Here is a 144,179-nt window from a genome sequence, read left to right as displayed (position 1 = left end):
CTGGAGAATTTGCTCATCTTTTAAGGCTTCATGTGATTGGATTGGTCCACCTGGGTAATCCAGGGAAATCTCCCTATTTTAAGGTCTATAACCTTAATCACACTTGCGAAGTCCCTTTTGCCATGTAATGTAACATACATGTCAAGGGACAAGAATGCATCCATTGGTTGGGGGCCTCCTGACTCCCACAGGCTCTAAGTCTCCCCTTGTCATCATTAGGTGAAGAGGTGGTGTCTCTTCTCATAATAACCACAAAGCATCCTTTGTTGTGAGCCTGCTAGTCTGGGCTCTATACTCAGCCTGTCATTTAATTCCTGCAACAATTCCAGAAGTGAGGTATCCTTATCTCCTTACGACCAATCAGAAATAAAGGCTCTGATGATGGAATTTATAAACAAATAGGTTATTTTAACAATGATGATAAAAATAATGTTGTGGGTGCCATGGAAGAGAAGTCCTTGGGGTTGGCACTAACTTGGATCTAAAGTGATTTGCAAGAGTGTTGAGAAGTCCAGCCCGAACTTTTGAGTAATGAGAAGAAACCCATTCGTAGCTATTATAGGAAGGTAACAGCACCAGTCAGTGAAGCAAAGCCAGAGCTAGGGGACTGAGCAATGAGGTCATAAAGAGGTTAGGTGAGGGCAAAAACGGCGGACTCAAGTCATAGATGAAAGCATTTCAGCACTAGTCTGTGAATAAAAACTATGTGTCAGAGTGTGCCCTTTACAAGTGCCTAGTAAGGGGAGGGGTGGCTAGGTGCAGAGGCTTACAGGCTTACAGCTGGCCCTTTGAAAGTCGTCCAGAACCTTCTCTTGTCAGAGCACCTTTGTGGAAGCCCTCACCCCTCACTTGAAGTAGCTGATATGAAGCCTGCGGCTGATAAGAAGCTTTCCTTTAGGATGATCCTGGGGATGCTATGAAAATATCAAAGTTAAACCAATTCCCTAAGTAGTTAAGGGGAAACATAAAAATAATATAAGCAGTAAGGTCCTCTAGGCAGCTTTTGAAAACAATCAGTGAACAGGCTCTGGCTCCAGTAACAGTTACATCCCTCACGTGGAATCTTTTCTCCACCACATTTTCCCTTGTTTCTTAAGAATATCAGGACTGGCCTAAAATGACTGAGCTTCTGCCCTGTTGCTGGCACCCAGGCCCGGTCTCAGAGGAAGCCAGTGACATTCCTAAGAGAAAGCAGAAGACTCAGATCTCCACAGGGCACGAATCTTCCAGAGGCAAAAGTACCAGATAAGAATTTAAATCCTAGAATTTCATGTTGGGATCTTAATTTGAGCCTTCCCAATTAGTCAGAGAGAAAAATTAATTCTGCCTATGTACCTTCCTAATCAGCAGAGTGACTCTCTCATTAAAATTGTTAAATAGCATATTTTCAAATGAATTGATAATTAAAGGAAGGGAGAGACTCACCTGCCCCCCACCCCCACAAAGGGGAGCAAAAGGAAGATTCTTGACTGTTGTGACACACTTTTCTTGTTTTGTGTCACTTCTTTCTGAGGACCCAGCCGCCTTCAGAGACCCAAGTGTTCTCTGTGGAAGTTGCACAGCGCCGTGGGTGAGCTGGGTGATGAAGGACAAGTCATATGCCAGCCTTAGTCTCATATCTTTTATATGTAAAAACTGGTCCTTCTCTTCTTCCTAACCTGTTTAAGCATCACTACATTACTCATATGGAACTGGCAGAACTTAATATAAAACTCAGTATAGTGTGGGCCTTGATAATAACAGCTGACATATACAGCGTGTCTGTTCACCAAGAATTGTTCCAAGCCAGAAGTTGCAAACGTTCTCATTTTGTAGCATTCATAGTGAAAATAATTTCTCTTCATGGCACATCTGGGCCAAAAGAAATACCCATCACATCCATTTATTAAGTATTTAGGTCTCAAGAACTTAATACATATTTATGTCCTGACAACATACATAGTCATTTGAAAAAAAAAAAAAGACATCCATAAATTAGAAGAAAAGATAATACCTTTATTTCATTCTGTCGGGTGCTGCACATTTCCAGATGTAGAAACCAGATTAGACACCACCACCCTCATTCCCTGCTCCACTTTGATTCTTGGGTGATACTTGCCTTTTCTCCACAGCATTAACTGAAAAGCCAGCGTGGTTGAGATATATACCATCAACAGAAGGAATGCACTGTGCTCTCATGTTGAAACAGTAAACGACTTTGAGCGAGTAGTTCACTCAATGTCTGACAGACATCAGGTATCAGCACATTTCCCTTGAACATTTTAAATTGTCCTAACAACCGTCTATTAGTTTAATGCAGTGTCCCGGGGCACCTGGGTACCCTGAGCGGGAACTGCAGAGTGAAGAACTTCAAATGTGTTAACTCATTCAATCCTCACGATGGCCTTGGGATTTACTGTCTCTGTTACTAGTCCCCATTTTGGAGATGATGACATTGATGCACAGACTGATTAAGAGAAACATGCACCATGGTCACATAGATAGTGGGGCCAGAATCTGAACCCATGTATTTTGGCTCTGACGTCCTTACACTGCACAAGTGCCCAAGTGAGGGGTCAGAGACTGTAGGTGCCACCGCAGGGTGTGCGTGGCCTTGGGCAAACTCACTGACCCCTCTAAGCCTCAGTGTCCTTTTCTGATGAAATGGAATAGTAACAGTTGTCTTAAGCATTAATTGAGGTAACAGATGTGAAAGCTTGAGCTGAGTGCCATCACTTAAAACTGGTAAAATTTTGCAGAAGCTTTCACTTATCCATTGTGTCCACTTTTTTTTTCTCTTTTACATCAGAACTTTTTATTTTTCTGTTAATATAAAGGGAAAGTGAAACATATTGTAGAGCCCTCCTTATATGATAAAATAGAAAAACTATTTCAGTGTGGTTCTGAGGTCCATCTTTCTTTTTCATAATAAGTAAAGAAAGAAAAGAAAAAATTTCTACCGATTAAAACATGAAGAACTGAGGGGGAAAAAAACCGGTCCTCTACCTCCTGACCAATTTCTTTCTGCTTCAAAGTCTAAAACTTTTGTATTCATGTCCCCAAATGTATAAAAACCGTTCTGACACAAGGGCTCATCACCTGTGCAGCCCAGGTAGCGTCCTGCCCGGCAAACTCTCCCCTCAGAGCCTGGTGCCTATTTCTGGAGCTTTTCTTACTCATGAACTACAATATTCTGTTTTCATTAGCGATGGTTTGTCAGTTGTTTCTTCTCTGTGGTACGCAGGAGAGTTTAATAGAGAGAGGACGAAGCATGAAATAAAGCAAGCCACATGTTGAGTCTCCCTCTGTGCTGCCACCAAACAGGTGTATGTGTGTGAAGTCTCACCTTTAGCATCTCCATTTCCTTGCCTGTAATACTGGGATAACAGTATTTCCCCTTCATTGTCATTGGGACCATCACCTTTGATAATCAGTGTGAAGAGGAGGTATGTAGTGGACATTGTATCAACACTGAGACCTGTTGAGACCACCCTTATGTTCTCATTCATTGCGTTTGATTTGCTGCTTTTGTTTCCTAATTTGTTGGTCTTACCTTGTTGAGATGGAACTTTAGAAGTTGATTGATTGATATATATAAACCCCTGCTTTAGCTGCACCCCTCACCTTTTGCTATGTCATTTCTTAATATCGTTCAGTTCTATGCTTTCTATTTTCCAATGTGATTTCCTCTTTAACCCATATACTTCTTAGAAGTGTATTAATTTATATTTATATTGTTGTACTTAAATTTCTTTAGCTTGATTTATGATCAGAGAACATCGGGTGAGTGATATCAATCTCTTAACGTTTGTTGACATTTGCTTTATGTCATTTTTGCTTAATGTACTATATCAACTGGAAAAGAATGGGGAGTCTGTCATCACTCGGTGTGTTCTGTATATGCCAGTTAGATCAATTTTTTTAAATGTTGTAGCTCAGATCTTGCATATTCTTATTATTTTATTTCACTATTACATTGGTTTCTTACAGAGGCATGTTAAAGTCTCCCACTAAGATTCTGTATTTGATTATTTCCTTTTATTTCTGGCTTCACATACTTTGATATTTGGTAAATTCAGTTTTGGCTTTACGTATTTTGAAATTCCTCACATTGTTTTTAAAAAGTAAATCAGAGAGGACTAAACCTACCAGATAATAAGTCTTACCACAAGGATGTTGTTATAAAAAAGAGGGGTTACTAGTTTGGGCACAAGTAGATGAAAGAAACTCAATAGACAGAAGCAGAGCCATATATTTGTGGGAATTTAATGTGAGCAAATATGTCATCAATGGAGGAGAAGATAGGTAATACAAGCTGCTGGGAAAACTAGCTCACTGTATGAAGTACTATACATCATGCAAAAAGGATGGATTTCAGTGGATTATAAGTATTAAAGGTCAAATATAAAGCTAATGGGGGGAAATTTAGAAGGTTATCTTTCTGACTTCAGGTCAAATGACTATTCCTAAAGACCTTAAAAATGTTACCCACAATATAAAATAGTAAGATTGGATTACACCAAAGCTGAGATTTCTGTTAAATGAAAACCACTAATAGACAGACAATGGACTAAGGAAGAAATTTGTTAAACCTAAGATTGACAAGAGAACAAAATATAGAATATTTAAAGGGCTCCTTCTAAATAATTAGGAAAAATTCAGGACACCAAAATGAAAAAGTGGAAAAGGAGCATGTATACTCAATCTCAGAAGTGAAACATCAAATGACTACTAAATATATTAAGTGATAGTCAAACTCGCTAGTTAATCAGGCTCATGTGAAATAAAACAATTGTAAATCACCATATTATCACCGTTAAATCAACAAAAGTCAATAACAAATATTGGTAGGAATGAGAGAAAATTTACTAGTGAGAGTAAAAAATATATAAGCAATATGGAAAACAATTCAAAAGTACTTTGCAACTAAATTTTACACTGGTTTCTTACAGTATTATTTTTACAACTAAATTTTTACATAGATACATAAAGAAAAGTTTGTGGGGATGTTCACTGCTGCATTGTTTAAATATGTCCTGGCAGCAATTTAGGTGCCATTCCTAAAATAACGGATTATTGTAATGTGGTGTATGATTACTGGGGAAGGAGAAAAAAAAGGAATGAGAGTTGGAGATCTACAGGAAAGAAACTAATTAAGAAAAACAAAAATAAGAGGTGGTCCTTCCATGTGTGGATGATGTCAATTAAATGTTCCATGAACTGAGAAGTGTGATGAATTCCAACACAAAACAAACCCACCACTCCAAAATACCATTTGTCTTGTGTCTTTGCATGCTAGTGTTATACTTTTAAAAGAAAGTTCTCTTAAATTGAATTGTTAGGTCAAAGATTATATGCATTTTTAATTTTAATATATATTACCAGGTTCTTGTTTCTTTACTATTTCAAAGTTTTTTCTCACATAGTCTCATCCATTTATAACTTAGGTTGAATTTAGACTGAATTAATTTCCTTTTCTTCTAAAAGAAATTCTTCGTATTCTAATAAAAATAGCAATTTAGGATTACATAAGTGAATAGCTTAATTGAATAGGGTAATTGACCTCTTTTCAATCCAAGAAAATTTTTTATAAGCATAAAAACCAAGGAGAAATCATAAATGAAAACATTGAAATGTTAACAATGTTTTTTTCTTGAGTAATGAGGCTAAATATTCTTTTTCCCTTTAGTCCACTTTTCAGGGTTTTTCAAATATTGTTTAATATGCTTGTTTTATTTTTATAGTGAAAGCACTTATTTAAAAAGTGAACCATCTGGTAATAGGTCAAGGAGGGATGGCTATTTCCAAAAGTTCTTTTTAATGAGAAGGGAGGTTTGAGAGTTGCATTTTAAATGTCAGAAGTTTTTTTTAATCAAAGTTGGTTACAACAATTAGAGAAGTAGAAAAATTGATTTTATAGTTTCGGTAAGTTAAACTGCTTTCCTTACGAAGCAATGTTCCAAAACCACGTGGGTTTCATTATGTGGCATGGTACCTCAGGACGGTGTTACCAAACTTCTCTTGATGAAGCACAGTGCACAAATGGTCATTTTTTGGGTCCTAATATATTTAATGCTCAGAAATTCCCAGAAGGCAGGAGTAGATTCTTGCTAGGGGCCATCAGCCGTTCTTGGTAGAAAGATGGATTGTAGAGATCGTGCCTCTCCAAAAGTGAAGAAGAGATGTTTGAGGTTTACCCTTACCTAATAACAGAAAACCATGTGTATCAAATATTCAGTTTGCTAGGTTTTCTGAACAAGGAGGGGCATCCAATGAAGTCTGTGCCATAATAGAAGCAGGAAGGGAGACTACTTCACATCTGTGCATTTCAACTCCATCTTAACTCTATTGCTTGGGACACAAAAGAAGGAGGGAACTGGGAGTTGGGAGGGGCAGGGGAGACAGAAAATGAGAACGTGTAAGGACATGCTGTAGTGGGAATCCAAGCCAATCAACGCTGGGCCTCGGGACTGCTCTGTGGAGCCTGAAAGACTGGAAGGAGGCGAATCAGCATGTAAAAGTCTTCTCTCATTACGTTGTTCTGGGGGATTCTGCAGGAAGCCATTATGGTTGAAGCTTAGAGGCTCCAGACTCCATTAGCTGAGATGAGCAGAATATGAAATTAGAATAAAGTCTGGACTTTAACAACAAGGTGTTGTTAATTTTTAAATTTTAATTTCTCTCTGGAATTTGATTAAGGGAGCTGTTTTGATAATCAAATTCTGGTTGTATCAATCTGGTTGGCAATTTATTCATTTGTTTTTATTGCAGAAACTCTGATATGCTGACTGGCCATAATTTGGCATAGGAAAGAAAATAGAGAGCAAATGTTTTAGCCTTGGGAACTGAACGACCTTGGGGTTGTCCTAATTAACTAACCAATTTCTGAGTCCTAGAGAGGCAAATTATATATGGCATCTCAGCAGTCTTACGAGAATACACAAAGAAACTGAGATTGGTGCTTAGGCAGGGGACTAACAAAGATGGGAGCAGATCTTCCCTAAAGCCCTGAGGGAACAGCCAAACCCCTAACTGACCAAAGGCTTAAGCTTAATGGACAAAGATAAAAGCAGTTCAGGCAACATAAGGAAGTGAGCCTGGTAACCTTTTCTCCCTTCACGTAGGGGGACGTCCAATAGCATGAGACTCCTAGCCTGGGGAGTAACTCTGGTTGGTGAGTTACATAGGAGAAACCTGCCCCGTCTCTCCCTCTCTGCTCCTTGGGAAAAGCTTCTCTTAGGAGCAACACTCCCCTATGCTCCTTCACGTTGGAATACTCACCCCTTAGCAGGTCCAACAATCCACAGGAAGTTTTAGGAGCCTTGCTCTCATCCGGTATTGCTGGTATCAAGTAGGTACCTGTCTAGTTTGACACCTTCTCCTATCTCTTCTTCCCTCTAAACTCTCTTGGGAGACAATCTTCCAGCAGAGAGCATGGATTCTGTTATTCTCCTCCACGTTTCCCATTTTAAAGGTATCTCCTCCTCTAGGCCCCTTACGTCCCACTAATTCCCTATTTGGAAGCCCATTTGATCACAGATATAAGCTCCGTTCTCCAGTGCTGCTGCTGGCAACCATTTCCAGTAAGGAGATATTCTGTGTACTCTGACCTGTTTTCAGGTGGAATGGATCGCAGCAACTGGGTGTTGTCGACTATGTACTTGGCCTGTGTGAACTTCGGGCTCATGGACTTACCACCTTATTGTGTTTTGTTCTTAAGATCTGGGGCTCTCAGACAAGCATGGTAAGGAAGGGGCACATTCTCATTAACGTTAACAAAGAAACCAAACAGACATTGTAGTTTTCAGAACTCTGACTCGGTTACTGAAGGCAAGTCCACTCCTTAGCTCCATGAAAGGTATTACCTCTAAATCAAAACCATTGCAACCTTATGTTTATAGCGTTGAATGTAGCTTTTATTCCAACAGCTCCTGCAAAGCTGGAGGAAGCGTATTGGAGAGAATTTTACTGCAGCCCCAAACCTGCTCGTTCACCCTTCTGCTAATGCAGAGACTGCAATTAAAATACAGCTTTGCCTGTAAAACCCACTTTAGCTTATCCCTCAGAATTTTTAGGACACATCCACTTGCTAAATATTAATACTCAGAATGAAGAGGATTAAACACTTTCACAATTCCAGCAGTCAAGAGGAATTGAGGGAAATCATTCTGTCTTTGATTACTGGCTCTCAACCCTCCCCGGTACATTGTTTGAGGCTGGTGACTTAGTTATTAATTCATACAATGTCAAAAAATCTTTTTTTAAATGAATATTTCACTTTCAATGGTGCAGCATAGTGCAATAGGTAAGAACAGAAACATTGGGATCAGATACCTGGGTTTGAATTTCATCTCACTAACTGTGACCTTGGGAAAATTACTTACCCTCCATGTGTCTCAGTTTTCTTTATCTAGAAGAGGGGATATTTTGCTTCATCTGGTTGAGCATTAAATAAGTTACTATTTGTAGAGTTTTCAAAATAGTCCCTACATATAGTAAGGGCTATGTAAGTGTCTGTTACATACATTTAAAAATAAAATATTAATAATATCAGTATACTTACAATTCCCAACTATTACATTTAGCAACAAAGCTGATAAAAATCTTTCATCATGTTTAACAGATGAGGAAAGCAGGCTTCTAAAAGTTAATAATTTCCTAGAGACAGGGAAGTAGTGTGAGCCATCAGGGTCTGGGTCCCTGACCTTCTGACTTGTGGTCTCATGATTTATCCTCTGCATCCTAAACTGAGCTGGACGAGAAAAGTTAGGCATGCCGGATGACATTGTCTTCGGGGTACAGAGCTATGGGATGGACCCTGCAGGACAGGAACCAGGAAATGCACAAGTGGGAAACTTCAGACTTTCAAATATATTTACTTGTAATCTTCCAGATATTCAGAACTGTTTCTTTCCTATATTTACACTTCCAACTAAGAGAAAGTATAGTTCTGATGTGAGTGAAAGTAACATTGATTTAGGTTTTTGGTTCTTTCCATCTGCCAAGTGATAGAGAGATGACTTAGGATTTTTGTGTGTATTTAATTGCTTTTTAAAGCATGACTCTTACAATAAGTATTTTTTTAGTTACCACTTTACTTTTCAGAACTACCTACACACACACACACACACACACACACACACACACACACACATTCAGAGGGTGCTGAAAAATATACACACATTTTAAGAAAGGAAAAAGATGATGGTAACCACTTTGAGCACCTCTTGTAATTGCAGAAGTCAAATGTGACTTGTATTCATCTTTTGTTATCAGTATATATTGAGTATTACAATTTTAATACAGGTTTTTTCCAGTCTTAAAATGTGTATACTTTTTTTTGACACCCTCTGTGTGTGTGTGTGTGTGTGTGTGTGTGTGTGTGTTTAATTTTTTATTTTTTCAAATGCCTCCCATTTCTCATGGATTACTGATACTTTCTTTTTCCCACACTGTGTTGAATTCTGGCAACATTGTTATTCTTTACATTGAGTTTATTTTCTGCTTAGTAATTCTCTTGAAGTAATTGGCACTAACTTTAATTCTGTATTTCTATGTAGTTTCTTTCAAAGGAAGTTGACAGTGTGATTAATCAGTGACTAGCCATGAGTGCTCTATCAGGCAGTGTTGAAAATTCTAACTTCAAGAGCTTTCTGGATGGTGAAATGCTGGATGGCTAATATTTTTCCACCTGCAGCTCTGCTAACATGGCAAAGTGTGGTTGTTAACAAACTGTACTGGTGGATCCCTGGAGGCAGCAGTGGTGATCAGTTAGTATGCATTTGCGATGCCCGACGGTGGTTATTACGGTGGTGATTGAAGTATCTCTTTTGATTGTTTTGTGTCTTTGCCTTACCAGTGGTTCAATATTATTATTATCATCTTCCCCAAGGTCTTATGGCTGTTCCTCAGGGCAGTGGGTGAGAGGAGGGTCCAGCAGGTGAATCTCCAGGCCCCACCTCTGCTTTGAATTTATCCTCTTTTTATATTGCCTTCTCATCGTATTTCATCTGCAGAAAGAGTCCAGTGGCTAAAATATTTTGAATCAGTGGTGTGTGAGTGAAGAGTACAGTGTTGAGTCAGATCAGGAGAGAGCTTATGTTAAAACAAGTAGTGACAGCTTGGAAAATTACTTAACTTTCTGAGGCTTGGTTTCTTGATTTTAAAAAAGAAAGGGGTTTGACTAGATAATCTGCACAGTTTTTTTCTCTCACTGTAACTTGGTGTGATTCACTGGGACTAATGGAAAAGCAGTTAATGCCAGCAGCACAAGCTGTTATTAAAACGAAGATGTAGTTAGCAACCTGAAAAGGGAAGGTTAGAGGGAGCAGAAATCAAGACGGGGGAGATGAGAAGGGAAGCACAAGACATGCACACAAAGGGCCCATTTTACAGGTGAGGAAACAAGGCTGTCTGACCACATGGCCTCATGAAATCATATTAGATTTTGTCTCAATTTTTCATGTCGACTGGGATTCAAACAGATAAAGGGCTTGATGCTATAGATGTAGAATGGAATCCCAGAACTCAATAAAATAGGAAGTTTGGTAGGTGCTTATGTTTGGTCTCTAAGAAATCATAACAATTGTTTACCTTGATTTGCCACAGACTTTCCTGTAGGTGAGACTGCTGAATTCCTAGAATTTTGTTTTTGAATGATTAGGCAGGCCTGAGAGTCTCACGAGATTGCTTAATTAAGATCACGGAAAATAAATAGTGACATATAAATATGTTAGGGTAGGATTTTTTTAAAAACTGCTGAGACCTTAGTTTCCATATTTTCATCATTTGGGGGAAGAATTTCAGAATTTCTACCTTTCTCTGCCTCTACATTTTATCACTCTCTGGGAGGAGTAACTACTGATTGCCAGAGGCGCAAGTGGGAGCTTTTAATCTTTCAAAAGCCGATTAATATCCCAAGCAAGATGGCACACCACTATAGAGACAGCACAGACATTAAGAGTTAAATAAAAATAATTCAACATGTATCAGGCCAAATATAGCAACATCCCTGTTCTTCCAGAAAAAATCATTTCCATAGAACTCCTTGGAACTCTACATGAGAGTTAGATACTGGCCAAATGATTGGTTCCTCTGAGTGCAAATCAAGAACTCTGCCTAACGATTCAAGTAAGGGAAGAGACAGCTCTTTGGAAATTCTGTGATTTAGTCCTTTCCTTTGATCTGAGGACTTTGTAGGAAGAAAAAAAAAATCACTTCACATTGGCTGCACAGAACTCATTTACTTCACTACCATGCAGTGAGTTTTTATGAGTATAAACGATTGAGGTTCCTTTGTGGCCCAATGGCGGAAGAGGTGGTCCTCAGGGAGCCACAACTAGACTGGGGTAAACAAATGGCCTGCTGATAAACAGGCCCAGCCCTATTACTTTGTCTAAAGTTTCTCAGGTGGGCAATGCCCTCATAATTTCATTTGAGCATAATAAGAGTTAAGGGACCTTGATATAAGCTCCCTTCAATCATTTCATCAGAATACCTTTCAATATGCAGAGAGTTGCACAAGAAAAAAGAGGAAGATCAAACTTCTTAAATCCCTTGAAGGCAATGCCCATTTTATAGACACCATATTGTGGAATGGTTTCTTATAAATCCCCTTTGCTTGCTCTTTTGTCCAGTCTTTGTCTCGGCCAATTTTCTCTTTGCTTGTGAGGAGAGGTGAGAGTGGTGCAGTGGAAGGAGTAGCACGTTAGGTGTCAGAAGACCTGGGTTTAAATATCTGTCCGAGCCTCTGAATCCCACTCTCCAAAATGCGGAGCGAGGGATCCTATTTTCTATTACCTCTCACGGTGGTGGTGAGATGCAAATGAAAATAATGTCAGGGACAGCGCTGTCACGAGTGATTTTTAAACGTTTGCAGTTATTACTTGTTTTTGTCAAGGAGAAGCTCAAAGCTCTGCTCTGCTTCACCCTACACTTGAGAGAGGAGCTAAGATTAAGGAGGTGAAGGTTAAAGTTGTTTTATCAAGGTTCAGGTTGGGAATCTCACTGTCTGTGGACAGCACAGCTCTTTCGGGAGTCGCTTAGTTACACCCAGTGGCAGTTGAGCTCCGGAGGAGTCAGCTCAGCTCTCTGTCCACCACATATCACTTCTCTGTGACGTCCATACATTCTGCAGGGTCTTGAGGACCACTTAGACCACAGGCACTCATTTCATGTAGAATTTGTGTGCAGTGTTTTTTGTTGTTGTTGTTCCCCCAAACTGCTGAATTTTCTATGGTCAATATGGTGTTCTTTTTTGCATAAAGACCTGCATTTTCTTAGTGGCTCACCACATTCTAAAATTGCCAGGGTATTGGGAGTTCTGGACTATGTGTGTGAAGGCTAAAAGACCAATCCGAACCATTTTCAAGAACAAAAATAAAATTTCTTTGCAGTGCAATGAACGCTAGCATGTCAGGGACCGATGACTCATGCTCACTGGTCCTGGAAGGAGAACACCTTCCGCCTGCAGCTACCTTGAGAAAGTCAGAGAGCTACACAAAGAACTGTGATGAGTAAAGCCTGGACAGTGGGCCATTTAACCGAGGTCATCTCTTCCTGCAGCCGACCCTGTCAGTGCCCTGCCCGTAGACCCTTATCTACCCCAATGTCATTAGAGGAGCGGACTTGTACTGCCTGAGGGTGTTTGCGGTCTGCAGGCGTGTGCACTGCACCCACCCATCTCTGCTGCACAGCAGGTTGGAATTGCTGGGAATGGCCCTCTCCCAAACAGTAATGAGAACTGGTGTCATCAGTTATAGAATCTAGGTGGTGGGCATACGGACATACAACGCACAATCTTTATGCCTTTCTGAATGGTTGAAAATTTTCGTAATAACATGTTGGATGAGATGGTATTGTAGAAGACAAAACATGGGAAAATGTTCACTGTAAGTTGTTCAGTAAAAGTGAAGATTGCCAAACAGTTAGACTATGATCATAATTTTGTAAATATAAAATAGTTGTATATCTAGACTAAGAACATTCACACATATAAAGAGAGAGAGATGTATAGTGAGATAGATATGTGTATGCCACTTTCAATATCTTGACCTGTATTATAAAATATTTCTGGAAGTAAAAACTGTAAAAATATAGCAATTAGTGGGTAGTGGGCATGTAGAGAATTTTTAAATTATTTTTTATTACTTCTCTGTAACTTCCAAAAATTCTACGATGTATCAGTTTATATAAAATCCTATTATTTAAAACCCTATTATTTACAAATTGTGTTTAGAAGAGTGTTTAATGATGGGGAAATACAGCTTACCTAGTTATTGTTTTATGTTATGATTACAACTGGAAAACTACATATGTGATTTTGAACGTTTTAAGAGCTTTTTATTGATGGTAACAGATAAGAATATATTGGAAGTTAAATCATAAGAGTAATAATGCTTAACTCTGAGATGTGCTTTTATGGGGAACGTTTTTTAATTCTTAAAGCATTTTGTAAAGCCAGATTTTCTACAAGAACACTTATTATTTTCACAAACAAGACATTTCCTTTTAAAGGGAAAAGACCTAATTTCTTATTCCAGGCCCGATTCTTTTTGTATCTATGCTCACCTCAGAGGACTGTCAGGAGTTACAAATGTATGAGAAAACACTTTTTGTTCATGTAGAAATGAAAGAATTGTAGCATATATTAAGGTAGTTTCCCTACATCTTTTCAAACTCATGAGATTATTTTGAGCATTAAGAATTTGATACTTTTATTACAAATAAATCTTCAGGCTGTCATGATTCACCTTTCCTGAGATTCATTTTTCATTGACTAGGCAGAGCATGACAAGCCTCAAAGGCCCTTCTCTAAGTTGGAGAGCAGTCAGAACCCATAGCAGGGGGGCATTTTATTAGTCCAGTGCCCACCAGGGCTCTGTTCCACATTCAGACCCCAGAGCCACATTGCTCAGTGGAAACGTGTGGACCACGTGAATGGGCTTGAAGTTGGGACGCAGAGGCGACCATGAGGTACCTCAGGTCCCATGGAGTGTGATGGTTTGACTGCCATCAGTCACTTCCCTCCCTGTCCACTCATGCCAGTTCTCCATTGAGCCGAGGAGTCTGTTCCTTCACTCAGTTTGTTCTGCGCCGGCCTGAATGCTTTGAACATTGAAATATGGTAGAAGTGATATGCCAGGTTTGGGGCTCACCTTGAGGGGGGCTGGCAGTTCCTGCTTTCTCCTGTTGAAGCCCTGAGCTGCATGTAAGAAGTCCAGGCTAGTCTTCTGACAAGAGAGCTCATGTGTAGTAGCAGCATTGAGGCACCCAATGTAGGACTTTCTTCTACAGCCCGTCTCTCTTCCTCGGCCACGTGTAAAGTGTCCCCTCTGTTGGGGAACCATAGGGTCATCCAGCTCTGTTAGTGACCAGATTGGCAAGTTTAATTTTTGTTTTGTGAGTGGCAGAGAGAGGAGTAGATGATTGCAGGTGCCCCGTGGCTGCCAGCTCTGAGCTGCTCTCCCCAATCAGCTTTCTCAATGACAGGGCTCTTGCATTCTCCACCAGTCTCAGTACCTTGTCTGAATTCTCACCCTAGAAGTGGGGATGAGAGAAGAGGTTCGATTTGTTATCATCCCCTCAAACCTTGACACTTGAGAGGATTTTTCTTTATCTATGTAATTAGAAAAATTGCCAGGATGAATTCTCGCATGGGTCCCTTGTCACTGATCTTGTCTGCATGGCAGGGAGCCATTTCAATTCCATAGAGATGTCTCCAGGTCATCAGAGTGTTCTGATATAATTAGCCCCTGCCATACAAGTGTCATCGGCTCCAAAGTTTTAGTCAGTGAGCACAAACACACATACATTTTCTCTTTAACATTAATGTGAAAACTGCTGTACTTTTTCTATTAATGGAAAAGAAAGTTCAAGCTTTAAGCTGTTAATATCAATAATGAGTGCTGGTAATTACATACTGGAGATAATTATAATTGCAATTATTATGCAATTAAATTTAAAATACTCCCGAAATAAAAGGGCTTTTGGTAATAGTGGCAACATCAGTGTTTGCCATTTTGCCAGTTTTTTTGTTTTGTTTGTTTTATTTGTGAAAATTACAAGTGATGGCTGAAATGTATCTGGGGCACAATTTTGTAACAAATTAAAATGTTATTAAAGGTAAAGCTCTATCTTAATCCTAAAAATTGAAAAATACATGAGCAAAATTTTATGTTACATGCCTCTGAGCTGACTACAACCAGCTTCAAGATTGTAGAAGTAAAAAACAACAACAACAAAAAAGGTACTGCTTTGTATAGCAAAAATAGGTGGTTTATCAATATGTGGTCATACTGTGTGAAAGCCATAAAGATAGCAGATGAATGGATGTATATCTTTGAGTATAGCTTCTGTTAACTCTTTGTCTGACCTTCCATTCTGTAACACGAGAACTCATATCTGTTCTCCATATTCATCAATTTATTGTTTCAATCTCAGTTTATTTCCTGAATATTCTGGGAAGTTATCCTAGTTATCTCTCCATCATTACCTATAATCCTTGCATTTCTGTTTCACGAAGATCATAGTTTCTTGAATGCTTTTGACAGATGATAATGAGGATGCCGGAAGTATTTTGACACCTAACAATGCGCTACCCCAAATAGTCATTGTTTTGTGCTATTTTGCCAACACAATCCCATTGCAGGTATTATGAATTAGAGTCTTAGGAAGGTCATGCAAACTGTGCAAGGTCTTACAGTTATTAAATACTGAAACTGGAGCACAAAACCCTGCTTCCCTGATTTGAAAGCCTATGTTTTTCACCACAAGATTATATATATATGGCACACAGTTTTTTTGAAATTTTACTCTGGATCCTGCCTAGATCATGTTCATGTATATTTGTTTTCTGAAACACCCTTATGAAGGGCCATTTTGCTTTCCACTCACCTAATACGAACCCTAATAGACTTAATAGATGTTTTCTCTTTCCTTTTCTGCAGACAATGTAAATTTCCTCGCTGCCATTATCCATTCACATTTAATCTGCCAAACATAAATTAATTCCAATTGTGCTTCTTTTTCACTTTCCATTTTTATAATGAAAGAGGTTGCTCATCTTGCCAACAGTTAATTTCTCTCCCTGCCCTGCACCTCATGCTCCCTGCAGCTCTCTCACCAGGGACTCACTCTGAGTATTCTCTCCACATGGTCCTCCAAAGGGCATTTGAACAATTTGCTCCCATTTCAAACAAAACAAAACCCAAACCTGAAAGCCTCCTTTGACCCATGTTTTTTTCTCGATTTCCCTACATCTCCTGCCACAACCAACCCTCCTGAAAGAGTTTGCGGAATTATCTGTCCCCATAGCCTCACGCTATAGCCTTTCTTCAAGCAAAAATAATAACAAGGTAACATGTTAGCTCCTCTCTCCCCCGCCTCCACTGCCCCATAGCAGGTTCTCACTCCTTGCATCAGATGAACACCTTTTCCTGTGTCATTCATTTGCCCTTCAGTGTTACCTGGCTTTGTGTACAACCCACTCCTGGAAGGTGTCTCTCCTTGGAAGTTCTCTTTCCTTGCACAAAAGGTCCTTGTATTTTCTTCCTGCTTCTCTTGATCCTTTCTCTGAGTCTCTTCAGCAGGTTCTTGTGTCTCTACCCATTCTCAAATGTTCACATTACTCATTCTTTAGTTGCCCTTTCTCCTTCTCCCCTTTAGATGTGTTTTGAATACATTTGCCACTTTCTGTCTACACTGCCAGGAACCAGATTCCAGCAACAGCGTTCAGCCAAGTCTCCCTGCTTTTGGTCTTGCATTTGTGGTCATTCTAAAATGTGACTAACCGTGTCGCTTCCCTACTTATAATACTGTAACGGTAAACTTAGGTGAAATTCAAATGACTTTCCATGGTGTAAACTTTTGAGCTGGGCCTGAATAATGTTGATTTACAGAGTTAGGGGTTAGAATTCCAGTGGAGTGGGAGGGTTCCGTGGAGATGACCCCTTGTTGGTTTATGAAAAAAGGCTATTGTCACAGATTTAACCTGTCACCCATGTTTCTATTGTTATGAGTTTGAGGAAGCTGGCTTCCCTTAACAGATAGACACTATTTTTTTTTTAAGTGTATTTCTTCTTTACATTTTGGTTTGAAGTGACTCTTTCTGTAAGATAGACAGCTCTCCCCTACATGGGATTCAGAGACCCTCTGGTGCCTCACTATATATATCCAGCTGCCATGAAGGTAAAGAGACTATCGGGGGAGGGGGCATGGCCCCAGAAACTGAAGAACATAATTTCCACTTTCCTTCTCTTCACAATAACTATTCACATGGTTATACCTTGATAAAATGGGTTAGGAAATGGAGTTCCATCACTGATATAAAAGAAAAAAAGAAAAAGAATTATTGATAGCTTGAGATGTGTCAAACAGGAAGGTAACTCAGTGACTGGGATTGGATGAGATGCCCAGTCTTTTGGAGGTGTGGGCAGGTTGCTATGGAAATACAGGGGGTGGGAGTGGTGGGCACGGTGGTCCTGAGGGACGAGACATGTGAGCTTATTCTTGATCATTTTCATCCTCTCAGGAGACAGAGGCTATTTGGTCTATTTTGTCATTCCGTAGCCAACATGATATAATATTTTGGCTGGTCCTACTGCTCCCATTTTATGTTAGGCAATTGGGAAAATGAAACAGTTTTAAAAGAGTAACATGTCATTCTCTAAAGAGCCCGTTAAGTTTAGTTGGTTGAGGTTGTAGAAGCCTGTATACTCTACACTTTGAAAAATGTCACTGGAATTCTGACTCCAGCTAGAGGGAAGCTGTCAAACCAGGAAATGAGTCAAAACCCTACTGGGGATCGTCTCTCCTTTGCAGCAATGGCTTCTGAATAGAGAAAAGTCTTCAAAATTTTTCTTGAGTATATTTATCAGGAAGGAACTGGCCCTGAAAATGCAAGGTTCTCTTGCAGTCTTGCATCCTAAGACAGTGAGATATTGGCATTTAATTACTGCTGGTAACAACGCTATACAAACCGAGGGCTTACCCCACACGTGGGGCTGATCACTGAAACTGTTTACCTGGGGCACACCATTTTAGCAGGCCTCTACACAGGAGAAGCAAATCCTTGTGAGATATTGGACAAGTCACTTAACCTGATTTGCACATGTATAAAGGGTGCTAGGAATAACAACCTCCAAGTTTGTCATGAAGATTAAACAAGATAGCCTATAGGAAAGAAAGCACTTTGCCCAGAATGGGTGCCCAAGAAAGGTGAATTCCTCCCCTTCCTCCCTCTTTCCCTCCCTCCTCCGTTCCTTCTTCCCTTCCTTCCTTTCTTACTCCCCTCCTTTCTCCTCCCTTCCCTTGTGTGGTAGAGCTGAGATTCACAGGAGAGGACCATGGAGAGCCTGACAGATGAGACTGGCTCTGGGCACTGTAAAGGCAGGAGAGAAAAGTCAGAGAACTGGGCAAAGGGCAGATAACAAGTGAGGGCATGGGGCTGGAAGCCCCCCAGCCCTTCAAAAACAGAAAGGGTTTTGCAATTCGAACGTGTTGTCACAGGAGAAGTGTGAGGCTGAAGACGTCAAAGGAAGACGAGGATTCCGTGCCTCACACCGTCAGTACCTGTGGCTGAACACAGGACTCCTCCAGGCTGAGTTGGCCTGGCCTTTGGTCTGGTGAGGGTCTAACATGCAGAGAAGGGAGCTGAGCAAGCCCCTGTCATATGCCAGCAGCTCAGGTAAAAGGGACATGCAGACCTTAGGCTTCTCTGGACTTCTGCTCTGGTGCCTGGACGCGAGCTGGCTTGCCGCCGTGACACAGAGGTTGGCACCGAGGGCTGTGCTGAGGCCCACAGCCTTCCTCCACGGTCTGTCTGTGGAGTCCTTTCTGCCTACACGCCCCTCATTTCTCTGGTTTTCTCCCCCTCTCTCCCTCCCCCTTGGAGTCCTGGCTTCCTCGACCAGCCGGAGCCTCCGATGTCCTGCCCTTCTTTACCTCATTGATTCTCTTCTTTCCCTCACTGCACACTCAGCTCTGTGTTCAGCCCAGTCTCGGGAAGAGACCCCTCCTTCCAGCCGGGCAGAGAGTCCTGCTGGGCCAGCTGAGCCCCCACTGCTGCACTGTGTGTCCTTAACTGTGTTCCGCAGAACGCCATCGCCCCCAGTGACTTGCAACCTCCCCTGGGTGCTGGGAAGATGTGCCTGAGGCCCCTTTCATGCCTCTGCAGAGGGAAGCGCTCCTTGGTGGCTTCCCATAGGAGCACAGAGCTTGCTAAAGCCAGCCAGCCAGAACACGGAGATTTCAAGTAGAACCGTTTATGGCTGCATTAAAAGTGATTTCTGTTCCTTTGGGGAGGTAGCTGCCATGTCAGAGAAGTAGAGTGGAAAACTCTGCTCTAAGATCCTGAGGCCAAAACCCTTCTTCCCCAGGTGAGTCTGGCCTGGACGTGCCTGCAGTTAAAGGTAGACAGCGTCCTGCAAGGGATGGGAAGATGTAGAAAACAAAACAATGCATAAGTAAAACCCATTTTCGTGAGGGACTTAATATAGATCGTTTAAATCATGGCCAAAGAGGCAAATCAGGAAATCAGAGCATTCGAATGAGAGAATCTCCCAAGAGCCCAGTATCTACAAGTGCCAGAGACCATTGTATCTCTTTGAAATACTACACAAGGTAGGAAGGTTGGATAACCCAGGGCCAGGCAGCCTTGGCTGTGGCCTTGGGGCAATGCCAGTGCCCCTGTGATGGGTGTTTGGGTGGGTCATGCCAAACCTCTTGTTCTAGCCTGTTGTCCCTCCTTTTCCATCTTAGCACCTGCTGTTTCCAGGTCATTCTGAGAAAGAAAGGAAAACAGGTGGTATTAGTTGTCTAGGGCTGTCGTAACAAAAAATCACCACAAATCGGGTGGCTTAAAACAAGAATTTATTTTCTCCTAGTTTTGGATGTCTGGAGTCCAAAATCAAGATGTCAACAGGATCACGCTCCCTCTGGAAGTGATAGGGGAGACTCCTTCCTTTCTTCTTCCATTGCCTGGTGGTTCCAGGCTTTCTTTTGCCTGTAGAAGCATAACTCTGACACTTCCATCTTCACATCGTCTTCTCCATGTGTTCTCTTCTCTTCTGAGGATACTTCTCATTGGGTTTAGGACCCACCGTAATCCAGGATGATTTTTATCTAGAGATCCTAAACTTATCATATCTGCAAAGTCCCTCCCCCCTTTTTTCTTTTACAAATGAGGTCGCATTTACAGGTTCTGGTGGACATGTATTTTGAAGGATCATCATTCAACCCACGACAGCAACCTCTGGGGTAGTATCTTCTAAGATAGCATGGAAGGTAGCACCTGAGGTCCGCTTCCTAAGACAGCAGCTCACCAGTTCACTCTGAGTGCTGCTACTCGTCGGGTGGTCACTGGCCCCACAACCACCCGGCCACACTGCCCTGTGTCAGGTCCTTGAATTCACCTACCCCCTGCCTACCTTGACGTCTTTGCACTTGTCCAAGGACAGTTGTCTCAAGACTTACTCCTTCTCACTCTGTAAGTCTCATCTCTGATGGTTACCTCCTCCCAGGAAGCCTTTCTCTGACCACCCAATTTTTATCACAACTTCTGTTTTTTGGGGGGTTTTTTAAAAGCACTGACCACAACTTTCAATTACTTAATTGACTATTTTCTCTTTTTCCCACTAACTGAAGTAGTAACTGGGCCAGAAACAGGTCTACCCTGTTTATTCTACATACCGAACACCAAGCATAGTGCCAGGTTCTCAAAAACTAGTCATTAATAAAGAAGGATGGAATGTGTTCAATGAGTGAGCAGCATATAATGTCTGTGACATCATTTCTCCTCCTTGTTTGCACGGCTTTCATCCTTTTCTGGACTTAACTTTCTTTCTCAAGTGATCATCGCAAACTGTATTCTTATTCGTCTCTAATCCCTGTTGGGATAATGACTGATGGACACCCTTGCGCTACTGCTCCTCTAAATAGTTAACTCCATGTATCTCTCTGAATTCTACTGGAAATGCGAATGAAACAACCAAACAGTTGTTCCTGTTGCACCAAACAACTTGGCTGTAGTGTTTTGTGGTCATGACAATTTCCTCCAAAGAAGGGTATTAAGCATAAGGAGAAGAGGAGGCCGTCATGGCAAGGGCAATACTGAGTTACAGCCATAAAGACAGGTGAGCAGCCAGCCAGCTCCCATTCTTCTGTTGTACAGATTAGCTTCTGGATTTTCTCTGCTAAAATGGCAGCACCCTACGTAGCCATAGGCTACAATACATTTCTCACGCTTTTGTGAAAATTTCTTTATTGAAACTTTTCTTCTTCGTTGCCTTTATAGAAATAATACATTCCTATTGTTGAAATTCAATCATTATAAAAATGTATAAGGATGAGAGTTTAAAAAAAAGTCATTCAGACTCTCTACCACTGAGAAATATAATGAACGTTAGATAGGCATGGTTCCAGGCAGCTCTGTACGCATACATATGTAGGAAGGATGTATGGTTAGGTAAATAGTCTGTGAAATAATTTTCATAACAATGGGATGGTACTTTACATACCATAATATTTTTGGTAAGAAACAGACCAAAAGAAGTTCATTTGAAATTGAAGTATTTGCTGCGTTTTAGTTATATTTTTTTAACAAAAGAATTATTAGATTCTAGAAGATCCTTCTAAAATTAAGGGACATTTTGTTTCCCTTATAACATAAAGAATTGCCACAGTTATTTACTGTTCAATCTATATTTAAAGAAACCCCTGCTCTCTACCAGAACGTCTCCATTCTGGATTTCTTTATTTGGGTAGATAGGGACTGTATTCCTTGAAGTCTTACATGGTTGCCTTAATTTGTTTTCACACACAATGAACATTTATCACCTCCTTAAGCTGTTCTAAATGATATGTCTCCAGAGTCCACCTCTTTCCCAGACACCTCCCTCTTGGAATTCTCTGTCCTCATCCTCCAATGTGGACAGATAGATACTCTCTACAAGTATCTGTAAAACTTAATTTGGAAGCTTTGTTTTACTACTCTCTCACTTTGGATTCTCCGTTATTTAAAATATCATGTCTTTTCCTTTCTTATTTTCCTATTTTGTTAGAGTATACTTTCAATTAACTCCCCAATAATGATTGTGGGGAAGAAAAACATTTCTGTGTCACTTCATATGTTAAACAGCCTTTTTAAATATCTTCTTTTGTGAAATAGCTGTTTAAATGTTTGCCCATTTAAAAATGTCTTAACTTTCTGTTTGTTTTTTAGATACAGGAGATTTTTAAGCTAAATATATTCTAGTTACATATCCTTTGGCAGATATATGTACCTGAAATATTTTCTCCTTGTGTTTCATTGCCTATTCAGTTCTGAATAGTGTTTTATAAAACAAATTTATTGAGGTATAATTGTCATACAATAAACTGCACATGTTTAAAGTGTACAGTTTGATAAGTTTTGACATATAGTATATGCATCCATAAAACCATCACTACAATGTAGATAATATACCTATCACCCCCAAAGTTTCTTTGTGCCCTCTTGGAATCCTTCCCTTCTGGCCTTACCTGGGCAACCCATTCCTCAGGAAATCAGTGATCTGCTTTCTAATGTCATTGTAGAGTCGTTGGCATTTCCTAAAGTTTTACATGAACAGAGTCATAAGCTATGTAAGTTTTTGTCTATTTTGTTTCACTCAGGTTAATTATTTTTATGACTCACCCACGTTGTAGGTATCAATAGTTCATTGGGTTTTATTGCTAAGTAGTATTCAGTTACACGGATGTGCCACATTTTGTTAACTGTTCACTTGTAATGGACATTTGGTTTGTTTTCAGTTTGGGCTATTACAAATAAAGGTGTTGTATATAGTCATATGAGTTTTGTCTATATCTATATCTATATTCTTTTTGTATATATATATATATATATATATATATATATATATATGAGTTTTGTATATATATATATATATATATATATATATATATATATATATATATATATATATATATATTCTTCCATTTCTCTTAGGAAAACACCTAGGGGTGAAATGAGAATTCCAGTTCCTTCACATTCTTGCCAATGCTTGATATAATTGGACTTTTTAATTTTACTCACTCTATAATAGTAGGTATGTAGTGGTAGATAATTATGGCTTTGATTTGCATTTCCCTAATGACCGATGATGTTGAACATCTATCTTGTCTTTCCTTGTTGCCTGCTGTCCTCTCTCCCCTCCTATCTCGTCTCCCTCTCTGTACTGCTATTACGCTGGTGATTTCTCTTAGTTGAGTTTACAACTCTTCTCAGTTTGGTACCATCCATATACGTCTCCCTTTCCATGCAAGTAACTACTTCCTCCCCTTATTCCTTCAGGCTGAGTGGTCGTAAGCACATCTCACTATTACTAATCCCAGGGCACTGCATCATTGTTCATCATTCCCCTACATACTTCCCGGGCCTTTGTAATCACAGCCTTTTAAAAACTCTGCTGGAACGATCATATTTTAGACATGCCATCTGTTTCTTGCAATTAACTGATACATTTCAGATGATGTCTAGTATTCCTACCATATCTAACATTTTGCAGAACTATGAAAGAGTCCTTTACCAGGCTTGATTTTTTTTATCATTGCAGAAACCATTCAGCAAGAGTTACAATACTACTGACAAGATATATAAAATATCTTTTTTTTTCACATGGCAATACTACACAGCCTGTAAATACATTAATAGCCATTCATTTTCTCCACTCAGACTTTTTAAAAGGAATTGGCTTTTTCTGTGTTGCTCCAACTGAATTTTAGTTTCTTGACAGAGAAAACATTCACATAACAGGCAAAGATAAAATTGATTGTATTAGTGCCTGTCACGGTCAAAGATAATGCCCTGTGCATGGGGAGTGGTTAAAAGAAGTGGTGTGAACCCTCTGTCCTTTCTCTGATATCCATACACGAAATGAAGCTTCAGGTGCTTTGAAATCGCAAGTGCTGTTTGCAGTCGTATGTTTCAGTTCATGATTCTGCCTTCTCAATGTGTACTCTTCTTAAAAATCTTTGTTAAGAAAGATTGCTCATTTATACAAATACCCTAAAATCAAGTGTCCATTCTTAGAACCTTGAATTTTAGGGTTCTCATTGTGTTCGAATTATATTTTATTGATAATTATTTTGAAACAAATTAATTATATGTTACAACATAGAAATATTTCTTGGTAGAGATATAGTTGGATGGTAGTAAAATTTGATCAAAAACAAGTACTGTATAGGAGAGAATATAATCAATATCAAAGTAGAGTTCTCTCTTCTTGAGACGTTGGCAAGGCAGTCTGCCTCCATGTTAAGGTGCTGCTGGTTCTCACTGAGATCAGTTTCTTGAGACAGTAGGTACTTTCATCTAATGGTTTGTATAACATGGAAACTTTTACTTATCTCAAAAAATAGATTAATAAAATAATAATTATAGTCAACAAAATTTACAAGATATTTTCCAGGCTGAGAAAGATCAAATAGACAATGTTGAGCAAGATTAGTTTGAAAACTTTATAATTGTAAGGCTTCATTTAGCATATATTTACATCAAAGGTCTTATCCTACAAGAAGAGATTGAATCCTATTAATTATGTTGTGAGCCACAAATAAAACCTTGACAGGTTCAGTAAGAAGTATAAAGATCTCATTTGACTACAAGACAGTTAAACCAATATTTTAACCATGTGGAAAATTTAAAGTTGCTCTCCTAAGTGAATGATGATACAACATAACAAAATGCCATCAAAAATAATTTATACTTTTTAATAATGATAAAACTATAATTGAAGATAAACATAAATTAACTGTCTTAATTCAAGAAACTCAAAACTAACAACCAATTAAATTTAAGGAAAGAGAAAGGAAATAATAAATAGTATAGTAGATATTAATGAATTAAAAAACAAACAGAGTAGAATTGGTAAATATATACTGCTAAAAAATATACTTAAAAAAACCGATTATTAAGTTAAAAGAACTTAAAGCGGTAACGTACCGTCTTGGAGATAAAGGGAAATAGATATATCATCACACACAGGGCTTTAAAAACTTAATAGGAGTATATTACAAATAAGTCTATAAATAAAATTTGAAAATCTGGATTAAAGTAATATTTTTTTGAAAACATATTACTGAAATTTATTTAGAAGTAGAAAATCAATAGGGACCAAAAATTATGTAAAGACTTTCAAATGTTGTCAAGTACCCATAAAAGATTCAGATGTCCAAACACAGTATATGCAACCACACTTGCACACACACAAACACACACACAAAAAGCTAGCAGTTTGCATGAAGATGCTTCTGACAGTGTGATGAAAAGTTAGCTTTCAGTTTTGCACTGAGCTTCAAAATACCTAATGGAAAACTAAAGGAGAAGTAGGCACATCCACAATTATCTTTGGAGATCTTAACCCTTTCCTCAAATTTTTCCGAGAAATATGGACAATAGAAGGGTGGACCCTCAACACTGATATCCAAACTAGTGTTGCCACTCTGGCGTCAGAAACATTTCCCTCCCACATCGGAAGAGGCACAAACACCCAGATAGCTCTGTGGCCAGCTGAGTGTCAGTTATCAGGACTGTCACATGGTCTGATCATATAAATCTGGATGTGGCATGCATACTTTGAGATGTAGGTAAATATATCCACTATGTGCTTGCCCCTTTTCCCGTGGAACAACCAAATGAGTATCCCTAGAGACTTGCTTACTCTATCCTTACCTCAGACCCTCTTCTTTACAGAATGGGGATGTGCCTAGAAGAACTAAGAGATATACATTTAAGGACACAGTATTGGCTTACAGATTTTCCATAACGGAAGGAACAAAATATGGTAGATTCATATATAAGGAGGCAATGTCTATTTTAAACTGCACCACATGGGACTGCCAAAGAAATAGTCCAAGTGTGTCCACTGAGCTAGAAATAAATTTCCATAGATATATTTTGAAGACATGCTGCAGTCAGCCTGTAAAACACCATCATTATGAGCTTAGTGAGCAGGCAGAGGGACTTCTGCTCAGCTGGGAATGAAGGCAGCCCAAAGGCAAGTGTGTGATTGGAAACACAGCTGGCGTGTGTGCACCACTAAAAGCCATCCCTGGAGAATTCCCAATGATCCATTCAAATCTCTGTCCAAGAGGAAAACAGTCAACAGGCCTGGGACAAAGGACAGCCTAGCTGGAAAACTGAACTCTCAAACTAACGGCAGATTCTGGCCAGATTCCTGCCATCTATTTTATGGTTAGGGAGTGAAGTTTTGGAAGGGAGCTGACATGGAAAGAATTATTAAGTGAATATACATTTGGTAGGAAATTTAGCTTTTGCAAATGTCTCAAAAGACTTCTTTTGTTTCTGTTTTTATTATAATAATGATACATACACATTGTAAGAAACCAAATAGTTATAAAATGGAAAGTTCAGAGGACTCTGCTTGTAAACAAATAGTATCCAGTAAAGCTATTCAATTTCTCTAAGCTTCATGTCTCTCATCTGTAAGGATGCTAATAGGACCTTGTTCTTAAGGTTGATTCTCAGATTAAAAAAGACAATCCATGGAAAGTGCTCAATAAATGTTGATTATTATGTTATGTTAATATATTATTATAGATAGGAATATTTATATATTGTTTTTTAACTTATTTTTTCACTTAACAATATTCAAATAAATTTCTAAAACAGGAATCACCATGTATTCACTGGAGAAATGGGAAAAGCGAGATGCAAACGGAAATCTATTTAGTTTCAGTCTTTATTTCTTAACACTTTCTGCTATCGCAAGGTCTTCTCATTCTTGCCAATTACAGAAAAGCCATTCATTCAAAAATCGTTAAAAGCCAACTTGTTATGCAGCAACAAATAAGCCCAGGGATCCTTTGGAAAGGATGTGTGACCCAAGGGATGGAAAACCTGGACTTGATCCCAACTAGTCTGGGTGTTCCCAAAGCAGTGTGGTGAGGGAAGTTACTTCTTGTTCTTTATTTTAACCCTTGGATTTGTACCTTCCTTAGATAACATTGAACTGTAGGTTTATTTGGCTGAACTATAGATCTTAAATTTTCTCCTCAGAGGAGATTTTTAACTGGGGTATTGCCAAGTCATTCGTTTTATTTTAGGAACAGGAGTAGAAGCAAATGTATACTAATTCTATCATTGCTTATTTAGTAGAGAATCAGTAGATACTATTTACAGAAAAAGAAAAATAAGTAATAATATAAAATTATGTATGGTTGCTACAAACTTCTCAAATAATCAGAAAGAAACACACATAAAACAGAAAGACAACACTTGCTGAAAGGTAAAATAATGAAAGAAAAAACAAAATAAAAAATGTGAAATTGGACATATATCAACAATGTTCAGAGAAAAACTTAGGGTGCTAAATATTTATATCAATAATTGAACAAGAATAAAAATATATGAATTTAGCCAGAAATAAAATAGAAAAATGTAAGGAAAGCTAAATGCTGGATTTAAGGAGCAGAAAATAGTAGAAAAAACAAGTAAATCTTAGATCTAGTTATGAAAAAAATTTAAAAACACTGTATTTAAAAATATAAAAAATAAGACAAGATAGAAAATTTCTAAAAATATAGAAGAAATTAAAATAATAAAAGAAACAACTTTGCTTAACTTTATGCCATAAATTTGAGAACCTACTGTGTTTCCCTGAAAATAAGACCTAGCCAGACCATCAGCTCTAACGCGTCTTTTGGAGCAAAACTTAATATAAAACTTGATATATTATATTAAAATAAGACTCGGTATTATATTATATTATATTATATTATATTATATTATATTATATTATATTATATTATATTATATTATGACCTGGTCTTATGTTAAAATAAGACCTGCCATTATATTACATTATATTATATTATATTATTATTGCTATATTATATAAGACCCGATCTTATATTAAAATAAGACTGGGTCTTACGTTAATTTTTACTCCAAAAGATGTGTTAAAGCTGATGGTCTGGCTAGGTCTTATTTTTGGGGAAACACGGTAGCTAAAAAGGATATAGTTCAAGGAAAATATAAATTAATAAAATTGACTGTGGAAGATATAGAAGTAATCCTAAGCAGATTAGTTGCCACAGGAGAAATTTTAAAAGCTGTCATTGAGCTACACCTACACAAAAAGCACTAGGTTCAAATAGTTTCACAAGGAAATTCTACCAAATCATTAAGGAACTGATCATTTAAAACCATATAAAATATTCTAGTCCAGAGCATTAAAAAAAAGGAAAGTTTTTAGATTTTTAGTACTATCTCAAAAACACTACGAAGGTAAAAATTACAAGTCAATTACAACTGTACATATCAATATAAAAATCAATAAGTAAATTATTAGCAAAAAAAAATGCAGTAGCTCTTTACAGGAATTAATAGAATAAGGCCAACTAGATATAATTCCAGAAATGTAAGAATTAATTACTATCAAATACCTGTTAATAATCAAAAGGGAAAAAATCATATTATCCCCATTAATCCTGAAAATGTATTTCATAAAATTCAACATCTTTTTTTGAACAAAAATGATGATGATAGCTAAATTACCCATTGGTCCCTTAGCATGGTGCCTACACCATAACATTCTGAAATGTATCCCTTAACTAATCTTTCTTCCCATTTCCAAGGCTAACATGCCACCCCTCTATTTTCAGTTGGTATAACCTCTTTCCTGGTCTTCTGCATATTTCTTGCCCCTGAAATCCATTATTGTACACCAGAGTAATTTTGTGAAACACAAATGAGAAAATTTTGCTCACCAGGTTAAAGTTCTTTAATGGCCTTCCTTTATACTCAGCATAAAATCCATGCCCCTCATCACGGCCTGCCAGCCCTGCGTTATCTCCTTCCTGCCTGAGTCCCAGACCTCATTTCCAACCAGCATTCCCGGTGCTTCTAGCCATCATGGCTGCCTTGATCTTCTAGGAACAATGCAGTCTCATTTCTGCTTTGGGCTTTTATGTTCACAGCATGTTTTCCCTGAAAAGCTTCTCCTTGAAGTATTTTTTTGTCACTCAAATTTCTAGTCAAATGCTGTTTTCTCATGAAATTTCCCAGACTGCCCTCTCAAAAATCTTCTTTGTTTTGCCTAGAGTCCCTCCTTTCTATTCCATCACACTGTTTCATTTTATTCATGGAATTTCAGTCTAAAATTACCCAAATTATTTGTTATTATCTTTCTCCTCCAAGGAGGATGAAAGCTCAATGTCAGGACTATCATTCCTTTTGCTGCACTGAACTCAGAAGGATGGCAGCCTCCAAATGTCAATCACAGCTCGGGATCTTACAGGTGTTGGGCCGGGCTGAGGCTGCTTCGGACTCCTTTAGGAAGTGGCTGCTCACGTGGAAGGTGGGGCTTAGCTGAGAAAAGTCACGGAGAAACGTGAACAACAAACCTATCAAACAGTAGTCCTGATCATAAAAAGCACAGTATTTAAAATGCGCAGTACTTTAATATTTTAAAAAATATCCAAAAAAATGCAAATTCTGGAGCATGATAATCAATAAATATTTTTGAAGTTCTTTTTTAAAACTCTAAAACCTCAACACAAAAATGTGCCAGAGCAACAAAAGGTTTAATGAAGGGGAAAAATACCATCCATTTTTGTAGTAGGTAACAAATGTTTTGTGCCAGCGTCATTTTTTCCCTATTCATACAGACCACCCTTTTGTTATTCATGCATAAGAATTCAGAACATGTTTTCTTCCGGTCTTCCTTTATTTTTTTACTCTTTTCTCATTTATTTCTTGTATTTCTTTACATAAACGGAGGAATAGATTAACATCTCAGGAGAACAGCACTAAAGTGCTACGGCTGTTATTCTAAACTCTTAGCTATTCCATCAGATCTGATATATGATGACATTTTTCTGTGGGAAGGCATTTCCATAAATGCACTGGATTTTTAGTGAGCCAGCTGCAGGACAGGGATGTGTGTATCTATAGATGTGTGAGGTGTGTATAAAAACACATTTGAGCTTTACTTCTTTTTAAAATTTCCCCAGTACTACCCATAAAATTCCCCTGGGATGTATTACATAATGACAAAAATCACAATGACTGCTCTTTGTTGAACTATTCTATCAGGATACACACTCTTTGATCATTAAAACAATCCCATGAAAGGAAGAAGAAACAAGTGAAAGGAGGTGTTCAAGGTTACGTAGCTGACATTAATAAACAAATAAAGCAAAATAGCCCGTGTTAACCCATAGCCACAGTGACTGCTGAGCTTGGAGGTCTGAGCAAAGTAGCTGCCAGTGATACAAAGGCAGAGACTCTTGGCAGTATCTCCTGCTCTTCAAAATACTTTTCCTGCTCACTTGCTGATGCTTGAAATTTTTAAAAATAGACTTTAGTTTTTAGAGCAGTTTTAGGTTCACAGCAAAATTGAGTGGAGAATACAGAGATTTCCCATGCACTTCTTATCCCAACACACTCAGCTTCTCCCACTATCAACACGACCCATCAGAGGGTACATTTGTTACCACTGATGAACCCGACATAGACATATCACAAGCACCCAAAGTCCATGATTGACCTTCAGGTTCATGCTTGGTGTTACTCATTTTATGGATCTGGACAAATGCATGATGACACCATGTGTCCACCATTATAATATTATATAGAGTAGTTTTACTGCCCTAAATATTTTCTGTGCTCCACCTGTTCATCTCTCCCTTCCTCTTAACCTGTGGCAACCCCTGATCTTTGTGCTGTCTCCATAGTTTTGCCTTTTCCAGAATGTCACATAATTGGAATAATACAGCATGTTGCCTTTTCAAATTGTCTCCTATCACATGGTAACATGTATTTAAGTTTCCTCGATGTCTACTTATGGCTTGATAGCTCATTTCTTTTTAGTGTTAAGAAATATTCCATTGTCTGGATGTATCATAGTTTCTTTCTCCATCATCTACTAAAGGGCATCTTGGTTGCTTCCAAATTTGGCCATAAGGAATGAAGCTGCCATAGACATCTGTATGCAGGCTGTTGTGTGGACGTAAGTTTTCCAACAAGGAAATACCTCCTGCTGTTCAAAATACATTCCCTACTCACTTTGCCTATACTTTGATACCATATATGCATTTTTCCTGAGTTAATTTTTTTATTTTTTTAAGTGGCTCAATTATTTCCTGGGTAACATTTTCAGAAAAATGTAAGAGTCTTTGCATATCTGAGAATAACTTAGTGGTTTGATTCATAAATTATAGCTTGGCTGAGTATAGAATTCTTTCTCTTCAAAAGGTATGCAAATCTTTCATTCAAAAATCATTAAAAAGTTCCATTATTCATTTAATATTTAATGTAGTAAAGAAGAAATTTAGTTTTATCATGACTTTTTTTTTTTCCTTCAAAAAAAAACACCAGTCTTTTTTTCTGTTAATAAGCAGGACTTTTTTTTTTCTTTTTATTATTAATGTCATCTGATATTTGACAATCCATTTCCTGGTCAAGAGTCAAATTTTTCTTCAACTTAGGCAACTTCTATTCAATTATTTCTGCAATTTTGCTTGTCTTTGTGCAAATTTCATCCTCCTGTACTATGTATGTGATGCGTATTGGATTTCCTGGATCCTTTCTTTATCGTCTCTTGTCATGTTGTTCATTATTATATTATCTTTCTCTTTTTCCTCTGAGTTCTAGGACAATGTTTTGTGCTCCATTTTTATCAGCTTCTCAGTTTCCTTCATTATCCAACTTGCTAGTGAATGCCTCTACACTGTTTTTAAAAATGTGGCAATTGGGTTTATTGTCCAAAACAATGTTTTGCTAATATTGGGTATTTTTTTTCCTAACGTCTTCTTCCTACACTGTCATCTGGAATCTCATTGGAAATATTAATTACAAAGTTCACCTTGATCCCAATTCCTTACCTCTATTTTCTTTCTTTTAAACTACTGAAGCTTTCCATTTGGTGGATTTTATTCGTTTTCTCTTATATAAAAGAGCAGAAAGGAAATGTCACAGCCATGTCAAAGAATCTTCTTTGTGTTGTATGCAACTTAAAAGTAGCTGATGCAGACTCCTTCCCCCACACTGCCTCTTCTCTCTCCTTAGGAAGGCACCAGGTCAAGTATGACTTCAGACTGAGACCCTGAGATCCAAGATTGATAGGCTTCAACCTTGGTACACTTCTTGAATCAAGGTCAATTTCCTTCTCTCTTAGAGGCCACTCTTGCCTCCCACCCATATGCCTTCTAGCTTAGAATTCTGCTAGTTATTTGCATCCACTTATTTACACTGTATTTTCCGTTTGCGTATGGTTATATGTAAGGACTTGCCATTCCCTTACCCATTTGCCTACTCTCTATAATTTCCAAAATGTGAGTTAGGAACATTTCCGGGATCCAAGGATCTCTATTACATTTTCTCACGTTACTTCGATGGACTTGAGTTAGAGAGAAGAGCACAATAAGGGTGATAAAATTGTTACCTTAAGGAGAATCCCCAGGGCCTCTTGTACTAGAGTGGCCGTACAATAAATTCGATGTCTCATAAAATTTTAAGCTCTCTGTAACCAAATAGCATCATGCAAGGGCCATCTTTCTGGGATTCTATGTAGAGCTTGTCTGCACTGCGCTGAATAAACCTCAAAGTTGATATGATCCCATCTCATTTTACCACTCTCTTGGCATCATCCAAGTTTTATTTTTGTGCCCCTCCTATGTCCATCAGATTTCTGCTCCCAATTTAATGGCAACTAAAATAAGAATTATATTTTCTTGCTGGTTTCCAAGTTGCTTGGAAAAGATGCCAATCCGTTTCCTGCTGAGACTCTTGTTTTATAATTAGTCCAGGGTCGTGTACCATCATAGATGTCACTGCTCACTGACTGCCTCCTCCTTAACTGCCGTCATTCCCTGGCAGACCGTCCTAGGCGTGATGTAAGTCCCACTTGACATTCTTCTCTCCTGTTGAATCATCCTCTTAAAAGTATTTGAAAATTTCACCCTTACACTGGAGCTATTGCCTTCTTTCCCCAGCCCTAACTCAGATCTTTTAAGCAAAATCATTTCACTTTCTATTTTCTCCTCTCCTTAGGGAAGTTATGAGTCAGACAGACTTGAACTTAGAGAAAGAGGTTGGATGGGGGAAGGTGCCTTTCATCTCCTAGAAAGAATGAGCTGCAGAGAAAAGGGAAGAGAAGAGACAAGATGGGGAGGAATAAAGCTGATGAACTTGCTCCCTGAGAGCTGGGTTTTTGTAGTTTGGCATCGTAATTTGATTAGACATGTTGGAGATTTTTAGATGATTAGACTCCCCCACAATCAAACACAAATAAGAAAACCTTTCAAAGCCAAATTAAAATGTTATTTTGGATAAAAATTGTGTTTGGCTTATCTGTGTTGCGGTGCCCTGGTGAAAACACTGCCAGATTCACTGAGTTTGTACATAAACAGAATGGGAAGGAAGAAAGGAAATAGACATTCATCGAGTGCCTTCTTCACGCCAGATATTTAACATGCCCTCTTACTTCATCATTTCAACCCTGTGTGGTAGGGTTTTCTTTACAAAATTTACAGGTGAGGCCCAGAGGGGTTAAGTCATTTGCCAAAGGTCAGAAGCTAGGAAGTGGCAGAGCCAGGATCTGAATTTGAATTTCTCAGTTTTGTGAGCTTATGTTATTGTCTCTCAATACTGCTCTGTCTCATTCATGGAGAGGTCAACAAACCGTGGGGCCAAGCCAAATCGGCTTGTTACCTGTTGCTGTAAACACATCTACACTTCATTACCTATTGTCTGCGGCTGCTTTCGTGTTTACAAAGTCAGAATGAGCAGTTGTGATGGAGACTGTATGACCCGCAGAGTCTGAAAGTTTGCCAACGTCTACATTACTGCGCTGTGGGTAGTAATAAGGGTCAGGAGAAATTATGTCACGGTCAAAGTTAACATCCCGACGATGAGACAAACTAAGATCCTCGTGTGATACGCTGAGAAGGATACACAATCATTTCTGTGCTCTTCCTGCCTGTAAAGGCCTACGCTGAATTTAATCATGAGAAAACACAGTAAACTCACACTGAGAAACATTACGAAAAATGCACTCTCTGAAAATGGCAATGTGATTCATGAAAGACAAAGAAAGATGAAGGAACAGATCCAGATTAAAGGGGACTAAGGAGGTATGGCCGCTACAGTCAACATAGGATTCTTGACCAGGAAACAATGTTATAGAGGAAATGATTAGGAACATTGGCAAATTTGAATATGGACTGTGGTTTAGATAACAGTATTGTGTCAAAGTCAAATTTCTTGATATTGACAACCGTACGGTGCTTATAGAAGAGAATGTTCTGTTATTAGAAAGTATGTGCTGTGCAGGTTAGAAGTAAAGGGGAGCAATGCTTGCCACTTACTCTCACATGGTTTAGGGAAAAGTATATACACACACACAAAAGGAAGATTACATAAGAGATAGAGAACAGTGTAGAAAATGTGGCAACATTTTAACAAATGATGAACTTGGGTGAAGGATATGTGAGAATTCTTTATATATTGTTTTATTTCTTGTTTCTTGAAACTAAATCTGGGTAAAGCGTGTTTTAGAGTACGTCATATTACTTTTGTAATTGTTTATAAGTTTGAAATGATGTATTTCAAAACCAGAAGTTAAAAAACTACGAAGTAATGTTTTTTTTGTTTTTTTTTTTTTTAAAGAACTTGAGTTTGGAATTGGTTTCAGTGAATGATTATTAATGGGGCAAGTGTAAAGCTCAGTCATCAGAAAAGGGAGTGATCAGTGACTATGCGCAGAAGCTGCTGAAAGACCCTTTCACGGTGATGCATCTGGTCGACCACGGATGGGTCTAAGTGCAGGACTGCGGACATCCTTGGCCACACTGCCCAGGCCTGGGAGTGTAGCTGCATAGGACAAAGTGACAAAGACATGAGACAAACTAAGGGATGGCCCCTCGCGCAGCAGACTGAGGGAGCAGGAAGGGGGGCAGAGTGCCACCTCCTGTGGGAAGAAGGAGGGCTGGCGTTCATTCTAAGTCTGCTGCTTGCAGAAGAACAGCCCTCACAGAACCTCGCTCTTCTCCCTGGGTTCAGGCAGGAGGGGTGCCTGGATGGATGCCATGTGCCGGGCGGTGTGAGTGTCAAAGGGGAGATCCTTGACACGAAAGCAATGGGAAAAACACGTAGAAGAGTTGGGGGGCTTTGCGTGATTTCTTCCACCTTTGTAGTGCTATGAAATGCAAATGTAAACAGTCTATTCATAAATCAACGTGCTCCTGAGCTCCTCCCTGAGGTCCTCATTTTATCATTCTGCCTTTAAGCCTTCGGTTTCCATGCCAGGCCTCTCACAGTCTGAGGACTTCTGGCCTCTGCTCCCCCTCCTTTGTTTTGGTGATTTGGTCACAGTGCGGACATCACAACACCAGGCTTGTCAACACAGCTGCAGATAGCTGGTAATGGGGCTCCACTCCTGCCAATGCATCCACACCGGCGGATGGGTTCTGGCTACCCAAGCTCCTACAGCCATGTGTTTGGGCCTTGAACTTCCTCTTGCTTTGACTCTTATTCTCCAGCTTCTTTCCAGAGTTCTCATTTTTGACTCTGTTTTATCTCTCGCTTTCAGCTCCATACTTACTCCCTTAGAAACGGACAGTTGTTAGAATTTCCCTAGCCATTGTCAGGGGAGAAAAAGGAAACACAGAGTGATTAAGTAATTTATTAAGGTCACACAATTAGTAGATAAAGGAGTCAGAACTAGACCCACGCTGGCTGACACCAGGTCCTTGACCTTTGAACTAGATTATCCTTCTCAAAGCAGAAACCCCCATCTTCTATTCGGATGGATAATATCCAAGAAATGTATCAAATGGCTTCTCTTCTAGTTCATGAGTGAGGGAGCAAGAGCTGGGGTTGTATTTGATACAGTTGCTAAACCCAGATGAAAAGGTGCCCGGGGTGAGGTGAGGATGGGGTATTCTTTCTTCTCTCTACTGCAGCTGACTATTCCTTTGCAGTGTACAGAAATAGAAAGGTGTGTTGTGGTTCCGATGAAAATATACTATCAATACTCTTAATGCATTGTGAGAATATTCGTAAAGGAAGTTTCATGAAAGAGGGCATTAAAATCTTTAAGCAAGTTCTGCCTTTCCAATCGCTTCTGTTCCTCTCCTGTCTGGACACTGTGTTTAGTTGACGGGACCTCACCTGCAGAGAAATACAGAGACAGCTGAATGCAGCCTGCTGCTTTCAACCTAACACTTGCTTCAGCTGCCAGAAAGCTCTTTTCTAGTTTATTTTATTTCACTCTCTGACTTCTGTTTCCAGCTGTGACTGCAGGATGAAGTCTTTTAAAACCTGTGCTGCCCAAGCTCACCCTTGCTTTCAAAGGCTGAACCTACTCTTCCACATGTAGGGTGGGTCATTCCCCGCCCTCCTGTAATAAACATCCATGGCCTGAGTGAGTCTGAAACCCCCACCCTCCTACTCCTCCTGGGGATGCCGCTCTCATTCTTTCTGTCTGAGGTTGCCCATTGTCTCAAGAAGTGGTCACTCCCTAGGAACCAGTCTCTGGGAGATAAAAATATTAAGGCCACGGACTTTAGTGACTTGCATGAGGTCAGACAGCTAGTAGGTGACAGAGCTGGAGCTGAAGCTCAGGTCTTGACTCCCTGATCAAGCAAGCCTCTTTCCATGACAATGTGCCTTTGAGCCAGATGGTTTCAAAAGACAGGCAGCCTGGGGACTCCTGGAGTCCCGCAGAGGTAGGTGAAAGGCCCAGCTCCACCACTTGCTGGTGGTGGAACAGTGAGCAAGTGGAGTAAATGTTCTCTTTCCTCCGATCTACACTGGGAATTACAATCCCTAATATGCAAGGTTGGAAGGATGAAAGGAGATCATCTGTAACAGTGCCCATGAACACAGAGGTGCTCAATAAATGTAAATATCCACCCCCACCCTTCTTCAAAACTGTCTTGCAGTGGTCACCTTCCCTTCCCTTTGGTACAGTTGAACCTCTGTAAAGACGAGTGGGGAGCCAGGGTCTGGCATATTCACAGAGCCCATGAGCCTGAATGTCTGATTCATGTCCTAGAGTTTAAAGAAAAATATGCCACTGTGCAGAGAGAGACATTTTTAAAGGTCCTAATGAAATTTTAAAAGCTAGTGCTTCCTCACTTATTCAAAGAGCTAGTACCCAACGTCCTTTGATCATACGGAAAAGGAAATAGTCCGTGTGAGTCTTGACACACAGTATTAATTAGCGTTGGTACTGAGACTAGAACCCATGTCTGTTGACCTCCAGGCTACAACCTTTTATGCACCATTTATGCTGGGATGTGTGATTAGAGAAAACTATTTGTCTTTTAAGAGAATTATTTTACTTAAGCGATAACCAAATTAGGACATAATGAAATCCCGTCTAATGGTAATAGTGTAGATCTTTGCAAATACTCTCATCGTCCTTTTATTCATTAATTTCTTGTGAGGCGTCATGAATTTATTGCTTTACTTATTCAATATAGCTCTTTATTCCAAAGAATTGCAAGCAACAAGCATATTTCACAGTTGATAGACTGAAACTCCCACCAACTCTGCCAGCTTAGTTGCCATGGTGATAAATGGTTTAAGAAAGTCTCATTTATTTGAAGATATATTTAGAAATAATTGAGGCCCTTGAGAGCAAAATGTCCTAAATTCTTTCTATGGTGGTGCTTGCTATGTTTTCTTCAGGGCACCAATAGCCTTTGAAAGAAAATTCTTCTAATCATGGTAGCTCAGTTGCTTGTAGGTATATGAGATGCCACGTTCCCTTGATTACATCTTGGGCTGGCAGGACTTGTCCCACACTCAGAAAATACCCTCCTTGGTTACACACCACCAGGGATTAAGAGAAACCTTGCCTGGGGGATGTTTACCCCTGTAGTGATAATGGATTAGATTTTGATGTTAGTTAGACAAAATGTGGTTAGAACAAAAGTGAATCCTAGAAGCCTGACAAAGCAGACTTTGAAGAGAAATGTGGGCTAAGTGCTTGCCACCTGGGCAAAGGAGAAGGGGCGGGGGCAGTTTCTGTGGACACAATCCTCTAAATACCCTCTCGTTCCACACATAATCCTCACTCTTAAACTTCTTGGACTAGGGCCTGCTAAGGTCCTTTTAATTCACGTGTAAAATAAAATATTAGTCCCATGTGATACAAGGAATAATAATTTATTGAGGACCTTCTATGTTTCAGGACTCCACTTACATGCATTATTATTTTTAATCTTATAGTAAAAGTCTGTGGAAAATGTTATTCTTATGCTCATTTTATGGATAAGAAACCTAAGCCTTAAAATTACAAGCAACTTGCCCAAGGTCAAAGGCACTGGTATTTGGGCTGGGACCCGAATGGTTGCCGTGTGGGTGCCCAGTGCCCTAACATTGGCATGGTGGTTTGAGCTCGTTTTTCCCAATGCATGTTTGGAATGAGCAGACTCTTGCATTCACCACCTTAGGAACTAGGATTCCCATCGCTGTAATGAACAGAGGGAGTGGGAGCCCTGAAGCCTTCAGGCTCTTAGTGCTGTTCCACACAGGACATTCTGGCACTTGGTTTAGCGTGTGCCTCTCCATCCAACTTAATAATACACATCTACTTTCGTTAGTTCCCTTTGCCATCTATCGGGGACATAAAAGGGTGACCTCAACAGGCATCAGCAGTGGCAGCACAGCCTGGTGGTTGAAAGCACGTGCTCTGAAGTCAGCCTGCATAAGGGGTTCAACTCCTAGCTGGACCTCTTACTGGCTGTGTCAGACCCCCATGCCTCGCTCTCCCCAGTGGTAAAATGCCCGCTTCTCACGGAACTCCTGAGGGTTAAAGGATGTGCATAACCCTGTGATAAGGGAAAGTCCAGAAAGCCAGACCCTTTCTTATCTTCTCTGCTGGATCTCCAGATCCAGCACGCTATGATTGTCACTCAATAAATATTTATTGAATAAATACATGAAAATGTTTAGGATAAAGAGCCCACTATCAATGTCAGCCTTCGTTATTATTAATCAGAATCACATTTCTGAGGTAATTTCACAACTGCTGCTTCCCTACCTCATTCCCTTTAACTACCCCTTGAGGACCTTACACCTGACTGCTCGTGCGTGTCCAGGTGGCAGCCTCCACATTCCTGCCTCTCCCACCTCTGACTCTGGGCAGGGCAGCAGGAGGGCCTCTCCCTACTGTAGTGTTTTTGTGCTAACACCATTTAATTTAACGTCAGCAGCTTCTGCTCTGCTTCATGGACCAGGGCCAAGCTGTGTCTCCTCCACTAGGGGGCGCCCCGGTTCCTTCTCCTCAAGTGGTAGCGGAGCTTCCTTCCAGGAGACTGTGCTTCTTGGTTTCTGTGGTCCTTGGTTAATCCCCCCAGTACCTAGTTCTCCTCCACCTCCAGGTGCGTAGAGGTTTCCTGCACACTTGAACATAGTGTAGCCCTGTGACTAGGTATTCTAACTAAATGTGGTTGGAAATAACACGGATGGTTTCTGGGCAGAGAATTGAACAGCCAGGCCAAGGTGCCATATTATCTTCCTCTGCTTAGTTATCAGAGAAATAGATTTTAGGATGGAGGCTCCATCAGCTGGAGTCTTTGAGCTGAGCCCCACTGCCATCCTTCTTTGACCATGTAACATGAAGAAGAAGAACTTTGGTTCTTTTTAAGCCAGTGAGATTTGGGGATTGTTTGTTACTGCGGTATAGACCAGCCTATTGGGCGAGTGACATCCGGGAATGCTGCCCACTTCAGCCCTGGGCCGTTTTGAGGGGCGTATGTTCCTACTGGGTACAGGAGCAAGTCTGAACATCCTTTCTTTTTTCCCTCACAGAGACTGACCCTAAATCCTTGTCAGACAGTTCTTCCTCTTCTCATGTCTGGCCTGACTTTTCCCTAGAGGATTTAATAACTGGTTGCATAGCAGCCTTATGTTTCCAGGGCAAGTTTTCACTGATCCATCCTGGATGGTCTCTGAATTTACATATGGTTAAGAAAAACAGCTTTATTTATTTATTTTTTTCCTGAACATAATTTAGGTCATAGAAGCAAGGACAAAAGCCAAAAGCTTCAGTGGGCATGATAAAGCCAATGTTCTTAGAACATTTTTATTTGTACTGAAACATGGCCAAATTTATTATGATTTGGCTGGAGAGAAGTGATAACTCTACATAATAACTGAAAGAAACTGAGGTACCTAATTGCCAACACTAAAAGTTATTCATGTTTTCAAGAAGATGTAAATTATTTTTCCTAGCCAGAACTTTGTAGAAGAGTTTCTCAAACATGGAGCAGTTTGTGGTAACATCGGGCTCTCTATTTAGTTGAACATGGAGCTTCCTGTAAATATTTCTCTACAGTGTTTTGTAGTCTACCTTCTGTGGATCATGTCTCCTAAACTTTTCCCATGCAACCCATGTCCCTGGGGTCCCTAAGAAAGTAACATAAAGAATCAGTTGGAAATTCATTTGTTTATCACTTTGTTTTCTTACCCAATTTAAAGACAGCAATTTCTTCCATGCCCTCCTGGAAGTTGATCTTAGACTTATCATTTAAGAGAAAAATTCAAAACACTATCCTTCAGCACCATGGCAATACTGTGGTATTATCTAGACCCTGCGATGGGTTTGTGGCAATGTAGCCACACACTGAGCCTTGGCCACACGCAGGCCTGTGTGACAGACCAGGTTGTGTCTATAAAAGGGAAAGACCTGCCAAGAGAACCAAAGTCGCAATGGTGGCCTTTTTACCCCCTTGCTCTGCCCCACTGAATGAGCTCACACATCACCCCGGAGCCAAGGAGAAAAGCCATAGGATGACAAAGGAGATGTGGGACAGGACAGCAGCTCCCAGCTTAATGTCATCAAAACTCTTGGGAAAGCCACAGGGTCCTACATCAACTGACAGAACTCCATTCCCCAGGGATGAGACCAAGAATCTATAATTTAGAAAGATTCCAGGTGGTTTTCTTGGAGACAGGCTGACCCTCGTCCACAGAGAGTGGACAGTTGGAAATAGCACCAGACTTGGAGGCAAACTGGTTTCCAATTCTGGTTTCATCACTTAGGCACTAAGTGTTTTGGGGAAGTTATTCAAATTCTCTGAATAACTTTCCCTGAGATAGCATTGTCTATTTTTTCAGTTGTGAGAATAAAAATGTCAAAATAAACCATATGTGACTGCAAATAGCATGGTGCTTCGCACATTATAGTTGCACAGTAATATTAATCTGAGTCTTTATTCACTTGTTCATTCATTCAACAATTTTATTAAATATTACCAATAATATCATCATCATCATCATCATCATCATCATCATCAGTGGTAACAGTTCTAGGAATCGCACCAGCAGTAGTAATTACTCTGTACTAAATATTGCTCTAAATGCCATAGGTATATTATCTTACTCAATTTTCAGTCTACTCCAGTGAGGTTACACACAATTATTCTGACTGTATAGATGTGGAAACTGAGGCATGGATATGATAAAAATCTTGCTGAGTTTCCACAGACAGTAAGTGCTAGAGCTCAGATCTGGCTCTTCAGTGAGACCCCACTGATTTCCGTGCTCAGTGCTGGGTGTGCCGTGCCATAACGTGTACCAGTGTAGGAGGCAGATGAGAAATGATACACCAATAAGTAACCGCAAAGAAGACAAAGCTAAGAAGGAAATGAACAGGAAGTTGGAATGTGGAACAATGAAGGGGGAATGATACTGATTTAGAGAGACAGGAAGCATCATCCATGCAGAAGTGACATTTATGCTGGGACCTGAAGATGGAGAGGGAGGGGCTGTGCTGCAAATGTTGGGAGTAGCATTTCCGGCCAAGGGTATAACGGTGCACATAGGCCTTAGGACTGGACAGAATTGGGTGTGTTTGGGGACCAGTGTGGTTGCACCTTAGTACCCAAGGGGGAGGACGGCACAAACTGAGATTGCAAAGGTGGGCAGAGGTCAGGACATTAGTGGCCTCGCAGGCCAAGGCAGGGAGTGAAAATTTTATTTGAAATGTAGTGAGGAGCTGAATAGTTTTAAACCAATTTATGTCTTTCTCATAAATGATCTCAGATCATTCTCACTGCTGTTTGAAGAATAGATTAGGTGAAAATGGGGCAAAAGAGGAGCTGAATTGTTTTAAACCAATTTATGTCTTTCTCATAAATGATCTCAGATCATTCTCACTGCTGTTTGAAGAATAAATTAGGTGAAAATGGGGCGAAAGAGGAAGCAGACAAAGCAATTATGATATTATAGCAGTGATCAGATGAAAGGTAATGGTGATTTACTCTAGGTGAGATAAAATTAGAAGTTAATTTTGAACATATAAAATATATGGTGATTATTACAAATTTGAGAAGGGATAACAAGTGGATGTCTAAAAATAAAGCTCCAAGAAGAGAATAAATGTAGAAGTCAAGAACAAGGAGCTGATCTTCAAAGCCAGGGAGTAAGAATGCATCCTCCTAGAGACTAGGTCGGGAGAGAGACCGAAATGGTCTACTAGAACTAAAATCTGAAAAGATGAGTTTCCCCAACCTTTGAAGATTAGGCAACATTAAAGGATCCAGTAAAAAAAAAAAAAAAAAAAAAAGAGACAGAGGTATCAGCCCTAGAGGTCTGAGGAAAATCGGAACAAGGCCCAGAAACCAGGAGAGGATGTGTAGAAGCCACAGGAAGTGGTCGTTAATGTGGAATCATGCTGGGAGGTGAAGGATGATGGAAACAGGAAAATGTACATTTAATACGGAGAGCCCGTATTTAAAATAGCAGCTTCGATATAGTCAAGAGCAAAATTCAGAATAGAGCTGTTGGAAGAATGAACGGAAAGAGGCAGAAAGATAAGGTTCTAAGAAGTTGGGCTATGAAAGGGAGCAGAGAAACAGGGCAATTACTGAAGGGTACTGTGGAGATGCAACATATTTTTCCTTTTTTTGTTGATAAGATGGGAAACACTACAGCCTATTTGGATCCAGTAGAGAGATTACAGTATAAGAAAAAAGTGGGAGGCACTAAAGAAGCAAAGGATAGATTAGGGTAACAGGGTAGGAACTCCAGATCCCATGTGTGAGAGGGAAAGGGCTCTTGCTCTCTAGAAACTGTGGAGAGGGAGAAACGACGTGCAGATATAATAGATCTCTAGATCCACTCGTTTTGTAATGAAGAAGGGCTCTTTAAAGACTTCAAGTTTTTTCAGTGAAAGAAGAGGTACATTTTGCAAGCTAAAAATACAGTAGGGAGGGGAAGCTTGGGAGGTTTGCAGAGAAAGATGAGAAATAGCCACAGATGTATGAGCAAGAGGCAGACCACTGAGAACCCAGGCAAAAAGGCCTTGTCTGTGATTCAGAGACCATCATATTTTGGCAACAAGATATTTTGTTTCTGTGTAGAGAATTATATAACATTGTCTTAATCCATTTTATATAATTTTTTATTATAATGTTTTTTGTTTGTTTGTTTCATCTAAGTTAGACAGTGGAAAAGAGAAGAGCTGTGTTTGTTGCATGGTGAATATAGCTGCTGTCATCATAGGTTTTGCCCTGACCCATTTTTGGACACAAATGGGTTAGATGACAGCTGTTTGATACTAGCTTTGAGAACCTGAGAAACTTATTTTCTCAAGTTCCTCAATTTTCTCTTTCAGGAAATGAGAGATAATAACACCTTCTCTGCAGGCTCATTGCTAGATTTAAATAGTGTAACACATGTAAAGTGCCTTGTAGATTGTATCTCCCTACACAAATCAGAAAGAAAAAAAACTATTATCATTATAATTAGTTAATGAGGGCTACTGGAAAATCAATCAAGAAGAGCAGTTTAAGACCTTTTTGGAAGGAAAGTTCTAGTGACCAGATTTCAGGCAGATGAAACAGCAGGCAGCAGACTTCCAAGCAGGCTGAGGACATGCCTCTCAGTTTTTTGTTTATAAAGAAGGTAGCCCATCAACTGATTCCATCAGGGACAAAAATGCCATGGCCACAAAGGACAGGCATCAGAGAATGTCCTTCAAACTGCATTTGGTGTGTAGAAGTAACAAGAACTGAGCTCCTACTACCATGTTTCCCCTAAAATAAGACCTAGCTGGACCATCATCTCTAATGCATCTTTTGGAGCAAAGATTAATATAAGACCTGGTCTTATTTTAATATAATATAAGACTTGGTCTTTAATGTAATATAATATAATAATATAATATAACATAATGTAATATAATATAATATAATACCAGGTCTTACATTAATTTTTGCTCCAAAAGAAGTGTTAGGTCTTATTTTCGGGGAAACACGGAATGTGCAGAGCACTCACGCTAGGCGTGTTCACACATTATCTCATTTAAGCCTCTAAACAATCCTGTGAGGTTTAGTCCTGTTTATAGATAAGGGAATTAGGGCCTCAGATGCCCAGAGTCCCAACAGTAGCAAGTGGCAGAACTGGGATCCAATGTCTGACGTCTGCAAACCAGGCTGTCTGTTCCAGGACCGTGCCTCTTCTGCTGCGCTTCTCCAGTGGCCTCCCCAGAGCTGCAACAGCAGCGTCACCTGGGAACTTGCTAGAAACGCAATTCGGGGGTGCTACCCTAGATCTACTGAGCAAGAAGCTAGAGGAAGAGCCCAGCAATCTGTGTATTCACAAGCCTCCTGGAAATGGGATCTGATAAAGGTGGAATCAGACCACAGTGGAAGCAGAGAAAAGGGTGAAGGATGAATGAGCAGGAAAAGTAGCTTCTGAGTTAAGTGGGCAGGGTTTTGACGGGGAAAGAAGATGGAAGGGAGGGATTTCAAAATGAGACAAGTGTGAGCAGAAGTAAAGAGGCAGGAACTACGGGATGCGTTTGGGAAGTGGTGAGACGCACAGAGAGGATGACGCTCCCAGCCATGAGGAAGGGGTGGGAGTCTGGATCAGTGAAGACGGCCTGTGTGTGAGAAGTTTCTCTTTTATTCTGCAGCCACTGGCAATGGTTAAGGGTATTACACATGTGCCGATGCATCTAGGGCACTGGCAGAACCAAGTCTGCCCCAGGAGCACAAAGGACACCGGGAAGGAAAGGTTTTGTCTAGAGCACCTATGAGGTTGCCACAGCCTAAGGTGTCGTCCTCCTGTGAGTGGCGTCTGACTCAGCACAGCTTCTGGGGGTGGAGGAGTTGGTCCTCATGGCACAGGAGGAGAAAGTGAGGCTCAAGAAGCGTGTGTGCTGTGTGCTTTGCTACCACACGATGTTAGACACTGAATTGTCAGGACTGGTTGTGCCTCTTTCCATCCGTCTATCCTGTCATCCACCATCTGTTCTTCATGAAGAATTTGAGGAGCATAATTGTGACTCTGCATAGTCCTTGAAGCTTACCTCTGCTTGTGACACTGCATATCAGCCCTATTTGTCAGTCCCTAAAGTAAGTCAGGGCCACTAATCCGCCTTTGAATCAGCCACTCCAGGGGCAGCCTGTCCTTCTCCCTTCCTTTCTCTACCTGTTTCTCACTCCGTGGCTTCCTACCACTTTCCCCTTGATATTTGCCTGCCCTTCCCATCACTGTCCCTCATCTCTTGGCTCCATGATCCACTCCTGGATCCTTGTGTGGGTCCCCTGGGATTGCTTCTGCCATCGGCTGTCCTTCGTAATTGGACCTTAGTGTATTCTTAAAACATTGCTTTAGCTCTCTTAGGAATGCTGTTCTGGTGTTTTCTGCTTGATCTTTTGTCCTAAGTCCTAGCATCTACATCTGCCCGAAGGCACCTGACCAGCTGCTAGCAGGGCCAGCAGAGTTTGAGTGACAACCCCGCTGGTTTGAGTCTCAGATTTGCTGATGGCGAGCTGCTGATCTCACTTCCCTTCTTACTCTCCCCTAAATTCTATTTTGCTACTGTGTCTCCAGTGTTAGGTCCGACCCATGTTTTTCTTTCCATGATGGGATCATGTCAAAAGGACGTAGAAGTCCTTTTGGATGAGCTCTCACTGGTCGAATCAGGGACAATTTGAATATCAAAACAAATAATGATAATAAAGAGTTATCACCCATTTAATAATAATAATAAATAGAAAACTATGAATCCATATAGATATAAATATGCAAATAGTCAAATTTTGATGAAGAATGGGTATATCTATAATTTCAAAGTATCTTCCCCCAGAAATACTTATTAATTACAAAAGGGGAAAGGAATTGTATTACCATGGAGAAGTTTGTCAGACACAGCATAAAGCAAGTGATGAACGTGAATGTAATTAGTAATGGGACAAATGGAAATCATTTGCCACCTGGTAGAATGCATTGAAAAGAACACAGCGTTACTCCGGTGACGGTCCTTCCAATGTTACAAAGCTTGAATGTAACCATGAGGAAACACCAGTAACACTTAAATTGAGGGAAACTACAAAACAACTGGCTTGTAAACTTCAAGTGTCAGTATCAAAAAAAAAAAAAATACTGAGGAACTTTTCCAGCTTGAAGGAGACAAAAGAGACATGTGTGATTCTGAACTGAATCGTTCCACTATGAAAATGTTATTGGTACAATTGGCTAAACACAAATGGGGCCTGAAGTTCAGATGATAGTACTGTGTCAATGCTAATTTCCTGATTTTTACAGTTATTTTGTAGCATGTTTAAAAAGTCTTTGTTTGTATGAAACATAAACTTTATTTCAGGGGTGATGAGGTTTCAGGTTGGCAACTAACACTCAAGTAGGTCAGGGAAAAAAGTTATTTGTAGTATACTTCTCACTTTTCTCTAAGTGTATTACTGTTTCAAAATAAAGAAAGATAAATAATTTAGATTGAGTAAATTGCCCTGTGTTTTGACTTCATTGTTACCAGTGATGGATATTATTGTAAAGGGTTTTTTTTAGGTACATAAGCACAATACAGTTAATTTTCAGGTCAAAGAGATCACATGACAAATTAAAAACAGTTTCCTAAGTTTTAAAATATGAACTTGTGGCTTGGGAAAAATGTTACAGTGGAACCACTATACTCAAACGAAAGCTCAAAATGAGACATATCTTAAATAAATGGAGATGAAGTAATGGGTTCTAGAAAACTGTTAGATGACTGAGAAAGTGGTTCTAATGTGGATACAGCCCTGGTGTTGGAAAGGCATGTGAAAAGTTTGAACAAAATTATCTCATGAAGTGTAAGAGTAAAAAAAAAAAAAAAGAAAACAACACTTTTTTTCTAAATTAATGGCATGATTTTCTACAGTAACTTAAATACATAATACAGGTATATACATGCATAACTGAGTTGATAGGCTAAAAATAATGATACAATTAACTATTTAATCTATATTCCAAAAGTTTATGTACATAAAAAGCCAGAAAACAAAAACCTCTTTGCAGGAATCTTTCTATCAGAAAAAAATTGGAAGTCACCTTATGTCTGTGAATATGTGGTAATTTAGAGTATTGTTTAGAGTGTTAATGAGATGAAACTTGTTTTCATTGGTTAGACTAAGTTCATGACAGTATAATACTTGTAATTACAACCTAGAACATAAAATGACAGGAGCTGTTAGTGAAAATACAGGTTCTGGAGTCAGATAGACCTGCTTTTTAATCTCCTCGCAGTCTATTACTAGTTCTTTTATACTGAGCAAATTGCCTCTCTAACCCTCAGTTTCCTCATCTGCAAAATGGAGCTAATAAAAGGACCTATATATTATTCATGGTAATGCAATTAAATGAGAAAGTACAAGTAAGCTTTAAGCAGACTCTTGGCACATCATGAGCCCTAAGTCAATAGCAGTGATTACTACAATTATTTTAAAGTCGTGGGGCAGCTTATTCTTTTTTTATCCCTTTCTACAGGCTACCATTTATAGTGCAGTAGAGACATCCTATTTCTAGGAATAAAACAGCAGCAAATCAGAGTTTGGGGACCTAATGGAATTGTCTGTCATCATACAGCCAACAACCTTCAGGCTTGCAGGCAGAGAGATTTAGATTCATATCAGAAATGGTAGTTCTGTGAATATTCATACAAACATCTTTTTACCTCTCTTAATTTCTGTAAGAGACATATGGCAGTTTAGAGTAGAATTATTGCATTGTGTGGTAGAATTTACGGCATATTTAGATGAAATCTATTATGACAACAGTAGCACAAAGAACGTGGGCATAAATGTAACTATACTGATTGAGAGAGAAATGGGGTGGGGGGTGGAGAGAGGAGAGAGAGAGCGAGAGAGAGAGAGATTCAAATCCTGGAGTCACAACTTCACAGCTTTGTAATGTTCGAAATATGATTTCACTTTTTTAAGCAACCTTTTTCCTTGTTGGTACAGAGAGAATAGCTGCTATACCAACCTACAGGCCTCTAAACAACACTGAATGTATTTGGCAGTGCCTAATGATGCTGGAAGAAAGTGCTCAATGCATCTGTATCTTTTAAATGCGACCTTGATTATAAGCAGGAAGCATTTTTTTTTGACACCCTATGAAAGATGAGCTATTTCAGAGTAGCTTTAAATTAAAGAATCCGAGACAGTCTATGGTAATTCCCTCTATCCCAGCCATCCATATCGAATGAATTATAATCTTTTAATATCAGGAACATTTTAAAAAAGAAGTGTGGCCTATTAATGGATATAATTAAGACACAAGTGACAGCAGCAGTCAATAGTCGTAGCCATGCTCGTCACCATAATAGCTAACACTAACTGAGCACTTTCTATGTGCCATTATTTCCTTACTTGTAATAACTCAGTGAAGCCCCACATGAACCTTTTTAAAAGAGTCTGAAGCTTTGATGGGGAATGGGTAGCACAGTGTGCATGTGGGGCTTACTGGGGACGGCTGGCCAGCCATACAGAAGGGTCCTTTACTATTTCCAAAGTAACTGGTGTTGAGGACCTGGCCCTCAGCCACACAGGCTCATAAAAACACTCATATATATTCCCAAGTTAATTGGATTTGGAAATGCTGATTCAGGCTTCAAGGAAAAAAAAAAAAAAAGACTTCCGAAAGACTGATGAGTAAATCAGAAATACAGTTTGCCCATTTGCATTAAGAAATAGCTGTCAAACAAAATAGACATTTGTGTCAGTCTGACCTGTACATTCCCTCCCTGTAGGCAACTCTACAGAAAAAAAGCCAAATGGTAATGAGGCAGACTCTTGGTGAGCCAGTGGAGTTTGTCATCCGGTCATTTCAGTCTAACACATCATTTTCCAGATGGGGCCAGTCCTTCCAGATGGGCTTAGGGTCAGGTAGGCATTGACAGGATTTATTCGGCCAAAATTTGCTTTTGTGCCTTTCTATTTGCTTCTGATTATTTAAACATATAGCCGTCAGTTAATTCTAGCTCCGCAACCTGGGATGTTTCTCTAATGACTTTTCCTGTTACTGTTCTAATGCAGGCATTGGCTCGAGATGGCCCACAGCACATCTTCAGCCTGCCGTCTGACTTTGTACTGCCCAAGAATGATGAATACTTTTTACGTCTTTAAGTGGTTGGGAAAAAAAGTCAAAAGAATAGTATTATTATGTGACATGAGAAAATTACATGAAATTCAAATTTCAGTGTCCACACACCAAGTTTTATTGGGACACAGCCACACTTACTCGTGTGTATATCGTCCGTTGCTGTTTTCAAGCTTCAACGGCAGAACTGAGTAGCTTTGACACTGAGCATGGGGCCCATGAGGCCTAAAATATTGACTACCTGGTGCTTTGTAGAAACAATTTACTGACCCCTGCTCTAATTTACTATTTTAATGTTAGTAATTAACCTCTCAAAGAATGATCTTATTTCTCTTACAAGCTTGAGGGGGCTACATCGTGTAGCCCATTTCCACTTACTTCAGGTTGCCTGATGTTGTTGCTATAAAATCTTGACAAACCTAGAATGTAAAATCGTTTGATCCCAATTAATAACACGTCATTTATTGAGGAGGTATTATAGGCGAGGTGTAAAGCCCTTTTATGTAAAGCTCTTATTAAATCCTTAGAATCCCTCCCTGTGAGAACTTTCATTGTATCTAGTTTTAGGGATGAAGATAACTATGGCTACAATGCGACTTTCCTCACGCGATCACTGGCAGAGCGGCAATTTGAACCGAGGCTCCCTGACTCTGACATGTTTTTCTCTTCCCCGTCACTTGTCAGCTCACATTAATAAACCAAAAAGAAATTGGGAAGGTAACAACCCATTTTCTGGCCTAAATACATTAAAAAATAAAATCAGCGTTAATTTTCTAAGATTGCGTCTTCAGTACAATCCCAACAAGTTCATGGCTAAACATGTTCTGTATCAAAGATGACAGGATCAAGTTGCAGCAGAGACAAGCCGATAATGCAAGTAGGCGAAATGGATCACATGTAAGAAAAATTGTGTGATCCTCTTTGTTTAATTTTTAATTGTTTAGTTTCCCATTTTTATATAGACAAGGATATAGAGGCTATTGTTTTAAAAATAAGCAATAACGCACGCACTAGGCCTGTGGTGGTGGAGACTTCACATCCTGTCCAAAGGGAAGAGATGCTATTCAGAACCTGCCAGCTGCTGCTATGAGGGAATTTAGGACCAGCGTTCTCACATCTCGTTTTTCAAGGGAAGTCATAGACACACGTTTTTCTCCCTACTTCATCAGGTGAATCCTAAACACTGTACAGGCCAAAAGGTACCTATCTTCAGGTCAAATATAGCCCACGGGCTGCCAGGCTGTAACCTCTGGGCTATAATTGGTAGACAGCACCATTACCCCTCAAAGCTCATTGCTCTCAGCTGGTGAAGGCACTGCTTCATCCACGCAGACAGGGTCCTTTGTTCTCTCCATCGAAGGCATCTAAGGATAGAGGCAATAAAAGCCACATATGAGGCTTTAATTATCCAAATGGCCCTTTGAGCTTTAAGTTCCATCTTAACAGTTGGAGCTAACAGGCTTTTGATCTCCCTCAGGGCATTGCCTCCTGATTAAAAGTCTTTTCTTTCTTTTAAAATTCCTCATCCAGTTTTGACGGTCCATGCCAGCTAATTTGGCTGACTTTCTCCACTTTCCTCTCCAGCCTGTTGGGAGTACAAGCCGGAGAAACATTGTGTTTGCGCCCATTTGTGTTCTGCCTTTTCTAGATGTCTGCATTCCTATCCAGGGCTTGGTGCAACCTGTCCTACAAACAAGAACCCACCCACGGGCTCCCTGCCTTGTCTGAAAGCCTCATAACAAATCCAAGTGTTCATTTCCTCCCCTTACTGGCTTAAATTTGTTAAATAAAAATAGTAAACCAGTTTGAGTTACAACACATCTATTTCTGTAGCTATTGAATCAGCATTCAAAATATCTTTTGAACTGAACCGAACCAAAATTTCATTCTATTTGGGACTCTGATACAAACAAATTTTGAGAAGGGACCTTAAACAGAGGGGCTTCCGCATGGCAATCTAGAAGTCTCTGGTTCTGGAAGTGTCTTTGTGTGATACTCTCATTCGGTTCCCACACAAGAACTCAATTCCCTTTAGGTTATCACTGAGACACCTGGAGCGGTCACGACATACTGGTCATGTCACCTTCATGAGACCGCATGATTCTCCCTGAGGTTTGTGGACATAACTTACTCAGCTTTGTGGCCTTGGTGCTAGTTACAAAGTAGGTACTGCATGAATGTTTATGGAATAAATTGTGGATGAATTCCAAGGAAACGTTCTCTAAACTCATGATCCCAGTGTTTATTGCACTGAAGCTCCCCCATCTGTATCTTGAGGTCAAATCATAGAAGATCTGAATTCCTCTAAAAAAAAAAAGAGAATCATATTTGTGGAAGTAACTAGACTTTTCCAGAAAATGAGGCAAATCTCCTGAACTCACTAGTCATTTCTTCTTAATAACCTGCATTTGTAAAACATGAAAACATTTTTCTAAACACATGGAGACCAACCAGAAGGGAAAATTAAGTTCAATTTAAACCTCAAAATGTTTCTTAAACTCAACTTTTGCTGCATATAGAAAAAGTACAGAAACAATTTCAGAAAAACAGAAAGCATTGTGCTTGGGTTCTTGGATCTGTGACATTGTCACATACTACCAGAGGCCAGGAGCAGTAGCCAGGGCATAGCAAATGTTGCAACATATAAAGGATGGGCTGGGTATAAAATGGGAGATACAGAAAAATGTTAAGACCCAAGGTGCATGTGGGGGGTTGATGTTTCCAGAACGAGCCTGGCTCCGGAATCCCCGGCACAAAGTGCTAAGACGACCATGGCTTACAAAACCTAGTTGATCTTATTAAACTTATGTTTCAAAGTGAAAACAGGACTTACAACTGGTAGACTTGAGCTCAAAAGACTTGGATGGACCCACATCTCAAGCCCAGAGCACTTTCCCAGCATGCCTTGCTTACTCTACATCACTTACACCCCCATTTTCACAGGAGCTTAAATGTCAGGATGACCAGTGAAGGCCTTTGTACATGCTTGAAGCATTCTCACTCCACTCTTACCCAGTTAATTCTTTCTCACTCTCCAGAATGAAGTTCCAATATGAATTCTTCAAGCAAGTTTTCCCCAGCCCTGCGTTGGGCCCCAGTTATGTGATTCACGTTACCCTTTGTTTCACCACATCCCTACTCAGCCTTCTGGTCTCCATTGGTAAAGTGGAAATAATAGTAAAGCTCATCTGTTATGAGTAAATGAAGACAACACTTGTGAAGGCTTAGCGAGTGACTGACTCATGGTTAAGCCGTAGATGAATGAGCTGTTGTATGAAGCATGACTATTGTTAGGAATAGCAGTGGTTGTTGGAAGTGGGTAGGTTTGTGCAGGAGCTGAATGAGACCAGATTGCCTGGGTTTGAATCCTAGCTCTGGATCCTACCAGCCATATGAATTCACAAAAGTGACTTCGCTTCTCAAGTGCCTCTGTTTCCTTACCTATAGAATGGGACTGATATGTCACTATATCATGGAATTCTCAGGATTCAGTGAGAGAGTGCGTGGAAAGTACTTAGAGCAGCGTCCAGCATGCATAATGTTTATATTGCTCCCAGGGAGACTTTCTTCTCAGGACAAGGCAGGGCTCCCCAAACACTGGAAACTGGTTCGGGAAACTCAGGGGACTCAATATTTACAGATTCCTCAGAGATTTAACACCAAGCATTTGTTGGAATATGACAGATCTGTGATTGCATGTCACTAGGAGCCTCTAGGTTCTTGGAGGGGGTGCAGCAAAGATTTATCACCAACATTGTATGGAACTGGGTGCTAGATCACTTCTACTTCTCCATTAAACTAAATGCGTCCCACTACACCCAGGTTAAAAAGCGAGATGAAATCCCCTCCAATGGAAGGTGAAGCCTGACTCAAAGTATCACTCCCGGATGATTTTCCTTGATTCCTGGTTGAGGTTGACTGACAGGATCCTCAAGGATAGCTCCCCCGTGAAGTGAACAGCATGTCAGTTGAATTCCCTGTCCCAGGGTATGAGCCTCAGATTTTAGCCCCTCACCTAGGGTACTACCTGACTAAGAGAGCGTAACTTCCTGTGGTGGATTTATTTTGAACAGATAAACATCAAGCAAAAATATAAATTGAATTATGTCGGGTCATTACATTACATGGAAACTGGTTGGGGAACCTTTGTTTTTCTCAGGGCCCCCTCTTGTCAGCATTAATACTAACAATAATGAAAATAGTTGTTATATATTGAATAGTTACTGTGTTCGAGGAGTTTCCTATGGATAATCTAATTTAATCCCCAATAACCCCATGAGGTGCATACTTTACCCTCAGATGAAATGAAGACGAAGCTGTAATAGTTTAAATAATGCCCCAGAGGGCACAATACCATCAAGATTCTTTCAGCTGCAAATGACAGGATCTCAAGATAGACATGCTTAGGAAAAGGGGGACTCGGAGGGTGGGGTGGGGTAGACTCATCAACCTGAGAAAAATCCGGAAGCTGTTTGCAAGGAAATCCCACGGGTCACAGGCCCTCAGGGACAGGAACCAGGGACTCTCCGTGCCACCAGAGGGCACTGTCTCATACTCTGGGCTCCCCATTCCTCCCTGTTTGCTCCTTTTGGTCCCTCTCTCTCGGATAGGCTCTCACGAGTGATGAGGGAGACAGCTGCCAGTGCCCCCACCTCTAATTTGGAAACTTCCAGGGGAGGGCTCTGATGCACGTGGTGTGGCTCACTTGTCCTTGCATTTGTCCAGGAGGATGTTGTACATTGGGGAGAAAGGAAAAGCTCACCGAAGAAGGGGCACAGCCTGTTACCAGGCAAATGGGGGTGAGGAAAATGAGTGTAGTCAACAAAGCCAGTAGCGTTAGTGTCCATTCTATTTGCAGAGAAATATGACAATAACGGTACAAATTCATCTGTTTTCGGTCACAAGCCTGCTGCTTTGTCCACTATAATTATCTGTCTCCACATAAAGTTAAAACTTCAAAAGCCTACTGGATAGGAGGGTGGGAGCCTGCAGTGGTTGCAGGAAGAAATTTAAACTGTGGGGAAACCAAACATGACTCAGTGGCTGCCCCCTCAGCTCTGACCACCTGTTCTTAATTGAGCTGTATGTTTATCACTGACCAAGAAAACAGCAGTAGTAATAAAAGCCACAGCAACAAAATCCAACCAACTGTGCGATCCAGGACAAGTTAAGGAATCTGCCTGAGTCTCAGTTTCACTGTCTAGGGTAACGTCTTTGCCAATAAGGTGGTGATGGAGGATTGAACCTAATAATGTGTTTTAAGCACTCAGCGGGTGACAGCCACCCACTAAAGAAATGGCCAGCACGCAAAGACAGACCAGACTGGCTCTGGACTGTGTGTGTTTAACGGTTTTGAAATGCTGCCTCCATCAACTCATTTTCTTCTTGGTTTGGGAAGCTTCTGTGGCCTAATAATTCCAAAAACGCTTTCACAGTCATCACGATTGGGACTCACTTGGTAGTTGCTCTCTTAATCAAATAGTTGATTAAATTCAGTAAAATTTTAAAAGTGGTTAACATTTCATTTGAAATAAATGTACCTTTGTCCATACACCAGTGAGTTCTTGAAGCCAGAGCAGAGGCCTTTTCTTTGAGTAGAGACATAGTGATTGGTTTTCCACTTCACCTTTCATGGAAGATTGCATCCATGATGACTTCCCTACCATGTCCAGTTTTAATGTCCTTAAAATAGAGTGAGACTCTAAGGACACATTGTGTAGCAGTATAAGGCAGCATCCTTCCAGATTTTCATTTGTTTCTTGGATTTCTTTTCCTCCTTTGACAGCATTTGTTTTAAGCTACTCACCCTGTCTTTCCAGAGCATTCAACAAGTATCCATAGAAACACAGGTCTTTCTTTGCTGCTACATCATCAGTTCCACAATATTTACTGATATTATGAAATGATGGTAGCAACTACAACTGCCATTGACAGGTTTGGAAATGAACACAACTGAACGTCGGATGCCAGTGTGCAGAGTGTGGCTCACCGCCCCGAGCACTCAGGGTGCTGGGGACATTGGTCAGTGTTCTATCTGCAGAGGGAATGAAGGTATCAGTTAAGAGGAAGTCAATAGCACATGTAAGAAAGACCCCCAAACTGTCTATTTACCTTCCACAAGTCCTCTGTCCTGCCCACATACCTAATTCTCCCTGCTTGGCATCTTATCTTACACTGTTAAACTCTGGGGAAAGTCAGATTATGAAACCCAGTTGGTCGAAGCTTCTGATTCCCTGTTGTGTTTTATAAGCTCTCGATTTGTGAATTCTGCCCAAAGTGGAAGGTTGAGGTTCTGAGGTTGAATTTGAAGGTCTGAGTTATTATACCTACTTTTCACTCCTCACAAGCCGGCTTTCTTTCCAGTGACTGCTATCTACTTTTTCCATCATCAGAACTTCAAGTACCATTATAGAAATGAATATCTGAACAGCCCTTCATGCTCAGCTCTTAGATTTTTCTGCTAATGTGTTTTTCCCAAGGGAATAAAAATATCCACAAAAAGAGAGGCAGCGAATTCTCTGTTGACTCATTCCTGGTCCCAGGAGGCCCTTTGATTAAATATTATTCACTGTCGAACTTGAGTTGAAGAGAAGCTAAAAAAAGAGTCCTTCATGGAAGCCACTTACAATATGACTCGTACTTTGACTACGTGGAACTGAAACTCTCAGCAATCACCTAATGACATCCCTGGGCCAAACCTGCGGCTAATCTTCTTGGCACGCTGTGTCTTTAGAGATGCCTTAGATAAGTGGCTTTTTTGTATACAGGTGAGCAATCAATAAATACTGGGCCAATTTGGAAGAACTGCCTGGAGAACTCTGAAGTACTGAGTTTCATTAAAAAGAACACCGAAGAAAGACAAAGGCTACCCAGTATCCTCTTGACTCCCGGGAAATGATGAGTGTTTTCATTCAGTTGCTGCTTTGGTAATACCATTTCACCCCTTAATTTTTGTCATCAAGTATGTCAAACCTACATGTCCTTAGTCGGTGAATGAGGCAAGTGCAATGTTATTTATTGGCTGTGTAACCTTGACAGATAACTTAGACTCTCCAAGCTGCCATTTCCTCATCTATAAGATAAGATAGTAATAATGAACTCGTAGAGTTGTTGGTGAGGATTAGGTGAGACTCAGTGTTTACAGGCACTTGGCATATAGCACACATCTAATAAATGCTAGCTATTATTAGTGTCAGTATTTTAGTATAAAAATTCAAAGAAACAAACTGTGACCCGAATGAAAAAATGATGTGAGGATGTACAGCAAGTCCTTGCATAACATCATCGATCATTTCTGCAACTTGAAGTAAAACGACATATAACAAAACCAATTTTACCCTCGGCTACTTGGAAACTGCACATGAGAGCAGTTTCCATGGCATCGCATCAATGTTATAATGGAATGATATTGAACAATGTGACGTTATTTGAGGACCTGCTGTACATGGTACTATTAAATACCATTGTGATTTCATAAATGCAAGATCTTATAATGAAAGGTTTTATATGAGTCACCAACAGACAGTAAATTCAGTGAACTGGTGTTTGCAAGGGGCATAACATTATGCCTGGTCCATTATTCTTATTAGGACATTTTACCCCCTTATATTTTCATGCATTTCCATCTTTTTTTTTTTTTTCCATTGGGGAATATTGGGAAACTGTGTTTTTTCAGGATCCATCAATTCCATGTCAAATCATTTGTTTTCAATCTAGTTGTGGGGTGTGCAGCTCAGCTCCAAGTCAAGTTGTTTTTCAATCTAGTTGTGGTGGGCGCAGCTCACTGGCCCATGTGGGAATTGAACCAGTGACCTTGGTGTTAGGAGCACTGCGCTCTACCCACTGAGCCAACCGGCTGCCCCACATTTCCATCTTTAATGCTGTCATTTCATGCGAGCACTCACATACACACCTTGCACTTACCTGACCAGGTGAGCACATTGAGGGGCCAGCCTGCCTGGGCTTAGACAAACATAAGGTTGCAAAGTGTGCTCTGATCTGGAGTGATCCAAATCATGTCCTTTATATCTCAAAATGTCTTTTTTCTTCTCTTACCAAGCCCAGGAAACTCATGCACATTTTTCTGTTGATCCCCCTCTACTCCCCTTTTTTAAAACGATTGCTATCTGGCAGAATAGGGAATAATGCCGGGGAGGTGAAGACTCAGCTAATCAATAAGTGTTCCCATAGCTCCAGTGTCCCCATGACCTAGTTGGAGGAAATGTATCATCCTAGTCTCTCTTCAGCCAGGTTTTGCTTCGGGAAATTGTGTACACATGAAAGTTAAGTTTCTCAGCACCCTCTTTGTAAACCTCCTTTGTTCTTTCCTTTCCTTTCCTTCACAATTAATCTATTAACATGGTTGGTTTAGTGGAGGCCCTCCCAAGGGCAGGAATGTTGGACTGTTTGTTTACTGTGGCAGCTCATGCCCAAATTGTGTTTCCTACAGTAAACATACCGTGCTTCCGCAAAAATAAGATCCAGCCAGACCATCAGCTCTAATGCGTCTTTTGGAGCAAAAATTAATATAGTAAAATAAGTAAAATATTATATAGTAAAATAAGACTGGGTCATATAATGTAATGTAATGTAATGTAATGTAATATAATATAATATAATATAATATAATATAATATAATATAATATAATATAATATATATAATATAATACCGGGTCTTATATTAATTTTTGCTCCAAAAGATACATTAGAGCTGATGATCTGGCTAGGTCTTATTTTCGGGAAACACAATATATCCAATGAGTGAAGGTTTTCTCTAGATTTTTATGTAACCCAGATGGCAGCCTCTGGATATCCCAAGTTCTTTGCTTTCTGGGATCACATTACCCATGAAAATGTAAATAAAGTTGTTTTAAGCTACCACAATAATATAGTGAGAAGCAAAGCACACTTCCACTGTCTCAGAGAGGGAAAGCTCGGGGAGGGGGATATAGTTTTCTCCAGTCCCCTCTGACTCTAACTTCCTACTTCTACTGAGAGTTTTCTGATTTGCCTTTCTTGTATAAGATTTTTCTATACCCCTTGTTCAACCTCCCCAACCCTGAAACTGAATAGCTTCTTACTATTTATCTCTTCAAAGTACCTTTTGCTCAAGGTTATGTTTAGTACATTTTACTAAAGGTTTGCGGTAATGGAGATGGGCTACATACTGAAAGAACACAACAAATTCCTTGAAATTGTGTATTAGACATCCCTGGGCTTGAAAGAGACCTTGTTCATTTCTGTCACCAGGATATTTTCTCTTGTTCTCTCTTCTACCAGTGTTCAGGCCTCCCACCATTATTCTGGGCCTTTCCCTCTCCTGGAATCTTCCTCCTTTTTCTAGCTCACTCGCTTTTATGCCCACATCCTGAGGCTTCATCTTTATTTCCCAGTCCTGGTATTTCCCCCCACAAAAGCCCAGGCATCCTTGATAGGAATTCCGTGATTGGCCTTTAAGGAACCACCTTTTCTGTTTTTTAAACACGAGTAAAATATTTCTTGTCAGACTGGCAGTTGCTATGAGCTAGAATTTTTCTTATGTTTTTGCAATCTGCTTTAGTTATTTACTGATTTATTTTTAAGGAAATTTATTTGTTTATTTAGGTTTGTTTATTTATTTATTTATTTATTTATTTTCATCGTGGTCCTTGCCATCTGTTTTAGTATTGGTTTGACATGGCTTACATCATGGTTACTGAGTTGATCTTCATCTGTTTCCACCCAGGAGAGATGGCTTTAATCTTCATCCTATTCTACTTCTATACATAGTCTAGTTGGATGATATCTCACACTCCCTGATCAGTGAGGAAATCTTACCCTTTCTGAGTTTTCCTCTGGGAAAAGGCTCTCCCAGACTGTCCACTGTAGGAGTTACAGTGGGTGTCCCATCCTTCTGGATTCCTTCCTTGAATATCTAACCAAGGTCAAGTCTGGTCAGTGCCTTTTCCAGCCTTTTCTAGACTGGCTCCATCCTTCCTCTTGCTAACTCCCAGTTCTTTCTAACTTTTTTTGGTTTTTTTCTGTGATACCATTATTTTTTCTCCCACATATCATCCACATTGGTTCATTATTGCCTGTCCCTCTATTATATGGCTTCTTCTTAGATTATCCAAACTGGTAGCTCTTGTCAATAGACAAAAGAAATGTAATTATAATACAAAAACAACAAGAATGGGGTTGTGTAATAATTCATTTAACAATTATGTGAATTACAGTGTGAAAAACATTATGGTAAGCACTGTGTGAAATTTATAACATAAACTCTGCCTTCAGTAATTTTATAGTTCAGTAGAATAAGTATACGTGGAGAGAAAATTATAACTAAATTAGACATTGGTGAAAGTGTTAGAATCGCACAGATAATGTACTAGAGAAACAAGCTAAAAGTTCGTGAATTTTCTAAATGACTTCCCCTCATTGTGGTTGTTCACCCAGAACTTAATTTTCAGATGAGTCATTTCTTGCTAGCGTGTCTGTAACTAACAATGCAATCAGAAAAAGGGATACTTCTCATTGATGAATCTGAATGCCTCCATTTTCTTGACTATAAAATAAACAACATCTTTTCCAGAGATTGCATTAGCATGCAAGATGGAAAAAATATTTGTCTTGGCTTAAAAACATACCTGAGTGCAATTTCTGGGTTTGCAAGTAGACAGAATCGTGACTAATACAGTCACTTGCTAATTTTCTGACTTCAGTCCTCTGAAAGCCATCTGGATGATGAGGATAATAGCAGAGATATTATGATCAAACAAATCCAGTGAGAATGCTTCAAAATGTATAAAGCCCTGGGAATTAGGTGTATTATTAATGGAACTAAATGAAAAATCTGTAAATGCGAAAATAAAATTCCAGCCTTAATCAAAGAACTGCAAAAATGTGGGTGAGAGAGTCATCATTCTGCCCCATTTTGAATGGCTTCATTTAGATATCCTTGCATCTATCATCAGGGACAATTTTGTGTTCCACATATGATTTTTCTTTCTTTGCCAGAGCTACATACATTTATCCTTCCGAGAATACTCAGGGCACATAGTGATTTGCCCATTTTTAAGCTATCCACAAAGGCTCATGTATCTCAGAAGTAGAGTTGCTTTTATGAAAAGCACAGGATACAGTGGTTAGAGACCAAAGTAATAGTCAGCAGATAATATAAGCAGTGATAATAGTAAGGCTTTATCTCTCTCTCTCTATTTTTTTCTCTTAAAACCCGTATTCTGGCTACACAATACTTTCTTTTGATCCTGAGTAGCTAAATAATTCTAATACATTATGTGGTTTTTATAGTGATCAGTTGAGAAAGGGTAGGAAATGATTATAATGACTAGTACTTTGTATACATAGTAATAGTTATAAGTAATTACTACTATCCAAAATCTTATCTCAATTTATAGCCTAATATAACTTATAGCCTTTTACACATGGAATAGCATCAAGTATTTTTCAGGTTTGTCTTAATTTAATTTCAATCCTTCAAGCCCGAAAGTTACTTTTTTCTATTCTTAATTTACTAAAGGAAAAGAGTTGTAACTTCTCCCTGTAGCCTGTTCAAATAGTTAGCAAAGAAATTTTCTCATTCTTAATTTTACTTTTGGTCATTTTATTTTTTATTAGAATCAAAACTGAAGATAAAGACAAATGGATTATCATTATCCTTAAAATATCATGTAATCCATCCACAGATGATTGGATTATTCATTGTTTTTGTTCTTCATATTCTTGACTCTTCTCCCAAGTTCAAGATAAAACTCACTCTTGCTATGATTTATCCTTTTCTACTCTTTCGCCTGGCCAGGTATAATAGAAAACCTGTGATCATGTACTGGAAACACCCAATTCTATTTCTTCCCTAGCCTCAGCCGCACTCCTTTTAAACCCTACATAGCCTGGATAACGGCACTTAGTATCATTCTGGTGTATGATGGTGTGTGTGTGTGCGCGCGCGCGCGCGTGTGTGCATATGTACAACCCTTTCCCACCTCACAAAAATGAATTAATTGTGCTATTTCTGGTAGTGGTAGCATGAGGCAGGGAGAAGGGAGCAGCAGAGGAACATTCTCCCCATCCCTCCAGAAAACAAGAATAAACAGGATAAATTTATTAAAAATATAAACCTCAGGGCACAGGAAATTGACCAAAGGCAAGCAACAACTTCAAAGGATTTACTCAGCAATAACTGATGCTTCATTGGTAATGGTGAGTGTGTTGCCGTCTTACAATGTGGCCACTCCTACCTCCCACACTTAGGTAGCCAAAGCCTAGTGCTTTACCAGACAGAGAGGACAGGCTTCATGTAGAGTAGGTTGCAGAGCAGCTAAGACTATAACAGGAAGATTTTGGTAACAAGAGCCAAGGGATTTGTAGAAGAACAGATGATAAATGTGCCATGCATGGCTGTCTTCCTGATAAACTAGATATGTGTATGTAACTCCCCAGGGAACCCAGCAAGCTTGGAGAGACATGCAAACCTGCTTTGCCTTTGAATGTGTTTCTCACATTTAGGATAGCTAGAAGTAAAAAGACTGACGATATCAAGCACTGGTCAGCTGTGGAGCAACTGGAACCCTCCTACATCATCAGTTGGAAGGTTGAAGAGTGCTGCCACTTTGGAAAACGTGTTGGCAGTTTCTTAAAAAGTCAAATATAAGTTGACCATATGACCCAACAATTCCACTACCTAAGAGAAGTGACAGCCTGTGTCTGCTGATCAACTTGATGCAAATGTTTATAGCAACATTATCCATAATAACCTCACACTGTAAAGAATACACATGTCCGTGAAGTGCTGAATGGACAAACAAAATGTGAGGTCTCCATACGATGAACTCGTGCTGAGCAACAAAGCAAGAATAAATCACTGAAACACTAACAATGTAGATAAATCTAAGAAACATCATGCTAAGCAAAGCATCATAAATCTATGAAACATCACAGAAGTCTACATTCTATATTATTATTCCATGTATATGATATTCTAGAAAAGATAAAATTGTAGTGACTAGAAGCCCATCAGTGGTTCTCAGAGGTCAGTACTGGAGCTCTTGATGGACTGCCAAGGGGTATCAGGGACGTTTTTGGGGATATAGAAATGTAATTAAGCTTGATAATGCTGTTACAGTGTTTCCTCGAAAATAAGACCTACCTGGACAATCAGCTCTAATGTGTCTTTTGGAGCAAAAATTAATATAAGACCCGGTCTTATTTTACTATAATATAAGACCGGGCATAAGATAAGATAAGACAAGACAAGACAAGACAAAATAGTGGGTCATATTAATTTTTGCTCCAAAAGACGCAGTAGAACTGATTGTCCTGCTAGGTCTTATTTTCGGGGAAACACGGTAGTTGCATGACCATACACATTTACCAGAGTCTTCAAGCTGTGCGCTTAAAATGGGTGATTTTGATATATGAAAAGTATACCTCTATACAGCTAAAAACATGGATTAAAAATTCTTTTCTTATTTCCTAATGATTTCTATAAATGAAGGGAGATGTCTAGAAGCCTCTAATTTGGGGGTTTTAAGTTCCTCTTTACAATTTCTGTATTGCTATTCTGTATCAGTTCTTTTCAGATTCTTATGCATCTCAAAATCTCCGTTGTAGTCTCTCGGCAAACCATAACCATGCACGTTCAGCACTGGATTAATACCTGTATCCCAGATATTTTATTTTATTAACATATATTAATATATTACAAGTTTAATTTATAAAATAAAGCATTGCTGATGTAATCTGCCTTATGATCTGCTATGATCCCTTTTTTAAAAAATTAAAGTTTATTGGGTTGACAGTTGTTAGTAAAGTTACATAGATTTCAGGTGTACAATTCTATAATACATCATCTATATCTCACATTGTGTGTTCACCACCCAGAGTCAGTTCTCCTTCCATCACCATATATTAGACCCTGTTTACCCTCTTCTAGAGCTCCCTTCCCCCCTTGCCCTCTGGGAACCCCTAAACTATTGTCTATATCTATGAGTTTTTGTTCCTTCATTTGTTTGTCTTGACCTTTTGTTGTTTTCAGTTTTATATACCACATATCAGTGAAATCATATGGTTATCTACTTTTTCTGTCTGACTTATTTCGTTTAGCATTATAATCTCAAGATCCATCCATGTTGTCACAAATGTTCCTATATCATCTTTTCTTACCGCCGAATAGTATTCCATTGTGTATATATACCACAACTTCTTTATCCATTCATCTATTGAAGGACATTTTGGTTGTTTCCATGTCTTGGCCACCGTAAATAAAGCTGCAATGAACATTGGAGCACACATGTCTTTATGGATAAATGTTTTCAGATTTTTTGGGTAGATACCCAGGAGAGGGATTGCTGGGTCATATGGTAATTCTATTCTTAATTTTTTGAGGAACCTCCACACTGCCTTCCATAGTGGCTGCACCAATCTGCATTCCCACCAACCGTGTATGAGGGTTCCTTTTTCTCCACAACCTCTCCAACATTTGTTACTATTTGTCTTGTTGATGATAGCCATTTTAATTGGGGTGAGATGGTATCTCATTGTGGTTTTAGTTGCATTTCTCTGATGATTAGTGATGTTGAGCATTTTTTCATATGTCTGTTTGCCATTTGTATGTCCTCTTTGGAGAAATGTCTCTTCAGGTCCTCTGCCCATTTTTCAATTGGGTTGTTTGTTTTTTTGTTGTTGAGTTGCATGAGTTCCTTGTATATTTTGGATATTAGCCCCTTATCAGAGGCGTTGTTTGCAAAAATTTTCTCCCATTCATTTTTTTGCCTCTTTACTTTGTCGGTGGTTTCTGCTATGATCTCTTAAACATTTTCTTGTGTGTTTTGCAAGCATTCTCTACCTTAGATGAAATATGTGCAAAGAGAATCCTATATTTCTGTCATCATACTTTTTTTATCTTTATTTTATGACATTTGGCTAGCTTTCTTTAACTCAGTTTTGCCCAATTCCCACTGGAATACCTATGGGAACTCAGGAAATGATTATAATTTGTAACTACATCCAAAACTAAGGCTGACAGTCAACATATTGCCAGGCCGTAGGGAGCAATTTTTGTTAATTAAAAACATATGAAGCAGAAATGAGAATTAGAATATGACAGAGACATTGGCATATGGTTTTCACCTAAGGGAAGGAAAACATTCTTGCCTGAAGTATAAAGAATATAAAATGTCTCACCTGACATCTTAGCCTGCGGATCAGTAACTCAAACTCTATCAGCTAAAACAGGACACTTATTTCTATGCTAGAGTAAGTTATTATTTTGAATTAATGAGACATTGCTCCCCACTGTGCACCAAAACTCCTCTTAGTCAGGTAGCTTCAGAAATTGCAACTCCCAGAAAACAATGAGTCCACCAGTAACACGAGGACATGGTGATGCTTTGCTGTATTGTGCTCTGGAAGTAAACGCCACCATACATGTTGGGTGTTAAAGATTTTTGTACATCCTATTGATAGTTTATGTTTTCTAAGAAAGAAGAAGAAGTAAATATTATTTAAAAAAATTACAACTAATTAGGTAAAAGGAAAGCCACGCCACAAAACCTGTCGGCAAACACTAGATCTAGATAATCCTTTTCTCATCATTTTGAAGACTTGGAGGAAATCATATCACATACAAAAAATAATTTTATGAGTAAACCAAGCTTTAAAAAGCAGGGACATGAAGCCATTAGAAAAGAGATGAAATAAAAACAGAACTTCAAAGGGAAATGAACGCTATAAGGAAACTAGACAAACATATCCAACACCTGAATTAAAAACCTCAATTAGAAGACAGAATTAGAAATTCAGAATCTTGAACAAGGGATATAAAGGTCAAATTTAAGAAATGGTCTAAGGATGTAGGGGAAAATGACAAAAACAATGAAAATGTATGTTACTATTATAGCAAGGGAAAGATAATGATTGGAAATCCAACTTAAGAATTATGAATTTTTGGAGAAATAAATCACAATAATTAGAACAGGATAACAATCAAAAGATACAACTGAAGAGCACTTACTTTGCATTGAAAATTCAATTGAGCCTGCGGATGTTAAAAGAGAAAGTACTAAATTCCGTAAGATGAATTAATAGAAAAAATTGAATTATGAAGAAACAAATATCCTCAGTGCACCTAAAAATAAATTAAGGAAATAATAAAATATCACTACACATCCATTAGAATAGTTAAAATGCATGAAAACTGACCATAGTAAAGTTGGATCATAAGATCAATGTTTACAGAGACATTCCACGTTCATGTCTGTATGTGGCCTTTATAATTAAAAGATAATTTTGCTGAATATAAAAATTCTGGTTCATACTTTCCTTTCCATGAATTCCTTAAACATGTTGCTTCATCATTTTCTAAACAAAACAAAACAAAACAAAATGCTGTCAAGGTAAAAAAAAAAAGGCTGTCAAATCTGATTGTCTTTTCCTCATAAATAATGTGGCTCTTTGCTTAGATTCTCAGACTTTTTTTCTTAACGTCCTTTGGTTTTAATAGGGCATGTGTTCCTGTTGAATGTTTTGGGCTCTTTTCAAGGTACATGAAGATGTGCCCTTTGAATATGATAATTCAAGTCTTTTAGGAAATGTTTCTCGAATTATGGCTTTTAAAATATTTATTCTGCTCCACTGCTTCGTCAGTCTTGAATTATCAGAATATTTAATCTCCTTCCCTTGATTTTTATATATATATCACTTTCCCTCAAATCTATCTTATTTCTTTTAAAAAATTTACCTTTGATTTGTTTCATCTTTGTCCCTTACTTCCCATATTTCCCATGTTATATTTTCTGTGGTGTCTATTCTTTCTTGAGTACCTTCTCATTTGGTCTTCATTTCAGAATTTTTAAAAGTCTTCTACTGTGTTACGTTAGTTCTCATTTCGTATCGTTTTGTTGCCTAATTACAGTATTTCCAAGTTCATCTAGTTCTGATCTGTGTCATTCCTTAAAGCTCCAGTCATTTAAAAAAAAAAAAATTTTAACTTGGTTTGAAATATGATTACAATTTTTGTCTGCCGAAAGTTCTGCAGTCATCACTGTGTTGGGTGAAGTTCATCCGCTAGTAGAGCCCCCCAAGAAGGCCTGATGGGCTCCCTAGATCCCAAGTTCTTGTAGGTTACAAGCTGTTCACGTATCTATTGATGTGTGAAGGACAGCTTGGCTGGACATGAAATCTCTAGTCCACATTTTCTTCCACTGAATTTTCTAAAAGTGCTGCTCCACTGTTGCCTTGCTTTACAGGCTGATTTTGAAGATAATTAGTCTAATTCCTTTGCCTCAGTAAATATTTTATCTTTTTGCCTGGAGATCTGATTTATGTTTGTCTTTGAAATCATTTTACTAGGACATGTCTCTGAGTTCATCATTCTGGTTTAATCTTCCCAGGCATTCAGGGAGCTATTCACTGTGTAGATTCAGATGTTTCTCTATTTCTGGAAAGGTCCTGTGAATTATATTTTTAATTATTAACTCTCTTCCATTACTTTTCTTCTTTATGTGTTCCAATAATATGAATAGAATTGCTTCTGTGCCAGTCTTTCGTTTCTATTACTTTCTCTTCGACTTTTATTTTTTTTACTTCACTCTTTATGTCATTTTTATTTCCTTGGTTGTTTTCCTACATTTCTTCAAAGCCTCTTATTACATTTTCATGTGACTCTATTCTCCCTTGGGCACTTGCAATTTATTTCTTCATTACTAAAAAAATTTATTCTTTTTCTTCTACCTCTTTCCTGAGTTCAATCACCTCTTTTATGTTTTTTTCCTATTTGAGGACCATTCTCGGTTAGGTTTAGAATTTTTGATTCAAGGTGATTTTTCATTTCCTCAAATATTTGAGTATATTTAATTCTCTTTGGACTAAAATTTAAAGTTCTATTATGCTCCATAGTTGGTGTTTTGGGGAGCGTGTTCCTTATTTTACATATGCGACATTTCATTTCCTTATTTTCTGCAATAGTTCTCTACGTGCTTTCCTCCCCTTTTACTAATTTTCGTATATGGTGTCCTACAAGATTCCTAGTTTACTGGCATCCACTTCCTCCAGCCTAGCCAAGCCCTGGTGCTGTAAAGAACTGCTTTGTTTTTTTGGGTTTGTTTTGTTGATGGAAGAGGGGTTTCCAGTCTTCTGATTTTGTAGTTCTCTTTTGTCTCAGGGGACCCTATATTTCCCCCCATTTTCTTATCCTCCCTTTCACTACCAAATTGCCAAAGGACAATTTTTGCCTTTGTTTATCTCAGACTGTACTCCAATAAAACTTTATTTACAAAGACAGGTGGCAGATTGTTTTTGGCCCGTGAGCTGGAGTTTGCTAACACTCAGAAATTGTTATGTACTAATGGAAGATTGAGGCCTCCTTCCAGCCAGATTCTACCACTGGAGACCCAATAAAGCAGAGAAGCCAACTGCAGATCAAAGCATCATCATTCATGAAAATCTAATCACCCCTAAATCATAGAGTTCTTTGGGTAACGTTCAAATGGAGAACACCCAGGAACATGGAGGATAGTTCCTACAGCTCTTCTCAAATTTAGACCAAATATAGCACTTGGCACAACCGTGCAGAGAGAGTTGGGTCTGAACAGACTCAGTCACTTATCCAGTTAGTTATGCTGGGTGTCACAGTCTGTCCTAACATCTCAGGCACCATCAGAATGGAGAGGGCCAGAGAAAGAGGTCTCTCTGTTGTCTTTTAGTCTCATGGACACATGGCCAAATGTATATCAGGGCCTCATTCATTTCACCCATTAGAAGTCATTCTTACCCCGGAGAAGAGTAAATAAGAGGTTGCTCAAAATTTTAGAAACATCATCTTTAACATTTTCCAGGTTTGGTTGAGAAGGTAGAAACATATCCCTCTTCTCAAGAAACATGAAAAAGAAGGGACAAGTATTTCTCACTGATATGTTCCTATAGTTGGTATCATGAATATAAATATGGACACTGAGTGCTCAGAACCACACATGCACATTGCGCTTCTTGGAATAAATTGATTGCAGAGCAGCATCACAGCAAACTCCAAGCCACCAGCAAACAAAGGGGTGAAAAATAAGTCAAAGGTCAGCTCTGGCCTTGAGACTTCATGGACTACTGGAGAAATGGAAGAAAACTTTGCTTCCTGCAGATGACCGAAGACTGCTTATTTCTTTTTCTAAATTGTGACTCTTAGGGGAGTAGGGGTCGTCTCCCATCACTCACAGCCTTACTTGAAATGCAACGATGCCACGATCCATCTTAACCAGATGGAACTGAACACTTTAAGCATTTGAATATTTAAAGACTGCATTGCCCCACATTAGGAGCAGTGGTGTGTTACTGATTCGCTGACTTCAATTCCAGTGAAGCTACCTTCCCAATGAAAGATTGAAGGTCGCCGCTGGACTGCTGGGGACTGATCGATGGTTCTGATTACTGTGTCTTTGCTCACATTGTGCCTTTCTCTTGGACCACAAGCAGCTGGAGAAGTGGAGCAAAGGCTGTCCTGATCTGCGACTAAGTGGACTACAGCAGGTTCTGTGCTGGATTCCTCCTCTCCGCGCCACCCAGGCAAAATACATTAATTAATTAAATAAGTTGTCATGACAACTAGATTTGGAGGAATCTGAAGTGGTGGCCAGAAGGCTAAAACATGACAAACAAAGAATAAAAATCTGTCCTCAAGAACAGAGTGATTCCAGAGCCGATTGCCTGGGGGCACAAATGAAATCTGATTTAAGTCTAAATGAATTTCCATCTTGATTTTATCCTGACTATTTCACCCTGTCCCCAGATATCCTTTAACAGCATTAAGACTGATAAGCTAAGGAAATTGGTCTTGATTCCTGCTTGTTAACCTTTGTCCTGGGGACCAATAATTCTTAGTTGCTTAGTTGTAAAACACCTGACTCCCTTAGCAAACAAGTTATGAAATTTGGAACCAGACCGACCCTTGCTGGCTTTTTTAAGACACCTATGTTTCTACTTGTACAGAAAAAAAAACAAACAAACAATGCAGAGGATTTGATTCAGAAGTATGAGCTCTTAAGCTGCAGGCATACTAAACATTTCAGACTGGGAAAGTAAAAGTAGTGACTATATTAACTTATCTGATTTAAAACAATGTTTTATGAAGAATAAAGAACTTACTAATTTAAAACACCAATAATGGTAGCTCTTCCTGCAGTTCTGCTTGCTAACTGACTGGTTAATTAGTAGATACAACCAGCCATCCACTGCATGGTAAACCTTTCTGCTTTGAATACCATACATTTATATTTATGTATCTCCATCCCTTTTTCTTTGGAATGAAAAGTTTGTTGACAAACGTTGATACCGGGGACTACTGGACAGGTATCAACAATAAGTCTAGAATTTAATTACTAAATGAATATTTGCTGGTGACTTGCTATGCATAAGACTGTCCTTATGTAAGCAGATGAGGATAGAGAAATGAGTAAATCAAGACTTTGCTGTCTGACAGATGGATCTCCTTTATCATGTAAATTTTCCTATATGTCAATCTTTTGACTAAAAGATTCTGCAAAAATTGTACAACAGCAACTCTGTCCTCCATCACTGCAACATTTATTCCAGAGTTTAGGGAATGAGAAAAGAACAGGTGAGACCCTAGGCTGAAGAAAGACTACTTTCCTTATGCTCAGTTGATACGCTGAAAGAATTTGCCCCTCGCTTCTTTTTCCTTCTTGTCTATCTTGGAAAATGAAATATCCTGTGACATTTTAAGCCTTCAGTTAGTACTAAAGTTCTTTGGAGTGAACAATAGAAAATTCTGACAAATTCAATGAGAAGAAAACGTCTTTTTTTTTTTTTCCATTCAAATTTTTTATCAGTCTCTGCCCCAGTCTTGGTCAGTGTAAGCTTGGAAAGACTGCCATGTGCAATGAGCTTTAGTTCTGAAACCAAGCCATTCTAATAAAAGAAAGGTAATTAATCAGGACCCAGGGCAGTTAATATGGGAAAGTGAGATGAGTCTTTAAACTAATTTCCTGTCTTTATATATGATTTATCTGTGGGGCAAAGCAGTGAGATTGTTTACCTTTTTGTTCAAGTTATCTTGATAGTTTCTTTTGGCAAGAAATTTATAAGCATTAGAAAACTGTAAAATTTTATGTTAACGTGTTGAAGAAAAGAACCAGCCAAGCCTCAAACACAGGTATATGAAAGCGCCTGAACCATAACCCTGAGAACCTATAGAACCTTATGCAGCTCACCTTTGAGACCTGCCCCCATGATTTCATGATGCTAACAGAGAGTGCGAAGCCATCCCAATGGTGACTCAGGTGTCTCCTTGACCAACTTGAATGATGCTTTTCAGAATCCGACCTCATTTGAGCAAAACTTTTGTTTACCCTGAATTTAACCCTTCCGCTTTTAGTCACAGACTCACTGAACTTATTATTGAGTGGCACGGTCTCTCCATTTCCAGGTGCTCTGTGCTGAATTGTGTCCACCCACCCCCACCCCCGATCGTATGTTGAAGTCTCGAACACTCAGTACAGTAGTCCCCCTTATCTGTGGGGGATACATTCCAAGGTCCCCAGTGGATGCCTAAAACTTCAGATAGCACCAAACCTTATATATACATACCATGTTTTTTCCTTATACATACATAACTATGATAAAGTTTCATTTATAAATTAGGCACAGTACGAGACTAACAACAATAACTTAATATTAGAAAAATTATAATAATATGCTGTAGCAAAAGTTATCGGAATGACTGAGGGGCCATTATTAAGTAAAATAAGCATCACTTGAGCACAAGCACTGCAATATTGCCACAGTCCATCTGATAACCATGATGACTAATGGGTGGGTAGTGTGTGGAGCGTGGAGACCTTGGGAAAAGGAGTGATTCACACCCCAAGCAAGACAGAGCGGGACAGAGTGAGATTACATCACACTACTCAAAACAGCATAGAATTTAAATTTACGAATGATTTATTTCTGGAATTTTCCATTTAATATTTTTGGACTACATTTGACCTGGGTAAGTGAATTCTCAAAAAGTGGAACTGTAGATAAGGAGGGAATACTGTATCACAGAATGTGACCGTATTTGGACAGATCTTTAAAGAGTGAAGTACAGAGGGGAATTGAGTAGTTGTGAAAGCAGTATGTAACTGCATTACCTTGCCATTATAATTTTTAAAAATTTTCAGTTTCCGGAAATGTGAAATAATGCCATTTAAATTCCAGTGTGCAATTTTCACCTATCTATAGAATATCCTTAGACAGTAATTAGGTGGGAGCAAAGTCACAATCATTATTTCCTCTAAGTAATGGATAGTGTGTAATACATATCATCCTTCTAAGATGTCAGAGCTTTTTATTCTTACTTTGATCAGTGCAGAGTGCACTTAGAAAATCTGTCAAGATTATTTCATTGACTATGGTTATTTTGTGGAGACGTCAAATTATTGAGGCATTCGGAAGGAAAAAACGAGGGGTATGAAGTGCTGGGTAGTTGTTCGTAAACCATAGAAAGGCCAGTGCATTTAAATGTTTTAAGTCCTGCATTCACACTAGGAACTCTGGTTCAACAAACAGTTTTGTGCATTAATTCTTTGAAAAACAAGAGGTGTACTTAAAACTAACAACTGACTTTCGAAGTTGAATTTCTTCTCTGTGAAAGACACTGCCAAGAGAATGAAAAAACAAGCCACAGACTAGGATAAAATATTTGCAAAAGACATATCTGATAAGGCACTGTTATCCAAAATAAACAAAGGACTTTTAAAACTCAGCAATAAGAAAACAAACAACCCAATTAAAATATGCATCAAAGACCTTAACAAACACCTTACCAAAGAAGATATACAGATGGAAAACGAGCATATGAAAAGAGGCTCCACATCTTATGTCACCAGAAAAGCAAATTAAAACAACAATGAGACACCACTACACACCTATTAGAATGGCCTAAATCGAGAACACTGATCACACCAAATGCTGGTGAAATTGTGGGACAATGGAATTCTCATTCATGGATAGTGCAAATGCAAAATGGTACAGATACTTTGGAAGATAGTTTGGCCGTTTCTTACAAAACTAAACATACTCTTTACTATTTGATTCAGCAATCATGCTCCTTGGCATTTACCCAAAGGTGTTGAAAACTTATGTCCACACTAAAATGTGCACATGAATTTTTACAACAGTTTTATTCTAATTGCCCAAACTTAGAAGCAACCAATATGTTCTTCAGTAGGTGAATGGATAAATAAACCATGTTACATCCAGACAACAAAATATTATTCAGTTATAAAAAAGAAAATCCTGCCATTTGTGACAACAGGCACATTATGTTACATAAGTCAGATAGAAAAAGATAAATACCATATGATCTCACTTAGATGTGGAATCGAAAAGGAAAAAACAAAATGAACTCATAGAAACAGAGATCAGATTCATCGTTTCCAGAAGTGGGGGGTGGGAGATGGAGAAAATAGGTGAAATTGGTCAGAAAGTACAAACTTCCAGTTATAAGATAAATAAATTATAAAGGTGTAATTATAACATAATAACTATAGTTAACAATATTGTATTGTATATTTGATAGTTGCTAAGAGAGTAGATCTTAAAAGTTCTCATCACACACACAAAAAATATAACAATGAGGTGATGGATATTAATTAACCTATTGTGGTGATCATTTCATAATATATACATATATCAAATCATTATGTTGTATATCTAAACTACTACAATGGCATTTGACAATTATATCTCAATAAACATGGAAAAAAGAGAAAAACAAACAAATGTGCTGGACATTGAAATTAAAAGTGTAATACTATGTACCATTACATTGGCTCAGAAAAAAAAAGTGCTTTGGTGTAAATATAATAGAGCATGTACAGAACATATGTGCTAAAAACTACAAACTGTTGATGAAAGAAATTTTTTAAACCTAAATAAATGGAGAGATGTAAATGTCTGTGGATTGGAAGACTCGACGTAGTACAGATGTCAATATCCTCAAGCTGATATACAGGTTTAATGCAATTTCAACCAAAGTCCAGCAAGACTTTTTCATAATGCTGTAATAGGTGATAATATTATTCTAAAATGTGTATAGAAATACAAAAGAAATAGAAAGCAAAAATAACTTTGAAAAAGAAGAAGAATGCGGGAGGAATTCATTGACCCAATTTCAGACTTGTTATCCAACTAGAATAATCAAGACCGTGTGGTAGTGACAAAAATATAAAGACACATCAACAGAAGAGAAGAAGACTCAGAGATAGACCCACACAACCATTTCCAGCAGGTTCTTGACAAAGCTGCAAAAGCAATTTAATGGAAGGAGGATCATTTCTTACACAAATGCGCTTGAGCTACTGGACGCCATAGGTGAGAAATTCAGCTTCTAGCTACATCTCACACCTAACAAAAAGTAATGCAAAATGGGTCACTGATTTAAATGTAAAACCATAAAACTTTTATTGAAAAAACAGGATAAAAGTTTTCATGATCTAGTGCTAGGCAACGAGCTCTTAGACTTGACAATAAAAGCATGATCCATAAGGGGAAAAATGGATAAATTCGACTTCATCAACAATGTTAACGACTTTTGCTCTGTGAAAGACCCTGTCAGAAAGAGAAAAGGATAAGCCCCAGAGTGGAAGTAAATATTTGCAAACTACAGATATATGAGAAAGGACTAGTATCTAGAATTCTAAAAAAAAAAAAAAAAAAAAAAAACAGTCTGAATAGAAAATGAGCAAACATGAAAAGGATACACAGATGGCAAATAAGCACATAAAAAGATATTCAACATCATTAGCCATTAGGGAAATTCAAATTAAAACCACAATGAGATATCATTAAACATCTATTGGAATGGATCAAATAAAAAATAATGACAACATCAAATGCTGGTAAGTACGTACAGAAATTAGATCACTCATTAAACCCTACATCGCTGATGAGCCATTAATGAAGATACAGCTTCTCTGGAAAATAGTTTGTCAGTTTCTTAATAAACTAAACACACAATGACCATCTGACTAGTGATTACACTACTGGGCATTTATCCCAGAAAAATGAGATGTTCACACAAAAACCTGTACAGAAATGTTCATAACAGCTTTATTCTTAATCGGCAAAAACTGGAAAAAACCCAGAAGTTCTTCAATGAGTGAATGGTTAGCAAACTACGGTACTTCCATACCATGGAGTACTTCTCAGCAATAAAAAGGAATGGATTATTCATAAGCATACCAACTTGGGTTAATCTTGAGAGAATTATGCTTGAGTTTCAAAAAAAAAAATGCCAACGCTAACAAGTTACATACCCATTAATATAACATTCTCGAAATGACACAATTATAGAAACACAGCGCAAATTAGTGATTTTCAGAGGTAAGGGAGGGAGCAGGGTTGTGAGAAAAGTGGGTGTGGCTTCACAAGGGCAACATGAGGGATCCTCGTGGGGACAAAACTGTTCTATTTCTTGACTGCATGAATGACCATACCTGGTTGTGACCTTGCATTATGGTTTTGCAATGTGTTACTGTTGAGGAAAACTGGGTAAAGAGGTACTTGGGATTTCTTGCTATTATTTCTTAAAGATGCATGTGAATCTATAATTATCTCAAACTAAAAAATTTTAGTAAAAAACAATTTACTGGGCTTACCTACCCTCAACCCAGCAATTCTGCTCCCAGAAATAAACACAAGAGAAATGAGAGACAAAATGCAACATAAGATGTGTACAAGAGTGTTCATAGTAAATGTTTTCATAAGAGCACCTTTGGAAACAACACAAATGCCTGTCAACAGAAGACATAAATTGTGATATATTCATATAAAATATTATACAGCTAAAAAAAAGAACAAACTATTTCTATATACTCCAACGTGAATGAATCTCCCAGACATAATGGTAAGTTCAAGGAACCCATGTACATACTGTATGTCTCCAAGTTCATGAAGTTCAAGAACAGGCAAACTGACAAAGAAAATAGTTGGAACAAAAGTTACCACTAGAAAGAGAGGTATGGATTAGGAAGAGGCAGTAGTGAAATAGGTGGACCTAAATGTCAAAATCTGAAAAGTTGTGCCCTTAAGATCTGTAATCTTTGTGAATAACATACCACAATATAAACAATAGAAGAAACTTGAAAGGCACCAAATATTTAAAAATAGAGCAAACCAAAAATCCTTTGCTAGTCCAATAACATACCTCTGTAAACTGTGGTCCAACTGTTTGTAACATATGGTCTAGAAGAATTTTCCATCTCAGTTTAGGAATATTAAAAAATACAAAAGATAGCTGGATATCATAAATTAGACTAGAAACTGTGCCCTCAATCTTTGATTTAGCTGTGGAACTCAGGGGACTGTGCAACTAACCTAAGGAAACAGATGTTGGGGCTAAGAACAATTACCCTCTCTGTAATAAGCTCTGAGATGGGATAAGCCTCATTTATAAGAGTGTATAAATCAACAACAAATAAAATGGGAACAAAAAAAAAGCAGTAAGAAGAAAAATATAATTCGTTATAAAGATTTAAGGGAAAATGCCTGAATATGATTCCTTATTGGAACCAAAATGTGAGTGGGGGGGAGTTTCACTTAAAGAATCTCTTCGGGCATTGTTAAAGAGCTATTTGTGCAAGAGAACCCATGTGATAACTTCCACGAAAACCCTTGTGCCAATGTGGGCACTGTGTATACTGCTAGGACATAAGATTATTTGAATCCACCTTTTTTAAAAAATTAAAGTTTATTGGGGTGACAACGGTTAGTAAAGTTACATAGGTTTCAAGTGTACAGTTCTGTAATACCTCATCCATCACATTGTGTGTTCACCACTCAGAGTCAGCTCTCCTTCCAGCACCATATGTTTGATCCCATTTACCCTCATCTACCACCACTGCCCCTCCTCCCACGTAACCACTAAACTATTGTCTATGTCTATGAGTTTTTGTTTCTTTGTTTATTTGTCTTGTTCCTTTGTTGTTTTCAGTTTTATATCCCACATATCAGTGAAATTATATGCTTCTCGACTTTTTCTGACTTATTTCACTCAGCATAAGAATTTCAAGATCCATCCATGTTGTCGCAAATGGCACTATTTCGTCTTTTTATCCACTTTTAAGCGGGAACTTGTACTATATATCAAAAGTCCTAAAATGTGCAAATTTTTTGAGCCAACTATTGCACATGTAGGAGATTGAAGAAACTGGAGTTGATTTTAGGAAAAAATGGGTAAATGTGTCTTTAGATGTATTTATAAGCATGTTTCACATAGCTCACCTGTCTCTGCCAGGAGCTTGTATAATCTCTTCCTCTTGAATATGGGCTGGACTCATTGGCTTGCTTCTAGAATACAGCAGAGGACACAGGTTTTCATCTTTAAGGTAAACTTATAAAAAGGCTATGACTTCTCCCTTGGCCAGTCTCTCTTGGATCACTTGCCCTGAGGGAAACCAGCTGCCATGTCCTAGAATAGCCCTGTGGAGAGACCGTCATGGCATGGTATCAGGATCTGACCACAACTATGTGAGTGCAGCAGCTCTTTTATCCCCAGTCAAGTCTTCAAATGAGACTTAAGTCCTGGCCCTTAGCTTGACTACAATCTCATGAGAGATTTAGCCAGAGACAAATACCTAAGCTGTGCCTCAATTCCTGACCCAAAGAAACTGTGAGGTAATAAGAGTTTGTTGTTTTGAATTTCCAAATTTTGGGACAACTTATTATGCAAGCAATGGGAAACTAAGACACCCTGTGATTTGCCAACATACTCGTTATACCTTTGTAAAGAGTCCTTTCATCGTCTTCTTCAAATTATTCTAGTTTGACAATGCCAGCTGTTTCCTGATGGGATCATCAAGAAAACACTATTTCCAGGCATATAAGTAACATTAATACTCTCCTCAGGTTCATTTCCCATAAGACATGAAAGGAATAGGTCATGATGGAATACAGAAATTTCCCTGAGTCTCTGAGGACCCTAGGTCCCTTGAAAGGATTCAGAATTATTTTCTAAGAGTGACAGGTGGGGAGATTTGTGTTTTTAAGGATTTGAAAGAAAAGTAGTGCCTTAGCTTTAAGATGAGCAATGGAGGGTGCAGGTTTTATTCCAAGAACATCCTGAGGCACTTGAGTGTAGCACGTCCAGAGTGACAGACTTTATACTAAATGGCTAGCGGGTGGGTGGGTTCTTCAAGGACTGGGCACTCACTGCCCCATGCTGGGAATCTAGACAAGAGGAGACAGAATCCCCTTCATGAAGCCCACTCTCCTTTGTGGGACCTCACAAGCCAAGATATCAGTAGAGTTGGGACAGCTTAGAGACAGTGGAATGTCAAAGAAGAACGGTGGCATTACGTGGTAGTGACAGCAACAGCAATGGTGTGTAAGGCAGGCTACCAACCGCATCCCCATCCCCTCAGCCTCCTCCACAGATACCTTGAGCTGCTTAAAGCTTTGGGCTTTTTTGTTTTATTTTGTTTTGTTTTGTTATGTTTTTGTTTGACAATCCAAGGATGGTACAGGTGGGGATCAATCCAACTCTCAGTTAAATTAAGGAAACTTTTTAAGTTTGCTTTTATAAAACTTGCACCTTGAGTTATATGGAATAATTGATACCCGTTATGATTAAATTAAGTGTGATTAATGTAGAAAGTTAAATAGAATATGGAAACTCACAGGTACGTTGCCCCCAGTAGGGCTAGGCCCTAAACCTTATGGGGGAACCCAGCAGTCTGGCTCCTAGGAAACCTCACAAGGTGACCACACCCATTATGACAGCAGACCAAGGTGCTCGGTACATATTTGCCAAATAAATGAATAAATGTGGAGAGGAATGGACTGTCTCTCAAGGTAGACTATTATATAAAACCACGATGTCAGAGTAAATATATTTATATAAGTATATATTAAGTATATATACATATATACTTATATGCACACATGCGTTTCATAGCAGTAGGGACTCAAAGTTATGAAGAGAATATTCTCTTCTATAGGTATTTCATATATGTTTAGGTTGATAATCCAGTGGCTTGAGAAGTATGAGAGGGGAGTAAGGCTGCACAAATGAGGAAAGTCTTTACTGTAATGGTCTCAGCTGAGAAAGCCCGACTGTTTTTTTTCCCCAACGACGGTGGCCCTTACCAATGGATTCAGAATACAGCCAATACTGCTTGAATGGTCACTGCTCACGTGTGCTCCATGCTTCCCCCTTTTCTATATTTCCAGGGTTAACTTCTACCCTTTCCGATTCAAAATTTCTCCTTTTAGATATATTGAGGTCCACAATCCATTATCCACAATGTTGACATCCCCAAAGCTCTGAAAACCAAACGTTGTGGTAAGTTTAGGGGAAATCTACCTGAAATAACATGCAGCTGTTCCTAATTTTCACTTATGCTTCTTAATGTGCGAGTTGTGCTTTCATCACACAAATATTGATGATTTTCATGACACATTTTGCTAAGGGTGTTATATGCCATATGATATAAGCATTGCATTATAAAAACTATCTGACAGACAAGGGTTACAATTCTGCTTTAGATTCTTATTTCCTTGATGATCTTTTAAAGATTGCTAATTTAACTTCTGGAGTGTTAGGGATCTTACTTTGGAAATGTAAAATGGAAATGGTGGTGCATTTCTTGTAAAGAGGTTGGCAAACTGGTACATAATAGGTGCTCAATTAATCTGATATTTCTTCCCTAAGAGAGAAAGAATGTCAGTCTTGGTCCATATACTTGGCTTATAGTTTTGGTGTAAAGATTAAGTATGGTTATGAGGCTATGAGTTCCCTGAGCTGGAGACGTTCCTACCTGGCTTTATACATCCAGTCTTAGCACAGGACTCAGCACGATAGGTGTACAGAGAACATTTCTGGTTTGTCTTATCTAAGGGTTTTCCTATCCTCTGGCCACATGGCTGCAAATGTATTCACTCATCCAGAGTCACTTGTTCTGATTTTAACATTTCTTGGATTTTTACTTTAATGACTCTGTTCTGTTCAATAGCTCCCTAGTCTGATTCAGCAGTTCTCAAATGACATACTAAATGCTCTCTCAAATACATTAAAAGTTTATTTCTGAATAAAAGTTAGGATAAGCCAAGTATTTAAAAAACAAACAAAAGACATGCAATTTAAAATGTTTGCTCAGCTTACACTGGAGATTGCTTATTGGTAGGAAATGACCCAAGAAAAATTAGGTCAACTCATTCTGTCCTTTCTCCTTTTCCCTCCCCTTTATACAATTTTGAAAGGCCTGTGTAAGAATAATAAGAATTGCTAACATTTATTAGCTGTGAATAGCTAAGATACTAGATCTCCTACTATGTACTAGGCCCCAACCTAGTGTTTTTCGTGTTTTAACTCATTTGTTCCCATAATAATCTTATGAGATGGGTGCCATTATTGTTTCCATTTTACTAGTGAGGAAATGGGAGCACAGAAAGGTTATACAACTTGCCCAAGGTCACACACCTAGTATGTTGTATAAACAGGATTTAAATAGAAGTGGTCAGATTCTAAGTCGAAGCACCAGAAAGAGTCAATGGTGAATATCTTTCCCAAAGAATAAAAGAAGCTAACATCCCCTGGAAAGGCACACTTTGTCATGTATTCCTTTTAAGAAGGTTAGCCATACATTTCAAGGTCAAATGGTTAATTCCTTTCAAATGAAGCCAAAATGAGAACAACTGTACTTCTTAGGCCACACAAAGCTATAGATAAGGAAAATATTGAAAATCTCTATTATCATTATCAAATATTATATAAGTATTTAGCATGTGCATATTTATTTGAATTACATACTTACAAATTGTATTTGTGTATGTACATGTGCACATGTATGTATGTGTGTACCTCTGAGTATATATTGATAAATACATAGGATTGTGTGGATATACAGAACATGTATTAGACATCTATATATTCATCATAGATACTACAGATATATGGGTAATATCACCCAACCTAATTTAAATATGTCATGAAAAGATTCTGTTTCAAATTCCTCTTGTTTGCCTCTTTACTCTTGGCCATATCTTTCGTTGCAGCTACCTCCACAGGGGCAAGTTCTGCACAGGCTTTCACAAGTTTCCTGCCACCTAATATTTTCTTGTTTTAGGCCCCTCTGGCTTCTTATCCCTGGCCATCTCTGGAACAATTAGTGCTCACAAATGAAACCTGGAGAAGCAGACACTCTGTATAACAACCCTGACTGATAAGACTGGCAGCTAGCAGGCAAATGTTTTCCCCTTACTTACCAAGAGTGATAATTCTGAGACACATTTCATAAAGCTTCCCAAAGCCTCACTGTAGGAAGTGACAAGTTGTCCATTGGGTGGCCAACTTATGGTGCTGGCTTGTGTTGGATTTCCCTCTTTCCTGTTTCGTTCATTCCCCCATCCTTAGTTTCCCCTCTCTATAATCACATTCTCAAATAAACTACTCATCATAAACCTTCACCTCAGATTCTGCTTTGGGCGACACCAGGTTAAGATAGGCATTATTTAACTTATATTTTCTCTATTCAATTATTTATTTTATAGCTAAAATATAGTAAAAATTATAACTCCAACAAGTAATATTGTAAGTTTCATTGCCTGTCAAGGGTTATCGTTTTAACTTATAGCTTTTAAAAATAAGAATTGTTCACTGCAAAATATTTACAGGCTAGGAAACATTTGTTGCAGGCCAGCAATGGTCTGGTGATCAGAGTCAGTGAAATCATGATTTATGCCCCATATGTCTGGAAAACAAATTGAAGTCATTCTCGAAGCAAGATCCCAGTTTCAAGAAAAATTATATGGTATTATATGTAAGTCTTGCTGGGGACATTATGACTTTTAAAGGACATACGATTTGTTAAATGTATAATGTACCTATGTAAAATATTAATGGTGGTGATGCTGACTTATTCCATATGTACAAAAAAGAATGAGGAAGATGATAGATGACTGGAGTGATATACTGTGATTCCATGGTCAAGTGGCAGTTTCTTTTGCTGAATCAAGTTGAAAATCCAAATACTTCTCTGCCTAGCAAGCAAATGTCGTCCTTTCTAAGTGGCTATTAATAATTTGGGCTGTGGAGAAGCAGAAGAGTAGGTGAAAATGGCATCTTGTGGCATCTGGTCATCCATTGCTTAGGATTCTCTAGAGCAGGGTTTCTCAGCTTCAGCACTATTGATCATCTGGCTGGTAAATTTTGGTTGTGAGGAGTTATCCTGTGCATTATAAGGTACTTAGTAGCATCCATGGTCTTGGCTGACTAGATACCAGTAGTATCACCCAAACCCAAGTCATGACAACCAAAAATGTCTGTGGACAACGTTTCCTGTGGAACAAAATAACCCCGTCGAGAACCACTTCCTTACAGCCATGAAACTGCTGCTTGGCTGTGATGGGGTGCCTTACAACACAGAATAGAGGGGTTTGTGGTCTTGGAATGAGGTTCCTCTGAGAGGGTCTAGGAAGACAAAATGGTCAAGGTAAGTACCCAGCCTATGTTAAGTTGGCAGAGATGAGTGCCAAAAGCAGTGGTTCTCGAGCCGTGGTGGTACATGAGTCACCCAGATTCCTGGGTCCCACCCCCAGTGAACCTGATTCAGTAGGTCTGATGTCCTGATGAATCTGATTCAGTCAGTCTAACAATTTACATTTCTGACAACCTCCCAGGTGGTGCTGATGGTGCAGCTTTGTGAGCCACCCTTTAAGTAGTCCTGGGTTAGAAGTCAGAAGGCCCTGACTTTAGGCAATGCATTTGAACTCTATTGGTTTCAGTTTCAAGTAGAATGGGATAGACACATGTATGTACATAAATAAGCAATAAAGGAAGAGGGGCCAGGACAGAAATATGTAAAGAATGCACGGGGACAACTGAGCAGGTCAAGGTTTTGTGTTGAAGGTGCAGCTGTGTGGAGTCCCCCATTAGATGCAAGTCTTATTAGAATAAGACTTCATGTCTTATTCATCTCTAATACGTTATTTGGCACATAATGGGTGCTTAATTCAGATATTTCAGTAATGGTGTCTGCACCTAACAACACTTTCCAGCTAACACATCCCACCTATGTCCCCAGCTGAATGCACAGTCCATTCTGAATATAAGATATTCTCCACATCTACTACAGCTGGCCAGACTAAAAGTGGTGCACTTGGCCACGAGCAGCCAATCCATTAGATGGCCAGCACACGGTGAGGAGGGGCCAATCAGATTATCTCCTTTAGGCATATGAACTTTAAAAAATGAACCCAGTGAGACCCTTCGGTAGTGGGAGCTAAATCTAATGTTCATGAGAAAACTGAGAAAGTCCAGACAACATGTGAGGAAAAAGACATGAGAAAGTAGAAACTATCAGTAATCAGCTTATATACATATGCTCATATGTTCACAGAAATAGAGATATACAATTGTCAAAGATTACATATTTCCAAGGGGAGCTTTTTCCTGCCTTTCCTATCATGGCTCAAACACCGTCTCAGGAAGCAGTCCTGACCACTTAAATCTGAGGTGTCCCAACTCTCACTGGCCATGCTCCATCGTATTCCTTGTTTTATTTTCATGAGATTTATCACTACTATGATGGTTAATTTTATGTGTCATCTTGACTAGGCTAAGGGATGCCCAAATAGCTAGTAAAATACTATTCTGGGGTGCATCTGTGAGGGTGTTTCCAGAAGAGATTGTCCATTGAATTGGTAGACTGAGTAAAGAAGATGGCCGTCACCAATGCAAGTGGGTGTCATCCAATCCATTGAGGGCCTGAATAGCACAAAAAGGTGGTGAAAGGGCAAATTCGCTCTTTTTGCTTGAGCTGGAATACCCATTTTGCTTGAGCTGGAATACCCATCTTCTGTCTTAGGATATTAGTGCATCTAGTTCCCAGGCCTTCAGACACAGACTGAATCATATCACTGGCTTTCTTGGTTCTCCATCTTGTGGACTTGGGAATTCTTGACTTCCATGATCATGTGAGCCAGTTTCTATAATAAATCTCCTTTTATGTATATATATCAGTGTATCCATATCTATATATCTACATATATCTATATCCATATCTATATATGTTATCTATATCTATCTTTATCTATATAATCTCCTATTGGTTCTATTTCTTTGGAGAACACTGACTAATACTAATATGGCAACCACAAGAACTTACTTAGGCATGTATGTATTTGCTCATTCTTTCACCTCTCTTCCCCTCCATCCACTAAATGCAGACTCAATGAAAGCGGGATCTTATCTGCCTTGTTCACCCCCACTGTATTTCCAGATCTAGAATAATATCTGTCATACAGCAGTATTCAAAATATATCCTCTGCATACATTAATAGTGTATAACTCTGTGGGACGGAAAAGAGAGCATGAATCACCAACACTGGAAATTACAGCAGTGTTTAATTTTGTTGATTATGAATGTGTTACCTAGTAATTATAAATACCTCATGTTATGAGTGTATTTGTTTTTTCTCCTGTATATATTTCATTAATCCTTGGAGACCATGAGAAGCAAAGTATTGTTCAAAAGGCAAGACAAAAATTTAAAAAAATATTGCATTGCTATTACAAGTTGAGTAAAGCAGGCATTCCCTTATTCTTACTTCCCAGCATGCCTCACTGCCAAGGCTGAGTTCATGAACTGACAAGGAAAGAGTTCCAGACCGTCTTCTGCACCAGCTTCTAGGCCATCTCATGTACCCATGGACAGACCAGTGAGGTGGTTTATGAGTTTACAGGTGTTCATATCTATACTTATATCATTTTTATTAATTGAGTCCCTGCCTGTGACTGTATGCGTAGGCAAATGATCCAAAGTATTCCAATCATAGTACCCGATTCCCCTATTACCCCATTAATTGGACCAATGGGTGAACATGTGTGATGACCAGCTTTATGTGTAAACTTGGCTAGCTTATAGTACCCAGTTATTTAATGAAACACTCTCTATAGAGTGCTGTGAAGGTATTTTGTGGATGTGATTAATATCTAAAATCAGATGGCTTTAAGTAAAGATTACCCTTGATACTGTGGCTGGGCCTCATTCAGTCAGTTGAAGGACTTAAAAGCAAAATCTGAGATTTCCCAAAGAAATCCTGTCCCAGACTGCAGTGTTAACTTCTGCTTAAGTTTCCAGCCTGCCAGCCTTCCCTAAAAATTTCAGAGTTGCCAGTCCCCTCAATTGGGTGAGTCAATTTCCTAAAATAAAACTCTTAATATATACACATACCGGGGGTGCCAAAAAATGTATACAGTGGACACTTTGGTCAAAGTTGCTCAAGCAGTAGCTATCCATAATCAGAATCTGGACGCTGATGGTAACCATTCTGAGCACCTCTTGTAATTGCAGAAGTCAAACGTGACTTGTATCCATCTTTTGTTATCAGCATATATTGACTATTGGAATTTTAGTAGTTTTTTTCCTTTCTTAAAATGCGTATACATTTTTTTGGCATGCTCTGTATATATGTCTCCTACTTGATCTGCATCTCTGACTGATACAGCATGTGACTAAGCTAAGTCAATCAGAATCCTCCCCCAGGGTTGTAAAAATCCCCTTTCTTCTCTGATGGAGAATCTTCAAGGGTGTGGTAGAGCCGCGAGCAAATGCCCCACGTAGGGTCAGCTGGTTTGAGAGTCACGAAGCTGCCTGCAGAGATGCAGAGGCCAGAGATGGAGACAGAGAGCACCCGAATCCTGTTCTAGAAGTTTCTGATATCAGCTATAACCCCTTTCTTCCTGTAATTGGTTTATGTGTGCATCAAACCTTCTTCTGGCTTAATTGCAGTGAGGGTCTGTCACTTTCAGGCAAGTTACTGGGATTGGCAAGAAGTCAGCCCTGGGGTACCAGTTCTGTGTTTTGCTGAGTGGGTCTCTTGAGACCACTTGGTAGGAGGATGTTAAGTCCTTGAAGGTCGTGGTGATGACAATAGCTCTCCTGGTTTCCCATGGAGAAAAAATACAGGGGCCCAAGCAAACATAGTTTTCATGCTTAAATAAGTACTAAAACTAAATTTATACTTCAGCCATACCCTGCTGTTATATGCTTTGCCACCTTCATCCCCTCTCCCTCAATAGCTCATGTTTATATTTTATAACCCCTACTACAGTCACAGCTGATTGGAGCAAGGCTAGACATCTTACCCAAAGAGAGGCCAGTACAGGCTGATCAGTGACCAATCACTGTGAGGTCTGGCTCAGAAAGATGGGCTGTGCTGCTCAAGCTCTATTCTTGGGAACTTGGGTATAGACTCTTATGAACCTGAGTTAGAATTAGGACTCAATGGTAAATCAAACCCATAATGTTGAGTTGAGCACATGATGATTTAAAAATGTATGTGTATAACATAAAGGAAAGAAGATCAAGGGAAGGAGATGCCAGTTTGGTAGAGAGAGAAACATTTAGCGGCTGTGTAGTGAGAAGCAGGTGTCATGACAGGGAGACTGTGCAGCTGAGCGTGTTCTAGACCTGCTCTCATGAGGTGCAAGGATGCTGAACTCCCTGCCAAGTAAAATAAAGCTTCCTTTACTTGAGTTATTGTGAGGTTAGCCTCCATCCCGTACAACCAGCAAGACTGCCTGGAACGTGTTCAATGTGATGGAAAGTGCTTCTCATGGGCAGAGCCCCAGGCTGCAACATTTTAACTGAAAACAGAACACAAAATGCTTTTCAGATGGCAAAGCTTCTTAGTAAGGAACACTGACTTTCAAAATGTAAATTCCAAGTCATCTGTTAACGTTTACAGAGAACAAACAACTCTCAGAGACCCTATTTCTTAATTAAATGACTTTTTTCCTCTGTGAATACAGAACTGGTGTTTTGGATAAATATAATATCTATATATGTTGTTAGATAATACATAAATCTCATTTTTTGTGTGTGTCAGGAGAAAACTTTGGGAGGTAATAAGCATGTGTACGACCTTGATGGTAGTGATGGTTTTGTGAGTGCATACTGACCCCCAATTCATGAAGTTTTATGCATTAAATATTTATCTATGTCAATTGTACCTCAGCAAAGTGGTTTAAAAATCTCAATTTGCTATGGTAGATTTTTTTAAAAGGAAAAAAAAAGACATTCAAATGATTCCATTTTTTAAGGACAATAAAATTCAGGGCACAAATAAAGATTGATACCCAACTATAGCCAGAGTTTTTAAAAGAAGAAAAACCAGTGTGGTGAAAGAGGAAGAAATGTCCCTGATCTTAGAGGAAAGTGAGAAGGATGATGAAACAAACTGGGAAAGTTTTAAAAAATAGGCTAATTCGGTAACAGTTTGTGTTGTCATTTTTCCCTTAAATGGGGAAAGCAAATTATAATGTCAGTGCAGAGACATAATCTGGGACTAATCAGAGAGCAGCCTTCACTTGCACAGCTTGGGAATGGCCTTCTGAACAGTCGCTTAGTGTCTGACTGTCCATTTGTAGAAGATGGATGAATGCAGGTGCCATAATAAGGCCACGGCATTGGCTTATGATAATGACCCCTGACAACCAAAGCGACCCATAAATTGTAATTGAACTGCAATTGTGAGCAGGTGGCATGTGACACAATTCATCCTAGTCACCTCTTTCTAAATTCAAGACTCGAATTGTCAATGCAGAAGCTGAAAGACAGGGGTGGGAATTCTAGAAGGAATCCTGCCTGTAACTTCTGATAGGGAGGTGTTGAGATCAAAGCTAGATGACAATGGTCCTCCCAATGGGCAGATTTTCCCAGAATTCTAAAAGCAGCCGTCAAACGTAGTAGTAGTAAAAAGTGCCTACTCATTTATTTATGTATTTGTTTATTCCCTCAACATTCTGTTGTGACCTACAATTTATTGGGAATTGCTGCACAAAAGCTCCCAGTCTGATGAAGGAGGCAGTCACATATAGATAATCTAGGACCACGTACAGTACTATTAGCACTATGCTCACAGGGCTCTGTGGAAATTCTTAGGAAGGATGGTCCAACACAACCTGGCTCGGTCAAGAAAGGCTTCCTAAATTTGCTGGGTGATACCTGAGTCACATCTTAAGGATGAGCAGGAGTTAGCCAGGGAAAGGAGGCAGGAGGGAGACACTCCAAGTTCAGGGACAGAACAAGCCAAGTGACAGAGGCGAGAGGCAGCAGGTGGGAGCAGAAATAATTCACACAGCCTCTCAACAGGCATGGCAGTGCTGGCTTAACTTAACGTCCTCAGTGTCAATTACCGTCATAGAAACTGAGCACCTACTATGCACTTAGGCACTTACAAACTGTACGCTTACAAAATTGGATAAGGCATGAAGCCTACTGTCCATGAATTAACAAGCTTTTAAATATAACTCTCTTAAGAAGCATCATTGTAGAGATATGAACACAGGGCTGTGGAAGCCCCAATGAAGATGTGGAAACTCCGATTAGTAATGGTTTCATAAAGGAGATGACTTGTAAGCCAGGTATTAGCAAATGAAGAATTTCTCAGGTGAAGAAGTCATGGATTCTAGGCAGATTGAAACTGGAGAAGTAAGTCCTCACTTAACATTGTTATAGGTTCCTGGAAACTGCAACTTCAAGCAAAATGACATACAAAGAAACTAATTTTGCCATAGGCTAATGGATATAAACAGCAGTTGACTTCCTATGGCATATTTCTGGTCACAAAAACATCACCAAACTTCTAAATAAAGACCCAAAACACTTTTAATATGTTTATATATGTACATTTAAGAAACATGAATAAAGACAAGTAAGATCGCTCTTTTCCAACCCTCTTATTCCTGTTCAAGGTGGTGGGTGTCAGAAGCCAATCCTAGCAGCTCATGGTGCCGGGTGGGACTTAATCTTGGACAGGACACCCTTCCATCACAGGGCCACTCACACCCACACCCACAGTCACTCAGACGGGGACGATGCAGATGCCCAATTAACCCAACGTGCACATCTGTGGGATGTGGGAGGAAACCAGAACCACAGAAAACCCACACGAATGTGGGGAGAACTTGCAAACTCCACACAGACAGTGGCCTGGCTAGGAATCAATTTTTTTTCTCATCAATGTTATAATGAAAGACTTTATTCAAGGACCTGTTGTACTCATTTTCTTGAAGAGGGAAAAAAGGATTGGAGCAGTGGATTCTCCAGGAGAGGCTTGGGGAGCTTTGTAGGAGAACCACAAACTGACTATTCAAAGGAGACCATGGAATTTGTCTTGAAGTTATATTTCCTCAGCACTACTTTTATGTAGATTTTATGGGTGTTTTTGCTGTTTTGTTGTTGTTTATTTGTCTGGGTTTTTTTTATTTATTTTTTTTTTGAGTGGCTTGCACAGAGGTGTAAATGGGGATTACATGGGAATTAAATTCTGCCATCAGCCCAGGTCCTGCATTAATGGGGCCATGAGAAATAGGGAAATCAGAGGCAGCGAAGACAAAGCAAATCAAACAATGTCTCAAAATATGATGCAGTCATACAAATCCCCAAAGCAGGAGGTTCACGGCGGGTTTTCCCACTCTGCAGACGTGCAGAGTGGGCAGGATGGTGATTTCCCAAGACCCTGCATATAATCTTCATTAGCTCATCCCCAAGAGTGGGTTACAATGCCCAGACCTTCTGTCTGTGCAACTGACACACATAAACCTGTTGCCCCTAGCCATGTTTACATTCCAGGGCTGGACCCCTCTAAGGGGCCAAGAGGGTACACACAACCGCTCAGTTAGCGCGATACCTCACTGCCTTTCTCTGGCAGGATGCTGCCCCTTAGGGACCCCTGCTGGGAAAATACAGCTCTTTCTACCAGCTGCATCCCTGTGTTTATGGGTGAGGGAGCCTTGTAACAGCATCACTTGGAAGACGAAGACAGTGTTCCTAACTTTAGAAACATAGCTATTTGGCATCTGCCCTTTACCCAGAGCTGATTGAGAGATGTGTTTGCATGAATGGGCTGGACTGCTCTAGGTGTGAAAAGATAACAGACGCTGATGCTCTTGTCATCTGAGTGTGTGAACATGCCTGCAAAGCCTGGGAGAGTTTGCTGGAAAGAGGCAAGCATGTGTGTGTGTGTGCGCACACACACACACACACACACACACACACACACAGCCTCACACACATACCCACCAGCACATGCAGTGTCACTAGATTAGTGGAAGTCTAGGTCAGGCTTGACCTTACAAAGTCTCGTTCAAATATTTAAAAGTACATTTTTCTGGCTTTCCTCGTGGTATGACACTTTCTACCTCTCAGGGCTCTTTTCTCCTTTGCCTTATGTTATTGGCTTGCCAAGGAGGGCAGCCCCAATAAAAAGCAATCTGTTGCATTTTCATCATAATTGAGCAAACCCATCTGGTTGTTCGGCTTCTTAGAAAACTTACACATCTTTTTCTCCCAGCGTCAACCCCAGAGCCTGGCCAGAGGAGGTGCCTAAAGCCAGAAGGTGTTTTTACCAAAATCATTATCTGTACTTAGAACTTCTAGTCTTGGAAACATCTACTATTAGTCCAGTATTACTGCTAGTCTCCATGTTAAAACTGTGTTTATTTCATGCCTGCTGTGGGCTGATTCTTTGCCTAAAATGTCTCACGTTCCTCCCCAGGAAGTTGCAAACTTGAAATTGCTTTGCCCCAGGGAGGTTGAGTGACCTGCCCAGGTCACTCAGCTGGTAGTATTCAAGTACAGCTCTTCCTGACTCCAGAGGTGGCATTCCACCAGTCTCCCCCAAAACGGAATTGTTGGATTCACAAACTTGAGCGCTAGAAGGTGCTTAAAGAACATCCAGCCTCTTCAACTTTTAGATGAAGAAGCTGAGGACAAAAAATGGGAAGTGACCTATTGAAAGGGGTTCCACCAACAGTGACAGGGCAAGCTTGGGTCCCAGTCCTGTAGCTGTGCAAAGAGTTACGGATCCCTGCAGAGGGCAAGCAGCTGTGTCACACAGTATGGTGCATACAACATGCAGAAGGTGGGCCTCTTGGGTAGTCATTGCCTGTAGAAAAATAAAAAGACCAACAGCAATAAAGTGCTGTCCCCAGTCAGAATGCTTCAGGAGCGGGAGGGAGGAGGGAGACCTTATGGAAGATGTTCATTTCCAGCTAAGGCTGATGCGGAGGAGAAAGCCAGTCACTGAGGACTTTGCCTCCATCTTGGTTGAGGAAGCACTTCTCCCTCCTGTCACGGCACGGGCTCACCTGACCTCTCCTTGACCATCAAGGCACTGTTGGAGGAGTCTTGGAGTCCTGGGTTTACAACAGGATCAGAGATTCCTGCGGGGGGTCCGAAAGTGGGTGAAACATCAGCTCTCTCCACTGATGAAGGGAGAAGGTTGTTAGGAGGACTACGTGCTAGGCAGATACTTTGAAATATTTCTCTTGAAAGGAGGTGGTTTCGTTTGATCAAATTTCATTCTGGAAGTGGCTCAAGCACAAGGGTTACGCAGAAGGAATTTTCCTTTGGTTTAAGTTGAATTGTATAAACAGTGACATGCCTGACACCTGATATCTTATTTTAAACTACAAATACATTTCTGGCCAACACACACATCCCGATCGCATGATTGATCAGATAACCAACACGTGTTACCTACTTCTATGGGGGACCATATTCCACATAAGATGTATCAAGTTACCATCCTGCTTGAAACTTCAGGCTTTCCATCATCCTCAGAATAATGTTCCAAGACCTAGGAAAGGTTCAGGAGTCTGTGGATGAATGCCAACCCCCCCACCATCCTTCACCCCTAGACCCTGTCCCAAAATCTCTCCTACCTCTCTGCATTACTAGATTGACAGACATTCTGCCCCAAAACATCAGAATACCAGCCAGGAAGTGGACATTGGTCATAGCTTAAAACATACTGCTTTGCTCATTTTAATAAATAAGGCGTATTGTATGTTTGATGAGCCTTTTCAATTTTTAGGAAAACTTCTGTAACTTTAGAGCAATTCTTAGTGTTGCTGAAGAACACACACATTTAGAAGATTTTTAAGTATTCATGTTTAGAAACAAAGGAAAAATCCTGAATTGTTCTGTTCAATAGTGGATGCTAGTTAAGTGTATGCTACCCAGTGATCCCGCTCTATTCTGGATGCTAAGCTAGCGTGCCTGAGCCAGAGACTAGCTATGTGCTACCATCCCCATTTCCTTTTTCTGGGTACACAGAAGAGCTTCTGGAGGCCAGCCTCTCTTTCTAGAGTTAAAGAAAATCTAAACTCACTGATGTTATGCTATGAGGAAGGGGAGAGGAATGCCTTCAAGATTCCCAATACGTGGAAGAGAATGAAAGCAGTGGTTACCCCAAACCCTGGAGCCTGAGGTCCAGTCCCTGGCAGCCAGATGGGCAGGGGCTGGTGTGGTGCCCGAGGAAGACTTAAGGGCCGGAATGGGGACTCTTGGGGTGGGGGAGAGTGCATAGCAATAAGGGTCGATACTGTATGTCCCGAAAGCCTGGCATCTTAGAAGTACAAAGTCAGATGTTATTTATTTCTAAGACAATGGTGTAACATTTCTTATATAAGAGAGTTTATGGTTGAGAATTCAGCCTTAATACACAAATCCTCAAACTAAGCTAGAATGCATTTTGAAGGTGAGAATATTTCTTTACCTCCCTGACTGTCTTTCTTTGCATCCTAGCTAGAGGCTTCAGAGATGAGTAACACTCTTCAAAGCTTTGAAACCCCCCCCCCCCTTCACTCCTTTTGTTCTCCTAGCAAAACATTTTTCTAATATAAAATGCCCTTCTCCACATCCGGCCTATGTACTGGCCGCAGGAGGACACAGCTGCATGCTTGGCAGATTACTTACAGCCTTAGATACAAGATAGTTAACTCTTTATTTCTTTGCAGCTTGATAAGATGTATGGGATTTAGGGGTTTTGATGGGTGAGTGCTGTTTTTGGATGGAGAAGACAAGTAGATTTGCAGCGTCTTAACAAAGAACCAGCTGTCTTGGGAAGGCTCCACGGCATCTGGTGTTTCCACCGTCTCATTAGTGATATTGTATCTACATGTGTCAACAACACGAGAAAATAATGGGAACTCTCACTGCTTATGGGACACGAGTGCCTAGGACACAGGAGAATGAGTTAGTTAGAGTTGCAGACATTCCTACATTATGGAAAGCCAAACCTACTGAAATGTGGGGGACTTCATTTCTTTAAGAGGTGTCTATAAATTCACCCCCACAATGCCATGGTAATCAAGAGGTCGCGAGGTAAATAAAAAGGGATCTCCCAAGATTCTATGATGAAACTGAGCTTTGGCCTCCCTGTGCGGGCTGGATTGGCCATATTCTCCTGCAGAGTCATTTTGCCATCTTTGTCTGCCTGCTTTGCCACGAGCCTGAGCTCTAAGGACTAAAGCATGGGCCTCCTTGCCCTCTGGTTCCTGGTTAGGAGGACACACTAGCGGGAAACTGGGGGGACACAGGGACTGAAGGGTTTGTTCCTTTGCCTCCCTCCTGGGTCAGAAGTTAGCAGTAGGGATGTCCCTCCTCAGAAAGCCAAAGTTCCTGCTGGTGACTTTTTCTTTCCTCCACTGTAGCCACAGCTCCCTGCAGTTTGACAACCACTTCCATCCCCTTGCCTGGTCAGCTCCCAACTGTCAAGAGCCCTGGAGCCCTCACCACCCCCTGTTGGTTTCCTCTAACCCCACCGCATTTGACTGGACCAACATTTTGGTGATATAACACGATATCCTTCAAGCCTTAGACTGTAAAACATAGGTGGCAGTGAAAAGGTAGGACCAGTAACTGTAACAGAGTCTTCCTTAGAAAATCCTAGCTTTATATAACATCATGTGACATTATAATATTATACTTATATTACTTATATTAACCACCATTAATCTTACAACAGCGTTTGTCTGTCTTTATTTTCCAAGGGTATGTATGTGCTCCAAAACTCATTTTTAGACTACGGACGTACAGGTTAATGTTCTTTAAAACTTAAGTTTCCTCTGGATTTTGATGATGTTCTAGGTTACTGTTCACCCCAATTCAGCCAACTCTGTTACTCACCATGTAGCTTCCTCACCTCAAATGCCTTTTCTATCCATCTCCATCTCTTCATACTCAATTCTTTCTTGTACAGCTAACACCTTTCCTATTAATATATCAATCCAGCAAGTTTTGAGTGCCTGCTCAGTTCTGAATGTCTGCCAAATGCTAGGCCCCTACATAAAAAGATATACAAGAGCCTTTCCTAAAAACCCACCCTCTTCTCTCCTAGTCTCCAGAACCCCTGGGCGTGTTCTGGTATGATCACGTTCTACTTTGTACTCTGAGCGTTGTCTTCACATGTGTCATTGCCACTAGATCGTGAGCTTCTTGAGGATAGAAAATCCATTTTGATCTTTGCCATCTCCTCCTCAGAACCACATACACTGTTGAATGTACATATGCGGAATGTACTTCATTCATGCCTGAGAAAGTAAAACAAATCACCAAAACAGCCGACACCCCGGCCAGCAAGAGCCCCGAGCAAGTGGTCCAAAATGGAAGCCTGGTTTGACCAGTTAAACTCTTTGTAAGATATTCCAGAGTTGAGAACTCAGGGGTTCTGGCCAATTTGAGCAACTTGTATTTAAGACAGTGATATTATCAACCTCTGGAGGGCATTTCTGAGAGAGCTAGAAAACAGAAGTTGCCCAATCTGAGCTGTCCCAGCCACAAAATAAGTTTAATACCCCCACCTTCTCAACCCTGCTCCTACCCGAAGCCTTAAATAACTACCCAGGACAGCTCTAGTCACTCTGAAAATTTTATGTGACATCGGATAATGTCTAGCCCAAACATCCCTTTCACATTGTGCTGGCTCATTTGCCTAAAATATGCCTGACCAGAGAGGCAGAAATAATGACTCTTACTGGCTTTTAACTGTCCCTCTCCTCTGCTCTGTTTCTCTTAGTACTAGGGGCAAGTTCCAATTTGGGACAGAAAAAAAAATCAATCAATCAATTAATCAATTAATCAATACAATATGCCTGCTAATTCCCATCCTGGAATAGCTGAAGAAAGAAAATGTATGTGATTATTTTAAAGGCACATGTATGTATATTGAAGTGTCATTCACAAGCTACCCCCTCCCCGACACACACACACTTCACACTCTGCCATCCCTCTGATCACCATGGAATTGTTTTAACCTAATTGCACCTTGGAGTAATGCCATGGCCCCATATTACATAAAATAATAGTAAACATCACTGCAAGAAGGAGATTAAGAATAACACATGCTCCTTACAGAAACTTGCAGAAATCCCTTTTGCTTTGCTATGGGGAATAGCTGTGAATTCACAAAGTAATTGATTTGACTTAACTTCTTGCAAAAGGTGTCTATAGTGGATTTGAGATGGGTTACAGGCCATGTTTGCACCCCATTTACAGAAGCGGGGGGTCTCTGGAAGGCAAGGTGTTGTTTAACCCCGACTTCAGGGGCCATTTCATATTCCTGCCACTGTGGCCCTTTCTTTGTCTTCTGCTTTTATCTTGTCTTTGCAGGCTGCTTAGATACTTTACGGAAAAGGAAAGGGCATATGGAAAATTTAACAATCACTTTGTTTGAACTCATCTGCCTCCCTCAAGGCAGGCAAGTCAAATTGTTCAAAGTTGACAGTAATTATTCTGACAGTGAGGGCTAAGATCTAGGAACACATATCTTGCCTCCTCATGTGGAGAGACCAGATGGAAAAGGGAGACTCAATCTACAAACAGTCCTCACACTCCCTCACACCCACCTCCACCCTCCAAAGTTATATCGCCTCTATTTTCTCCCGAGCATGACTGGTGTCCAGAGGGAATTGATGTTCTTGACCTACTTTTTTGTGGGAATTAAGGGTGGGAACACAGGTCCACGTGTGAATCTGTGCAGGCTCCTAGACATTGAGGTTGATCCACGCTTTTACCTTAATTATAACTGAAAAATGGAATCCACTGATTCTGTCTTGGTGCCTTACCACTTAGAGCTAAAGTGTGCTATGCACCCTTCCTTCTATCTTATGAGAATAATTTGAAAAATCTAGGATCATAGAATGCTAGTGTTGGAAAAGACCTTTGATGTCATTCCTCCAAGCATAACCGCATATACATGTGGGTATCTGTCTTTTTTTTTTTTAAACTTAGTTGCAAATTTAACTTAGGCTTGATATAAGAATATCGAATTGCCCGAAAGTGTAAGAGGTAGAATGTAAGTCCTCTCACCCTTATACACACTTCCTGGAATAAGCACCATTAATAGCTTTCATTCATTCATTCATTCACTCATTCATTTAAACAATATTTACTGAAAACCAATTATGCGTTAAACTCTGTGGATTAAAACAGGAAGAAAAGAAAGAAAGAAAGAAAGAAAGAAAGAAAGAAAGAAAGAAAGAAAGAAAGAAAGAAAAGGAAAGAAAGAAAGAAAGAAAGAAAGAAAGAAAGAAAATAACATCAAGTAATGATAAGTACTGCACAAAAAAATAAAGTACAGTGATAAGATAGTGACAAGTGAGGTCTTTTTAGATAGAATGTGGCTACATGATAAAGGGACCCACAAATGCAGGCCCTGCCAGCAGAGTGTGCTGGGTGTGTATGGTGGAAGGACCAATGTAGCTGAAAGGTTCAGAGGAAGAGAGAGGGTACAAGATGAGATCAGAACCGTCCACAGTAGGCAGATTTTACAGGTCCTTGAGGCATTGTAAGGGGATTTGTTTCTTTTCAAATGCCAGGAGTAACAATTGGGTGGTTTTTAAATGGGAGCTAGCACCTTTGGCAGCCAAAAGTCTTTGGTGTGGAAAATAATGATCTACTGGGATGGCTGAAGGTTAATCGTCAAAGAGGCACCATCCAGAGAGAAGAATTACTGCACGTGATTGTTTCTGTAGTGTTTATGCTTATAGTGATTTCCTGTTGCATTAAATCCTACAAGAGTATTAATAGCAATAAAAAATGATGAGCTGGCTTAACAGACTCAGCAAGGTCTAGCTCACCGGTCATGCCAACACCCCAGTTCAGAGGCAGAGCATCCACGTGAGGCACAGGGACACTGGGCATTTGGCCGGGGATCAGCAGACTCCCCTGTCTGCCCCATGAAGACAGCACGTGCCTATTCCTCTAGGCAATCACTAATATCTATATATTTTCTTCACAACATTTTAATGTTGAAATAGTTTCAGATTCACAAGAAGTTTCAAAAAGCGTCCCCATGTACCCTTCACCCAGCTTCTCCCAATAACATCTTACGTAACCATAGCGCATGTCAAAACTAGGGCATTGACGTTGGTGTAAGAGGTCAACCTAGGCACAGACCTTACATGGACTTCATCCATTTTTACGTGCTCTCTTTTTAAATTATTTATTTTCGGGTATTGTACGTATAGTACCATGAAATTTTATCCCATGTGTAGCTTCAGGTAACCATCACCGTTATCAGACTAGCTCATTGTCACAGTGAGACACCCTCCTGTTAGCCCTTCATTATGTGCTTTGTTGTGTTTGTCTTATAAATACACCAAACCTGGGCATGAAAAATACTTCCACTTGTGCTTCTCTGTTTACCATTCAGTTTACTAAAATCCAAAAATCTGCCTAATACCTTTAACACTAAACCTTTAAAACATGACAAACACAAAAACATTTACACATTTTATGAATTCTCTTAAATATTTAAACATTGATTTAAGAGGTAATTAACCAAATTCTCCAAAACATTTCAAGAAAATCGAGTCTAATCTGTCAACACTTTAATTGATTCATTACCTTGAAAACAGATGACATTCACAAGTATCAGGATGATTTCAACATTTATATATTTTTCACTTACCCTCATGCGAAAGTTGTAACACTATGATTTTTGACCCATTTCTTTACTTTTTTCTATACTTATACTACATGTGCCCAGGGTTACAGTGAGCTTGCCAGACTCAAAGGAAAATGCTACCATCTCAGGCAAGTCTGCTATGACGATGGGTTCTGGGGAATTAAATAACTGCTCTTTGTCATGGAGTGAAACCTGGTGTTATCAAGGATATTTCAAACCTAGGTGAGTGCTGAGAGGGCCTTCTTTTTACAACCAAGCCTCACTTGCCTATGGAACTTTCCAAGCTCATACCTTCAAACAAAACAAAAGCCACCCAAAGGAAAAGTTCAGCTTTTTTGCGCCCTGGGCTACATTGCAAAACCCATTACCTTCGCACATGTAGTCATCGTGTTTATGGTCTGCCAGCATCTTTGGAAAATTAGGTATGCTTGATTCACGTCTTATTACGATTAGAAGGCTTATCCCAGATTTTGTAATTCAAGAGATGAGTGTATAGTCGGTGCGCTCCACTTCCCCCTTGAACCCTCTGGCTGGTCCTTCATCTTCACGCAGTCTCGAGTTTTCTCTCTACCTGGCTATTGTGTCTGAGCACCAGTTCCTTCAGTCCTTTCTATTCTTAATAAAACCCTTTCTTCTCCCAGAAGTATTTTGTTTGTTCACAATTCCACAAATGCGTTTGTTCCTGCCTACACAGATAAAAATGCGATGTATGCTTCGTAGAAACAACATTTACCCACCTGTATCAACTATCCCATATGCATTATGGTGAATACATACAGGCATATACTATTATACTTATCATTTTTATTTTACAGCAATCTTTTAATATATTTCATTGAATTACACCTGTTTTCAGTTTTTTTGTTTGTTTGTTTTTTGATGATGAATTTGCCACAACTTGGCGAATGCGTGCCCCTGTAAGCAACACTCAGGGATTTGCGGATAGCGTCTTTGTGTTCTAGCAAAAACAAGATGTTTTACTCCCACGTTGATTCTTTTCGAGCCCCAAGACACGGAGTTAGCCACTCTCCTAGGATTCCTATTTCCTTTCAATAGCAAATAACATTAAAGACCAAATCTGGGCCCAGACCCTTGCACATGAATATTGGAGACAGGATGGTACCTACTTCGAGGCTACTTTCTCTCTAGAACTGAAAAGGGCGTTTGTTTCCAGGCGTGCGTGCGATTTCTCCTTAGCAGCGCTGCCCAGCCCCTCCTGTCATTAGTTATAGTCTGTGTGAGGGGCACCCCCCCGATCAGGTCAATCCACACCAGGGTAACTGTGCAACTACCCTGCAAACTGATATTTCTAATTAAAATATAAAAATGACTATATTTTGTTTGTTTTCAATTGAAAATATTTCTGATTTGTTTCTCATCAAAATGGGTATCTCAATGTTTAACCCTCAGGTAGAATGATATTGCAACATCTTTTGTGATTAGCTTTTGAGGATCGCTTAAGACTTTCCAATTTACTGTTAGTATTGGATACACCTCTTTCTAGACTGTTCATGGGCATCTGTAGTTCAGATGCCTCCAGAGAGTGTGATTTTGATTATTTGTTGTTTTCTTAAAACAGAATCCTGCGCTACAAATTGTGCAAATTCCTATATATATTTTTACTTAATAATAAGTTTTGTGCTGTATCAAAACATATAGATTTAAATTGTTCTCTTAATTTTTAAATAATGCTAACTTTTAGTAACTTATGATTATCAAAACAAATTTTAAAATGTAAAAAAGTAGCAATCACACCCAAACTTTAACGACTTAGATAAAACTGTCAGTAACCATCTCTGTCTCTCTGCAGATATGCAAATGAAGCCATAAATTATAATTTTAAGAAAATGAGATGTTAAGGAAAAAAATGTTTTAAGTGATTCAAATAAAGGATTAAGTTTTTATTAGTTCATGCACATCAGGGAGACCCTGAAAACCAGGCAACTCCCCAGACCAAAGCAGGATTGGAGTCTTACAGGAAAAAGAGAAGACTACGTTTCCTTGTGGTCTGGCCTGGATTGCATTTTGTTTTTAAATCTCTAAGTGCTGCAAAACTTGTGGTTGCAAGAGGTAGAGAATGTTCTGGTTTCTCAGGCTTCTTGCTCAGGATCATTGGTACAATCACATTTGAGCAACTGTCAGAACAATTCTTTCAAGAGCTATTTTTGCAAGCTTCGTAGTTTGTGAAGGTTACAGGGAAGGAGAGGGAAGAGAAATAGCAGAAGAAAGACAAAGGAAATGAGGTAAGGGTCAAAACAAGGAAAACAGGTGTCTGTTGTCATTCCTTTAAGATGACAGACATCATCCTAAGTTACTCAATTATTATATTTAATTTTACCTAAATTTAAAAGAAGAAAAAGGAATGAGGAAACTTAAACAATTAATAAACTTTATATCAATGTTTCTTCACAACAGAAATATTTTCCAAAATATTTCTCCTAAGGCTAAGGGAATCCATAATTTTAACAAAACTGTAAAAGTTCATAAAACCAAATTTTTTGATTGGTATTCATTTTAGATAATTGATTGCCTTCCTGCTAAAGATGAGAAAAACAACATTTTCACATTTCCTTCCACAACCTTCCCATCCACATTCTTATTGCTGTTAGATATATCATTAAATCTCACAATAATTTACCCCAGGTCTATGCACAAGTGGATTTTTAAGTCTCACTATCAGTATTTTTACTATGAGTACTCCATTTTTGAAATTTTTCTTTTAATTAATCCAGTAATAAATTAACATTGAGATTTCTTAAAAATAAAGATTCATGAGTATTTATTTATTTACTTATGCTTTGGTCTAAAGTGCCATGGTCTATGCTTAATCATCATATGATCTGGGCATAAGTATATTCTAGCACCACAAGAGGCAAAACAAAATGACTTCTAGAACATATTTGACCAATTGAACCTCCTGCAGTGGTGGAAATGTTTTATATCTGTGGCTATTGAGCCTTTAAAAACATGGCTAGCATGAAAACGGAGCTGAACTTTTCATTTTATTTAATTTCTATCCATTTAACTCTAAGTGGCCACACATAGTTAGGTTTTACTATAACAGACGGTTCAATTCTAAAAGATAACATAGAAGACTCTTTTCAAGACTTGGGGCAGGAAAAAGAATTAAACAGGATACAAAAAGCATGAAGCATAAAGGAAAATATTGATAACTTGTATTATATTAAAATTAAGACATCTTTTTATGTAAAGATACCATGAAAAGAGTAGAAAAGAAACCACAAAATGAGAGAAGATATTTGCAGCGCCTTTAAGACAAAGGGCTTATATACAGAATATATAAAGAACTATAAAACTAAGTAAGAAATACACAGGCAAGACAAAATGGGCAAGGTACTTGAACTATATAGGTGCTTGACTATAAAGGTTATTGAAATAGTTAATAAACATATGAAAAAGGGCTAGACTTTATTAGTCATCAGGAAAATGAAAATCACACCTATACACATACCGGAATGGTTAATGTTAAAAAGACTGACATGATGACGTGTGGGCAAGGATGTGGAGAAACTTGAACCCATATACATTTCTGGTAGAAATGTAAATTGGTACAACTTTGAGAAACATTCTGGCATTATCTGTTAAGATTGAACAGACACATCCCCTATGAGTAAGCATTTTCAATCCTAGGTATAAACTGCACACAAAAGTTTGAACACATACACAAAAAGACATACAACAATGTCCACAAAATCATTATTCAGAATGGCCAAAAAACAAGAAACAGCTGGAATGTCCAGAGTAGAATGGTAAATTCTGTATGTTTATACAGTGAAATTTTAGTCAACATTTAACATATTAGACTTACAATTACATGTAACAACAAAGGTAAATCTCACAACCATAACATTGATCAAGACAAGGTAGACATAAGAGAATGATTCCACTTACGAAACGTTCAAAGATGGGTAAGACTAAACTACGGTATTAGAAATAAGAATACTGGTTACCTCAGGATAAGAGGGTGGGTAGTAACAGAGTGGCCAGAAAGTGGGTTTTTGAGATACTTCTTGACCTGAAGATGATCACGCAGATCTTTGCTTCATGATGCTTTATAAAAAGTTACATTTAGGTGTTGAATACTTTTACTGTTATTCTTTAATAAAAAATATTTTTAAGAAAGAGATCTTGAACCCCAGAGACAGAGTGACCATTTCCTAAAGCAAATGTTCTTATTCTTTAAATTGCTTGCTGACATTGGCATAAATAAATAAATAACATCTCATTTTCTGTTTGTGTTTTCAGTTAGTAATGGTTTTACTAGGTATTTTTCTTCATCTTTGAAATCCTTATTCATAGCCTTTTCTCATTTTTTATGGGGTACTCTTCATTTTCATAACGATTTAGGAGAACATTATACAGTAAAGACATTATCCATCTATGTTATATAGTAAAGATATCCATCTATCTGTCAACCGGGTTGCAAATATTTTCCTCAGTTTGTTATTTAACTTTGTTTAGAGTATAATTTTACCATGTCAAAGTTTTCATTTTTACTTTTATTTAGCCAATTTCATCGTGTCATTTCATTTATGGTTTCTGAGCTTTTTATTTGCTTATAATAGCTGTCCCATTTCAAGAGTATAAAAAGTATTTGCCTATGTCTTCCTCTAATATTTTCAGAGTTCTATTTTTTAACATGTACATTTTTTATCTATCTGGAATTTATTTTTATATATGATGGGCACAATCCAGTCTGTTTTCTTTTCCCTTTTGTCTATCTGATACCAATTGTCCAAGCAAGATTCTTCTTTTCTGTACCAATTTGACTTTCATTTATATATGTATGTATATATTTGCTTATATATGCATATATATGCCTTAGATTCCCTTAGATACTTGGGTTGGTGTCTGGGTTCTCTATTAAGTTCCTCTTACTTATATATCCAGTCTTATACCTATGTCTTGATGATTTAATTACTGGGGCTGATTAGCCTCCAGTGCACTCATTGAAATGTATATTTCACACGGGCAGTTTTTGCTTGATGTTTGGGCTTCTTCACTTCCAGGCCTGGTGCTCTTCCATGTTCATCTCTCCACGTGACATCTCACCTCCAGGTCCTCTTCTGGTGGTTTCTCTTTCCGGAAGCGTAGTCAGATGACTTACATGGTGGATGTCTTACATGTTGGATGGCTTCCAAGCAGAGGAAAGTGTGTGCCGTTGGGTCTCTTTGAGGCATAGCCTTCTCACTGGCACCACACTCCTTCTGCTGTGTTCTATTTGCCAAGCCAGTCACAGATTCAATGTGGGAGTGACTGCGCAACAGCCTGAGTACCAGGAGCTGCATCACTGGTGGTGTCTTTGCAGACTGGTTACCTCAGTGGTCATCCTTCTCTTGGTCCTGTCTCTAATAGGGATGTCTCCGGTCCTTTATTGATATTGGTTGTTGGTTTCTAACTTTTATCAATATCAGGAGGGATCTACCATGAACTGAGGTTTGTTTTATTTTGTTTATCAGAATAGATGCTGAATAGTGTCGAGCATAATGTGGAATTTAGAAAGATGATCCTATGGCTTTTTTCTTTTAAAATATTTATGTAATGAATCCCATTAACAGAATTCTTACCCTTGAACCCTTCTTCCACATTTGAAGTAAACCCTTTGTCTTAATCTGTTTGGGCAGCTATAACAAAATACTAGACACCAGGTAGCTTATAAACAACAGAAATTTATTTCTTACAGTTCTGGAGGCTGGAAAGTCCAAGATGGAGGTGCTGGCAGATTAGATGTCTAGTGAGGGCCTGCTTTTCGGTTAATGGATGGCATACTCTCACTGTGTCCTCGCATGATGGAAGAGGCTACAGAGGTCTGTAGAGTCTCTTACAAGGGCACTAATCCCATTCATGAAGTCTCCACCCTCATGATCTAAGCACCTCCCAAAGGTCCCACCTTCTTATTCCATCACATTTGGGGGTAAGGATTTCAACACATGAATATTGGGAGAACACAACATTCATACTATAGCACCCTCCATGGCCAAGGTGGATTATTCTTTAATATACTGCTATAATCCAATTTGTTGGCATTTATTGAAGAATTTTTCATTCATGGTCATACATGAGACTGACATATAATTTCTTTCATCATGTGGCATATTTTCTAACTCCTTTAAAAAAAGGAATATGAGGCCAAAGAAGTGAGATGAGTGTCTAAAATTAGTGAAAGAACTTATATTAGAAATAATGCCTTATTATTTGGAGCCTTCTGACTCCAAATCAGTGAGTTTTCTACTACATGTTGCTGCCAGTTTCTCAAAATATTGTAGGGTTGTTTGTCTGTTTAGGTATTAGGATAATTCCAAATCTTTTAGAATTATGAAACTTGATAACCATGTCCAATATAATCCAGCTAACATTTATTAACTGTAAGTTATTTGAATAGTGTTTACATGTAACTCATCTTCTGCCAGATCCCGTTAGCTTCTGTGTATAAATGAATATAATTTAACTCTTTTAATAATAGCTATTATAGGAGCTTTAATAACTCCTTTTCTCCTGTTTATTAGCTCGCAGGGATTCCCAGGGCCTTGAGCCCCCTATAGGTCTCATCCAGTTAAACTAGAGAGTCCTTAGATTGGTCTCACCTGAGGATTTTAGGGGGTGCTCTCTCCTACCATGTGGCATATGTCGTGTTCTTTCCCCCATCTCCTCTCATTTATGTAAGTTGCATCCAAGGCCAGTTAAAGATGGCGCCACATGTAAGCCTCACTGGAATGCTTATGTCTACGTCAAGGCCACGATTCCTAGAATTACTCCAGAGCTGCAGTGTTCAAGTTCCAAAGCCATCTGTCATTGTATCAGTATTGTCAATATTGCTTGGGCCACATATTGCATACTTTTTGAAATTCTTCTGCTACATACTCTCCAAACTCAGGGAAAGACTCCAGGCTATCTGTGCCTCCTTCAGCTATGCTCACCACCACCCCTACCCCCAAAACCCCCCCAACCCCCCCAACCCCCCCGCTCTCCTATAGCCTAGATTCTTCATGCAAGTCAGTGACTAGGGACCCACCTCATTTGTTGATCAGGTACTTTGGGGGCACATCTGAACCTGAACTTTGGCTCCTATGTATGTGTTTATTTTATTTTTTATTTTTTTGTGTACATTTTCTCCTGAGCTTTAGGAGCAAGAAGAGATAGAAATATGTGGAACTAAACTTATGTAAACCTAAGACTGAGCAGAAAATAAAGAGGCCTAACTATCTTCAAATGCTTGCAAGAATGCCTCCGTTTGTAGAGTAGAGAGGTTGGCAATTATCTGGTGATTTTGCTCAGTAGATCAAATTACATAGTTTGGGAGGTTCAGACCAAACCCCATGCTTTGAAAGAAAACAGAGATATTTTGAAATCATTTAGGAGATTATGAAAGTACGTGTATTTAGGCTTGCATGAAGAAACAAACCTAAACTAAGCAAAACATCAGCTATAACAGCAACAAAATATTTTCAAACAATCTGTAGGATTTCACTTCAAGCCTTTTGTGTGAGATTTTTAACTAAAGCTGAAGGCAGAGAGAATGTAATGAAATCAATAATTAATTGAGCTAAAATTTCGAAGCGATTTTGTCTTAAAGTGTTTTAAATATCAAAAATATTTTTGACATTTTAAAATATCGAGAAAGAGAGAGAGAGCTAGGTTCCTTTAAGGAAATGTGAGAATTAGAACAATTTGGAAAAGAATTGCTTCTAAAGAAACTCTGAGGTTAGATTAGCTTCTTAGGTATTTGAAACGATTAAAAACCAATAATACTTTCAGAAGTGTGGTCCTGGCCCTCCCATAAGGCGATTAATCTTTGAAATTGCGAGGAAAAACTACAAGGAGACCAAACAGCACAATAAAATTACTATATGATAAAGCTAGCTTTTTAGTATAACTCTGTAATTGAGGAGAAAGGAATATTTAATGAGTAATTTTAGAACAATTCAATAGCAGTTTGAAAAAAAGAAAACAGTCATACCTTATACAAGACCAAAATAATCCCAGACCTTTGCCCAAACTGTTCCATCCACAGGGGTGGGGGTGGGAGTCAGGGGGGTGCCCTCCTCCGGCTCTGTGTGCGAAGCAAATTCCCACACACCCTCCACAAACACCTCAACATTTCTTTGTGGCTCCTTCCTCATTTCCTTTAAATTCACAGGTATGTCTTATGCTCTGCTCCCACTTCATGTGGGTCATTATCTGTGGGAGACGCAGTATTGCCTTATAATAATTTGTACTCCCCTAAACATTGTTTACTCAGTTCTTTTAGCTTTTGCAATCCTAGCACCTAAAACAGCATTCGCCACAGACTTGGTCTTCAGTGCCTTTGATGAAGGAATGGCACATCAATATATGGAATAAACGCACACATTAAAATTCCAAGCATGATTTAACAAAAGGTTGGTGAGGAGTAAGTTTTTTAAAACATAGATTGCAAATGCATATGTACAATTAGATTACAGCAGTAAAAGAAGTATGGTTTTATAGACTCAAAAATAAAAGCATAAAAGTATATGTTTATGTTGGGGCAATTAAAATTTTTTTCATTGTTTTGTTATCTTTTCAAAAAAATTGTTTTCTAGTAGCATGTCTGCTCTGGGCTTATCATAACTCTCACATGATGTTATGAGACTCTTCCTGTAATTAGTTTCCACTGAAGCACCAATAAATATCAGATTGCAGAGACAAAGCTATCCACAACTGTCAAATGCACAATTTATAATTAATAGAAATTCCTAAAATTGTAGATATTGCCATGAGATCAAAGGCATATAAAGCATCAAAGAGAAGCTTTGGGGAGGAGTTTGGTGAAGATATTTTTTTTTTTTTCCCCTGGATAGACCTGTTGTCATTTTCTGCTTCCCCATCTTCCCTTTCTGGGAGTATGGGGACATCAGAGGGTAAAAATGGGTCACCTGCCTGGAGGCCTCCAAGGCAGTGGCCCTTGGTGTAGGATGCAGGTGGCCTCCAAGTTGTCCATTCAGAAAGTGCTGAAATTCTGCTCCCTGACGTTAGGACACACAGAAGCCTGGTGTCTGATTTACAACTGAGAAAATAAAGTCAATTGTGCAATATAGTCTGAGCCAGCCCCATACATTTTTTTAAATTAGTTTCAGGTGCACAAAACAATGTAATAGACATTTATCATTTATATCCCTCACACAGTGACAACCCCCCTCCCATCCACTACCCCTCTGACATCGCACACAGCCATTACATTTCCACTGTCTCTATTCCCAATGCTGTACTCCATTTCTTGTAATATATATATATATATATATATATATATATATATATATATATATATATATATATATATATATAATAGTAGTTGACATTCATTATTCTTCAGCTTCAGCTTCAGGTACAGTGATCAGGCATATCTACACCATCCCTGAGGTGGTCTCCCTAATATGATAAGTGTCCATCAGATACTCTACAAAATCTTTACAACATTATTGATTACGTTCCCCAAATTGACTTTCGTATCCCCGTGGCCATCTTCTGGTTACGGATTGTGCTTTCTAATCCCCTCACCTTCCCCCTTATCTCCACCCCCTTCCATCTAGCAACCCTCAGTTTTTCCTCTATGTCTCTGAGACTGTTTCTGATTAGTTCATTCATTTATTCTTTTCTTTAGATTCCACATATAAATGAGATCATATGGTATTTGTCTTTCTCTGTCTGAATTATTTCACTTAGTATTATCTCTAGGTCCATCCATATTGTTGCAAATAGTAAGATTTCATTCTTTATGGCTGTGTAATACTCCATTGTATAAATGTACCACCGTTTCTCAATCCAATCATCTACTGATGGGCATTTTGGTTGTTTCCATGTCGTGGCTATTGTGTATAGTGCTGCAATAAACATAGGGGTGCATAATTTTTTTCAAATTAGAGTTTTGGATTTCTCCAGATAGATACCTAGGAGTGGAATTGCTGGGTCATAAGGTAGTTCCATTTTCAGTTTTTGAGATACCTCCACACTGTTTTCCACAGTGACTGCACCAATCTGCAATCCCACCAACAGTGCACGAGGGTTCCCTTTTCTCCACATCCGCTCCAGCACTTGCTGTTTGTTGATTTATTGATGATAGCCATTCTGACTGGGGTGAGGTTGTATCTCATTGTGGTTTTTATTTGCATTTCTCTCATGGTTAGTGAGGTTGAGCATTTTTTCATATGTCTGTTTGCCATCTGTATGTCTTCTTTAGAAAAATGTCTCTTCATGTCCTCTGCCTATTTTTTAGTTGGGTTGTTTGTTTTTTTGGAGTTGAGTTGAGTGAGTTTTTTATAAATTCTGGATATTAACCCCTTATTGGATATATCATTGGCAAATATCTTCTCCCATACATCCTAAGGAATAGAGGAGGCCTAAATAATTGCTGTGTTGAGATTAGACTGGCCTCCCAGGGTTTGTAGGTCAAGGGATATAGAAGTTTCCCCATAGTGAGAAAGAAGGGTGGACATTAAGCTGGAGTGGTATGTCCATAGGGTAAGGAGATGACAGCAGACAGAAGCTGGAAGGGAGGCAGTTGGGGACATAACACCAAGTGACCAAGGTCTGAGAAAGGAGGCTTGCTTGCCAACTCAAACTAAATGTTTCTGCTTGAGTTGAGGAACCTGCAAGAGAGAGAGTCCCAACAAGAAACCCCCACGGGGTCCTCAAAAGCACTTTATGCGAGAAACAGGAACAGTCTGCTTTCACCTCCTGTGGGATCATAAAGCACAAAGCCCCCAGACCCAGAGAGAAATGTACTCTTCTGACTCTCCTAGGCTTTCTCCACTAGGACCTCAGGAGAGTAAATGCAAGTGGAAGAGGCTGTCACCAGGACTGTGCTCCCTGTTCTGAGAAGCAGGTCAAAGTCTGTGGAGGAAAGGAAACATTTACATACTAATATTGGCATTTTGATGAGTATAAAGCTCTGGGCTTCGTATGTTCTGAATTGAGAGTGTACGCTACTTAAAGCAAATGTTGCACTGTTTGCTAAGAGTGAAGGGAAAGTCATAGCTGGCAGGAAAAAATTACCGCCAAGGGATAACGTTTAAAAGATGGTGGGAGATAAAAACTAAATCGTGTTTTGATTCTAATCCACACATTGAGCTTTTTCAATATGTCAATTGCATAAGGAAAATTGGTCATTCACCTTTCTTAATGCTCCAGCCGTAAAAAGAAGTTGTCCAGGTCAAAAAGTTTGTTCAGTTTTGATGTTTATTTTAAATGTTATTTAAGCCCTCTTGAACCAAGAACAGCCTACAATATTTCATATGTCTTTGGATGAGAAAACTTGGACCATCAAACGTAAGGTGTGGAAGGACACTCATAGGTCATTGTATCTTACCCTCTGGTTTTACACATAAGGAAACCTGTGGCAGAGAGAGTTGAAATAACTTCCCCCAACACCACTGCTGGTTCATAGCAAAACCAATGACATGCCTCGTTTTCTTTTCTGATGCACTTCAAAATTTTCACAGCCTGCTCTAGTTACACCCCCAGTCTGAAAAGTCTGGGAATAGAAGGGAAGTGGGCCGTTTTCCTGACAATGCTACTTAGAAGTCACAGTCTTCTTCTCTAAGTGAGCGTCACAGAGGTTCTCATCAAGCAAGCTTGCAGGGAGTGTAGGAAGTTAATTACCTTCCTCTATAATTCATTAGTCACCATCCTTGTAACCTGAGGCTGTTCGAAATACAACTTCTATTTAGTAGCATGGATTCAGAGGGCTTTAGACATTAATATGTCCGAGAGAGCCTTTTTCATCTAGTTTATTATGTTTTCCTTTGACAGGCTTAAATGACTTTTAGAAGCTATCTTGGTGTTTAGTTAGAAACAGCAAAACAGGTAGGATTACAGAGAAGAATGTTTTGATTGGAATTAATGATTACCTAATATGTCTCCTTCAAATGAACATGAAAATGGAGCTTGTATATTTAAGTGGATTCCTGGATGGTTGCTTTCAAGTACAGGATGGAAGAAAGGATTGTCTGTCTCAAAGTAACTCTTAGCAATCTGCTACAGCGCCATTACAGGCACCCATTGCTTTAGGGTAAAACATTATGTCATCTGAGGATTCTGGGAAAATGCAAACGTTACCAAGAAATGAGACATCAGCATTTCCCCGTAGTCCTTAAGGAGATGGCATAGTGGAGAGAAATGCCAACGAAGACAGAACCTCTGGCTGAGGTTCAGCAGGAGTGACTGAGATGAGAAGATTCTGGGTAGAACAGACTGTCTCAGGACGGACTGGTAGTGTACCCAGAGAAGCAACCAGAGGGAAAGAAGGCAGAAAGTTGAGGGAGAGAGGGAGGGTACCAATCACATTTCCACAGGCTCATGAGAAGCAAAATAAATGTGTCTTTGGTGTCTTTCCTTCTCTGTGCTCCTTCTAAACTTTTCACTGAATTCTAAGGAAAATTCTCATACAACTGTCCGAGAAAGACAAATACTATATGATCTCACTTATATGTGGAATCTAAAGAACAAAATAAGTGAGCAAACAAAACAGAAACAGGCTCATAGATACAGAGAACAAACTGAAGATTGCCAGCTGTGAGGGGAGTTGGAGAGCTGGGTGAAAATGGTGAAGGGTTTAAGACTACAAATTGGCAATTACAAAATAGTCATGGGGATATAAAGCACAGCATAGGGAATATAGTCAATAATATGATAAAAACTATGTATGGTGCCAGGTGGGTACTAGATTAATCAGGGGGGTCACTTTGTACATTATATAAATATCAAACCATTATGCTGTTCACCTGAAATTAATATAAAGTAAAATTGAATGTCAACTGTAATTAAAAAATAAAAAAGAACGATGTATAAAAAAGATACATATAAGGTCTTACATTTAGTTTTTAATAAGCCAGTCTGAGTATTTCTTTATACTAGGCACTGTTCTAGATGTTGGGATTATAATAGTAAAAGAAACAAAAGGCACTCAAGGAACTTAGAGCATAAGAAAGAATACGGACCAGTAAGCAGGGATTGTAATTACTTGAGAATGTACGCCTCAACAGTTGCATATTTTACATTTACTGTCTGTCTGCCCATCTCCCTCACAGCTTAACAAAGAGGAATGAACTTCTAACAGTAAAAAATGAGCCATTTTCAAAATTCCAAATGGTACAAAATTGGTCTAAGATACACTCATTTGCAAAAGTGGTTCAGTCCACCATTTTGAAACAAATATAGCTCAAACATCTCACAAATCTCTGAACTACGAATTATAAGAAAATGTGATTGCTGGAGTGAGATTAGTTGTGGGGCAATGGAACAATGGGTAGCGGACGTTTCCATGTGGGCTTCACCTGCACCTGTCCAGGTAGGTTGGAGTGTTGGCCATAGTGGACCACCTGGGAGCCTATCGGCAAACGGGCACCACAGGTATCCTGGGGGACACAGTGAAGGGAATCAGAAAGGCGATGGGCAGCCCCAGCAAAAGGGAAGGACAAGATTGTTTCTGTTACCAAATCTGCCACCTTAAAGATCTGGTTAAGATAGTACAGAAGCCCAGGTGTGGGGTGCTAGCTGTGCCCAGAACCCAGAAGCATGAGACAGGAATGGGTGCCCTGAGAAGAGTCATGTTTCTGGGTCATGTTCGCATTTAAAAAAAGGTTTTCTGGACATAATGCCTCAGAATCCAACTCAGAGGAGTGACTTCAAAGGTTGACACTGGGTATGGGTAATAGGTGTCTACTTACTACACATCTGGTGGGACCCAATTCAGTTACAGTTGAGGGCAGCAGTAAAAGCAGGTGAGAGAGAAGAATCCTGGTTGGGAATTGGAGGCAGTGAGAGAAAGCAGGCGACAGGGAGCCAGTGTACACAGGCAGCGGAGCAGACAGTAGTGAGAGGAGCTGGCCTTCCCATTACTACAGAACTGGACAAGGAACAGATCCAGCATTATGGGTCAAGGAGTCATCAGACTTCAACATGTGATAAGGAAATGCATCCCTTTTGACAGAATGACAAAGTACACCACTAAAAGCCAAAATCCTTTTTAAACCTAGAACTTCTGCTGTAGATCCTTTCGAACTTGCACTTAAGCTGAAAGTTAGTCTTCTCACCAGAAGGGAGCACACAATGCATCTCACCACCGTGGGAGGCAGAGCCAGTGGCTACAGTCTGACACCATGTAAAACAGAAGCCAAGATGCATTTCCAGGTGCTCAGTAACTGGCAGCAGGTACTCAGCTAACAGATATGAGTCTGTGTCTCTCATACACCAGGCCTACACTATGATAAACCATGTTCATGGGTCCTTCCCTCAAGGAACTGACATTCAATGAAGGAGCTTAGTTGGCATTTCATTCGTGAGCTCTCAGCAACTTCAGATACAGAGGCTGATCATTTTCTGTTTTAAAATGCACAGGCACAGATAAATGATCAGTGAAAGAGTGTAGGATATACAGAAGAGACTCTGAACTTGATCAATGGGAGGGGAAAGCCACGCTTTGCCATGAAGGAGACGATTCTCGTAGCCTCTCCTGGCTAAGTGTTTGCCAATTCTCAGTAATTAATGAAAAACAATGAATGAGCTAAACGATACGTGGTTTTTAATTGTATCTCTATATATATAATCCTGGAGTCTAGCCATTCAATCTCAATGTTCTTGTCACTATTTCAGCCAAAAAGACTGGGGTCTCCATAGGCGTTTAGCTAGCCTGCCATCACTATGCAGAGGTCTCATAGTTTCCATGCAGGTAATAACCCCACTGACACTTCTGTATCCCGATGCTTTGGTCAACTATAGAGCTTTCTCTGTGAGCCATGTATCTATAATTCATGATTCATGGTTTAGTGAAACTAGTACAAATCAGCAGAAGGTTATGCAATTTTCCACAGGAATAAATAAGATGCTAAAAAAAAAAAAAGAAGAAGAGTAAAGGTCCCAGACCAAACCCTGGATCATTCTAAGATTTAGAAGACTAAAGAAGATGCCAGTGAGGCAATAAGGTAGAAGGAAAATTGGAGAGTATTGGGTTCCACAAACAAGGAAAAGAAGTGTTTCAAGGAGGAAGTGATCATCTATATAAAATTTAACCAAGAGAATGAGTAGAATGGAGATTGAAAACTGACTTTTGAGATTGGCCATGACGGGCATTGATGACCTTGATAAGAGATGTCATTTAGTAAAATGGCGGGGGGAAAAGCTTGACTGAAGTGATTACAGAATAAATTAGAAGGAAAAAAGTAGAGACAGTGAGAACAGCCAATTCTTCCAAGTAGTTTTAATGGAAAGAGGAGAATAGATATGGGGCCATACCTTGTGGAGGAGGTGGTGTGAAAGGATTTAAATTTTAAGATGGGAGATAAGCATTGGGTTTATGTGATATAAAAATAATACAGTGCTCAGAATGGCAGTGTAAGGATCTCTGAATTTCTACTCATAAAAGCAATGAGAACACTTGCAGAAATCAAAATCCACTTTTTCAGAATTCTGGAAATTAACCAAAGGATTACAGAAATATGAGGAATATTTACTCAAGAAAAATAGATGAATCTTCATAAGAACAGGGAGCTTTGCGAAGTTTTAACTTGCTTTTTCTCATCCCCATTTCCCCAGTCCCATGGCAGCCATGAAAACAAGCGGCTTAGCAGCCACTGGAGGTGGGTAGAACAAGTCAGGAGCCATGGGGTAGCGGGGGGAAGCCTCATGGTTTCCAGGGACTGGAGGAGGGAGGAATGAGGTAACAGGTAAAGTGTTTCTTTGGGAGTGATGAAAATATTCTGGAATTAGACAGTAGAAATGTTTGCATAATTTTGTGAATATACTAAAAACTGTTGAACTGTAGACTTTAAAAGGGTGCGTTTTATGGTATGTGAATTGAAACTCAATTTTAAAAATGTTACGGTTTGATGATGTAGAGCAGAGAGGGGATAGCTGCAGAAACAACTTCCATGTGGCGCTGAGAGATAATGAATGTCAAGGGCGTGGGGACTTCCTTTGAGTTCAACCATTTTAACAGGAAGAAGGAAGGCACGTAGTGGTTCAGAGGCAGGTCTGTGGAAATCCTTTAAATTGTTCAATTTTTCAATAGCCTAAATCAAAGTCATCATCTAAGATTAAGGTGGAAGAAGAAACTTGGGGAGATTTGAGAAGAGAAGCGTGAATAGTATAGTATCCTTGGGAGAATAAGAGCATGATTTGATAAGAACTTACCTGAAGTTTGTAGTCATAAATGTAAAGTGAAATGAGGCATCTTGATTTCATGTTTTTCTCCACCCACATTCAGCCCACTAATGCAACTGCAGAGTAAGTAAAGATTTAACCAGGGTTGGCATTTTCCAAGTGAGTGTAATGTACTCTTGAAAGCATGTGTAAGAGAGAGTATGATGAGCTATAGAATCCGAGTGGAATAACGAGGAATGTGAGGCTAGAGGTGGTTAATAGAGAAAATGTGTTAAGGTTAATGGATTGAATGTTTCTGGGGGGTTGAAAATTATTAGTGTGGGGGTAGTAGAGGAAGTGGGCTGGAAACTTAGGAAGCAGAGATGATCAGAAATTGGAATGATGGAAATTGAGATTTTTACAATTCTTATTAAGGTAAATGTCTAAGGTGTACCTCTGGATATGAGTGGAAGAAATAGGTCGAGGACAAGATCATTATAGCAGGGAATGAACAAAAGATAATTTAAAGTATTGCTGAGCCAGTAAGTGCCTCAACTTAGACAATGTGCTTGGAGTGGAAGGAGCTACAGACGAATGAGGCTTTCTCCAGCCCTGAAGACAGATGTCCATTGAGGGATACAGGTCTGGGGACGAGCAAGGCACTGAAGGTTGGAAGGCAAGGGATTCCAGAGTGGTAGTCAGACAGTGCTGGTGAGGACGCCACTGAGACTTCGGCTGTGTGAAGAGGTATTAAATAGGCTGAGCAACATGGAGATCAATCAGGTTGAAGAGGCATAGATTTAGGTGTGTATGTGGAATAATTTAGGTGTGTATACAGAGTCCTTATTCTCTCTAGGAATCAGATTCTATGTTTTCCTTCCTTCTACCCAAATAACACATGTCATCAGTGTGAAATGGAATTCCACGTTGTTCTTACTTATTCTCATAGTTGGAATCAACACACTGGTTCAACTGGAGGGTTTTGAGCTTTAAAGAATTAAATTGGAGAACAAAAGTTTTCGAATGTAGGTTAATGTAGAACTGGTAGGCCTCAATGTCCCACAGCTAGCACAGCTATGAGGACCTCAGCCACCAGTTTAGGGACAATAAGGGAAGCCAAGAGGTCCCTTCTTTCTTTCAGCAAATATAATGGAGTACTTCACAGCATTTGAAGTCTGATACTCAAAAGGACAAAGAAGGAGATACAGAAAACAAGGAAGCATTCTGAAACATTCTTAAAGTGCTCAGTCATCAGAAAGCAATGAATCACAACTATGTTTAAATCAAAGTTTTCCCAATGTCTAGCTGTGTGACCATGGGCCATTTTCTTCACTACTCAGGACTTCAGTTTCCTCTCAAAACTTAACTCAAAACATTGTTGTTAAAGTCCACAAGACAATGTATTAGTGGTTATACAATTAAAGGTTTTATTATATACAATTCCACTTTTTAAAAATTAGGTAGAAGAAAAAGAATTGTCCATTGTTTTGCAAGATCGATGTAGTACATTATTGCTTTCTTTGCAAATTGAATAATCTACCTCCAAAATATAATTAAACTCCCCAAATGCTGGCTTATTAGACCTTTATGTCATTAGCTACCTGATGTTGTCTTCTGCATTGCTAAATTTTAGACTCTTTCACTCCAGCACTGGAACAGATATAGGAGTAGATAGGGATGGATCAAGGGGGATTGTATGTCAACAGACTTCTTTTGTTTGGAGATTTGGGGTAAACATTGGCAAGGCTGTGGTGGGTTCAGGCTGCATAGAGACAGGGAATAAAACTAGATAATATTTCCAGGCTCCTTGTTTTGATTTTGAATAATGAACAAGAATTCCTATCATTATACATTCATTCTAGAAGATGCCTTTTCTGCTGGTATCTGGCATCTCCTTAGAGCCTTTCTGTTGATTTATTGCACACATCCCACAGTGACACTCAATTTGCTACCATTCTGAACTCACAAGGCCAATGTCTTAGATGAGGTCTTCATTGTGGCTGTGTCGGGCATAGCAACATGGGTGGTGATAAAACTGTGTGCTCAGCCAAATGGACCACTGTCTAGTCAAGCAGCACTGACTCGAAGATTAGCCCAAGTGATGCTCGTTTCCTCAGTTGGCTAAGCATGGCAACCAGGCCCTCAACAGAAAAGTCGCTTCGTTTGTCCACAGCCATTCTTGGAAAAAGCTTGTTGATAAGTATCCATTTATGAGTCAGTTAATACGTATTGTTCCCCCAAATGGTGCCTTGTCACTCGGTCTGTTTACCAATGGAGAGAAAGTATTACCTGCATTAGCAAATGGGCCAATTTCTCCTACCAATGCTTGGTATGTAGATAGCACCTTCCTTTGAAGAATTGAACAGTGTTTTCCAAGCTCTTGAATTGACAGTCCCTTTATGAGGCAAATGATCCAAGACCACCAAAGATCCCCATGCAAATCAATAAAAGTACGCATCACAGAATATAGTTTATTATAATAAAGGATAAAGCTTTACTTATCCTTTCTTTACCTCTCCTCCCCCCGCCCCCCATTCTTTTCACAGAGGTATCCAGGTCCTTTGGGGCTTCCTTATCTTAGGAATTGGGGGAGAGCTGAGGGCAAAAAGACTCTCAAGTAATTGTTTTACCTGAATTTGTGAAAGACAAAGTCTTTTGAGAAGATAACGTTAAGTGTCCCAGAAGGAGAGGGTAGTGATTGAAAGTTTTTTGAGAGCAAGGAAAGATTGCCCACAGCTGAGGAGGAAAAGGGTACCTCGCTCCCTTAAGCCTGGGGTCTCTTCCTTGCAGGAGCCCCTTTGCAAGAATGGCTACATAGTTCATCTGGGGAGGTAGCACCTCACCCAGTATGCCAGAGAAGGTGTTGGGCCCGAAGGAATCACATGGGATCTCCATAGCAACCAGTGGGGTCTGTGGTACCAAAGCAATGTTGTGGTGTTACGGAAAGTCCCAAGCCTCTTGACTAATTATTAGAGTGGGAGGACGTGGCAATTGAATAAGGTTGGAACTTGAATTTTCAACCCTTTCAGAGATGGGTAGCGGCTCATATTCGGAATTAAAATGATGTAAAGGAAAACTACGACACAATTTTTCTTACACATCTATGTTTGTGGACTATGATCCATTTCTGCTATACCAACATTGCATAGAGCTTTGCAGCTTTCAAAATGATTTCCCTGCCTTAATTAACTGACGCCTTAGAATACTATATGGATAAACATGATTATCTCCCTTGCTGTACAGATCGGGGGACTGAGATTCAGAAAAGTTGAACCAATTTGCCTGAGAGTATACAGCCAACTAGTGGCTGAGTCAGGATCAAGATCAGATCCACCTGCCCCTAAACTGCATATTCTTTTCAATATGCCATGCTGCCTTTCCAATAGGAAAACTGATACCATTCATTAGGTACTAGTGAGGAGACGGCTGGACTTTTAAAAATATAACTAAATTACTAATTCAGGCCATAGTTACATGAACAGAATTTGTCCTTGATCACAGGTTCTCAGGGTCCCTCTGGGAGGTTTACTCGGTCTTCTACCCAACTGCTTCCAGACCCAGGCTCCTTGTCAGGCCTTGAGCATGTCTCTCTTCTTCAAGGAAGCTGCCCCCTCCTGTTCTATCCCTGAGGGTCGCACCACTGCTATGCATAGGACATTCGCCGCAGGTTTTCCCTTCCTTGCTGCCCCAGATACAAACACAGGGCTCTGTTCTTCTCCAAGCATTTGACTAATCTACAGGGAACAAGTCAGCTCATGATAGCTTATAATAGGGAGAGGTCCCCACTCTCTTACAATGGCAGTGTGACCTCTTAACCTGAAATCTTCAGCTTTCATTTCACTTCCCAGGATGAAGATACTATCCAGGTAGACTATTAAGTGCCATCACTTTCTCACTACACCCCTTTCCCTGCCCCTTGGTTTCATTTCAAATCACATTGTTTATTTTATTTCAAATCACAATCTAGAATCCATGGCATGTTATTTAAACCTTATCTCCTTCCTTCATTTTCCTTTCTTCTTACTTATCTACTAATATACCAACGCCACTTGAGCCCTACACCCTCCCTTACACAGAACAGCTGAAGAAAACAGCTGGGGAAAAAAACCCAAAACAGAAACAGCTGCACAAAATCTCACGGCCCAGACGACTGGTTTCACTGTAAATTCATGACCCATATCTCACACGAGCACTCAATATTGCTGATCAAAACCCTACATTTCTTCAGTCTTTCAATTTCCTAAAAAATGACTTCTTACCTTCTCCTCTCTCCTGAGGCATTTCCAGCCCCCTTCTCCCCTCCCTTCTCAGATAAGGCCGTGCCTCTTAACTCCCCTCAGAGCTACACCAAAAGCACACGCATGTGTTTCTCCTTCTTTCTTCCAGTCCCAGTGGACAAAATATCTCCTTCTACCAAAGGCCCAAGCCCCAAGTCTGTCCTCTCTGCCTTTTCCAGGGTATCAATCACCCTTATACTCTTCTGGACCATCATTTTTGTCTGCAAGGACTCATTCTTTTCACGTGTAATTATGCTTGAATACCTCCCATCTTGATAAACTCCATATTCTCCTTCCCAACTCCTTCTGCCCTCAGAGAATGTCCCATTACTCCTCTCAACACCACAGTAGAACTTCCAAAGGAGTTGTCCATACACCCAATATCGCCACTTCCCTACCTGTCGTTCTCCCTGAAATGCCACCCACTGCCCTTCCATCAAAACTTGTCAAAGTCAGCAATTACTTCCATGTCACCAAAATCAGTGCACAGTTGCTTCTCCCTATTTCCTCCGCTCCTTCCGCAGAATTCAACCCCACAGATGACACCCTCATTCCTGAAGCACTACTCTCGTCACTTCCTTCCCCCTACCTTCTCCTGGGTTTTTTCTTATCTCACTGCCCTTGGTGTTTTTGGTTTCCTCTTTTCTTCTTTAGCTGAATGAAGTGTTGCCTTTTCTTCATATTCTGTCTGGGGCCCTTTTCTCTTCCCTGAGACGTTCTTCTGAGGTAATCTTACAAATTCCCATAATTTTAAGTATTAGTAGTTACTGAATATATTTGAATCCGAAAATAGAAGTTCAGCTTTGTTGAGCCCCAGACACTGATATTGAACCAATCTTTCCCGTTTAATCAAATGTCAAAACACTTTACGACATCATTCAAGGCAGAAATCTGCAAATCAGTCTGTTTTATCCCTCACATCAATCTGATAATAGGACTTCCATGTATCTCTATCTTCTTATCGCTATCTGTCCTCTTATCTCATTGTCACTGTCATCTCTCACCTGGACTTGTGCAATTGTACTAACTGCTCTCACCCCTCTTAATCCTGTTTCACTGCAAACACCATCTCATAGCAGCAAAACGAATTATTTTAAAAAGTAAATCAGATCATCTGACCCTTGAGTTTTGAACCCTCCAAAGGCTGCCCCTCTCACTAAAGGAAACCCAAACTCCTTATCACAGCCCACGAGCTGCTAATGACCCTATCGTCCTCTGAGCCTGTCCCATGTCCCTCTCTCATTCACTTTACTGTAACTCCAGTCACACTGCACCTCCATCAGGCTCTCTACATGTTGGTAACTTTGACCCCCAAACTCATCCACTGCCTGTCTTTCTGCAAAGTCTCAGAGAGGACTTCCTTGCCGCCCATCTAGACTATTCCGAACCCGAGCTTCTTGTTTGCTTCCTTCTTTGGATTATGCCAGTCCATGATTTTTCAAGGACTCTATTACTTGATTGACCCAATTTCCACAAAGAATACATGCTCCCTGAGTACAGGGGCCAGGACAGCCTTGTTTGTCCTTGTACCCACAGTGCTGAGTGCTGAGGGCAGGGGAGTGAGGCACGCAGACACTGCTGGATGAATATGTGTTGACTGAGAGAGGAGGACCTGCAGCCCAACACTCAGCAGATCAACAATGGAAAATAGGTCAACTTTGATATTGAGCAGATAGGACACTCAACTCTTGCTCCTGAGTCCATCATCTGTCTAAAAAAACAAAAACAAAAATGCCCTACTCCTACTTCATGACAGGGCGGGAGTTTAATCACAGCAGACTGAGGGTTCATTAAATACAGAAAGGCTGGCCCAAATGGACCACACTATCCTGTGGACTTCCCTTGAGTTCTTGAGCACAGATTCTAGGGAGTTCTGTTATGTCAGATCACGTGGAGGAAAGTCACACTTCCATTTTATGCAGAGTGGTTGACACCTATACAGTAACATGTAGGTCTGTAATTTCTGACCATCTGTCATGTCTGATCGTCGTACTATGCCTTTTAGCATCTTTACGACCAGTTCAGGAATCCAACCCTTCTCCGATCTGATATTTTTTGTGGCTTAGCCTTCAATCATTATGACAATCAGAGTCACCTGAGTCTGTCCTGAAATATTATAGTTTGCTGTGCCATATGGCCAATAAAAAGATTATGATGACTGGTGCTTTTAAAATCCACCTTGGCTTGACTCTATGTGGCTAATGAAATCATTCGTTTTGTTCAAGGACAAATTTCCCTGTGCAGGAAAGCGGGGAGTACGCTTCATAACTGATTTCTCTTTGGGTTATGTCTTTCTAGTCTTTTTTAATTCAATGTTCAAATTTAGCCTATACATTTTCAAACTTCTGCAATGTGCTTGATTTAAAGAACAAAACTTACTTAGAATCGTGGTACTTCCATACAAGGGAGTATTCTCAACATTAAAAATAAGCAAACAACATGGGTGAGTCTCGTATACTTCATACTCATAAAAAAACAGAGCCAGATTTGAAAGGTCACATATTTGTGTGATTTCATTTGAATGAAATTCTGGAAGAGACAGCTGTAGGACAGAAAACACATCAGGGGTTGACAGGGCTGGGGCAGGGAAGATTGACCACAAAAAGAGAATTCTCTGGAAAGATGGAAGTACTCTATATCTTTATTATGGTAGTAGTTACACAGCTGTATGCCTGCTGTGGTTTTATGTGTCTACTTGGCTAGGCTATAGTACCCAGGTATTCAATGAAACACTAATCGAGGTGTGTTGTGAAGGTATTTTGTAGATGTGACTAACACCTACAATCAGCTGACTTTAAGTAAAGGAGATGATCCTTGAGGATGTGGGTAGGGCTCATCCAATCAGTTGAGGGGCCTTAAGAGCAAAACAAGTTTCCCTGAGGAGGAAGAAACTGCAACAAGACTGCAATATCCACTCCTGCCCAGGAACTTCCAGGCTACTGGTCTTCCCCTATGGATTAGGATTTATCAGCCCCCAGTCATGTGAGCCAATATCTAAGGATAAATCTCATATATATATATACATATACATATATATGATATAAATATATAATTATATATATATGAAACATTTTATATATTATATATGTATACACACACACACACACTCACACACACACACATACATATCTCCTACTGGTTCTGTTTTTCTGAAGAACCTAACTCATATAATGTGTTTATCACAGTTTATAGAAATATACAGCTAAAAATAATAAATTTTGCTATATGTAAATTATACAACAATAAACCTGATTTTAAACAAGACTGATTCAGAATGCCAATCAGAATTCTGTTTTGAGATGTCAAGAGAAAGTGTGTGTGTGTGTACAAATGAACATGTGTGAGCATCGGTGTACATATGCTCTACGTGATGCCTTTTTGTATGTGTGTTTTTGCAAAGGGTGTAGGGAAGATGGGGAGTTAAAAAAGAAACCCTTAATCATGAAAGTGGAATGATAGAAAGAAGCCAGCTAAGCTGTTCTGATTAGGAAGCCTGGGCTGATTAAGCAGTTGTTCTACAACTAAGGAGGCCCTAGGGCAACAGGACACCGATCAGGTTTTGTCAGTGCACTGAGTCCTAACACTGGGGGGAGGGAAATTAAATTAAAAGTAAACAATTTTTTTTGTCGAATACTCCCTATAGACAAGGTGCTATGGCAGGCAAGTCAATGTAACCAAAGTGAATAAAATATGGCTACTCTCCTGTATGTGCTTATAGTCTGGTGGGGGGACGTAAGGAACCAGAACCCTGGACACAGAAGGTTAAAAGAAATTAGTCAGATCCAGAAGATTCCATGGAATGCAAAAGAGAAGGTATCACACTTGAGGGGGAAGCTCAAAGAAGGCTTCAGAAAGTTGCAATTAAGCTGGACCGAGAGAAGAGGAATAAGATTTTGAGACGCAGAAAAGGAAGATGGGGGAGAGGATATTTGGGGAGGAAAAAACAGTACAAAATTTTTTTTAAAGTCCAGATTCAGGAAAACCTGGACTGCGGGAACTGGTGGCTTGAGCGAGGCCAAAGAGACAGTGAGTAAGATGCATTCAATAAACACTGGTGGAGGGTTTCCTACGGGCCAGTTTGGCTAGAACATAAGGTATGTGTAACAGAGTGAAAGACAAAACTGAAAGAATGGAAGGCTAGGGTGAAACACTGGAAAGACACATTTTTAATTAGGAACAGCTTTTAAAACTTCCACTTCCATTTGAGAAATGAGTGAACCCAGATGTGAAATGGGTCACCCTACCCCTTAAGATCTAGTTAAAATTTACACAAGCCATCATTCCACACCCCATTAAATGTCTAATATCCTCCTCGAGAGGTTTGCTCATTCCTGGGGTGCTTTGTCATCCTCACCTCTGGCTTTGATTTTCTATCGCCCTTGAATCTTCATTTTCACATCGGTCTTGCTGCTATTTCATTATGTCTCTTTCAGTTCTCCAGTCGTCCCTTCTCATCTCCTCAAGAACGGGGCTCCTATAACTTTCCACTCCTTCTTGGTCTTACTGCTTTATAAGTGAAATCTTTCCTTCTCCTATTGGGTGTGTTTGGGGAGACTAGAATTGTCATCTGGCCATGGGGAACAGGGAAAGGAACCTGGGCGTGGAGCTGAACGGCTTTGTGCACAGAATTTCAGGCAAGACTCATGCCTGAGGGTGGAGGCACCCAGAGATTGTGACTAAGAAGCTGCTGTCTAAGGAGCTGCTCTGTACTGTTGTTTAGAACTCAGGGCTGAAGTCTGTGCCAAATACAGGGAAGACAGGCTTTCTCCCTTCCCGCCAGCTTCCAATCTCCTGCTTGCCTCCCATTGGCAGAATCTTCCTTTTGTTTCTCTTGTCCTCCCAGTAGCTATTATATAATAAGCGTCTGGTACTACAGTTCCTTTTTTTGAGCATCCTGGAGTGGTTCCCGTTTTCCTGATTGGATATTGACATACCTCCCCCACCCCCACCCCCAGTTACTCTGTCGGGGCGCCCCTGGGTCAGCCTTCCCACAACTCAGTGCTCTCTGAGATGATCCTGTTTTACGGCTGTTCACTTGTTTACAGTCTCGCTTCCCTCACCACAGGCAAAGGTTAAACGACTACTCCTCTTGTTCAGCTACTGCCTTGCTCGCCTCTGCAGCACCAGCACCTATAATATAACCTGCTTCATAGCAGAGGTCCAGTAAATATTTGCTCAAAGAATGAACACACATGAAAACGAGACTTAGACACTTTTTTTGGTTTTCATTTATATATATATATGTGATCAGAATTCCTTTGAGCTGTGCAGGCTTTATGGACGGTTTGGCTAGATGGAGGAAGTTTATGTCTTAGAATCACTATCTACTTTACGTCTTTCAGACACTCCACTGTTTGCCCTCCATTCTGTCGTCTTCCAAGTCCCTCCGTGCCTCCTCCCTTTGGAGCACACCTACCCAAATTCTTCCTGTGGAAGAAGTGTCCTCTCTCTCTAGCCCCTATACCCAAACGCAGCGCAGAGCTTACCTTTGTATGTCACACACTTGTCAGTGTTCCCCCTTCTATACAGAGTGTGTGCTCCCAGCCCCCGCTCCCCACGTGTCTGCTAGGGGAACAGAGCAGCTGACGGGGTTTATTTCCCCCATACTTCTCCTCTTAGGAGGCAAAATTACTTACAATTTGTTTTGGTTTAATACAACTTCAAAGACATTATAGTTTATTCCTTTGGGGAAGCTATTAAATTAGGAATGTGTCCTCAGATACGGGGAATAGTGACATGTAAGGATAATCTTCCCTCTTCTGAATCAAATATTACATTTTCAGGTTAATAAAAAAATAGAGATACATCGCTCGGCTCACTGGCTATTTTCTAAGTGCATATGCCTACTACAAATTCGAATTAAAGGCAGAGTAAGAACACTGGGGACATTGTGTGACATTCATGCCCTCCATCTCCTGGTGCCTCAAAGAAAGCTCTTCCAATTCAAACGATTTCTGAAGTTAGAAAACAAAATTTAAAACAGTACGTGTGCATATGTGTGTATTGCAAATCTTGATAGAAAAGATGCCATTTCTGACATAATTTGAATGCACGTTGCTCAGCAAATGCACAAACTTGGGGAGTAACCTTCAGACAAGGTCGGAGTCAGTATCTCCTTCTACACAGAGAACCAGTCTCAGGACTGGCAATTGCTACAGGCTGCTCAGAAGTCTGAGGCACAAGTTGGTAGAGATGAGAGAGAGGGACGGAAGCCGGGCCAAGTAGAGGAAAGAAAATAGAAAAGATAATAAGGATATTTGAGTAGCATCAGCAGCAATCGCCTCAGGTGCATTTTGCTGTTTCGGCTGCTGTGTGAGTCAGCCTCGCCATGAACAATCTATAAATTGTAGAGCTGGCTGCAGAGCGCATATTTTGGGTCCATGTCGGAGCTTGTGATTCTGCAGCTGCGCTTTCCTTCTCACAAGGCTGCTGCTGGCCACTCACCTCAGAGGTCACTGGGAAAAATGGGGAAGTCAGTACTATATTAGCATAATAGTCATTACTGCAGTCAGTCTGACATTACCCCCTGTCCTCATCGCTTCCTAAAATAAGACTTGAACATTGAAGTGGAGAATTTTGTCAATCTAAAATGCCTTGCTTAGCAAAACAAACCGGGCAAATGAGTGGCTGTAGTAATCAAGTTCCAGTTTTTATCTAAAGCGAGGGGAAGGCCACCTGAAGTCTAGGTTATAAAATGGGGGCAAGTCTCCCCCTAGTGGACAAATGGCCTCACCTTTCACTCACAAAGACTGCCTGGTCTGCGTGAAACAAAAAATTCTAAGGGTTTTTTTGTTTTGTTTTGTTTGCTTGTTTGTTTTTTTTCAGTGGAAAAGCAAAACTGTGTTGAAGGTTTTACACTCCTCTGAGAATTTTTACCCTTTAAGTGTTTGTAATTAACCAGTTGAATGTGACTCCATGTTTCACTCTAAGGAAGAGTAAGCAGATAAAAACATACTTTTGTAGGACTGGTTTGGAAAGGCCTAAAGTCACTTCCGAGGGACACTGTATTTGGGAGAAAAAAAAACAAGAAAGTCTGTGGCAAATAAAGAGGGATTGGAGAAAAATGATCCTGTTTTCATGGACAAAATTGAGTCCTGATATCCTTGCGTCTTGAACAGAGGCATGTCAGCCACCTCACCAGGCTGACGGTCCTTCACGGGGTGTCCTTGTACTACCATCCGTGGCCGTCTCCACCTCCTTTCCAACCAGCAGCCACAGCCTCTAGTCTTCTGAGAGATAGACATGGCAAGTCATCTTAGGCCCTCGACTAGCATAGTCCTTCACAGCCTTCGCCACTTATTCTTGGCTTCCAGAAGGAGCACTTGAACTGAAATCTATGGAAGAGACCTCAGAAGTTTCTGGGATTCTGAAATGTATAGAAAATGTATCTGTATGTGCACATGTGTGAGTGTGTGTGTGTGTGTGTGTGTGTGTGTGTGTGCGTGCATTTGTCTTTACGGATGAAAGTTTACGGACTAGGAATTCATCGACTTTTCAAAGTATGTGTCACCTAAGAAACATTATAAACCACTGATAAAAAACCTCACTCCACCAGAAAAATAAGCCACAGCAATGATGGGGTCCCTGGGCTGTGGAGTCAGAAAGCTTAAATGAAATCCAACTGGGATTTCCTAGGAAAGTAACTGAATCTCTCTGAGCCTTGGCTTCTTTGTCTATAAAATGAGAATAGTAACAGCAGTGCTTAATCCACTGAATTAATGCAAGGATGAAGTGATGTCACGTATGCCACACACTTAGCAATGTGCTTGATACATAGTAATTGCTCAGTAAGGCCGGCCTTCATTATTATAAGGGAATCCTTCAAACATGTGTGAACTGTTAGGTTCTTTAAAATCCCAGTGTGGACATCATCCATGTTCCAATAATTTTACAATTTCAGGAATGAGATAGAAGGGTTATGCTTGTCTTTTGGTGGGAAAATATGTAATTTCTGCGAAACAACCTAAGTATGGCTTTATCTAGGGTGAGGGAGTAGATGACAGAATTATATAATTTTAAAGCAGGGGGATACCTGAATTATTATCCAGTTGTATTTCCTTCGATGACGTTTTATAGATAAAATAATCAAAATGCATCATGAAAACATGACATGTCCGGGTCACGCCAGGGTTGTGCCTGCAATCCAGGGCCTTAACTTTTAATTCTGAGCTGGTTTTACCACAGTTGTCAAAGACCTTTTAGCCATTTTCCCTCCTGTTTTATCAGATTCTCAAAGGTCTATAACAGAAATTAAGAATGTCTGCCCTGTCGGGGGCATCGCCACCCATCAGGACCCTGCTCAAATCCCTGGCTTCTTGGACCCTTTGGCTCAAAGCTGTTTTGGTTGTTTTTTCCCCCCAGAAGTTCATGTATCACTGTTTATCTTAGTCTTATGATACATGTCACATTCTAATTCTCTTTTTGTCCCATTACAGTATAAACTTCTTGAAGACAGGAGATAGGACTTTCATCTAATAGAATCTGACAAAATAGTGTTTCATGAAGGGAAAGATAGAAAGATAGAGGGCTGGAAAGGGCATCTATTTCATTGATGAACTTGAACCTGAGAAACTCTAGAGGATCTACCTTGTTTGCCGGAAAATAAGACCTAACCGGAAAATACCACTAGCATGATTTTTCAGGATGATATCCCCTGAACATAAGCCCTAATGCATCCTTTGGAGCAAACCTTAATATAAGACCTGGTCTTATTTTTGGGGAAACATGGTAAAAAAAAGTCCATTGCTCATTGCTGACACTTTCTCTGGAATCACCTAGAAGCAGTATGAACTGTAATCAGGGCCAACAGCACAGAAAAGCTGGAGATGGGCTGTAAGAAAAAAAAAATCCAAGACCGTTCCCATCTTGGGGACAGGATTCTAAAACTTCAAAAGGGCAAAACATGAGATTCAAGCCTAAAAACAGAATATATATCAGGGACTTGTTCATAAGAGCAAAAGCTTGGTTCTTTGACCTTGTTCCTAGATCTAGTCCTAGGTCTACATCTACCATGTTTCCCCGAAAATAAGACCTAGCCGGACAATCAGTTCTAATGCATCTTTCAGAGCAAAAATTAATATAAGACCTGGTCTTATTTTACTATAATATATGACCGGGTCTTTAATATAATATAATATAATATAATATAATATAATATAACATAACATAACATAACATAACATAACATAACATAACATAACATAAATACCCAGTCTTATTTTACTATAAGACCAGGTCTTATGTAACATAAGACCAAGTCTTATATTAATTTTTGCTCCAAAAGACGCATTAGAGCTGATTGTCTGGCTAGGTCTTATTTTTGGGGCAACAGGGTAGACTCCAAGTGAGATAGCGGAGCAGACAAGTGCTGGGCTTGGTCCACACATCTGACATTGAACAAGAACTGAAGGAGGGAGTGAAATTCCTTCATTTTGAAGGTTAGAAGCCTTGAGGACCGGCTCAGGTGGGACCCCAGTCTCCTCAGCGTTTCTTCTGCTGTTCTTCAGCCATTGCTCCTTACTTCACCTCAAATTATCCCCTGACGGGAGAAACATGGCCATACTTCTGTCAGTGTAGCGATTGTCTAGATGAAACTATGGCTTTTAACCTGAGCTTAAGTGGCCCTTTGACTCCCCTGAGAGAATACACAGAAAAGGTGGCCCTAAAGCATTTGTCTGTCTGGATAGAGGATTCGTAGGTTTCACGAGATTCTCTGAGGGGTCTTTGACCAAAAAGAGGTGATGTGGTGTTTTGCTAGAGCCTCTCAAGTGTTCACAACTCCCCAAACCCTCCCACAGGAACCCTATTCCTTTCAGAGTTCTCTCTACGAATTAAGATGCTTTTGAATCCATTCCCTGGACAGCTTTCCATGTGTCATAGTCTGGGGATTGCAGACCACCGCCCCTTGGGGGATCCCTTGAAGTTTCTCCAAGTTCAGTGCTTTCAGAAGGAGATGTTGGACTTCTGAAGGGCCAGACTTGCCTGAGAATCCTAAAGGAGCCTAAATAATTCACTAACCCAAGAGAAACTCACGAAGCACAATGCAGACTTATCGACTCCAAAGTGTTCCAGAGACACAGTAGTTAAAGTTTGGTGTAATGTGTTGACTGATAATCATTAGGACAGAATGGTGATTCATTCCTTTTCAAAACAGGCTTTGATCTTGACAGAGGGCAGAAGCAACTTGCCTCATTTTATCTTTTAAATTATCTGGAGACCTGCTTTTCAGTAGTTGGAGAAAACAAGTGAGGAGTTTGTCTTTCTGACCAAAGAAACGCACATCCCAGAACAAAAGAACTTTATCAAGATTCTGCTGCTCAGAGAATTTACAGAGTGTTGTTTGAGGTTCCGGGGTTAATTAAATACTAAATGTTATCTGAGAGTAGTAGCAAGTGAGGGAACAATTTATTTCTATTGGCTTTATCTCTATTCTAGCCTGTAGTAAGTTGTGAATGTTACTGCAGTGTCCAGGTCCCAAGAGTAAGGATGGAAGGGACTGGCCCACACACCACTGAGGTTTTCTTACCCAAATGAGCAGCTTTTGAAATGGGCATTTGAGTCCCCTCGTGTTCGATGCCCCAATCAGCTATATTACCCTTCCACCCGCCCAGTCTCTTGCATGAAGTCCATTATCATCTCGGACCACTATGTCACAACAGAGAAGGAAATGTTGGTGGAAATAAAGAGCATTATGTGGGTACTAGAGGAGAAACATGTGTCGGTACTCCTCTTCCTGTTGAAGTGGCCAAATGCCTGACAGCCATTGTCCTCAGACTGGGTCCAGCCGAGGGTGTTCCTTATTAAAGTGTCAGGACAGAGCTGCCACCCCATAAACACACACACACCCCCCAGTACTGCAGCAAGGAAGGGTGTCCCGCTCCAGGCTAGTCACTGCCTCTCTGGGACTGGGTTACCTCCCTGCCTGCCTCTTCCCAGGAAGCATGGCCAAACTTCTGTTCTGTCATCTCCACTGGGAGCCAGTGAAACAAAATCGTTAAGACCATGGGCTTAGGGACTCATAAAATTGGATTCAGGTCCCAACGTGCTGCTTTTTAGCTAAGTGACCATGACAAAGTTCCTTAACCTTTCTGAGCCTCAGATTACCTCATTTTTAAAATGGGATGAAGGATTATTCATTAAGGATTATACCGGATGATATATATTAAGTACTTAGTACTAGGGCGGACAGATCCTAAGTGCCTGGTAAATCGGTACTTCTAATTATGGATGTCTTCCTTTCCTGGTTATTCAAAGGTTGGCAAACCAATGAAGTTCTTTCTTCAACTGTTTTCAGCTAGTGGACTCTCTGCTGTATTTCCTGGGGTTTTTTTGTTGTTGTTGTTGCTGTTTGTTTTTTGTTTTTTTGTTGTTGTTTTTTTCTGCTAAGATTTGAAAAAAAAAAGTTTGTTGCTCTCTGATTCTTTCTTCAGTGGGGACTAGTCCCTCCCAGCAGGTGTGTCCTAAGGCTCCTTCTGTTCCCTCCTTAGTAACGCGTTCTCCTGGTCCCACGTCATCCCAGGATACAACACAGCATGTGATATTTATACATTTTTTTTAAAAAAGCTAACCTCTGGAATATGGAGGCTTGTTTCCCTCAAGGTAGGCTAGTGTTGCTCTCAGGGACAAAGTGGGGTGGTCTTCCCACGCAGTGGAGGAGAAGGTCAGGCAAACAGAGAAACCACTGGCACCAGACACATGACAGTGAGTCCTCTAAGAAAAGACAAAGCATGGGATTCAGACCAGAAAAGGCAACTATGTAGAGGGGTCACTTAAGGTGAACTTTGAAGATAGGTAGGAGCTTAACATGCAACAAACGGATCCGGAAGGCAGTCCAGGCAGAAGGTGAAGCGAGAGTACAATGTCCGAGGTGGGAAATCATGGGGCATACTCGGTTTGACTCAGTCAAGAGCTTTGGTAAATTTCTGGCTTATCAAAGCAAAGTTTTGCTTTGGTTGTTAACGTCTGGCTGGACCTTTGTCCTTTATATGTCTTATTCAGTATAACTGAAGACCAGGGAAAGACTCTTCTGGGAAAACGTAGGAAAGTTGAAAAGAGGTTGAAAAATCAGCCTGTGAGCAAGAATCATGGGAACTGGCTGGATTTTTCTCAAAGGAGACTGTTGTGTCCTGGTAAATTAGAACACTATAATGTGTCAACATGATTCCATTTTGATGTATACACATGATCCTATGTATGTATGTATGTATGTATCTATCTATCTATTTATCTATCTATATCTATCTATCTATGGTATGTGTGTTTGTATGAATATATATATGAATATATATATATATTCATATATATACACATATACATATATGTGTATATATATGTGTGTGTGTGTATATATATATATATATATATATATATATATATATATATATATATATATATATTTGTACCTGCATATGTCTATGTATTCATCTCTAGTTGGTAAAATTATAGGAAATCAATTTTTTTCTATTTTCTAAGACTTCTGCACCAAATAAGTTCTTTTTATGACAAGGAAAGTAACTAAAATTTTCAATAAAAAGGAAAATTATGGATCCATATCTCTTAACTTTTTTTCTTTTCTCTTTTCTTATAATACTTAGCAAATAATCAGTGAAGTGGTCTTGTTTGGACAAGAAGCTCAAGTATGGAATAAATTGAGCATTAGAAAACAGTTATAAAATGGCACCTTGTTCATGTTAATGGTTGGCTTGAAAATGTCAGGGAACTTATGGAAATAGAAAGTAACCTCAGCTAAATAAGATCCTACCTAAGGCAGAAAGGTTATATTAATGAGTGCCCTCCAGGCTGCATTTTCAGAGCAGACCCATGAAATCTTTAAAACCTGATTTTAAGAATTCCACGGAGATTTCCTGCTGTACCAGAGGAGCAAGTTGAGAATAGCACTCGAAATCTTTGAGGTCTCTGTTGTTCTTCCTCCATCTCTGACTCTTTGGTGACAGAGGAGAACTGAGTGTGTTGCCATCCTCGTCACCTAACATTCTTACTCATCTCTTGCTTGAGATACCTGAAGCACACTGCACCTACAGCTTGAAACTTCACCTAAATTATCAGAGCAGTTTTGCATAGAATGCTATTAATTATTCATGTAGAAACAGAAAGAATTAGTGAGTTAAAGTAATGAGTCCAGAAAGATAGAAAGGAATCACACCACACATGGCCTTGAAAGTACTAGTTTAGTTTTATTTTAAGTGTGGAAAATAAAGATTAGAGATCTAAAGCAAAACAGTGACACGATCTGGTTAAGAAGATCACTCACCTTGCTTTAATTGCAGTGACACAGAGTGGATGCGAGGAGACCAGTTTAGTGACAGTGGCCTAGGAAAGAAAATGTGTTATGCTCATACACATACAGGTATAAATATACACATATGGCTGTATACGTACACATAGAAATATGTATTTATACATGTGTTTAAATGAAATGGCCACCCTTAGGTAATTGTTCTCTTGTAACATTTTTCTCATCTATTCTTCTGAAAAATCACTTTTGACGTATGCATAGTATTTCATTACAGGGATATGTCCCAGTTTATTGAACTAATTTTTGGTGTTAGTCTTCTCTTTCCAGTGTTTATTGTTAAAGATGATGTTTTCAATACCATCTTTGCCAAGAGATTGTTGAGCATGTTTGATTATTTCCTTAAGGCTTATTATTTGAAGTAGGACTGGCTCGAAGGTTTTCTTTTTAAACGTTGTGATACAGAATGCCAAACTGCCCCCCATAATGGTTGTCCTAATTTATACCTGTATCGGAAGTATATGATGGTGCCCATTTCCTCAAACTCTTCCCTTATAAATATATACATGTGTGTACACACATGTATACATACATACATTTGCCAAGTTAATGGATAGAAATATTGCAGTTATTTTAATTTTTTTGATTATTAATAAGGCTAAATATATACAGTGCCTCTTTTATTTATCCCTCTGTGCACTGTGTTTAAAGTAGAGCTGAGATTTAAGGAGCATGAAGGATCCTTAAACTTATGGGTATAAGAATGTAAATTATATAGAAAAACATGCCCCTGTCAGTGAATTCTCTTTGGTTTCTCAAGTTATTTCTTAGATGTCTATGAAATCTTCCTTGCGCATGCTACCGTGTTTCCCCGAAAACAAGACCTAGGTGGACAATCAGTTCTAATGCGTCTTTTGGAGCAAAAACTAATATAAGACCTGGTATTATATTATATTATATTATATTATATTATATTATATTATATTATATTATATTATATTATATTATATTATATTATATTATATTATACTATACCTGGTCCTATAGTAAAATAAGACCGGGTCTTATATTAATTTTTGCCCCAAAAGATGCATTAGAGCTGATTGTCGGGCTAGGTCTTACTTTCGGGGGAAACACGGTATCTAACTTGCTGAACAATGAAGGTAGATAAAAGTAAACGCTCTGAAAGTTGGTTCTCGTTGCTATCTGGTGTGTGAGGCGCAGCACTTAACAAATGATCCTGGAACTTTTGTGAATTCCAGGCTGGTCTTGCTGTAAAATTAATTGAACAGTCAGGGTTTGTGGCTCTCTAGTGAAACAAGGCAACTCAAATGGTCAGGCCAGCCACGCGAGTGAGAAAGCAGTGTCTCCAAGAGACAGGTTCTAGAAAACGACTCTCAAAGGCCATCCTTCACCAGGATCGAATGAGTTCAGCCATGGAGCTGGGTCGTCTGAACCCCCACTTAAAAGTAACCATGGCTTGCTACCTGCAGGAAGACAGGAATCATGCTCACTTTTTATTGGCAAAATGTTAAAACTGTAAGACTTTAGTCAGGGCTTATCAGTAAGTAGATATAAAAGCTGAGAGGCTGGTAGGAAATAAGGGAACAAATTTGTGGTTTTCATTTCCCAAGTTTATTCTTGAGCTTTCACTGAGTCAGAAGCAAAGAGGTAAATCTTTCAATGAAGCTGTAACTTGGAGCCTGAATAGTTTTTAACTTTAATCCTTCACTGGGTACACTGAGGCAGCAATGGGGTTGGTAGAAGTGTGTTTCTTCTAATGAATATGAAAAAGGTGAGAATCCCTTTTCTCATCTGTTTTTCTACCCTAAACTCTGTGACCTTAGGGGGGAAAAAACCCCCAGCTGAAATTACCTCATTTTTATTCCTTTAAACACTAGGAAACCATGGGTCTCGGGACCCTACCACAGGTCTGGCTTAGACGTCAGGATCAAGTTTCAGCTGTTGACACTTCACACCAAATCACTGTGCCCCCCAAAGACACCCTTTAAATGCTGTTACTCATCAAGCCACGTCACGGGAAAATACACTGTAGTTGGATTTCTGATCTGGTTCATCCCAAGGGGAATGTAATAAAGTCTTAGAAGGATGGAGACTGAGCAAAAGAAAAAAAAGAAATAATATTTTTTAAGTACTTTCGTACCAGGCCCTCTCTTAGTGTTTCACAGGATTTACTGCAATTCATTCTCATAACAATCCTCTGAGATAAACACGATATCCCCATTTTCCTAATGAAGAAATTGGAGCTCAGAAAAATTAAGGAGCAGGTCCAAGGCCCCTGAGCCAGAAGGAAATTGAGATCTGTGTGATTTGAAAGACGGTGAACTTTCCACTGCCTGTCAACATTATGGATTTCAGAATCTAGGGAAAACTCCCCCTTAACTCAGGGAGGAAGTGGGGCGGAACAGGAGAGAGCCATCTGTCCAAGACCAGCCTGAATGGCCTTGACACCCAGTCTAGTCCCACTCCTCTCATGTGCAGGTGAGGACGTGGAGGCCCAGGGACTTAGACCGAGTTCCCTAGAAGGGACTGAGATGGGAATATTTGTCAGGGAGTGAGTACACGTGCTAGGGAGGGGAAGAAGCTAAGCCTAGATGTAGTTTGGGGCTCCCCCAACTTATAGCCAGCACCAGCTGCCAGGCATGTGAGTGACGTCACTGTGGATGCCCCAGCCACAGGTAAGCCTCCCTAGCTGTTGCCATGTGGAGGAAAGAAAGCCATCCCCACTGAGCCCCGCCCTAATCCTTATCCAAAGACTCATGGGCCAGGTCATCATGGTGGTTGTCTTCAGCTAGCCACTAAGTTTTGGGGTGGCTTTTTGGCAGTCATAGATTACTACAGCATCTCCCAATCCTGTATCTGATGGGGGAAGAACATTCCCTAAAGCAGAATCTGATCACTGTTTCTCGCAAAAGTTTGTGTATCCTAGGGAAGAAAAAATATGTTAGAATTACTGGGAGACAAGACTTGGACCTGGTCCTTAATATATGCAGACTTGACTTCCTAGGAGTATATCCCGTTAGCTTTGTATTCTCTCAGTCATTTTCCCTGCAATTCAACTTCTAAAAAGAGAGCATTGGCTAAGCCTAGTCAGGGCTGGAAGTCCATCCTTGCCCAGGAAAGAGTATCAGATAATCAAATGTTTGGTCCTTGGCAGTTGCACCTCAAATGGTGTGAACATGGAGCTATATGCATTGTCCATGCATCTGGAAGGGGTGGGCTGTTGCATCCTGCTTCTCTGAACCTCCACCCTTCCTAGGCCTTCACCTTTCTGAAACCTGGTTACGTGACTTCTTTTTAGATTCCAATTCTACCTTTCAATGAATTGCTTTGGTGCTTACAGCCAAAGAGCCTTAACTAATACATACCACCGGAGAGAAAGTAGCCTCAGAATATAGTTCTAAATTAGCAGAGGAAACTGAGGCCTCAAGAAGTTTAATTTCATTGCTCCTGGCCTATAGCCAGAATCAAAGCCCAGGTTTTCGGACTTTCAGTCTAATGCCTTTCCTCTGTTCCAGAGGAGAAGAAAGTCTTGGGACAGAATTTTCATTTTTCAGATGGAGTTAAGGAAGCCAAAGTCCCCAGAGGGGGTGTGTTACCATTTTCAGGAATAACCAAAAGCCCCAGACCCAAGAGTGGGCAAACCTCAAACCTTGAAGCTATTCAATATTCAGTCTTCACTAAGGAGATGCTATATCTGTGACCAAAAAAACTAAACTACTGACTGAATTAAGTGGTTAACTTATGTTTTGAATCAATAACAAAGAAATACACTTGCCCCTCCCAATTCACCTCTAAGAATTAATGAGAATCTATCTTATAATAAATATTAATTAGGAAAGTTATTCACCGTACTTAGTAAGAGATCTCAGCGGTGAGACAAAGGCCTTGGAGTCCATTCGTGAGATGCTTTTAAAACATAATAAAATAATTTACATTTTTAAACTATGAATTTAAAACTGTGAATCTATTATTCATGAATTTGCTTAAATTAATCAAGCAGTTTCTGCGTGCGCGCTCTCTCTCTCTCTCTCATCCCTAGGTCCCTATGTTACAGATGTTTTTCCTCTATTTTCTCTGTGGAAAGTCATTTTTTCCTTTATTTCTCCTTTCTGTATTTTTAAAGAAGAGATGCCCTTCAAACTGAAGACATAGTCCTATTGTCTCCAATATACATTGGTGTTTATTCTATACACACTTCTTGTATTTTTATAGACTCTAGCTATATTCGTTTTTCATTTCTGAACTTTTATAGCTCTCTCATTCTGGCAATTAAATATAGTTTCTTACATTGTTACTTTCCACCTGTGCTTTCAGCTACAGATTATGTTTTCATTGAGCGCAGTAAATCTTTTTTCCTTTTTTTTATATGCCTGATAATTTACACAGGGTTGTAAGACAGGAGATGCTTTTTTACTCTTTCATTTCTTCAATAAATATTTATGAAGAACATTCTATGTACTAGAACTAGTATTCAGAACTATCCAGATGAATGTAATGCCATTCTTGGTTTCAAGACACGAAAGAATCAATGAATAATACCCCTCTTTATCTACCCAAATGTTCCATCACTGAAAAGGAGAATTAAACCACTTAGGACATTATGGAGCCTGAGGCACATCCAAGTGACACATTCTAAGAAGAAAATTCACAGAATGTGAACAAAACAACTGAAAATATTCAATGATCTTAAACATCATAGAGGTTGAAATACCTGAGCTGAGAATCTGAAGACAAGAGCTTTGGTTCCAGTTCTGCTAAAACCGGTTTTGTGACCACAGACAATCCAACTCAATCATCCTTAACTTTGGTGCCTGAAAAATTGGGAAGAGGGATTAGATGCTCTCTTAGTTTCCCTCCAGTTCTAAAATTCTATAAACAAAGAGCGAGGTAATATTCCTCCAGTTTCTAACCAGAAATAACAGGATGAAATTAGGAAAGCTAAAATTAATGGTAGTTGTGAAATATAGTTCTCCTTCCTAAGAGTTTAATGGAATATGGAATTTTTGTCCAAAGGGAGAAATTAAAGCCTCCTTGGTTAAAGAAATTTAAAATAAATCCTGATAAATTTCATGGCATATATTGTCAGCATCCTAACAAAGTCTTTGAAAACAACTAAAGAAAGTAAAGGAAGAAAACAGAAATAGTCTTTTTATGTTTTTTTTCTGGAATATCTATCATTATATAAAAGAATTGTACTACTCCCCAGAAATATACCATTCTTTGCTTCTTTGACAGAATCAAAAGAAATGAAATGATGGTAGAATAGATTTGCAAAGTGTTCAATTAGAGTGACAAATTTACAAATAAACCTTTTCCGCCCCACACAAGGATTGCCACTTTAAGACATCAAATGTGTTTGCTCTTTTGTGCAGCACATCAAAATGTGAAGTTAACGAGACATGGGAGTGAATAATATGTCAACATAACGATAAACTTGAATGACAAAGTAATCGAATATGAGGAAAACATTTTTGGAGCAAAGTGGTAACAGCTGCAATAAGGCAAGAGATAAATTGTGCAGGATCCATTTAGCTCAGGCGACCCAAGTGAAAAAACAAAACAAAACAAAACAAAAAAAGCAGCGACAAAAGTGGAACATGAGCTTACTTTGTGTCAAAGTCCAAGGACTGAGGAGGAAACCTCTCTAGACAGGAGAGGAAACATACTGGGGAACCCAACGCAACTGAAGAAAGCAAGGCCTATTTGAAGGCATGTAGGTGATTTGGATCATTGAGATATCACACAGAGAATTAATGGGTCAGAACAGAATTGGAACATAAGATTTCCGTAATGTTATTTTACTCGCTTTTCAAAATGCAGTGTTCTTCCTTGGAAATATGTATTTTATCCCCCAAATGAGCCCTCATATAGCTTTAGAGGAGAACTTGAATTGATTCCAAAGAGGCAGAAGGCAGAAAAATTAAAAGTAGATGTCCAAAAAACATGGCCTCAAGTGTAGACAGCTGTGAAATAAAGCAGAGGTCCAAAAGCCCCGACTGTGAGAAAATATCTTCTCAAATATACAAAATTCTGTTAACATATAAGCGAGACAACAGGGATTAATGGAATTGAATTCAAGTTTAAGCCAATATCAAGGCAGTGAGGTATTTTAAGTAAAGTCGGAAAATTCAAAGAGATGACTCCCCCGGTAACAATATCTCAGACACCTTACCCGTGTGTTGTATTTCATGTCTGCTGGCTATGTGAACTTTTAGACTTTTCTATTGGTAAAATGGCCGGCTCTGAATTGGAGTGAGACTTCACTAAACCTTAAGAATGATGTATAAATCACATCGGGATCCGTGGATGAGTTGAAAGAGCATAGAAAAAATAAAGTCTTACGGAATGATAGGGTATTCTCCCCGTGCTCTGCTCAGAGGGGAGGTTTTAAAGTGGCATACATTGAAACCAAAGCGTTCTTGACATGAGCCAAGAAAGACAATATGAATCCAGGGGCATGGATGGATTGTCCGGCCAAAGCATGGCCCTTGTATATAAAACACAGCTGCTCGGCGGGTCTGGGGAAGATGCATGTGGCACAAGACACCTGGAAGCACAGAAAAACAGGGCAATCAGAAAAATAAATAAATAAATAAAAACAGTATCCCAGAAGCTTACCGAAATACCTTATATTTGTGCTAGGTTTTGCGTGTCACACAGTTTTCTGTGGAACTCATTACCAACATTTTCCATACAAGTAAACGGGGGTTTGAAGAGATTTCTAATTTAACCAACACTTCTCCAGCTGGAACCCAGGCTTTCTGAGGCAGGTCTAGTGCATGCCCATTTGTTTGCCTCCTTTCTGTCTTGAGCCAATGACGGCTGCGGTGGGGGAGGATTGGGACTTTATTCAAGGCGGTTAATTACTAAAGTAACCGAAGTTACTTCCTGCAGAGTTTATATATTCATAATCGCAGAACTCTCAGTCCATACATCCCCAAATGGATGGAGGCAGCAGGAGTACAAGAAAGTGTTCTGTGTTCTTTACGTAGAGGACACCATGTTGGCAGGGCAGGAAAGGAGGAAAACTAACATTTACTGAGCACCAACTATGTGCCAGACACAGAGCTAACTAAGGGCTTCCTGTATTATTTCTTTTAATCCCAGCCACACAAACAGGTCTTATAGGTCCCTTATATTAATAGTTGGACCGCAGCCTGGGTGGAGGGGTGGGGGCAGTCACTTTACTGTCCTCCTTTAACCAGGGGTAAGAGGAAAATGTTGTCTGGAGAGGACAAGTCTTTGGTGCCTTCGGAAACCGGGATGTGAGTCCCGATGGGGAAGAGAGAAGCAGGTTGTGGCAGCTAACAGACTTCACCTGCTGCATTGATAGTCCTTCCCGACATGCTCCCTGTATAAGCAGCACCTGCCGTACACAAATTTCAGAGTTTATTACAAACAGCAGGCTGGATCCTGCAGTGAAAACAGAACATTCCTTAATGTAGGAGGTAGCATTCCCTCTTCAGACCATGAGCACTGCTGCACTGAGCCAATCATAGAAGAATATTTCAGAAGGTGAAATGTTCACCAGTGCACAAGTGGAGATGGCTATCTCCTGGGGTGGGTAGGCTGTCGGGACATAATCACAGTGAGCTTTATGGCCCAGTATGGAAATGCTAATTTAGTAAGTACTCTTGAACAAGCACAGAGAAAAGCTGCTCTTCCCTCACTCCTCATTTCCCCATCCACATCCCCACATCACCTGCCCACACGTTACATTGTCCCCATGAATAAAACAAAATGAAAAAATGAGTCAGTGATCTGTATAGATCAGATAAACAAATTTATGCTTTCCTAAAGTATTGGGCCAAGTAACACTACCTGCTCTTACAATCTCAAAATTTCAATGGCCTAACACAATAAAAACTTCCCATTTAGGTCAGAGTCAAATGAAGACCAGATAATGCAGAAACAAAGGGGGGACTCCCTTCCTCCACCACTCTGGTATCAGAGGAGGCACCCTGAAACAGAAGATTTAATAATTTAAGTAAGATCCAGAGTCTCATAACATAATACACAGGATGCCCAAGACATAATCAGAAATTACTTGTCACAATAAGAACAAGACAAATCTCAATTTGAAGGAGAAAAGACAATCAACAGATGATAACACCAAGATTGCACCGATGTTAGAATTATCTCACAAGGATTGTCAAGCAGCCGTTATAAAAAAATGCTTTAGTGAGTGATCACAAATACACTTGGAACAAATGAAAAAGAAAAAAAAAATCTCAGTAAATAAATGGAAGATATAAATAAAAACAAAATGGAAAATTTAGAACTGAATAATACAATAACCAAAATAAAATAAAAAACTCAATGGATGGACTCAACAGTAGAGTAAAAAGACAGAAGAATCAGTGAATTGAAAGCTAAAATGATAGAAATTACTTATTTTGAATAGCAGAGAGAAAGTGGACCAAAATAAAATGAATAGTCTTTGGATATAACAAAGATCTAATATGTATGTCATCAGAGTCTCAAAAGGAGGAGAAAGAAGGTGGGTTGAAAAAAATATTCAAAGAAATCATGAGTAAAAATTTCCCAAATTTTATAAACTTAGATTCAAAAAAATGACTGAACCCCAATGAAGATAAATTCAAAGACATGTAGACCAAGACCCATTATAGTCAAACTTTTAATGACTAAAGACAAAAAAATCTTAAAAGTGGTGAGAGAGAAGTGATGCAATACCTATAGGGGAAAAACAATTCAAATGACAGCAGACTTCTATCAGAAATACCAGGAGGAAGTGGCTTCCAATTACCATAATTTGTAAGTGCTGAAAAGAAAGAGCTATAAACGCAAACTCTATATTCAGGAAAAATATCCGTCAGACATGAATGAAAAATCAAGACGTTCTCAGATGAAGTAAAACTAAGAAAGTGTGTCACCTGCAGACCTACCCTAAAAGAAATGGCTGAAGAAAGTTTATGAAACAAAGAAAATGGAACAGAAGGAATCTAGGAACATCAAGAAGGAATAAAGAACAATGGAAAGAGTAAATGTGGGTAAGTACCATACACTTTCCTTCTTCTCCTGAGTTTTCTAAATTGTGTGTCATGTTTGAAGCAAAATTATAGCATTGCTTGATATGATTATCAATGTATGTAGAAAAATATTTAAGGCATTATAGTATAAATGAAAAAAGGGAAGGAGCTTAAAGTGAGCTAAGGCTTCCACAGTTTACATGAACTGGGAAAATGTCAACATCAGGATACTGTAAAGTTAGGTAAGTATATATAATATAACACTTAGAGAAGTCACTTAAAACTTTATATAAAGAGATGTATTAAAATGCACTATAAATTAAAATAGATTTCTAAGAAAAGTTTCAAGTAACAAACAGGAAGACAGGGAAAAAAAAGAAATAAAATTGCAGATTAAAGAATAAGCTGTCTGTAAGACTTTCACGTCATATATAAAATCTGACCCTCCTTTGCTTGCTAAACCAGACTTTCTGTTTTGGGGGGCTTCCCTTACCTTAGTAAGTTACTAAATAGGAGAAAATGAATTCCTCTCATACCTCAATCCATACGTACCTTTCACTGTCCCCAAGTTATAAGTAAAGTAATAACTCAACATGCTCCTGGAGGTCATTACAAATATAAAGTCAAAAAGAGAAAACATGTACGTAAAAGACTTATATTCTATATCTAAATACTGGGCTGGGTTACACAGGTACATGTATTTCTGAACTATTTAGGAGGAAGTGTGTCAAGTCTGCAATATACTTTGAAATGCATGGAAGAAAAATAAAGAAAGACAGAGAGATAAGAAATAGATATGTGATGCAACACATATGATAAACGTTAATGACAGAATCTAGGTAATAGGTATGCATGTGTTCACCATCCAATTCTTTCATTGTTTCTTTGTATTTGAAAATTTCCATAATGAACTGCTGAAAATTTGAATGACTGCTAAAAGATTTTGGTATTGTTACTGGACCATGAGGTTTACTGAAGCAAATAGATCAGAAGCCTACAGTTTCTGAGGGACTTGTATTGTCAAAGAAACCATGATCCCGGACTTAAAAACGTCTTGACAGTTTAAGGCTTAAAACAGTCCTTGCTAAACCAACTTTACACAGCAAAAAATGGGTTATGAAAGGCCTGCATCCCCCAAGGAAGGTGTACACTCCAATGCCCACTTCAGAAGTGGAGGAGGAAAATACGTAAGAAAGAACCGCTCTGAAGATGGAACCAGGTCCTGTGGAATTCCGTCCATAGAGCAGGATCAGGGCTGATGTTAATTTTTTAAATAACCCTCCATACTAGGTAGGAGGCCTTCACAATGCCTGTCCAGCTGGGTTCCATCATCATTATGGAACAGCAGAAGGCAAGTGTCTTCATTTTTCTGAATGGGAGATTTGCTGCTATCCTTTCTGTGCTCCATTGCTGCCTTTGGAATGTGTTAGGGCCAAATGATTTACTCATATGTAACATTCTCTGGGTCATCTAGAACTAATGGAAAGGACTGTGCATCACACAGAGATCAGTGTTGGAGGCGGTGACTGTGTGGGACTTTCGTTTCCTCCCTTGGTAAGAGGTTGAGTGTATTTTCTGTGTGGGTAGGAACAGCGGGACAATACTGTATTTAGTGAACAGAAGGGTAGACTATAGCAGAGACCGGCTAACTGTTCACTAACCTGTAACACATTTCCTCTTCTTCTTAAACACACAGCTAGTCTACCTCCCAGGCTCTCTTGTTGTCAAATGGATACAGGTGACTGAATTCTAGCCTATGAAATATGAGCAGAAGGGACAGACTCCTTTCAAGCCCGCCCCCCAGAAATGACCCATCCATCATCCTTGATGCTTTCGTCTGCTCCCTGGGTTCTTGTAAATGAGCACAGTAAATTCTGAAGCAGCGAGAGCGAGCCTGGGTCACTGATTACAGCTTGTCAATTAGATACAAACACGCATTTTGTACCCTATATGAGTAAAAACTAGACTTTTCCCATCATTTTTCATTGGGCCATTTTGCATTTTGCCATTTGTTTATTACCACAGTTGGACTAACCCTCACTAGAAAATCTCCTCAGCATTAAATGTAAAATATTAAATCTAAAACATCATAAATATATGGATAATAACTCCACCAAAGAGATTTATTTCCTTTACCAATATGTAGGAATCAGAGGGTGCTGAATTTAGGCAGATTTTATTCTCAATTTTTACACTTTTTATTTTGGCAACATATAGCCAAAATAGAAAGTATATATATATATATTTGCAGAGCTAGTCTCAGTAATTGACATGACATTAGACTCAAGCAGTGTTTTTTATGTCCAATCTGGGGTTCCCTTCAGGCAGACAGACGCTATAGAGAACCACACCAATCACTGGTGTAAAGGCTCAAGACAGCAGAGTTTCCACGTATTGCCACATGCCCTCCCTGGAAATTTTTCTGGGTGCAAGTTATGCATGTTGATCTAGCAGACAATGGAATCCACTTCCTCACCAAGACAGAGTAACTATCACAAGAGGCACCTTTCTCCCCACAAGGCAGAGCCACGTTGGCTTGGGATAGAACAGCCTGGACGTTCTTCCTGCATAGGGAATGCATATTCCCAAAGCAGTGGGGTGCTGGTGAGGGCAGGGGCTCTGTGTCCAACTTGGTTCATACTTAGGAGCAGAAAGAACTGGTAGCCAAGGCCGCACTGTGTACGGCCTGAGCTTTATAAGGAGACAGGGTGTACGAAGGCTGTGAGGTGCTTCCTTGTCTTCGTGGGGACTGCTTGACCTCCAACCGGTATGCATACACTGTCCTGAAGGAACTGAGGAATAAAGCTACCCACTGGAAGAGAGTTGAATTCTGAGCTGGAAAACCCACGCTGTCTTGCTCCTGCTTCGGCTTTTATGTATCTTGATCAAAAGCAGTTCTGCTGCTCTGTCAATGCCACCACAGGCTCTGGAGGCATTAAATGCTGTCTCCTCTTTGCTCACACCTTCTTCCCTGCATCACTCCACACAGAATCCATGATATCGTGTTCCAAGTCTCATTTTCTCTGTAGTCACTATAAGATTTTGGGCTCCTCACGGGCAGAGGTTGAGTCATACCCGTTGTTGCATATTCCGTACTTAGCTCAGGGCCTAGTATGTCCTGAAAGACTCAAAAGATAGAAATGGTTTGTTGTCAGTCTGGATGACTGAAGCGTCTCAGATTTCTTTTATAAATCTCTCCGTTCTTGTTTTAGAGCCCAGATAGATGACTGCTGAACAACTTAAAAGATTAGATTTTTCATCTAAATAACAAAGGGAACTATTATGAACATGCTCAGTCAAGTGGCATTCCCATGGATAGTCTCGTGCCTTCTTTCCATTGTCTCAACTGTCCCTTGTTGGGACCACCTTCATCTCTCACCGAACCATGGATTTTGGAGCTGCCCCCTCTCCCGTCCCTCCATATCCTGCTACTAGAATGAATCACCCAAAGCACCCATCTAACTCAAAAGCATTTTTTTGCTTCTCAGTTGGCTACAGATTAAAGTACAGACTCTAAATATAATATATTTTCAAGGCCTTTCACAGCCACCAACTTCCCAAGATTTTCTAATAGGCACATTCTCCCATCTCTGAAATCAATTCATTTCTTAAAATCTCTGGTAGCCATGTGGCAATAGTGACATGGTTGCCACTGCCCGAGAACACACATCAGAAGGCAGAATGGGTGTCAGCAGCTTGGAGGGAACCCCAGAGCCACAGTAGAGCACTCCTTTAAGAAACACCACCTCCTCAGAGCTGTTGGGTGCACAGAATATTGTGCTGAATGCACAAGTGACCCAGGACGCTGCAAGGGACAACACTTGAGGCATTCTTGAACCAACTTACTTTGCTTTTATTTTGTTTCCTACTTATGCACAAGAATGATATATGATGTCTAGTGAATTCTTAAAAAGCTCTTTCAGTAAAATAACTGTTTCATGTCATTGTTCAGTTGGTTGGGAATTTTTCTTTCTGAATGGAGCATAAAATAACAGTGATTACAAGGTGGTGTTTTTAGACTGGATTGAAATGGAATATATTAATCTAAATCATCCCATTAATTCCTCATCGCTCCCTCTGTTAACCTTTTATACCAAGCTAATCCTCACCACTAGTGATTCCTGAATCAGAGCCACACTTTTCTGCCTTTATTTAATCCATTTACTTTACTGGAATTTTACTATCACTGATTTCTGCTTGTTGAAATTCTACCCATTCTTTAAATGCCAGCTTAAGTGTAACCTGCTCCATGAACTTTTTCCCACACCACTCATTAACTATGACCTCCTCTTGTCTTTATAACCCTGTGTTGCTTGTTACACTTCAATACAATCAGTTCTTTTGCAATCTTCCTATGGCTTGTGCACAAAAGGGGGCATTTTAGCGACCCTTCTCTCAGTGA

This window comes from Rhinolophus sinicus, linkage group LG09, assembly GCF_036562045.2.
Source record: "Rhinolophus sinicus isolate RSC01 linkage group LG09, ASM3656204v1, whole genome shotgun sequence".
Taxonomy (NCBI): Eukaryota; Metazoa; Chordata; class Mammalia; order Chiroptera; family Rhinolophidae; genus Rhinolophus; species Rhinolophus sinicus.
Note: the sequence above shows the minus strand (reverse complement) of the source record.